Source organism: Aplidium turbinatum, chromosome 9, assembly GCF_918807975.1.
Source record: "Aplidium turbinatum chromosome 9, kaAplTurb1.1, whole genome shotgun sequence".
NCBI classification, from domain to species: Eukaryota; Metazoa; Chordata; class Ascidiacea; order Aplousobranchia; family Polyclinidae; genus Aplidium; species Aplidium turbinatum.
This window is the reverse complement of record NC_137480.1, coordinates 11,928,191-12,049,421: the sequence shown is the minus strand read 5'-3', so window position 1 is coordinate 12,049,421 and position 121,231 is coordinate 11,928,191. Positions and strand designations below refer to the sequence as shown.

At 38.6% G+C, this 121,231-nt stretch overlaps 3 protein-coding genes across 3 annotated transcripts; 1 reads left to right on the top strand and 2 right to left on the bottom strand.

Annotated features, from left to right (window-relative positions):
* The first annotated feature begins 28,423 nt into the window (after positions 1–28,423).
* Positions 28,424–81,163, top strand: LOC145776686 (uncharacterized). The gene is made up of 23 exons (XM_082587917.1): positions 28,424–28,557; positions 28,751–28,836; positions 32,765–32,902; positions 34,582–34,671; positions 38,288–38,507; positions 39,839–40,438; positions 40,707–40,843; positions 41,220–41,254; positions 42,587–42,913; positions 48,247–48,536; positions 49,224–49,297; positions 49,412–49,517; positions 49,947–50,026; positions 50,417–50,499; positions 53,222–53,407; positions 53,569–53,683; positions 54,020–54,273; positions 54,505–54,682; positions 55,257–55,369; positions 55,941–56,095; positions 57,508–57,573; positions 65,855–65,911; positions 74,223–81,163. The coding sequence occupies exons 1-23, from the start codon at positions 28,518–28,520 to the stop codon at positions 74,420–74,422; spliced, it is 3,630 nt and encodes a 1,209-aa protein (XP_082444043.1). The 5' UTR covers positions 28,424–28,517; the 3' UTR covers positions 74,423–81,163.
* Positions 66,733–68,945, bottom strand: LOC145777758 (uncharacterized). The gene is made up of 2 exons (XM_082589203.1): positions 68,872–68,945; positions 66,733–67,706 (listed from the first exon to the last, which is right to left on the bottom strand). Exon 2 carries the CDS (start codon positions 67,622–67,624, stop codon positions 67,112–67,114), a length of 513 nt encoding a protein of 170 aa, XP_082445329.1. The 5' UTR covers positions 67,625–67,706; positions 68,872–68,945; the 3' UTR covers positions 66,733–67,111.
* Positions 81,164–87,848: 6,685 nt separating the features above from the next.
* Positions 87,849–100,450, bottom strand: LOC145777380 (epidermal retinol dehydrogenase 2-like). The gene is made up of 7 exons (XM_082588748.1): positions 100,245–100,450; positions 97,954–98,132; positions 97,611–97,742; positions 95,972–96,084; positions 90,835–90,966; positions 90,464–90,580; positions 87,849–88,132 (listed from the first exon to the last, which is right to left on the bottom strand). The coding sequence occupies exons 1-7, from the start codon at positions 100,393–100,395 to the stop codon at positions 88,039–88,041; spliced, it is 918 nt and encodes a 305-aa protein (XP_082444874.1). The 5' UTR covers positions 100,396–100,450; the 3' UTR covers positions 87,849–88,038.
* Positions 100,451–121,231: the final 20,781 nt, after the last annotated feature.

Here is a 121,231-nt window from a genome sequence, read left to right as displayed (position 1 = left end):
CACAAAACTGCAGTTATACAGTATGTAACACGAATTTGATCAATCTGTACAATTTGTTAATTAACAACATTAACCTCAGAAAATTGAGATATTTTGGACACATAGCAAGAAGCAGCTCTTTGGAAAATTCAATGTTGACTGGGATGGTGCAAGGCAAACGAACAAAAGGACGTCAAAAAATGAAATATGAAATATTTTGACAATATCAAGCAAATTACTGAAATAAAGAGCATGCGGGAAGCACTAATCAAAAAAACAAAAGACAGAACAAAATGGAGACAGTTCATATGGGAGATCACAGCTGATCAAACATGATCAATCTGTTGCAGAAGAAGACAAGTTGTTGATATTCTATGATGTCCTTGATTGCTACGAACTAGAGTCAAAGCGTCGGTATTGATGTTTGAAGTTGAGTTGCAGTAAGGATCAGTATTAAAAGGTTGACTAATCACACAGATCAATTGAATACGCATTATAAAAATACACATTACAATAATACTGGTATCATATTAGACAAGCTTCAACTTTTCTAGTAAGGTTGGTGAAACTTTCAAGTCGGTCGGTGTTCACACACTCACACGTAACGATTGTTGTCAAAGTAAAACGATTACTATGGTTAGATTAGAGGTTTTTAATAGAACGAATTTATCTATACAAAATGAAAAACAATCAGTTTTCGATAGCTTTTAGACAGACATTAAAGTATTAGTCTATTCAAATTAGCAGAAGTTCGAGTTCAAATCCGGTTGTTGAAATAGCTCGAATTCAAATTTGATCCAAGTCCATCTTCTCTGCTAGCCATTCCTTTTGAGATGTGTGGGACGTCATCAATACCAATAATTTTAGTAATACTGACTCAACTGCAGTGACGTCACACACGTCTCACAAGGGTTTTTACAGTTCACAAACCCCCTCGCTACGCTACTGCCATTGCGAAACCAAAAAAAAAAAAAAACTTCAGCATAGCTCTGTGGAAACGGCTGGGATTTGATATGTTTCGCGGTTGGAAATAAAATTTTGAAAGTTTACATAAAAGATCCAATTCAGAGTAACAGCAGGAATGGCTTCAGGCGGCTTCAAACAATCACTGAAACAAGCAAGCGCTTTCTTACATAAATGCAAAGAATAGCTGGAAGTTGCTGTTTCAACAAAGTTGCTCAGCACCCTGGGTTTTATGCAGCAGTTTTTATTGGTTGAACAATATGGCTCAGATCAGTTTGACGAGCAAACAAGAGTATTAAATGTTGCATGGTATGAAAATGGTATGAATGGTATGGCTGAGCTGAAAATGCTCTGAGCTGAAAATGCTGAGCTGAAAAAGCGGAAAATGGTATGGCCTAGCTAAAGACGCTTTTAATAGACTACGACCTATTCTATTGGATCGCAAGCTTTCTATTCTTCTGAAGGTGCGACTTCTCAAAGTGTTAGTGTGGTCTGTTCTCCAGTATGGTTGTGAAACATGGACCTTCAACATAGAAACTAGGCGTAACATTGAAGCAGCTGAAATGTGGTTTTACAGGAGAATGCTCAGGATTTCATATACTGATCACATCACAAATGCAGAAGTTTTAAACCAGGCACATCAAGACAAGGAACTATTTCAGTTCAGTTGCTTTTTTTTCTGACCATCACAGCGAAAACAATACACGATGACACAGCAAACGTCTAGAAAAAGGTAGAAGCGACAAAATGCGAAAGTTATATCGTGCTTGAAACCGAAACAAGTAATTAAGTTAAAAAAATTGACACGGTCGCAACACCTTCAGAAAAATTTAGAATCTGTTTGTATTCAAGACATACGACCGGACCAACTACGTATTCATTATATTCAGAGCATTTTTTCGCATGTTTTGCGTAAAAGTGGATTGAATAATAACTTGCTCGATGTCAAAACCTTTTGTGAAGAAGCAGGTCGACTTTCTCACAGAACTGAAAAAAGTGAGGTAAATTTTTTTTTGCATTTTAGTGAGTAGCCTACTTGTTTGTTTTTCTCCGGTACATCTATATTACCGGACTTGTTATATTTTTGTGTCTAACTTTGGTTTTTGCAGAAATGTTTTGCATGATGAATGCAAATGCTGTATGCAGTGTTGGTGCCAATCAAAAAGCAACTGTCCACTGTTAGCGTTCTGAAGAATAATGGAAAACGGGAACTTGAACAAAATGTTCTGGTAATTAAAACTTGATTGCTTTGCAGCCAAGGTATGTTGAGGTTTGTATCAAAGACATTTATTGACCTTATATCAAAACGAATCGTATTTTAGCACTGCATATGTATACAGTTGTTCCTAAAGAAAATAATCTGTGCGGGTCTACACAAATACAATGCAAAACCAGCAGTTCCACTTCAACTTGTTTCAATACAAGCTTAAAGTTGTTAATGAGTGATTATATCATTGCTGTTGGACTTGGTTCAGGTAAGCCAGCATCATATTTGTCCTAAGTCGAGGCCGTTTAGTGTTTGCTGATGAAGCGTAATTCACACAGATAAATTGGTAATGGCTAACAAAAAAGATTTCTTTGCTGATTTTGCTGAAAAGAAGCTACTTGTATACTTCAATCTGATAAAAGTTGTGGCGCTTAGAATTGGGCAGCAAATCATAGCATCAACAACTGCACTATATTTCGCGCACCCTTTGCGTATTTGTAAAACCTACTTTAATTCGACACAATTAGACAGAATTTGACCAATTGTCAATTTCACTGTTTGCAGCAGGCTCGCCTGTCTTGGATAACGAAACTTGATACAACGATGTTATCCAGAAAAGGCCGCAAGAGAGCCGCCGGTTTTTGGAAGCTTCACGATGTGTGGGCAAAAATCGATACCGGTAAGTCAGTGCTTCTCAACCCCTGGGTCGCGACCCAAAACTGGGTCGCCGTTTCATTTGGCAGGGTCGCTGTAAGATGTGGTGATAAAAGATGATGTCTCTTGAGCAAAGTTAAAACTGCCTACCACTATTTTAGTTTTCGTAATTTCCACTATTTAAACTACGCCGCAGGTTTCACCCGACGATTTTGCCACACGCATTTTGGATGAAGTTTACACAACAGCACACCCTAGACTAGAGAATTGTAACAATTAATTGCTTCAAAAACCACACCAAAAATTAATCTTCGGACAAGAAGATTTTAATGCATAATACAGACATCTGTTGTATTTTTCTGATGTGAGATGGTTATCTCGTGGCAAAGAACATAGCTTGGCAGAAAAGTTTGCTAATCAAAAGTGGCTTTTGTTTGTGGCGTATCTTTCTGATATATTTTTGCAGCTGAACACCTTGAATAAATCTTTGCAAGGACCCAACATAATGTTGGTCGATTTATCTGAAAAACTGATTGCTTTTACGGAAAAGCTGAAGTTGTGGAAGAGGAAGATTTCGTCCCAAAAAACAGCATCATTTACTGCTTTAAATCAGTTACTGGAAGATACGGAGTTAGGCTTTGACGATGTCCAGCTTGTCATAGAAAGGTATTTGTGTTCATTGATACGAGAATTTGATTTGATTACCCCCAAACATGCAAAAGATTTGGAATGGGTACGCAATCCATTTGCTATTGATGTTGATACCCTGCCTGAAAACTACCAAAGCATTTGTGGGTTTCAAGAGGAGTTTATTGACATGCAGTGCGACAGTGTATTGATAAATTGTTTTAAGAAAGAAACCCTTGATCAGTTTTGGACAAAAGTCAAGAATGAAAAGATTGTTGTTGGCACACACGCAGTAAAAGCTCTCCTGCCATTTGTTACTACCTGCCTGTGTGAGAGCGGATTTTCTGCAATTACTCACATCAAAACAAAGGAGATAAATTTCAGCCTGAAGATAGCATGACATTGGCACTGAGGAAGATAGCTCCAAATTTTGACAAACTTGTTGAAATAATACAAACTCAAGGCTCACATTAATTAAATTCGACATTTTGTTGTTATGTTTAATCGTGTTATATATGAGTGTGGCTCATTTTTTCATGCTTGCAAACCGTTGTGCGAAACGTAGTTTTGGCAATAGGGTCGCCAAATCTTCGCTATTAATTTAACCTTAATATTTGGGTCGCCACAAATAAAGGTTGAGAAGCACTGCGGTAAGTGGTAAAACATAGCCCAGTATCAGAAGCTTTCATAAAAAAGAGTTAGTTTGCAAAAGCACAGCTTTATCGCTACCTGACATTTTGAGAAACTTGAAGAGAAAAAATGTTGTGCATGATTTCACTTAGCCTAAACCTTCTACTCACTAGGCTGGTGGATCTAGAAAAAAATTGTGGAGTTTACCAGAGTTTCAACAAAGCAAATATTATTTAGCAACATTGTACATATTTTGTACTCAATTCCCTTATAACTTTGCCAGTCTACAAAATTTAAAAGTTTTGTAAGCATTTTTATTAACAAACAGTTTTGAAGAAGTCAAACGCAAGTTGGCAATAAAAAATAAAGTTGTGTTGTTGCTTTAATAAGCGATTAATCGTTAACTGAATTCTTTACAAAGCATGTGCGCAAAGCAAAGCAAGTATTTCTTTGTTGTATAATTTGTGGTTATCAAACGCGCTTGTTTGCAAGTCAGTAGAGAGTAGACATTATGACCAAGTTACAGTATAATATTGTACAAAGCAGGTAATGTGTATTTTGTTCTTGTTCAACTACAGTATGTTTTTAAAGCCAACATTCACCAAGCATACAGAGCAAACATGCAAACCAAAAAATATTCTCTATGGTTAAAACATGCTCGTATTGCCGCTCTTCTGCCATCTAGTGAATGAAACGACAAAGCACGCTGTACTTAAACGAAGCTGAAATACGATATTCTGCCAACAAAGCAAAAATACAATGTCTCGCTTCACAATATTCTAGAATGTCTTGCGTCTGCTGTACTCGACTACAAGCAATGTAGCCATTGAACAAATTACCGCTTTACAGATTCGTGCCGCTCCACTTTTCAAGAGAATTGCCTCCGTTCATCAACAGTAGGCCTACAACAACCATTGAAGAGATTTTCTATCAATGATCACGGAAGAAAGAAGCTGAAGACAAGAACACAGAACTGCAAACAATTAACGAAGAAAACTGTTTATGCACTGTAGAGGTCGCGCAGGCTGATTTTGTGGAATGTGTTTTCTGTCGATGTATTTTGCAATCATTTCTTCTTTATCGAATATGTTAAGTTTTTATTGTATTGCCACAACGCTGAATTGTTGTCGCGGTTACCATTGTGCGTCGCAATATGCCATGACCAGCAACTTTTAGTTTCTACTTACGTTTGGTACCAGGCCGTGGTTTGGTATTAATTGGCAATAAATTCTAAACGCAACGATTACAATGCAGCATCAAGAAACTAACAAAACCTTTATCACACGCAACACTGAAGAATAATTAATTAATTAATGGGTCTTACAATCGTACAACGTCCAAAGAAAGTCAAATGAATCGAAAGATTGATTGGCTTACAACAATATCCACATTAATTTGACATAAACAGAACAAAACAGAACAAAAAAACATGCATCGGCTTCTTGCATTAACCAATTAGGCCAGGATTAGGTACCACGCGTATAATTGTTTGCTCAATAGCAACAAAATAAAACTTTTCATTTGATTTTGAAGGTCTTCCTACTTTCTGAAAATCACAGAACAACTTTGGAAAAAAAGGTAAGTACCGTACCATTCTACATTGCGCAAAAACCAGCTTCTTTCACGTTGATTTGCAGTGTGCTTAATAACTTTTGAGCAGCTTTTCATAGGATCAAAACAATGACTAAATAATCAATTTCATTCCATCAAATTGGTTCCTTTTGATCTGATCTTACGCTTTGCATATACATACATTTTTATGGAACAAAATTCACTTTAAAGCAGCGGTTCTTAACCTTTTGCTTTGCCAGCCCCACCTTGATATTACCAATCAATTCTCGCACACCTTCCTAGGATTGGCTGAAAAGTAATAGACGCCTACAGTTCCAAATTTTTGTTGAAACCTAGTAAAACAACTTTGCTTCTTACGTCATGTTATAACAAACCTTGATAATTCAGCATCCCCACACCACCAAGGCACAGATCTCGCATCCCTTACTGGTGCGTGCACCCCTGGTTTGTTAAAACTAGGCCTACGATAGTTTTATTGAATGTTACAAAAACTCTAATTTAAAGCGTTTTGAACTTGAATAGATTTTATCTGATGCAAATTTTATACCCTTCATATACAATAATACATAATTGTAGAAAAAAAATTGTGCAAACCGACTTTAAAAGTTAGTTTGTCGTTGTAAGTTGTAGTATTATGTTATAAACGCTGTTGGAAAACTGAAAACTATAGGAGATAAATAGCCTAATAATGCAACAAACAGCTTCTAAGCTGAAACAGCTTGTTTTGAGGCGTTGAAAATGAGATCAGTGAGCATTGTTGGTAAATTACAAGCATTTGGCCGAAAAAGTATAAAAGAGAAACTTTAAACTCATGCAATTCGACGCTGTAACGTTTATGAATCGTCTTTTAACGTCGTCTCTGATGTGATTGCACGATCCAAACTTGGCAATAACGCATTGAAAAGGCGAATGAACGAGCTTTTTCAAACGATTTGTGATACCTTTGATAACGCTGCACTGTTAATTAATCAAATATATGTCGTTTTTACTATAAAAATTATATCTACAATTGGTACATTAAAAAAGGTAATGGTCTATATAAAGTAGACTACTTCAACCAAGTAAGATACATGCGTCGAAATGCTCTTTTGCGTCTTTAGCGGAGTATCGAAGAACATATATATCTGCATGGTGGCGCAATTGCACAGTCAATTTGGAAATTATGTAAAACCGTTGCTACCGGCATGCTGCTGTTTTGAAATAACTTTTGCATTGGTTTGGAATATGAACATGAAATGTTTTTTATTACAGCTTTGTTAATTTATAGTTAAAAGCTGCTTTTAGTTACTAAGCGTTTTATTATTTTTCTAAGCGTTTTATTATTTTCTTATTTTTGTTAGTGTAAATCTACATTGGGAATCTGCCTTACATTTTTGTTGCCTAGCACAACATTACTGCCATAGAAGATCTTTTTTAATAAAGTAAACGATACGTTGTTAAGCATGGGTGGTGTGGCTTTAATATAGGTATGGGACATGGGTAAGCTATGATGTTGATGCCTTTGTTTTTCCACGAATTCCACCAGCTCAATACGGCTGGTCAATAAAGAGATTTCAATCAAAAAGATAAAGATAGTTATGATTATGTAAAAAAAAATAGGCTACCATATCATTACAAAATGACGAACAACATTCTAATAGGTCAATGAAAAGCTAACCTGACACTTAATAATTTTTTTGTTCTATTACTGTAGATATGCTACTTTGTTTGACAACTAATTGGGTATTGTTTCAATAAAACCAGAGTGATGAAACCGGCTATGTTGTAATGTAATTGAATAGTTACGAAACGATGGGTCATGGTTGCTCAACGCTTTCCATATAGGCAGGCGCGGATCTAGGAGTTTTTTTCGGGGGGGGCCAGAAAATTTGAAAATCAATTAAAAAGAAAGAAAAAGATAGAACACATATGAACAATGATACTACGACATATAGCCTAGATATGATATAAAATAGACATTAAAACAGTCATTTTCATCAATTGTGAATGTTTAAAAAATAAATTTTGCTTCAATAAAAATTGCTAAGCATGCAAAGTAAACTTGAAATCTGGTTTAAAACCCTGCATGCCTATCCATGACCAATTGGATATAAGTTATTTTATGTTTGCAGGCATATACGGTAATTGATTGAAATTATAATGAAGACTAAAAACTAGAAAACAGCCATTCCAGTGGCGTAGCCAGAAATTTTGAAAGGGTTTTTTTTTGACGTCAGGCTGGCGAAGCCACCGGAGTGTTCGCCTAAGACGACACCCAGCAGCGGGGGGTCTGGGGGCCTCCCCCAGAAAATTTTGAAAATTTACTTTGAATTTGGTGCATTCTGAGAGCATATTCAACAAAAATGTGGGTATGAAAATTCCTATAAAATGGTGCTGTCAGGTGGCATAGCAAAAAGATGAGATCATGTTTTCTTCAGCATTTTTCCGAAATAAAGCTAAGTCTCTATGTTTTCTTGTTGCTAATTCCTGGCTGAGATATTTGAATATTTGGTATTGGCAAAACTCGCTCTTTTAATGCAGTTTCGTTTAAAGTTAAGTAAACTTTGTTTTAGAGACATAAAGAGACTGAAAGCATCATTCTCAATATCGTGACGTCACATGCGTGCCAAGGGGGAGGGTTGTAACCCCCAAACCCCCCTGGCTACGCCACTGAGCCATTCAATGTTTCAGATTGTTTCAACTGACGCCATTTGGTTCAGCGTTGGTTTCAGCCCCAACAAATGTTGCTATTAAAGTGTATTTGAAGTTGTATGAAAGAAAATAACGGAGTCTGATCGATGGGTAATTTCAACCATAATAACAAAAATCTATTCCCCCCCCCCCCCCCCGGGATAAGTTAAGTCCGCCGTGGGACTAACATCAGCTGTATAGAAGCATATCAAACCATTTGATGCGGAAACATACAATTTCAACAATTCCTCACAAAATTTCGGGGGGGGCCCGGGCCCCCTGGGCCCCCCCCATAAATCTGCGCCTGCATATAGGTCAACATGTTTGCTGGTAAAAGCATTTGAAGTGTAGTGCAGTTGCAGAATTAAGCAAAGTGCTAGCTTTCTTTACATTCAAGGAAAGCAAAAAGTAAGTCGTTATTTGTGCGTTATTTGTGATACCGATGTAAAGGTGATACAGATATTTAATTGTGCAGATCAACTACAGAAAGGCTAGTTTGACACAATACGGTATGTATTGATTTCAGTTTGTGAGATAGGCGTGGTTTCTTATCTGGAAGTTTATTCATGTTTTAATCCCCAAGCTACGTCTAAATACAGTTTATCTTTTCCTTTGACAAATTTGAGCAGAGGTTGAGCCTTGAGAGACGTTAACTTTACTTTATTATTCCAATAAACTTTATGTAGGCCTAATTCAACTTGGCTAATGAATTTACACAAAATTCTAACCATCAAATACATTGCAATTTGAGCAACTATAAACTGTGATATATAATTAGTTGAAAATCGCAGAAAGACGTTTAAACAAGACAGCGCATCTATACTACAAGACTTACACACTTCACAAACATCTTGAAGAACAATGAAAACTGTTGTTACAAGAAACACTAAGACAAAAAACGACTAACATCTCTTTGTATGGCACAATCTTACTTGAAGAAAATACGATTGAAGCAAAAGCCAGTAAAATCGATGGAAAAAGTCAAGTGCACCTTGAGAAATTAATATACTCAATTAAGAATGTGAATTGAGAGAAAAACGCTTTTCGACTTGTTTGGAACGGTAGTATAATTAGCCAACTTCAACGATATTTCCTAGTTAATACAAATGAAACGACATCGTATTTCTTGGTCTATTTAGAGTTTTCTCATTCTTTACCCAGATCCTATTTTGTTGAAAGAAAATTTTCAATACGGATATTATTTTTGCCAAAAGCAGAAAATGTAAAGTCAAAAATGTGAAACGCTGAAATGTGCCTGAGCATGCGAAATTATACATTGTCATTCTCTCTGGAAACTTTAGCTGTAAATCGTGCTGAAGTCAGTAGTCAGTCTATTGTGTTTTAGTGATGTCAACTTTTGTGCTGTTGCCTGAAAGTTTATTGTGGTTGAACGCATTCCACCTTTCGCAATACCTTCCCTGTATTTCGCAACGCATTCCTTTCCTTCGCTTCTTACTGTGCTCATTGAGTGCACGCTTCAAAATGTTTTAGTTTAATTTAGTTATTAATACATTTATTGTGTGAATAGTGTAGGTCAAATTATTCTTTTAATTTTTTCAGACTAAGATAACTTTATGCTGACTAAGATTAGTCAACAATTTGTCCACCACTACCCTGATTAGCGCCAAACCTGTTTATTTGCAAATATTTATGAATTGGTTTATGGGCAACACATCATTTTCTTAAGGTGAACTACAAGGTACAACGATAGTTCAAATGCCAAGGTAACGCTCAGGTTAAAATCCCACGGTAAATATCCCACCGGTAACCTGAACAGTGAACATGCCTCTTGCCGGAGGTTAAAAAAATACTCAAAAGGATTTTCACAGAAAGGTATTTACTTGAAGAGTAAAGTCATTGCAGTTGTGGTAAACTAACTGCAATGATTCAATGAATTGTTCGATAAATTGCCGTTCGATAAACGTCGGGTTACCGCACTAATGATGTAGCCTACTTTTAAGATTGCACTGCAACTTACAATAAAAGAATGGCAAGCACATGCAATTTCAATATCCGCAGCAAAAACAATAATATCCAAAGTTACTTATACAAGACATACGCTACATTTGCAGCTGGTCGAATTAACAAATGAGTAAGATATTATTGAAACATGTACTTGCTTGTACGAGCCAGATCAATGTAAATACAGCAACTCATATCATATTTAGATTTGACTATTATTGTTTCACCAACTTCAGCAAGCTTGTGGGAAAACGTTTGTATTCTTAAAGGAAACAATACGCGTCACAGGTCTTTTCAAAGAAAAATGTTCGGGGCAGCGTTTCCTAACCCGTGAGCGGCAAAGCATTTTTTCAAACAATGTTTCAGCATTGTAATTGCCCTGTGTTCAAAACAGATATACTTATTCAAGTCTGTAAAATTGCATCTTGTAGACATTACTTTAAACGTATCAGCCCAACAACCCAAGATAAAACTTAAAACATACAGGAAAAAATGAGCAGTAAAACCTAAACGTAGAGAGAAATATTTCGTGATGAAGATTTGAATTTAAATGTAGCCAAGAGGTACTTTTAAACCGGGAACTAAGATCGTTTTAGAGCCAAAAAAATTTAGAAGGCGCCCAGGATGGAAATGAAAACGCCGTGTTTTTGTTCTTTCGCAACAGAAAGTCATTTAACTTTCCTTGGATCAATCTTTTAGGGGGAGTATTGTTCATTTTAACTAGGATCAAATCTTCGCTTGCTACCTGGTCCAACTTATTCTCTCAACGGCTCTGCGTAAGCTACTTACGCTTGATTGTCTGTGAATGAAAATTGCAGATATTGAGCAGTACTAACGCCTTGTTAAAATTTAAACCAACGTATACGGGCTGAATGCAGGTATTTTTAATTGGCGCTACAAGCAGAGCTGTGACGTTGGACTTGGGTCCGACTTCACGAATCCTGGTTAGGCTGCAAACAAAGCCGTTGACAACGTCTAAAGGCAAAAGTTTTCTATATTGCCTACATCAAAAGACAAGCACAGAAAATGCCACAAATCGTTTAGGTCTATTTTTTATGCTCATTGCGTGAACCTTGAAAAGCGCTGTGAAAGTTGTTCTGCTAAAAAGTAGAGAAAAGCGTAGACTTCCTGTACTCGCGGCAACTCCTTTTAACTGACGTAGGCTACTAGCTGAAACTGACCTTTCGAACAAAGTTAGTGTCATGCCTTTAAGAAAATAGTGCACAAAAAGGTAGCCTAATTCATTCTCCCTCAAAATATTATTGAAAAGTATTATTTCAAACTGTATCAGCAAAACAAATGGAAACAAAAGTATTGTGAAAAACTGTGTAAGCAAGACAAATAATACTTCACTGCGACAAAAAACATCATAACTTAAAATGCTGCCGCACAAATAAAGCACCTACAGTATAAGCTTATACTGTAAATAACAGAGAAAACATCACAGTTCTAACAAATTGCAAATGAGAAATTTAAATTCATTAACTGTTAGGCTTAAAGAAAGATATAAAGAACATTATATTGTCCTTGTACATTACTATAACGTTATCTGTAGTATTAATTGTACAAACTTTTGTCGCTATCCGTTTAAATTCTGTTGGGCATGAGTACCATTTTGGTCAACTAGAATGAAGTAAATGGGAAGGTGTTGTGGAGCGTCTTCTTCAGTTGTCTAAAACTCTTCAAGTAAGTGCACTGTTGTCATTCCATTTATAAACAACAGCTATCCCGTGAAACCCGCAGACTAACAACATCTGATAAAACCTTATAAGATTAATTAAACCTATTATATTAAAGATCTGTAAAACAAGAAATTGCTTAGAAATGGCCTATATGGATTCGTAAAATGCACAATCGACCAACGAACACAACAGTTTTAAAAAAAAATTGAAAACAAAGAAAAAGCGCAACTTGCAACAGAATCAATCACGCAAAAGTCTGTCTTTTAAAAATCATTGCATTGCAAAAATATATTAGCTTATATCCTTGTTTGAGAGGTACCCTACTAAGTACCAACAACTAAGCCAATGGTGGAGGTGTGCTATGGCCGATTGGCCGTACTGAGAGTTTATTTCTGCGTTCCCAATGAAAAAAAAGGTTGAAAAACAAAGTCCTATATGTTAGACGGCAAAATATTTTACAGCATAAAACTGAACTAACTATTCCAAAATCTCAATACAATTTTCATTTTATGCTTATTGCTTATAAAATTCTAGCCGATAGTCTAATCCAGTGCTTCTTAAACTTTTTTAGTTTTGTTGACCCCTAGCATCTATCTCCAGATTTCATTCACCCTTGTCTCATGATATGATGAAACTATCTCGTCTGACGTCTATATATATACAGCACAAAATGACTTAGATTGTTTCGATTTTTTTTTAAGATCAACTCAAGGTAAGTTTTATCATTGCAAATCTACAATTTCTCGAGTCCAGAGATATAAAGCTACAAAACCACAAAACACAATCACCAAATTTTTGTACTTTTACACTCAGTGTAAACCAACTTCACTATTACAATAAGCAAAAAAACACCAAAAAACAACGGTTCAGTAGTCAATTTACTGTAGAAAATTGTTTACTAGTGACTAGGATGCTCCTGAACTTTCGCAACTAGTTTGTCAAATCGTGCATGTAATAGTCTAAAAAGACTAAAGCATCAAACAATTGGTTTTTGAAATTTATAAAAGAATCAAACGATAAAAAATATTGAAATTTATGAAAAAAAACAATTAGTTTTGTTTAAAAGATGAAAAACTTAGAATTGATTTTGTTTTTGGAAATTCTCACCTGTTCACTGAACAAGTTGAACACCCGGAATATCCGCCCTGCTCGCAAGCTATCATCCATTTCTGACGGTTCACCCTTATTCACCCCTTTTGGTTGGTTCACTCCTGCAAAAATTTTATTCACCCTGGGGTGAACCATTCACCTGATTAAGAAACACTGGTCTAATCTAAGGTTATTGAAATCGTTCTTCTATTTCATAGTCGTACCTTACCCTTTTGAAACCTTTCTTATTTCATAAGCCTACATTTCTCGTCATTGTGGATGAGCCTTTAAAACTTTGATTCTGAACCTTTAGCACATTTTACTTCTTCATTTGACAAGATTTGCCCGCACGGCGACACCATGTGTACCGGTACTCTAAATACACTCAAACAAGCTGCTTACAAACAAGCAAGATATTTCTCAGTAACACTAAATAATTGAGTTAGCAGCGTGTGGCCCAAGATAAAGCTGCAATTCTACTGCAGAATGGTCAAGGTTGGTCTTAAATCTTTATCCTCGGACTGACAAAACCTCTGATATATTCATGATAGTTTCGCACTGGTTTCGCATACTTGTAGAGACTTTTGACGCATAGCCGGTTACCGAGAAAGTGAAGTTTTCTGATTGTTAAAGTGTTGCTGCCGGGGAATTATTCCATCCACTAGGTGCTGCTGAATGGAGAGCAGTCCTTAAAATACGTTGCTCAAACGCACTTAGCAACTGTTGCACCTTGGGCATTTTGGAATGCAACGTATGAAACAATTGGCTTGGACACTGGACAGCTGTATACTGGCCAAGAATTGAAGAAGACATTATGCAGGCTTGTCGCCAATGCATTAGCTGCGCTGAACATCAGAACAAGTCTGAGAAGTCAACCAATCATCCATGGATGCTACCTGAAAAATCATGGAGCAGTGTTCATTTTGACCATGTGATCAATTTCATGGGGAGGAGCTGGCTTGTCTTAATCGACGCCTTCTCTAAATATCCTTGTGTTCATTCCACAACCTCTGTAGGTACTCATGCCACAACCCAACTTCTTGAAGAAGACTTTGCACACTTCGGGTGTCCCCATACCATTGTGTCGGACAATGCTACAGCATTTAAGTCCGATGAATTCAAAAGGCGGTGCAAAGAACGAGGAATCGTGCATTTAACTGGTGCACCCTACCATCCAACCACGAACGGTGCAGGTGAGAGGTTAGTGCAATCTTTCAAACAAGCTTTGAAGAAATCCAGCTTGCCATCACAGCAAGCCCTGCAAGAGTTTCGCATTCAATACAGAAGAACTCCTTTTCCAGGAGGGTATTCACCGTCTGAACTTCTAACAGGAAGAATCATTCGTACGAAGATCGATGCTTTTTTATGCCTTCACCAACTCATGCTGCACAAGGCAAACAAATGAACAACAACCGACGAGATCAACGCGACGTCGTCGTCAAAGAACGGTATCCAGTGGGAACACCCTGCTATGCGTTGACTTATGGAACGCAAAATTCAAATTCTAAATGGGTTCCTGCCACGGTAGTAAAAGAGTACGGTACCCGAACTGTGAACGTGTGAGTCCAACCTCGAGGTCCGGTGCGGCGACGGCACGTGGATCCACTCCGACCACGATGCGAGACGCCAAATGACAATGATTTCGCGATCGACGATGACGTATTCAACATTTCTGATGATAAATTTTGTCTCAACAAATGTATAAATTTACCGGGTGTTTCCCCAACTAATGATAAAATACCTTTAAACAACAGACGATCTACAAGACGTCGTAAGCCACGAGCTATACATGATTGTTGACTCTTTCAATTACGTATTTTCAAGAGTGAGTGTGAGGCGTTGCATCGCCATCAGCTTAAATTGGTAATTGATTTTTATATTTCAAAGTGGAAACACCGATTTTGTACAACGAATGATTTGGTTAAAAATGTGCTTGAAGACAGAAGTCAACTAACATGAAGCTTACTGTTAGGCCTACCTAATGTTTCAATATACTTTCTAAATCATATATAATAAATATATGCTTGTGCTGAGTATTCTTAGACAGTCTACAAACACAACAATTAGGTATATTAAAATTATGTTATTTGAATGTTGTAAAAACCCAATAATATGTTTAAAAACTTTGTTAAAACCATTTTACTCTCAGAAGTTGCAAACTCATGTTTGTCGTTTTGCTTTTACAACCTTATATCTTAGCCCACGCCTAAAACTGGGCAAATAGATTTTGTAAAATTCTTTATCCTTTAACAATTCCACAGAAAAATTTTGTTCAAAGAGTTATAGAATTTTGGTAGCCCACCTTACCTCTCTATAAATATTTCTTGCGCGCATCATTGCCACGACGTATCGTCTTGCCATCAGAATAACGAAATGAATTGACAAAAGCATAATTTCAGGGAGGGTTGCAGATACTGCTCAGGACCTGTATAGGTGGCAAACTAAGACATCACATTTGTATAGGATTGAAATAAAAAATTATAGACTTATGCTACCTACTGATGTTAGATTTAGTGTAAACAGGGTTGCATTTAGCAGATCTGAAGCATTAGGCGAAGTCCCTGAGAATGTTTGAAACTTATCTGAAAACGTTCTCTCTGAAACTTAAGGGAACTTACCATAGGGAATTAGGGATATCACACATTAGAAATCAGGTGAGGGAAATATTAAAATACAATACTAAATGACCATATTAGCAATACTGCATTAATTATAAGAAACTTGACAATACAACATAAACTAGAAAAAAGATTAATTACTTGCTTGAATTATTTGCTGGAGACAAATTACACTAAATTGGGTAGGGGATAGTCAATGACAAGGGATCTTCCAGTATTTGATTTTGATATACAAAAAGATAGTGCTTCGAAAACATGAACCGGTTAAACAAAAAATGCAGTTGGCCGAAAAGTAAAAAATACAATATTCAAGCACAAATTATCTCCGTAAAAAAGTAATAAATGAAAAAAAAAATTAATGAAATTGTAAACCTGACTTGGTATTAGGGCTACCATGATGAAGATACTGATTCAACTCCATAGATGTGGATACTAGATAGGGCAACGGGTAGCTTTTCACTGTAAAAACTGTAGGCTAAAGTTTGCTTCCATTCAATTCTCTGCCGTCTCGGTGCAACAGACATAGCCGTTACATGGGGAATTCCCAGTGTTCAAAAGACCGTTCGGTGATTTCCCATGGTACTTTTGTCGTCATGTCCGTAACGTACAACTGGCATCCAGTGAGGAGGATTTGCACCTCATCCCTTGCCGATTGAATAATTTAAAAAACTGCAGTAAGAAAAACCATACTTCAGACTTTTTATTTAGCGGCTAAATGACAAAATAACTTTAAAACTGCCTCATTAACTTACCACTAAGATAAGATAGATATTTATAGCAAAATGCAGAATTGTGTAAGAGTGAAAATAGTATAATACAAACTCTCGGCACTACCCAACACACCAGGGTGCCGAACCAGCCATCCTGGATGAGACTTACTTCACAGTGATAGTGCATGCTACTGTGATGTCTACAATGGCTATTCCATTTGCTTATAATAGTTATTTATTTGATTTACTGGCACCACGTTTCAAAATAAAAGTTTTTTTCAGTTAGCTCATAAATTTTATTCTTATGAACCCAAAACACTTTGGTAAGATATCTTCCCCAGAAAAAGTATATCTGAAGACTTAGTGCCATTTTCAAGTAGGCTACAGAATCTTGGCAATGTGTTTAACGTTTATTTTTCAATTTCCTATAGCTTAGACTTTATAGTCTGCATTTATCAAATTTATCGTTTTTTAGTTTTTATTTCTAACCATCACAACGAAAACAATAGGCTATTATGCCAAACATAGCAGAGGTCCAGAGAAAAAGGTAGAAGGATTTGCGCAAGTTTCTGCCAACTACCTTCTTCACGTGTGCGTTCAACTTTCTGCTAGCTTCCAACGCTGTGGGCTGCCTATCGTTCTGATAGCGAGTGACGAGAGATCAGACGGCGCCAAGCCAACTTACGCGCTTGTCACGTGCCCAAGTTTTCGCCATGCAACAATCTTTTTTGTTTCAATACGATTTCAAATGTCACCAACATTTTAGCGGATTTCATATATTTATCCCAATTTATCATAAATGTAGCATACCAATTTTACACATTTGTGACTGATATGAAATCAAAGTGAATGTGTGGAACTTTTTAAGATAATGTCTGAATTCAACGTTTAAAGAAGGATGTCAAGTCACAATTTTCCCGCCAAACCTTTCGCGCGCAATGTGGCAGTCACTATTAAAAACTTTCTGATGCTAGTTGGAGGCTCTGGGAAGTCGTGTACGCATTATAACTTTTAGTAATGTTAGACATTTGAGTGACAGACGTCAGGTGACGTAGAAGTAGCCAATGTGTAGTCATGAGCATCACCATCACAAAGTGATTCTTATGTTTATCCCTGAAGCAGACAGTGCAATCAAAAAGTTCTAAAAATATTTCGCAAGTCCACGCCCATGCTGCAAGATTCTCGGTAAAAATATTAAGACTCAACTGCTTGTGTGCAAATGAAACGTAAAAGTATGCAACAGGCAAAACAGATTAGCTGAAGAACGTTGATTGTCTGAAATTTTTAATCACTCAATGAGTCTTTGGCTTTACAATTGTCTTTAGTTTTGAACTAGACTGTTTACCAGGTATCAAATTTAAAATCATTAGGCCTATTTTCTTCTGGTGCGAAATTTAACACACTGTCATAAACTGTTGTTAGGCCGAGTTTTACGAAGTGTGTGCCGCACACAGTGATTGATATGTCACGAGAGGGCGCAATTGTGTCGCAAAAAATGGTGATTTGGACACTACAGCTAGTGACGAAGGCTACGCAGGATCAGGAGTTTGGAGCAGGCGTAAATGTTAAATTGTTCCAGCTCCGGAGCTCTATTTTATCATAAATTAGCTTCGGCCTCCAGCTCCTGCTCCGGAGCTCATTGATACCACTGCTCCGGCTCCATTACGTCAAAAACTGAGGTTTAAGGATGAACGTTCAATTTGGAATATCTAGCGTTTCAAAATAATCACAAACAAAACAACACAATCAATGAACACAAAACATTTATTTCTGCACAAAGAAGGGTTCAAAAACTATTCGTAGAAAGTTTTGGATGTAATAATATTGCCTCTTAACAAAGCCTATGAGAGAGGGTAAGGAGGGTACGGCGTACCCTTGAGGGCCCAGGCCTGTAATTGCTGGGGTCCGAAATAGTGATTTTATAGTCTACGCACAAAACTGTTTGGTTAAAACCATCCTAAACGACTAAATTCAAGCATAAAAGTTGTTATTCTTTAGTCCTGGGGGGCCCGTAGTGTAACAGAAGGGCCCGGAAAGGTAATTGAGAGCATTGCGCGCAAATTAGGGGCCCAATGTGGTGATTTAATGCTTTACGTGCAAAAATGTTCTGTTAAAAGCACTCTAAATTAAATCATAAAAGTTGGTTATTCTCCTGTCCGGGGGGTGGGGAGGCATAATGTAGCAAAAGCAGGGTTGAGGAAAACCCGGAATTTTTTAAAAGTCTGCTAATAAGTCTGCAATGGTGGAGTGGGGCTACGACACGGGCCCTGTTGCATGTATCTGTGGCACCGAGCCCCAAACAGCGGACCACCTTCTTGTTTGCCCTCGGCTTGCCACCCGGTGCAGTAGGTGGGACATGTCAGTGTATAACTCCGTTGCAGAAGAATGTGTCAATCTGTGGTGTGGTGTATCAACGAACTTTAGAAACATGTTGAAGCATCTAATGAAATATATCGGAGCCGGGGCTATCTTTCAAACAACTGGCTCCAGGTCCACTTGAATTTCACGTAGAGCTCGGGCTCCAGCTCCGTTGAAAATGCACGGCTCCGGCTCCAAAGCCCTGCGCGGGATGTTGTAACGGGGGGAGGGGGAAGTGGGGGAGAGACATTCAAACCGGTATGCTTATTTGTAATCTGCAGGTCGCTGCAGCAGATGAGGTTATGAAGTATACTTCATAATTGAAGTAGCCTATACTTCATAATTGAAATATACATCATAATTGAAGTATAGCCTACTTATAATAATCTGAAGGCAAGATTTAGGTTAGCTGATTGAAGAAAATTAAGTGAACGTTTCGCCGTCGGGCGTGGCCTAGAGATTTGAGGGTTAGCAAAGTAATCACTTCGATGCCGTGAGTTCGATTCCCACCACTGCCACATTCTTTTTTTTTCTGTAATCCCCAAACAAAGTTCAAAGCAAGAATCTACTCTTTCACTGAATGCTGATGATGATGGCGTATGAGCGATCTTTCCAGGCTAGATTGGAGGGCAGGAAATCTTCAGCCACTCAGCAGTCTCGTCGTCCAGGACCCTCAGACCATGCGCACCGTGTGGAGGCTGGTGGGTTAGGCAGTGGTGGATGACATGGTCTGCGGTCTGTTCAGTGGCACCACACTCGCATTCTGATGAATGCTAAAAATGCTAAAACACTCGCATTCTGATGAAACTGAATGCTAAAAGGTCACAATGGCTGCAGTGAGCTGGTTCATAAGAAAAATTGTTTCATGTTAAAGTGTCTCCTGGTCAAAATATCCCATCTACTGCAGCGACCTACAGATTACAAATATGCCACCGACTGGTATGGTTAGCATTTTTTAGTTTTGGTAAATGCCATAAAAAAAACCTGCATGACCAAAATACGCGATACAGAGACCAACTAAAAGTCTCCTTAAACCAAGCTAGGTGATGTGGAATCGTGAGAACAACTTGTCAGTGACAGGTCAGTCTTTAGAGAAATAAAACAGAGTAACCTTAGCGAGTTTAACATACTTTTTTTACACAAAAAATACATTAAAATAAACTCAAACGTTTTCGACACGTAACAAATGATACTGAACAAATGATACAAGAATGATTACGAGTAAATTATGTGGTGGTAAATTATGTAATTTACTCGTAATCATTCTTGTATCATTTGTTCAGTTTGTGCTTTTCAGTCCAGAGTGTCGTTGCAGTTGTAGTGCAAAGTCAAATTTATCTTACGACTTTTCATTTTATGTAACTTATATTGCAGATTTAATACCTGATGAGTGATGAGGACACACGTACGTGTCAAAAACTTTTGAGTTTATTTTAATTATATTATTTTTTTTTTGTGTAAAAACAGCATGTTAAACCCGCTAAGGTTACTCTGTTTTATTTCTGTATGGTTCAACAAAGCAAACTCTCTACCAAAGCTTTAACGGGTCAATCTGAAGGAAAAAAAACTAGGAATGGCGCCTAGTTCTTCGAAAAAAAACTCAAGAAACAAAAAGCTCAGGAAAAACGAAAAGTCAGAAAAGGAAAGCTGAATAAGCCACGTTTTCCGCCATCCATTAGCTACAATGTTACTTTTTCTCCACCTGTATTCCACACTGTCTGGGCCTCCAACACCACATCCAACAACTTGATGAAAAAAAACAATGCTCGCACTCGAGCAGAAACCGACAACATGACTTCGGATCGTAATTTAGCATCCAGAAAAAAGGTTTTGCAAAGTTTTTAAGAAATAAGCAACAAGCATTTTTTGCATTAATATGAAAAAATCAATGTCAATTGCATCCATATGTCATTGTCACGTTCTTCCGCTACTCTTTTTGCTTCTCCGATGCTTGACAAGTCAGCCTACTGTTTTACATCATACCCCCAAGTTCCTTTCCTTTTTTCTCCTGCACCTCTTTCCTTCCACCATACCTTCAATAATCAATTAATGCAGTTATCCTGTCGATCCTCTCAAAATACGTTCCCTGAATTTCATCTTTTGTTTTGTAAATCGTTTGCCTAACTATCTCGCACTCCAATTCTTTATCTAATTGCTTCGTTTGTAATTTGCTTTTGATATGATATTTTTAATGTTCTTCTGCATCACAATAGTTGAAAAACATTATTTTTTTGTGAATTTCTTTGTTTTTAAATTATAGGCTTAATTAAAATTTTTACTTGAGTGTGGCTATCTACTGTATATCTACGGCACTACTGTATAAAAAAGAAAAAAAAAAAAAAATTAAATGGTGTTGAAGAAAAAAACTTGTGTACAACCAGCTTCATGCAAGCTGTTTGTATTCATGTCAGTCACGCTTTTGCGCAAAATGCTTTTGCGCAAATCAAAATGATCCTTGCTGAAACTGATTGAAAATAACGTACCACCCAATGACTGAGAAAAACCATAGCCTACTGATTTTTTATTTTACGCCAGACGGTTGATTTAAGGGAAACTCAGTGTGATTAGAATGCTCCAAGCAATGAGGCACGCGGCAGATGCACAACGCTAAAAAGACGTAAAACCACGTACGGTATATGTGCATCAAACTGCCAATTGCAAGAGAACGCACAATTACTGTTAGCGTTTCAAATCCCTAATAAACGGCACAAATATGTCACTCTGTTGACATTTTTGTATTGTTTCAAAGAGAGCAATGTCATTTGTTTCGGCAAGTACTATAATAATATAAAATCCACTGTTTTAATATAGCCTAATGGGTAAATGGCAAAATATGGTAAAAAAATTCTCAAAAGAATGGGAAAAGGATCCTTTACTGCAAGACTGGATTGTCAGATTGCCTGAGTAGGCTATACAACCAAAGCAGCATGTAAATACTGCAAACGTGAAGTGCGTGCCCATCACACAGATCTTGTTGCACACTCCAAGACCATGAAATATCGACGCAACATTGCACCATTTTCTAATACACGGCTGTTATCAGATTTAGGTGTCTGAAGAATAAATATAGACAACTCTGTAAAAACTGCAGAATTGAAATTAGCTGCTCATGTTGCATGCCACAGCAGTATATTAACCATTGACTATTTGGGTGAGATGATTAATAGCATATGTGACAAAGACTTGGCAATTCATCGTACAAAATGTACTGCACTCAACAGGCGTGTACTAGGACCTGCTCTTCATGAAGAACTTGTTAATGATATAAACAGCAATGGTGGTGTATCTTTTTCTTTGCTCATCGATGAAAGTACCGGTACAGATGTAGAGCAAGAAAAACATCTTCGCTTGATGGATCGCTACTTTTCACCAAGACAAAAAGTAGTGACTACCTTTCTTGGTTTAATCTCCATTGAAAGTGGTGCAGCAGATGCTATTTTTGAAGCAATTATGCAATTTTTGGAATCAGAGGATATTCAGATAAAAAATGTAGGCCTATAGCTTAGGTCTAGCAAACAGATGGTTGCAATACAATGTGTGGAAGGAATACATCTGATATAGAAAACTTCTGCAAGGTGTGTCCAAATATTGTGCATATTAAATGTATTTGTCACTCTATTCAGCTATGTTCATCATATGCATTGAAGGTCATACCTCGAAACGTGGAGTTCATGGTTGCTGAGACATATAATTGGTTCAGCCATAGTAGGCTACTGCTCGCCAAAGAAAATATCGCCATCTCTATACTTGCATAAATGTAAGTGAGGCTCCGTTAAAAACTTTAAGAGCCTGCGATACAAGATGGTTATCAATTGCAGTGTGTGTGGACAGAATCCTTAACCAGTACCTGGAATTAAAACTTCACTTCCAGATCGCAAAAGATGAATAGAGGAGTTACACGGCAGAGTTGCTGTATCACATGTATTCTGACACAGAAAACAAATTGTACTTGCTCTTTTTACAACCAGTTCTTCGTGAACTTAACCGTATAGACAGATTTTTTGAGCTCGAGTCTGCTATCCCTGTGAAGCTATTGGATGAACTTGTTAACTTATACAAAACTCTGCTTCAGCGCATTATGAGACCTGTTACGTTGCCAACATGGGCATCAGTTGTGAATTATGACTTGAGGCTCATCGTCATCTAGTTTCAGCAATTTCTTTTGGCAATCAATTCCTACTTGCTGCTGCTGATTCTCCAGTGTCTGATAAAAATCTCAAAAAAATTAAAACTTGGTGTCGGGGGTACTTATTTGAGCTGATGAGTCAACTACGGCAAAGAATACCTTCGAACATTGAGAGAAGTTGTAGGCTACTTGGAAACGAAAAACCACGGCTGGTTGACCTTTCCTTTTTGCGATTGTACACTGGAGACATTGCTGCTCTGGAAATGCAATGGAATAGACTAAACACTGTTATTTGGCAAAACAAGAACGATATTGATGTGGAAAAATATTGATGTGAAGTGTTAAATCACCAGGATGCATCTGGAGAAAACGACTTTGCTGAAGTTGCACAATTTGTTCTCTCCCTGGTTTCATTGCCCTTCAGCAATGCAGCAGTGGAACGAGCTTTTTCAGTACCGTAATGAGCACTGTTAAAAATAAACAAAGAAATCGAATGCAACAGCAACTTCTGAATAACATACTACGTATTCGGGGTTACATGGCTCGTTCTGGTGTTCGTCGGCTGCGTAGCCGAGTGGTGAGAACGTCTGCGCGACGTTCGAAAGGACGTGGGTTCGACACCGCTCCAGAGCACGCGGCTGTGTCTTGGCAAAGACACTTAGGCCTAATGGCAAAGCCAAAATAAGGGGAGCAGCTGACTCGAAGACTATATGTCACTTCGCTGCTTCCTGTCGTCTGTTGTATCACATCTGTGATCGCAGTGTACTGTATGCAGGGAGTCGAACCGAACCCGAACCGGATTTTTGTAAACCAGTTTTGGTGCGATTTTGTCTGAACCTTAACCGGAACTGAACCGAAAATTTGAGTTAGCTTAAACCCTAACCGAAACCGGTTGAAAAAAGCGGTTCACTCCAGCATTACGTCATTGTTCGCATTGTGGTAAGTGAAGTTGTACGTAGCATGTTGTTATCTTGGAAGCCACATTGTACGGATGAATTATAGCCTATTCCGTAACACACGATCCACTATCATCGATGCTTTGGAGAGGAATTTTTTGACCAGTGTTGGATTTCAATAATAGACATAGGCCTAATTTTATCGAACCCGAACCGGAACTTATAAAACCGGTGTTGAGACTATTTTTGTCGAAACCGAACCGTACCCGAACCACAAATCATTTTTGTTGAACCGGAGCTAAACCGGAACTCTTAAGTTTCTTCGAACCCAAACCGGAACTGAACCAAATTTTGAAACAATCTTTGAACCAGAACCGGACCCGAACCGGAAAAATCAAACGGTTCGACTCCCTGACTTAGGGATATTCTACTGTCCCTACCCTGACTGTATGTTATCGCAATGGGCGCAAATAAAAACACGATTATTATTATTATTATTTGTTGCAACAAATTTCAGCCGACACGAGCCATGTATTGTTTGTTTACCTCGGATATGTACACTGTTGAAAGCGACTGCCAAGCTAACACTAGTGATTTAGAAACTAATGCAGACACTGTTTTTGATCTGCTGATGTGATTTCCAAAGTGTAGCAATTTAATGTGTAAGTTTGAGTCAGGGATATCTAAAGAAGGGGATACGAAGGCTTTTATTACGTCTGACAATAGAAGGGCTATTGTTAATCGTAAATAATCTGTGTTTATCGTAAAATGACAATTGGCACCGATAGTAGTTTAATAAATCTTGTTATGATAACTTGCATTGCGCTATTAACATCAGGCCTGGATATTCGCAGCATGCTCGTGGCTGCTTGTTAATTCAACCACCCATATACTTGCTTTACATCTAGCCTCTTACAAAGGCTTTGTTATAAAAAACAGCTTACTGGTAACTTTTCAACTGTCTTTGTAAACAAGTATTCTTTAAATGTACTCTGCGTAACATTTGCTAACTGTTTCCTGTAGCTCATTGTCCCAGCTACACTACAAAACTTTCTACGATTTTAAAAAGAACCACATGTTTAAAGCACTACAAACAACCGCCCTGGTAGTGTCATGAGAATAAGGAAATTGCTGCGAGCCTTCGTATCCCCTTCTCTAGATATCCCTGGTTTGAGTGTAGGCTAAATCGTTGCATTTATGTGTACTTTTACAGTATTTAATACGAAGGTCGAAGACTCGAAGGTAGCATCAAATAACATAATATTCCAGCAACTAATCTGTTGAACAATCAGTTAGTGGTACAAGCAATTAGGCAGAAGTAAACAGAATGAAAAAATAGTTTCAATGTTCCCTTCATCATTGTTTTTTGTGGGCAACGTTTTTGTTGTTTGTTGATTCAATTAATTTTAAATCCTTATTGTATCTTGCATTATTCATCAGTTAGGACTGTGCCTTGCTGTTCAGTTTTTTTTTTACAGTGTAAGAAATAAGATCTTTAATGATTGATTGTGTTTCGTCAATTTGGACTGATTCTGTGAACGAGTTCTTCTCATTTTGGCTAGTTTGTACAAGCAACATTATTGGGCTAGTTTGGAATTGCTTTTGGGCTGGAAAATTTGAAAATATCTGGCAACTCTGTTTTCTTATTTGGCCTTGTTGTTGGTTATTAAGAAGCAGGGTTGGTTCCAGCAGACTTGGTTCACACACTTGTAGACTTGCAGAGGCTTTTGACGCAGGACGGGTTACAGAGATTGATAGAGTGAAGTTTCCGATTGTTGAAGTGTTTGTGCGCAGGATTATTCCATCCATCAGGTGCTCTGAATGAAGAGCAGTTCTTACAATGTGTTGCTTAAGCACACACCCTGAGAGTCCGCCCTGACAGCTCAGTGGTTACATGCTCGGCTCAAGATTACGCTGCGCTGGTTCGACTCTCGGGGTGTGCGCTTGAGTAACGCATTTTAGGACTGCACTCCATTCAGCGGCACCTAGTGAATGGAATAATTCCCTGGCAACAAGACTTTAATAATTGGAAAACTTCATTCTGCCAATCTTGGTAATCGGCCCAAGCGTCAAGAGCTTCTACAAGTATGCGAAACTACCTGGAATAACCAATCAAGGCTTTGTCAATCCGAGGATAAAGATTCAAAACCAACTAACCAAGAGTCGAACTACCCTAGCGTTGCTTGATCTTTGATGCTTTTTCGTTCATGAAATCACACGCTAACCAACTGAGCTGTCGGGGCATGCATAGAGCAATATAACTGACTGAAACTAGTAACAGTTAAGACACATGCCAAAATAGTATTAATATTTACCTCAACCAGAACAGTTTGAAGACAGTACCGCACAGAACGGTATGTTCTGTAAAAAATTAATGCTTTTCAATGGATGCCACTGATGTCGTCCCCTGAACACGTCGTCCCCCCGATGTCGTCCCATGCTGATGTCTTCCCACGTCGATGTTGTCCCTTAAAAGAAGTGTTGCCAGATGTTCAACTTTTTCCCACTTGCTAGTAGGTAAAAATTAGGGTTGTTCGAAACGAACTTTTTCAAGTCGAAACGAAATTTTTGCCACCTTTTCTTTTTTTTAGCAAACATCTGAAAAAAAAAGTTAGCCTAGAAATTAATTGTTATTTTTAAAATGTACGGTAATCGAATAAAATCAGAGACTTTTAAAAGTGGAACTGGCTATTTTTCCACACTTAATGCCGTGGTTACAATCAGATGTTGCCAGAGTTAAGATTAAAGTTAGGAAGGGTTAAGGGGGGTGTAACCTAATTCGTACCCTGAAAAGATGGAGAGAAAAAATTAAAAAATGCCGAAGTCGCTGATCGGAGTTCCGCAAACAAACAAACTGAAAGATTGAGAAAAAATAGAACAAAGCCGAAGACGCTGATTGCAGTTTCCGTTTTTCCGCAGTTTTTGCAAGCATTTTAAAACTTCCAGTATTGATCCTAAGAGTTTACCGAAGTCACTGATCGCAGTTTCAGCAAACATTTTTAACAGGTTAGGGTTGATCGGAGTTTCCGCAAACATTTTAAAATTTCCGATAATAATCGTAAGAGTTTTTGTTTGTTTGCGGAAACTCCAATCGGGATCGGAGTTTAAAAACTGAAAAAAATAGAACAAAGCCGAAGTCGCTGATCGCAGTTTCCGCCAACATTTTAAAATTTCTGATAATGATCCTAAGAGTTTGCCGAAGTCACTGATCGCAGTTTCCGCAAACATTTTAAAAGGGTTAGGGTTGTAATCACACAAGTTGTAGCCACCAAACTGAAAGAATAACATAACAAACACCACAATAAATATTGAAAATGTAATAGCCTACTTTTGCAATTCTGCTTTTGTGGCCTACGCTTCAGCAAAAAAGCATATTCCCAGCGAATATCAAGTCTTTTGGCAGCATTATTCGTAATCACTCACTTGGAACGACATGGGCATTGACGCTCAACCTGAAATCTAACAGCCCGCCACATATGAAGCTTTTTTTGGCGGCGTAATTATTGCATGTCCCGATGTATGAGGGGACGACATCGGCAGGAGACGACATCGGCGCCACCTCTTTTCAACTAGCGTGCTACAGAAGAATTTTAAAAATATCATATGAAAAACAAATCACAAACAAAGCAATTAGAAAAAAATTGGAGTGCAAGATAGATGGGCAAATGATTTGGCTAAACAAAAGATGGAATTCGCGAGACATATTTTGAGAGGATCGGCAGGACAGTTACATCAGTTCGCCCCGATAGCTCAATTGGTTAGCGCATCACTTCTGGAACGAAGAAACTTCAACATCAACAGCGGCGCTGGTTCGACTCTTGGGGTGTGCGCTTGAGCAACGCACGTTAAGGACTGCTCTCCATTCAGCGGCATCTAATGGATGGAATAATTCCTAAGCAACAAGACTTCAACAATCGGAAACTTCACTCTGTCAATCTCGGTGACCGGGCCTGCGTCAGTGATTCAAAGCCTCTATAAGTATGCGAAACAGCCAGGATTAAGCTCTGCAAGAAGCTTTCCAGTCCGAGGATAAAGATTCAATCAATCAATCAATTGGTTATTAAAAGTATGGTGGAAGGAAAGAAGTGCAGTGGAAGATGAAGACAAACTTGGGGTGATGATGTAAAACAGTAGGCTGACTTGTCAAGCATCGGCGAAGCAAAAAGACTAGCAAAAGAACATGACGTCACTTGATATGTGGAAGCAATCGACAGCCAGCCTTCAGCTTGAAGACGACACATGATAATGGTGTTCAATCCATATAGATTATATAATGCATAGGTTGCAACTCATACTTTGGGAACCATACTTTAATGCATTGGCTACAATGCTACCATACATGATTAAAATAGAATTGTTGACACTAGTTTCTATCAGATATATATATAGATCTTCTCGAACAAAATATTTAAAACCGAACTGTTCACAAATAATTTGTGTTTGTGCAAAGAGCGTAGTATGTGGCACCAAAATTCTAAAAATCTTGGTTTTATATATACACTTTGGAAAAAAGTGCCATATACATAGTCATGATTGACATTATTTTGCTACATTAGTTATAATGGATGATACATCATTCAATCAAGTACATATACATCATTCAATCAAGTATATCATTCATTCAATCACATTATATAGTTATAATGGATGACATAACATTCAAGCTTTAATTAAATTATTTAAATGCTTGATTTTAGGTTCCAGGATTAATCTCTGCTGTATGATGTTGGGAGTCCTGTTATAGTATATGGACTTTTGTGGGGTTTGACAGAATATGAAAAGACGCGGACATGCAAATTCACCAGTTTTTGTTGGTAATTTATAAGTTATGTTTAACCTACATTTGGCAATGCAATAATTATGTTGTAGTGTAATCACTTGTAATATTTATATACATATAATTTTATAGCCTAATATGCTGAAATTATAATAAAAATTACTTAAAATGACAGTTTTGTTTTAAATTGTTAATTTAAAAGATCAATTTTCATCACTTTCAATTGATAGACGCAGGCGATCAACACGTGAAGAAACAAGAATCAGTTTGTAACCACAATGCAAATGGATTTTTGTCAACCAAAGAAAAAGTTTTAGTAAGTTTTGTGGTTTTTTATTTAGTGTATGAAACGAACTCGTTTGAGGATTTGTATTGACTGGCGGTTGTGATCAGTCAGTAGCCAGCCATCAGTCAGTACCAGACCGGTAGGCCTACATTTTATTTCTTCACTGTATTAAGACACAGATATTTATGCTACAAAAAAGAAAGACTCATGGTTGCTGCACCTTTTTAAATGCAACATATTAAAACAACAAATAATAAAAGTAAGCACAAAGACAGCGCACTTCTGACAGTGTTTATTTCATGCACCAGGCATAATATGTTGTTTATAATGTATAATACTAATATAATAATATGTTCATCTGTTGTTTAACTTTAGCCTAACGTGACTGTTAAAAAAAGGAAGTGGTCAGAGAATTATGTGCAGTACGGCTTTACTTGTGCCACTGAAAGTGATGGAACTCAATATATACTACTTTCCTGAACAAATACAACATCCAGCATGGATACATCAACGATTTGCTTCTAATACGCTACTATAACAGCAAATATAAACACTCCATAACTTGGACATTATCGAGCTTCAAGAAAGCGAGGTGAAAAAAAGAAAATTCAACACAAGTCTTCAAGCGTTTTGGTGTCAACAAATTGAAAGTTTTCTTATTTCAAAAGTTGCCCTTAAAGTTCTTATTCCATTTCAGGCCTTAAAACTCGTGTTTTTTTCCGGCAGCCATCGTGGCTTACCGAGAGCTCCTTCTCGGCGGCCAAATCTGCGTGCTTGGAGGCCAAAATACAAATAACGATAACACAAGTAAATAGAATTAAACTTGCAACAATGCCAAAATGTTGTTGAAGACTGGGCGACGTCCTGCTATAGAATCGTTGTACCACGCAATAACTGCTGTATCGGGATTGTAATCCGGTATTGCGGGACCATCTAACGACGCTAAATTGTTTCAACTGCATACCGCCTTTCATAAAACCTGACCATTTATACCGTTGTGATGTCACCATTGAGGGTGTGAAGTCACTAACCCAGTCCCACAGCGGAAACATTTCTCAACTCTGAAGACACGAGTTTTCTCGTCGGATGTCAACTAACCTACCCAGACAACAAAATTCATCATTTTTACATTGATTCTACGTTTGCAGTCGTTAAATCAAGGTAAAAATGACGAATTTGTTGTCTGGGTAGTCCTCCTTTTTAACAACGATTCAATGTCCGGCAACATTGGATCGACATAAAAACGACAATATTGCCAGCCGATGTAAATTAGCACTTCGGATTAACACTTCGTTAAAATAAATGTCGGGAATTACAAACAAGACTTATAGCTGGTGATCGCAGCGGGATATTTTCCATGTAATAGCCAATGTTCCTGCACAATACAACAGTGGTGATTATGACACGCTGACCTAATTCTGCGTCACTCTTTGATAATACATATTTTCGACAGTTAATCCACGATCATTCTATTGCAAAATTAAATAATTAGCTAGAAGAAACCGGCATTCAAATTGGCCGACTGAGGAGGTAGCACCGGCGGTCATTCAAGGACTACTTAGCGGCCATGGCCGCGATGGCCGCCGGCTGCTTTAAGGCTTGCCATTTGTAAGCACTTATTTATGCGAGAATGCGTTTTCTATTCTGGTGGATGTTAAAGCAAAAATACGAAACCAGCTTGCATGTGAAAATGATATGAGAATTGCTGTTTCTGAGACAAACCATCGAATCTCACTATTGGTCTCGGAAACTGCAATTCTCATATCTTTTTTGCATACTAGCTGGTTTCGTTTTTTTTTGCTTTAACATCCAACCAGACAAAGCCTTGAATCTCGCTATTGGTCTCAGAAAAACAAAAACAGAAGTCTCATTGATGGGTCTGCTACTATTCGGCGAGTTCCCTATTCGGGATTTTTTGAAAATCCAACTATTGAATATTACAGTATTCAATATTCAGACATTGAATCAATGTGAACACGAACTGTTAGGCTAACTGGATTCTTTGAACAAATCGAATGGCTTTTGTAAATGTTTGTCAGGTACAACCTATACATGGTCAGCAAAAGTTCCCTTTTGTACACGATTTCAACGTCTGGCGACGTTAAAACAATGTAATTGCCATTACATTCAAAAGTTTTGTTGACATCAAAAATTCTTTTGACTGTTGAGTTATACAGCATCGTTTTGTGAAAAAGGTTGTTTTGACGTAAAATATATTTAAAATACCATATAAAATCAACAAATAGCTTATTTAAAAATGAATGACATAAACATGACGCTAAGAGGGTGGATGATGTAGACGCAAGGATTCAAAACTTTCTCTTGGTTTGGAAATGTTACCAGGAGCTTATTTAAAATTTTATGTTTTTGTGTTCAAAATTAAAAAAAGTCACGCAAATTTAGGAACTGATCCAGATTTGGTTACTGTAAAAAAAAGATCCAGATCTGATTCGGATCTGGTGAAAAACAGTGAGGCCAGGTTCGGATCCTGTTTTTGTATACCTCTGGTCAGGAATATTTAAAGAAGGGGATCTGAATGCTTTTATTACGTCTGAAAATAGAAAGGCTACTGTTTATCATAATATATAATAATCTCTGTTTTTCATAAACTGACAAATGGCACCAATAGTAATTTAATAAACCTTGTTATGATTACCTGCAGTGCACTATTTGCACCAGGCCTGGATAGTCACTGCATGCTCATAGTTACTTGTTTTCTCAGCTGCCAGCATGCTTGGATTACTCCTAGCCTAATGCAAAGGCTTTGTTAAGACTAACTGCTTACTGGTAACCTTACAACTGTGTTTCTAAACAAGTATTCTTTAAATATGCCCTACATAACATTTGCTAACTGTCTTCTGTAACTGACTGTACCAGCTCTACACTACAAAACTTTCTGTAATTATAAAAAACGCATCTTCAACATGGTACCAACTACCACTCTTCTAGTGTCATGAAAATAAGACAATCGTTGCGAGCCTTTGTATCCCTTTTAGATACCCCTGCCTCTGGTAACCGGAATGGCTCGTTTCGGTGAGTCCGATTTGGTGAGTTCCCTATTCGGTGAGAGCCTTTTTCGGAGAGTTTCCTATTTGGTGATTTTTTGAAATTTTTTTTTAAATTAACGGGTACCGTAGCCTGATTACCATTGCTGTTTTAGGGTTAGTGGTTAAGGTTTAGAGGATAGGGTCTTATTTCAACATTTAGCGACGTTAAAACGATGTAAAAGCGGCAATGATAATTCCCAATAATTTTCAAAAAATCACCGACTAGGGAACTCTCCGAAAAAGGCTCTCACCGAATAGGGAACTCACCGAATAGTAGCAGATCCTCTGGTAACTGCTATATAATTGCTTGTAGTCTTGGACTATCCTGGTTAAGTTTTAAAGAACACAATAAAACTTTTTATGTCACAATTTTATGATATCAAGTCATTAGTTTTATGAAATTTAGGATAAGGTAAATAACTGCAGTGTGACTTCACAAGCGAAGAAATTTTAACATACTGGTCTGATGATGTACTCAGTACTACTACTATGCAACATATCCTCAATGGCTATACAAACATTTTTTAATTCTTATCCGAATTTTTTCATAACATGTTTTCAAGAAATAGATTATGCCTGTTGCATTCCACACTTAAACTTTGCATTGGTCTTTTTGGGTCTGCTACTATTCGGTGAGTCCGATTCGGTGAGTCCGATTCGGTGAGTCTGATTCGGTGAGTTCCTAACCTCTAACCCCTAACCCCAAACCCCTAACCCTTAAACGGCAATGATAATTAGGCTACGGTACCCGATAATTTGAAAGAAAAATTGAAAAAATCCCCCGTTAAGGGATCGGACTCACCGAATCGGATTCACCGAATCGGACTCACCGAATCGGACTCACCGAATCGGACTCACCGAAACGGGCCATTCCGGGTCTTTTTGTAGTAACAATAATCATTGAACTTTAGGTCAGTCGGCGATCTTTAGCAGCTCTTGCAGTGCGCCCCAAGCGCAAAAAGATCAAGAGCTTTTGGAAAGTGGTTTATGAAAAAGTCTCAACAGCTTTGCCCAAACTTATACCAGATTACCCATATCAATACATGCATGTAAGATTTCAGTGTTAATTTGGTATGGTGTTTTGTATGAGTAGTTTTTTAGTGCATCTTTGGTCTCATTTTTGTGGAAAATGTGTTTATGATCAATTGTGTTTAAGCTGTAAATTTAACTTTACAAAACACATAGGTTACTACTCTAAAAATAAAAGAGCCCAATATGTAGATGCTAAATTAATGTGTTTTATCTTTAGTGTTATTAATTGAAAGCAATCCCTTGTGCCGCTATGGCGCTATAAATGCATTACAGCTGACGTCACCAGGGCAAATCAACCATCTATTATGAAAAGTATTGTAATAAAAGTCAAGGTTTGCATTTTTTGACTTGGACTTTAGCATTGTCAAACAAAACGACATTTAACAGAAGTAACAGTGTATACTACATACTACTCAGTCCATACTCCATACCTACTACTCTTGCAAAAATCTAAATTTTGTACTGAGTATAGTAGTAGTATGACTGTTTTTGTGGTATTTCAAAAGTGATGACATTTTCATGGTGTCGGTGTAGTTGTGCAAGAAAGGTTTTAATTTGTAGACCAGTGGTTCTCAACGGGGGGTCCGAAGACCCCAAGGGGTCCGTAAAGTGGTTTCTGGGGTTCCATAAAAGTTTTCGAATTTTTAGCATGATTAATAAATTGCGAAATTAAAAAATTGTTTGTGTTTTGTTTCTGTATCAGCCTACAGTGATACTCAAACTGTAAGTTGCAATGCACTGGTGCGTCGTATGAAATTGTTTTCTTAACTATAAAAATTATCATATAAAACACATAAACCTTTTAATAAGTTGGCTATCTTCAACTTAATTCTTTTGAGACAGCCGATTGTTCATCAATGTTTAACTTAGAGTGCTGACTAACGTTTGCATTTTTATCACCACTCACAGTTTTGCAATGATTGTGATTATAACGAATTAATATTTATTGCAAATGAAAAAAGGAAGAAGTTTTTTTAACGGTATTCTAATTAACTTCTATTATTAACTTTTGATAAAGTATATAGAAAAACATCAAATGAGCATATAAATTACTGATGTTACATAAAAAACATAAATCATATAACATAATTTCGTCAATATCATCAATCGTCAAGTGCGTTGCAAATTCAGCAAATTATTCTAAGGGTGTTACTTCGAAACTTATGTAACATATGAATCCATAAGGAGACGCGATATACCAAAATTTCAAATTATAGAAATTTTTAAGGGTCGAAAGTTTTAGGGACCGCTTTGAAGGCTTCAAAAGGGGTCCACCCAGACAAAAAGGTTGAGAACCGCTTGTGTAGACTATACTTTAAATATGTTTGGAGTTTTAAAGAGTGCCTGCAAAGTGTGGTGTCACATCAGGTTTTTGGAATATGTTGCATATGTAATTGTATATATATAATATGTGTGATAGTGCATTATTATCGTATGATACAGAACAATATATTTTATGGTTTGATAAGTAGTGAACTTTTACGTTAAATAAAATTCCTCTATTGCAATTGCACAATGGCATTTAGAAGTTACAGTATGTGCATTGTGCAATACAAACAAATATATCGTCGCCTGAATTCAAAATAGCTTTATGTCCTCTTTTTGGCGATTTTAGCTTTTTTCAAGTTTTTAAGTATTTGGACTTAGAGCTTTCTTTTGCACTTGCACAGCAATATAATATTGTGATACTTTGCAGAAGCTATATATTCAATTGGAACAAACAGTTAGTCCACTGTTCCGGCCAAAGAAATCAGATAAAAATTCTCGTGGAAAAAAGCATTTAAAGGTTGGCATCATTGCTTATTTCATCACTTAGCTTTACAGTTTGTGTCTTTGTTGACTAGGTAATTTGTCAGCAAGGTTATTTTTCAATTTTCTGTGCTTTTGTTGATGTATCTGCCATTGTTGTATGGATAATAAAATAAATGCATTGTGCATTTGTTTTAAATAAACATAAAACAAATACAAATAAAACGAATGCAAACGCATTGTGATACAGCAATCTCCCTTCCCTAATTTTTTTACATTTCACAAATCCAAAGTTTACCGTATATAGCTTATGGTACAGGGTATTGCCTTTGTATTTGACTGTTAACATGGCCACCACTGGGACAGCATTTCTCAGGATTGCTATTAGGCTGTAGTATTGCTGAACCAATTTTGGGCAAGTGTCTCAGATCTTTACATAAGTTGGTAAAAGTTGTCATCATTCATAAAAAATACAAAAAAGGTGAATCGATTGTCGTTTTGACGCCTCATGTAAAAGCGTTTTAATGGAAGCAACAAAAAAGGAGAAACATATTGTGTTTTGAAAACTAATGGAGCTATAACAAAAATCTTTTTTTAATCAGAACTATGACGTTCCTTTATGCATTTAATACATTTTACATGCTTATTTTATATATTTTTTTTGAGTTTTTTTTAGCAAGGGCTAATCCAACTATTGGAGCTATTGATAAAGTTGTGTGAAGTTGTAACGTTTATTATTGATGACCCTGTAGATTAGAAAAATAACTTCCTGCTGTAAAGCCTTGGCCTTAGCAAAGGCTTAAGAATAAAATTTCATTTGTACAAGTATCAATTTCAGTAGGCCTACCTTTTAAATACAAAGCTACATTCATAAACGCTGGATTTTCAGGATATTTTTCTTGTGATGTGCTCATTCACAAACATTTTCATTGAATAGGCTATTCATGCCTCTCTTTCATCAATCACACTTTTTTCAAGCCTTTTTTGCGCTTTAAACTTGCTACAATAGCAACCAATTGAACGAGACAAGTGCAATTATGACATCAAGACTAAAATGAGTGATTTTCTAATTGAAATCTTAATAGCTAACAATTTCAAAAATATTTTCATTGTCCAACCTCTCGAAAACTAACCGATTCCCGAAAAACTAAGTTCATTTTTGGAATCAGTGGCCTTGAAATACTGTAAAATTAATCTCACCTTTTGTGCCAAACTTTTTTGTTGCCTGTGTTATTGGTAGCACTTGAAGTTGTGTGGTTCATTGATGCCATTTGCTGAGCGTGTGGCCACACTTCTAAGTTACAGAACCAATTTAGCTCTGTTGATTATCCGTGGGATATAACTGCAATAGTGCATTGAATCAAAAGTGTATAAATTGATGCTGTTGTCTGCTAGTAATGAGAGTAGTATTTTACAATACACCACAAACCATTGTAGTCTGATAATTCTTACATTTGTGACGCTGTTTTGTACTTTTCTTATGTTTCATAAACTTTGTTTTTGAGGTATTTCATGGCTGATCAAATTACATCAACCTCAACAAAAAAGAATACCGTATGCGATTATAGGCTTATAACTATTTTTTTAACTATTAACCTACAGATTTTTCCATGAAATCGTTTATAAAACGGTTGTAAAGTCTCTTCCTCAAAAACTAAACAGCCTTCTCAAAAGCCTCTTCCACAAAAGCTCAAAGACTTTACGTACCTAAGCATCCTGCCATCTCCTTTGCATGCTTGTCAAATTTCTAATAAACAAAAACTCTTCCAAGAGAAAAAGTTTTTTTCTTTTGAAAAACAATGACGCGGTTCCCGCCCGTTTACAGTTGCGCGCGAGAGCAAAGCTAATACTGTATGTTAAACCGTTTTGTTTTTCGTCTGGATCGCTTTGAAAAAGTATCGCTTCATAATATCATATTCAAAGCGTGAGTTACATCACACCGCAAACACTGCAGTACTTTACAGCTCACTACTGCGTCTCAGCGGTTGAAGGGTTTATCTCGTATTGCTTCAATATGTACAAATCACAAACAATGCAGGCTGTGGCATTTGCTTACACTTAAATTGCAACTACTACAGTACAATTATTAGGAAAACATTTATTGACGCTTTTCTTTGCAGGGTTATGTTTATTGCGGATAATTGCAGGTTCCTATTTTCTTGCGTAGGGATACGTCAAAAAAGTTAGGCTTCATGTTTTGTCAACTGAGAGTTCTACAGTAAGATGGTTATTTGTTTTAGGCCAAGACCCAATCATTTATTCGAAATTTGAAATAAGCCTAAATTTTGATTTTTCAAGCTGTCAAGTCAACAAACAACGATACATAATGACAAACAGCTCGAACTGCTCGATACTACTTTTTTGCATCATAGGCCCAACACACAGCCTACTTTCTGAATGTACATTGTAGAGTACATAGTTTGCAAGGCAGGCTTGCTGGAACAAAGATCTATGAATGTTATAAAATCTATTTTTTCTCACAAGTTTAGGGTTTGATAAACAAAACTTAAGTTACTCATTCTTTATTAGTATCTTGAAACTTCGATACAGCTTTGGTAGTATTGTGCTTTCTCTTCATATTTTGAACAAAATGCCTGTTTTTCACTGTACTGCTATTTTGCATTCATCAAATGCTGGTGGCACTGTGTGTTTCAAAATGTGTTTCATTGTGACGTGAATTGCAACCAGCACATTGCGTTTGCTTTCTTGATACGTTACGTTTTGAGCAAGCATTCAAAACAGCTAAAGCTAAAGTGCGTTTAAATCGTAAAGGTATCATATATTAAGTCAAAAGCTGGTCGAAACCTGTTTTGATTTTATCACTGGCGATACAGTAACTCGTGATAATGTGCATAATTACTTTTAAATACATTTGGTCATTTAATACAAAACCACTATTATACTTATATATCAAGAAAATGAAATATCTTCTGACAGGTATCAAACCCACAACAATGCTTGATATGAACGACTCACTTATATGTCTTGTAATATAATACAAATGAATTTATTTTCACACAAGTCAGTTCAATCAATCATAAACAGCTAAATAAACTTAACTGAAGATGATCTAGCTGCTAGCTGATCGAAATCGATTTTTAGCTGTTTATGATTGAACTGACTTGTGTGAAAATATTTCGTTTGTATTATATTTATAAAGTGTCTTCTCAAGTAAGATTACAAAATTTCTAACAGTGTAATTAAAACGAAGAGTAAAATTTGGACATTATTGAGTTGATTTGTTCGATGACTTTTGATTTTTTCGTGAACTTACCATTCTCACTATCTGTTATGCATATATAAAATGCAGCATTAAACATTTATTGACAAAAAAATGCCTTCATTTTCTGTTACCAGTGTTGCCAAATTCTTTTTACAAATTGATTAAGAATCAGCATCTATCAGATGAAGTTTTAACAAGACATGTATGACACTTTTGTTTGACAGCGACAAACTTTGAACATTTGAAGCTCCCCTTCGACCATAGCCCTTACTTTCTCTCACATATCAACAGTACGCTGCTCTGGAGAGAAATGCTTACGGCCCTTTATAGGGCTATGGCCTACTGAACTGAATTGTCTATTCATGCAAGAAAAAAAAGATATTTTTTCCACAATTTTTTTAACTAAATAAGATTGTACTTTGAATTGCAGATGATTGGCTTTCGAAAGAAGATTGCGTCTAATTCGAACAGAGAACGGATTTATTTTAATCGTGATTGTACAGAACGAACGAACAAAGAACAAATAAATGACAACGAACTTCGCATATACGACGACCAGGCGTTTATGCTGACTGGTTCCCCAAAATTCGTGAAGATGAAACTCATGCAATTACTTTCCACTGAAAATGAACCCGAAAAGGGCCTCACAAGTAAGAAGAAATTATCATGTCCAATTATTAAGACCAATTATACACAGGCCTTGACAACGTGCGAACTAGAGGCAGATGTCATTACGAATTTGAGCTCTAAGTTAAATTTATTTAATCCCTTTGAAATTATAGTTTTGAGAATCCAAATTGCCAAAGTGTGATCAATGATTCTCAAATCACTGCAAAATTCCTAATTTTACTTTAAAAAACAGGACAAATTTTTCCCAAATTACCAGTGTTCCCAGACGCTTTTTGAATTTCTAGCACAAGTTCCAAAATCTAATTAGTTATTTGAATTATAAAAACAGCACAAAAGTAAATCAAATTTGCAAAACAATGCAAGGTACTCAATCGGAACGATCGAAAGTTATTATCGAAAGCTTTTAAATCTTTATTGTTTTGAAACGCAGGCTTCATGCATATTTAAACACAGTTAGAAACGTTATTGTAATTTAATTTTGTCTCGGATTTCTGTTAGTCCCCACTGCTTCGAATTTATGTTTAATGTTGGAAGTTTTTACGTAATTTAACGTGGAAAGTAATCGCTCACACATCTTTTGGCGAAACTTTAAAATAATAAAATAATGCGATTCTTACTTAATAAATAACACTAAGAGGTTAGATTGTTGTGCAAATGCCAGCATTTGATGAATGCAAAATAGCAGTACCATAATGTGTGTTTCATTTTTTCTTGCCTTCAACCGCACTGCAGTATATAACTTTGTAAATTTCATTTTGTATGTTATTCGTTCTGAGGATGCGCATTGTCATGGTGTACAAAACGTCAGTGAAGCAATAAATCAATCTGTTTGTCGTTGCTTTTACTTTCACTTTCATCAGATGAACGTTGCAACTAAGCAAACTGACCAAATATTCTTAAAAATAAAGCTTAGGAAATGTTGCGACCCAAGCATATCCTAATATCTTACTTTGAAGGCATCCAGAAAAAAATATGATGGCAACATTAAGTGTTTACTAGTATACTGAAAATTTTACTTGTTCAAAGAAGAAGAAAAACAAGCGACCCAGAATTTTTTTTCTGGCAACCCAACTTTGAGTCACTAGGTTAGGAACCACTGGTATACAGTATGGTGGAGTTTGTGTAAATGCAAAAGATTTGCAACTATCTAACGCTCAATTTTTACGTTTTAGAATGTTTTGTCGAAAAAAACGTTTATGTGCCTAGTTGTCTTAAAAGCTATTTTTGTCGAATTAGTGGCATTTATTGTGTAAAAAAAGAATGATTGCTCATTAGTTATTTGTTATAATTTTAGATTTTTGGACGTATCACAAAAGTACAAGTATTAATCCTCTTTTCAACCATTTTTCAGAAAATAGTCCTAAGAAAATTCGGGCATCCGATGACGACCATCAGATCGCGGAGAAAGAAACAAAACAGAAAAAACAAAGTTGTGGAAAAAAACAAAGGGAAGAAAGTTTGGAAACGGGACACGATGACGTCAAAACACGTGATGAGACAACTCTCCGGCCTAAAAAGGACCGGTTTGTTCACTACCCTCCCCCTGCTGTATCACTGATGCACATGCTTCATCGCTTTTACGTAGCGTCTATGTTGTGCATGCAAGAACATGTACCCTTTAAGACCGTTGTGGATGAGTTCGATGCAAGATTCAAACAAACTTGCTACAATGTTTTCAACTTCAAAGATGAAGAAGCCGCCGATGATGACGTCACCAGGAAAGCATTTATCGCCTTTCACATCACTGGCTTTTTTAGTCTTTCTCAACTTAAATCTTGGATTAAAACCATGTCTGTACATGCGGATTGCATTGATGAATATGTGATATCGATTTGCTGCTGCTTGCTCAATCCGCAAAACAGCAACCTTCGAAAGTATTATAGCAGTCAAGATGCTTCTGTTAAAGTGAAGAGAAAACTATTCAGGAAGTTTCTCGATGCTCTTTTCAAAGGTATGCAAGATGCACGTCACTATTCGATGTTACTAGGATTTATGGTTTTGGGTTTCTTGAGAAGTAACAAAAAGCTATTTTCCAAAGTGTAGTGTACAAACTTTGCAGCTTATCGAAAAAATTGGACCAACACTCTTACTATGTATTGCACCTTGTTATAGGAAACTTGAGCCACAAAAGTGTTGGACGCATGCGATGTTAAGTTTTGGTGCTGCTTCTTACAGAACGCCTGTTGTTATGTCCACATTTTAAAATGTTTCTTTTTCAGAGTATATTGTGAATCGAAAAAGAGATCAAGTACGTCTCTTTTTTCTTTACTGGTGTGCGCTGGAGCTAAGTCATGCAAAGTTGCTGTCAGCAATAGAAAAATTGTCGCACTTTCACGAAGGCAAAGTGTTTTCCTGGGTGAGTGCAATTAAAACCTTGGAAAGGATCTGCTTAGTGGTAGCTGGGCTCGACTGACCACTGCTCAGTCTATCCAGCAGAAAATTTTCTACAGTAGTTTCTCGGAATTAGAGCCTTGCATTTTGCTTATTTATCAATGAATATCCAATACGGTAACTTTAAGCGCAATAAAACTTAACCGTCATGTTTCCTAACCATAGCGTAATAAACAAAGGTAAATTTTGTTCAATTGAAGTTGTTTATCAGTGTTCGAATGACGCCACGGAGACTATTGTTATCCGAAATTAGGTAAAAGCAATATGAACAAAAGCTTGACATAAGATAAAAAAAATATTTGTTGTTCCTCATTTGCAAGTAGTTTATTTTTATTTTTCAGCCTGATGATGTATCTGATGGGAGCATATATGACAGGTACTCTAAACTTTCTGAATAGTTTTCACTTCACACTTGTTCACTACTACTCTATGCATACATTGCAGCTATGAATGAATGTATAATGTTAAGCACTTTAGTTTAGATAATGCGCTGTACTTATTCCAGGGGTCTGCTACTATTCGGTGAGTCCAATTCGGTGATTTTTTGAAATTTTTTTTGAAAATTATCGGGTACCGTAGCCTAATTATCACTGCCGCTTTTACATCGTTTTAACGTCGCTAAATGTTGAAATAAGACCCTAACCCCTAACCCTAAAACGGCAATGATAATTAGGCCAAGGTACCAGATAATTTAAAAAAAAATTCAAAAAATCATCGAATAGGGCTCTCACCGAAAAAGGCTCCCACCGAATAGGAAACTCACCGAAACGGGCCATTCCGTATTCCAGAGTCATACTACATTCATTCTATGACCAACGGCACACGAGAAAAAATTACTTATCGAACGATTCTGCTTGTGATGACTTTTTTTCTAATAATTAGGCAATAATAATGCTTATTCAAATAGAACGATTAATGCCATTGTCAAACAATTAAATTTTGCCTTCACTTTGATGCTATAATTAACCTTTGCTTGATCAGTGGAAAGCAATCATTGCAATATAACACCACGTATTCACTTAAATTTTATATATGCAATTGCATCATATTCCGTCATTAACTTCTGGTTAGATTACCAATATGATCGTAGATCCGCCTGTTTTCTATTTTAATTAACAGGTTTTTGTGCCGATGTTATAGTCGTCATTTTATTTACGTTGAATATATGTAACTCGTGACCAGCGTCACTACATAATCACAGTTCAGCGTTTTCTGGTACAGACGTTGGAATTGATTACCACCGCACTGCGCGTGTAATCAATTGAGCGTTCTCTACCACGTTCCTTAGTTGATTGTTTTGCGTTTCTTTCTTGATATATATTGAGTTGTTTTTGTGCACATAAGTCAGTAAGTAACAAGAGGTAAATGGTTTTCTCTTGATTGGCTATCGCTACAATTATTATTGTTTATTTTATATTAAACGTCTGGAAATACAACAGCCGAGAAAGGCTTTTTTGTTTGCAAAATAAATCTTTCAACATGCAGGAGACGCATTTCCGTTGAATTGACCTTACAGATTATGTTTGCTTCTAGTTGTATTCGATTTTATAAATAAAAGCTGTGCCTGTTCTTGGCCAAGTACGAATAAATTGATGCGGCACATGGTGGCGTAGTAGGTGGTTGTTTACTTTTACGTGTGCTTGCTTTGTAATATTTTTTTAATTTATTGTGACTTTTAACGGTTTAACTCAATTTAACAAAAATCTAGGGCTCGAGATCCACCTGGACAGAGGAGTGTTTACATTCCTCCTGGTAACCCAAATGCAGAATCTTATCGCTTGAGCACATTCATCAAGTTTCCCAAAGATTCTCCTGTCAGTTCCAGGAAACTGGCCGCAGCTGGATTCTTTTACACCGGTTACAAAGATCGGGTGAAGTGCTTCAGCTGCGGCTTGTGTGTTGAGAACTGGGTTCAAGGTGACGATGAGTCACATCCCAGATGGCATCGAAGCAATTGCCGCATGATGTTGGGACAGGAATGTGGGAATATTGCCATTGGTAAGCAACCAAAAAATGGTGTCTTTCCTGTTTTGAAGTATTGTTTTTGAAAGGAGACTTCCATTTACACTGTTTGCTTTTCATTGATAACTTCTGGACATGGGAATCGATCATCTGACTGTTTTCTAAAGAACGTCACTGGAATATGAAGATTACACTGACCAGCTCAGTGGCCGAGTGGTTTCGCCTTCGGCTCTGGTGCTGGTAGATCTGAGATCGATTCCAGGTCGGGTCAAACCGAAGACTTTAAAAACGGTACCGATTGTGTTCTATCCTGCATAGCGCAGTGAGAATGAGTCGGGTAATAATGTGATAACATCGTAAACCTGATACAAATTAAAAATGAGCCCTGTCGCTAAAAGACCTTAGCTGTTGTAGAGCGACAATAAATAAAACCATAACATCATCATCATCATCATCAGTAAGTAACAAGAGGTAAATGGTTTTCTCACTTGATTGGCTATCGCTACAATTATTATTGTTTATTTTATATTAAACGTCTGGAAATACAACAGACATTTAACTGGCGTCGCCGGCAGGATCTTTACAGAATTCCTACAGGATTTTAGAAACATGGCCAGACAAGAAGAACGTCACCGAGAACAAGAAGAACGTCACCGAGAACAAGAACAACGTCACCAAGAACAAGAACAACGTCACAAAGATCAGACGAAACTACTCATGGAGCAACTACGAGAAATGCGAGCCCAAACTTCAAGACCACAACCAACAACAATACAACAGCAGGTATCTTTACCTAAGTTCGTAACGTTCGATGCCACCACTGAACTGTGGGCAGACTATTGGAAGAGGTTTAACACCTTTGTAGCAGCACATTCAGTCGCACAAGACAAAATGCCGCAGGTTTTTCTCACCAATCAATCACCTACAATCTACAAAATGTTAACAAATTTGGCTGCGCAGGAAACAAACCCAAAAGAAGTCAACGATCTCACCATGACGGAAATTACATATTACATGGCTCAACAATTCGACCCAAAACGCTTCATCGTGAGGGAGCGATTCCGTTTCTGGAGCGAAATGAAGCGCAAGCCCGGTGAAACAGCTCAAGAACTAGCCATCCGCATACGCCAGGCAGCTGCCACCTGTGACTTCTCGTCCATTTCAAATCCATTGGACGAAGCTTTACGTACTCGTTTTATTTGTTCAATAGGTAACGAGGCGGTGCTTAAGGCGTTATTCAAAATCAAAGCTGATGAACTTACTTTTAAACGTGCGGTGGAGGTTGCACCAGAAACCGAAGAGGCAGCCAAGGTGGCCAAAGAAACTGTTTACGGCACTCCACCAGCACCAGTTGCGAAAGTAAGGACCATCAGCAAACCTCCAAAAACTAGGCAACTTACAGGTACTTTCTTTACTTCTAAAAATAAAGAATGCTATCGTTGTGGTAATTCCAACCATAACGCCAATGACTGTAGGTTTAAGAAAGCCACTTGCCATTTCTGCAATATTACGAGACACTTACAGAGTGTCTGTCGAAAGAAAGCTAGACAGTTTAAACCTTCTAGGGTAAATTGTATTGAGGAAATTAACATGCTTTCTAGTTCTTGCAGAAAACCTCGAAATTCAAAGTTGGAAGTACCGATCTCCATTAATTCGGTAACCACACACTTAGAACTGGACACTGCTACAAATGGAAATTTCCTTTCCAGCGACGTCTGGACTCGGGTAGGCGCACCTCAATTGCAAGCACCAGTGTCGCAGTTCCAATCTGCTACCAAGCATCTAGTACCAATCACGGGTTCTTTCACGGCCCAGGTAACTTGTCCTTTCACGGGAAGGTCAGATAATATTCCTTTTGTAGTCACGACAGTCAAAGGACTGAACTTGCTAGGTCGTGATGCAATCTCGTCTTTAGGAATTTCTATCGATAAATTCCTTCTGTCTAACTATTCTACTTTACAGAGTATCCAGTCATACGACAAGCCTGATAAGAGTCTGGAGAAAGCATGCTCCCTCTTATGTGACGAGTTCAAAGATGTTTTTAAGCCTGAACTCGGGTGCTTACGAGATTATGAACTATACATAGATTTTAAGTCTGATGCTAAACCTATTTTTCTCAAACCTAGGCCTGTACCTTTCGCGCTAAAGGAGGACTTAGCACAAGCCTATGATTCGGGCATTGCACGTGGTGTTTGGACACCAGTTCAGTTTTGCGATTGGGGCACACCGGTTGTTCCAGTCCGTAAGCCTTCAAACTCTTCAGGAGCGAAGGCCAAGTTACGCATATGTGGCGATTATTCAGTCAAGGTGAACCCTTCCCTGGAGACCCATCGTCACCCGTTACCCTTACCAGAAGACTTAATGCAAAAGTTGGGTGGTGGGTACGGTTTCAGCAAGATAGACTTGGCTGATGCCTACAATCAGATTCGACTTGGTCCTGACAGTCGAAAACGACTAGCATTAAGCACTCACCGTGGCGTACTTTTACAAAATGTTTTACCTTTTGGCATATCTTCTGCTCCAGGTTATTTTCAGAAGATCATGGACGACCTTACAGCCGACCTTCCAGGGGTTGCAGTGTACCTAGACGACATTCTTGTCAGTGGCACTACTGCTGAGGAGCATCTCCAGAATCTTAGACGGCTCCTCGATCGACTTCACTCAAAAGGCCTGAGGTGTAGAGTAGGAAAGACAAGTGTAAGTTTGCACAACCTCAGGTAGAGTATCTCGGACACATTTTGTCCATGCAGGGCATCTCCAAAGGTCCCAAGGTAAACGCCGTACTGGATATGTCTGCCCCCACTGACGTATCTTCTCTTCATTCGTTTTTAGGTTCCTTACAATTTTATTCGAAGTTTCTACCGTTGAACGCTTCCACAGTAGCAGAACCACTATACCATCTCACGAAAAAGGACATTCCTTGGAGATGGGGAAAACAAGAGGAAAACTCTTTTGCTCAGCTGAAGCATCATCTATCTACTGATGAGGTTCTTACACATTTCAATGCGTTACTTCCGGTAGGTATCGCATGTGATGCTTCTAGTGTGGGCATTGGTGCTACTTTGTTTCACCGTTACCCAGATGGCACAGAACGGCCTATAGCAAACATTTCAAAAGTATTAACAGCCTCTCAGAGAAACTATAGTCAAATTCAGAAAGAGGTTTTGTCGAAAATTTTTGCGCTAAAGAAATTCTATCAATATCTTTTTGGTAGATCATTCATTTTGGTCACAGATCATAAACCATTGCTTAGTCTTTTTGGCCCGACCAAATCGACACCTTCTTTGGCAGCAAATCGTTTGGCTCGTTGGGCACTCTTTTTGTCGCAATTTACATACACTATTGAGTACAGGAAGACAAAGGATCATCAAAACGCTGATGCTTTGAGTCGCTTACCAGCAGGAGGGGATAAAGTCTTCAATGAAGAGGAAAGTGCGGATGACATTGATATCGTCTGTGCTATCGATGCTTTGGATTTGCAGGTCCAGACCCCAAATGCCGCCTCACTGCGTAAAGAATCTTCTAAAGATCCTATCATTTCCACGGTAATGCGTTTCATTCATGAAGGATGGCCGGCCAAGTCTTCTCCACAAGACCGGTCGAACCGTTCCGTAAGTACGCAGATTCTCTTTCTACTTGTTACGGATGTCTACTTTACGGTTCCAGAGTGGTCATCCCTTCCAAACTTCGTCCTTCCGTCCTTCAGTTGCTTCATGAAGGACATTTCGGCATTGAGAGCATGAAGCAGTTGGCAAGGACGTCCGTCTACTGGCCAAACATCGATCGAGACATCGCGGAACTTTGTCACAAGTGCGGTACCTGTGGCGAATATCAACCGCAATCTAAAACCCAGGTCCAATCATGGACGGTTCCAGAAGCACCGTTGAGTCGCTTACACATAGATCATGCGGTAGAATTCATGGGTTACCATTGGTTACTCAGCATTGATGCTTTTTCTAAATACCCTTGTATTCATGCTACTACTTCCTTATCTTCAACAGCTACTATCAACCTGCTAGAAGAAGATTTTGCTCATTTCGGCTATCCCCATACTGTAGTTACCGATAATGCTACTACTTTTAAATCCACAGAATTCCAAACTTTCTGTAAGGAGAGGGGTATGGTACACATCACGGGTGCCCCTTACCATCCGGAAACCAATGGAGCGGCGGAGCGCCTCGTACGTACGTTCAAGCAAGCACTTCGCAAATCTTCCCTGCCCCCGAAACAAGCAGTCTTGGAGTTCCTACAGCAGTATCGACGCACGCCCACTCCGAGTGGCTACTCTCCAAGCCAATTACTCAACAATCGTCAGATTCGAACCAAGATCGACACGCTTCTCCCCACACCGTCTCAAGTGGTACCCCGACAAAACCCTCACAACACGGACGCCTCTGAAGTTACAAAACGACATTTCAAACCGGGAGATCCCTGTTACGCGCTATCATTCACTCCACGACGGAGCCAGGATCCTCGTTGGGTTCCAGCCGAGGTGATAAAGCGACAGGGTAGCCAAATCTTCCTGGTACGTCTGCTGCCACATGGTCCGACGTGGAGGCGCCATATGGACCAACTGCAACCTCGCTATGCATCATCGGAGGACCAGGAGCCGGGAGAAACTCCTGCACCAACAGTCGACTCCTCCGCTGTCTCCACCTCGGCTCGAACGGATTCGGACGACACACCGACTGTACCGGAATTCGGGCCACACAACCCACGAAGGTCGAGCCGTCGCCGCAGACCTCCGGCCCGTTTCGGACTTTGAGAGTTATTGTTTAATTCGGTGTCTTGTTCATATTTTTCTTTGTGTATAAAAATTATCGGGGGAGGTGTTATAGTCGTCATTTTATTTACGTTGAATATATGTAACTCGTGACCAGCGTCACTACATAATCACAGTTCAGCGTTTTCTGGTACAGACGTTGGAATTGATTACCACCGCACTGCGCGTGTAATCAATTGAGCGTTCTCTACCACGTTCCTTAGTTGATTGTTTTGCGTTTCTTTCTTGATATATATTGAGTTGTTTTTGTGCACATAAGTCAGTAAGTAACAAGAGGTAAATGGTTTTCTCTTGATTGGCTATCGCTACAATTATTATTGTTTATTTTATATTAAACGTCTGGAAATACAACAGCCGAGAAAGGCTTTTTTGTTTGCAAAATAAATCTTTCAACATGCAGGAGACGCATTTCCGTTGAATTGACCTTACAGATTATGTTTGCTTTTAGTTGTATTCGATTTTATAAATAAAAGCTGTGCCTGTTCTTGGCCAAGTACGAATAAATTGATGCGGCACATGGTGGCGTAGTAGGTGGTTGTTTACTTTTACGTGTGCTTGCTTTGTAATATTTTTTTAATTTATTGTGACTTTTAACGGTTTAACTCAATTTAACAAAAATCTAGGGCTCGAGATCCACCTGGACAGAGGAGTGTTTACATTCCTCCTGGTAACCCAAATGCAGAATCTTATCGCTTGAGCACATTCATCAAGTTTCCCAAAGATTCTCCTGTCAGTTCCAGGAAACTGGCCGCAGCTGGATTCTTTTACACCGGTTACAAAGACCGGGTGAAGTGCTTCAGCTGCGGCTTGTGTGTTGAGAACTGGGTTCAAGGTGACGATGAGTCACATCCCAGATGGCATCGAAGCAATTGCCGCATGATGTTGGGACAGGAATGTGGGAATATTGCCATTGGTAAGCAACCAAAAAATGGTGTCTTTCCTGTTTTGAAGTATTGTTTTTGAAAGGAGACTTCCATTTACACTGTTTGCTTTTCATTGATAACTTCTGGACATGGGAATCGATCATCTGACTGTTTTCTAAAGAACGTCACTGGAATATGAAGATTACATTATTTTTCGTGATCAGTATAAATGCATGCCCTCAAACGAATGACTACGTATTTCGTGATCAGCATATTGCAGTGAAAATAACAGTACTGTGTCCAACTGTGAAGCAACTATACAACAACAAATCTGCTTGTTTGTATTACTTGGGCTGCAAAAACCATGTAAAACGTTTGCATGATAATTTTCACCTGTGAATTATCAATATATTGCACTTATCAGCCGGAATCCAACAAAGTTAATTATTGTCGAACTTGTCACTTATGTTACCAAGCATATCACTGTTTCTTGGATTAAACCTCACACTATCTTCACGCGGAGATTTCGTTCTTTCAAACTTAAAGTGGATTTTATTGAACATTGACAAGGAAACGTTCATCACTTATTTGGTGAAATACTTTGCTTTGCCGACTTCTATCCTGAAGCCAAGCCGAGATATTTCATCAGCAGCGTTGTATCATCGCTGCGTTTCATCTGCAACGGCCTTCAGTGAAGTATATCTGTTTTGTATCTTTATTTTTGTCTTGTTTTCTAGGAAGCTTCTTCAGTCAGTTTTCCGGTACGCGTAATAATAGGACTGGAGGACAGCCTGCTACTGAAGCACCAAGAGTAAATACAGTAGTATAGTTTACGTAATTGTATGTTCATTCGATGTTTTGACATTGTTGAATTGGGCATGAGGCTCTTGTCGACATAAAGTAAGTTGCTGAATTGACTTTGCAGGCATCGGCTTCAGCCGCAGCGAATCGTGCACCTGCACCTCCGCCATCCCAAGAAAACCTTTCCTTGTCTTCTGTTCCTGCTGGCCTGCTACTAAAGCATGCCACGGGTATGCTGATGTGTAACTCAACATATACAGCGGCCTCTTTTTTTATTTTTTATAATTGATAGCTTCTATCATTATTCGTTCTAGAAAAATCTGTAACTACAACTACAAGTCGGTCTTGTGAGCTAGCAAGGCACAAATTGAACGATATTTTTCAGAAATCGGTGTTGAAAGCTGTGTGAGGACTGGGGATTTCACTCCATTTTGTCTTACTTCCTAACAACCTTTTGTATGGCGCTAGGTGTATACGTTCATTGTGCAAAAATGATATGTCATGTTGAACGGATGGTACAATGACGCCTACAGAAGATTGAGCATGGAAATAGAAATGTTAAACGAAAAGACAAAAAGTGTACTTTTGCATAAGCAAACCCATTTATTTTACGTTTTACCAAATTTACGTATATTTTATATAATTTACAAATAATTTAGGTCCTGGCAGCAGTGGTACGGCCTATGCTCAAACTGCAAGACCAGTAAACACGTCTCAGCAAATGCGACAGAATTACCCGGTATGTGAATTGCAGATGTTGTGTTTATAGAGGAGCATGCTGATGATTTTTGTTTGTTGTTTTAAGCAATTTGGGTTCCTTTCGAGAACTAACGTTGAGGGTGTCTTGAATCGCAATCAACTGCCGGGTTTTTGGAGTCCTTTTCGCAATCCGTTCAACCCGCAAAGGAGCTGGGAGCTGGCATATCCCCCAACACCGATAGCAGAGTGCTCAATGGTTGCAAATTCTTCTGCTGAGTGCCAAGACATGAAGTTTAGAACTATTTTTAAAAGGTCTTTGGTATGACCCTACGAGGAATGAACTCCACTTCTATCGACGCAGCGGCGGGTACTCAAACCACTAGGCCATTGAACCTGCTGATGTTACTACTTTATCAAAACACTTTTTCAGAGATTGGAGCTGGCAACTATAACCGCGCCAGGCCACGAGCAGTTGTTGCGAAGTATGAATTTACATCGAGAATACGATAGAATGTAAGTGAAGGTTGAACTTTTCAAATTATAGTTAGAACTGCTCTTGTTAGGTTTTAGTTCAGTTTTGAACGTAACGATTAAAGAATCACAATGACGTTGTCTGTCATCTTTTCTCATCGCGCTACATCAGCGTCTAAGTATCTGGTAAGCAAAAGCGCTACATTACTTTTCTACACCAAACTTTTGAAGTCAACATTCATCGGTTCTGTGTTCAAACTGTTCATGTTTCAATTTTTTTTTACTTTGTTCAAAGACCTGCTTTGAGAAGGATCGTTAAGTGGACGCTTGTTCTGAGCAAACTGTAATCAAAACTTAAAATCGCATTTTTTAAGTATTTGTAATCCGGTAAGTGCACAATTTTCGCTTTTGCGTTTCTGATGGGATAAAACCGTGGCTGATGTCACACCGATAGGTCTCGCGCTAACGAGAAGCGCTTTGTTGTCCGGATACGGACCCGAGATATCCTTAAGACAATCATCATTTTCCACACTCACAAATGAACTTTATAATGTTAAGCGTCATCGGCCAGTCCATCCAGTTAGTAGGCTACCAGCTGAACGAAGTAGGGAATTTAACATATCTTATGCTTGCACGGCAAAGGTAAGAATCAACTTTCAAATAATGTTTTCGATTTTGCGTTGCACTGTCAAGTATAAGAAGGTTCTCGTTGTGCCAGGCTTATGACGCAAGTGAGAGTAGGGTGGTCACCTACGTTTTTTCGGTCTTATCACACCTTGGAAAGAGGAAAGCCGTGCTTTTTAACATCTAGGATGGTTAAGTGTCAAACTAAGTTCGCACAGTCGAAAATCAGGTGCTTTATCCACTTGACCATTTCGCTAGACGACGAGAGAATGATATTACACATTATTTATACAATTCATTTTCTACTTTTTATTTATTCTCTGTGGGTATGCTTGTGCAATGCGTACATTACCCGTAATTGATGAATGGCTTATGGTGGCACTCGGTAAGCGGAGCACTTCTTTTAGGTGCAGACAGTAAGGTGCCTGCCAAATAGATGCGCACACTGTGTCAGGATACTTAGGTGTGGCGCCCGATCATTTAGGTGCTATTCCCAGTGAAGTCTATTTCATTAGGTGCTTGATATTGATACTGCAGACAGTGGCGTACGCAGAATTGTCTCAGGGGAGTGGAGGGGGAGCATTCGAAATACTTTTCGAATCGAAATGAACACGAATTAAAACAAATGCCCATTTTTAATTATAACCAGCACGTTATGTTGTATAAGATTAGCCTGCCACACTCTGCTTGCATTGACAATATTTTGTTAGTTTACAACAGCCAGCTCACTCATTTGGATAAATTTTATATTTAAAACAAACAATATGATACAACATTCTTGACGTCTCGCGTATAATGTTTTACGTAGACGACGTATCTGGCTTACTCAACTCAGAGCTACGCGTATTGAGGGCACGTTCAGAAGCGTACGCAGGATTTTGTTACTGGAGGGGAGGGGCATTCGATAAAATTTGACATTTTTGATCAAGAGTAGCCTAATGTTACTTTATAGTCGGACCAAGGTTTAGGACAGCCTAGTTTATCTGTTGGTGAAATATAAACTCTCACGCTCTTTGCGTATGTCACTACATTTACGCATTGAATTATTAGATATGTGCATATATAAAGCATAATAGGGCAATGTCATGAGCTTAATTGAAGCATAAATTGAGTTTATCTGTGAAACTTTAAAGCACCGCATCCTGTATGTCTGAAGTTTCTTCGAGGAGTAAGCCACAACTTCCACATGGGATCTTAATTTTTTGACTTGTCTTTTGTATTTTTATTGTGTTTTTTTTTGCGTATTTTATTATTTGCAGTGTTTAATTGTGCATTTTCCATATTTCAGTTATTGCTGAATCAAAATCTTTATCCTTACATCTCGTGCACCTGCTTAAACAAAAAACTTGCTGTGGTTTTTGGCTGTGCTTGCATAGTCAGGCTCTGCACACTGATATGTTTCAAACTGAAATTTTCTTTGTAACACAACGAGGAGAACTGTCCCATAATCAAGTATTCTGATAAATGATTATGAGTGTCATAGAACCTAAATGATCTGGCGCCGCACTTAAATATCCTGACGCCACAGTGCGCGCACCAATTTGGCAGGCACCTAACTGTCTGCACCTAAATGACGTGAACCATCGGTAAAATTCAATGCGAAAGAGTTTCATACTCAAACAGCCTTAAACATATCATATCAACGAGAAGGGAAAAAAGGACTGAAGAATTGTTGGATATGCTAGAGATGAGAGAGACCATAGACCAACTGGCAAGGGCAAATGGACTAAGATGGTATAGACATGTGATAAGGAGGGAGGAAGGAAGTTTTCTTAGAAAGGCACTAGATCTAAAGGTGGATGGGAAGAGGAAACGCGGTCGTTCAAGAAGAACGTGGAAACAACAAGTGAAGGATGAATTTAAAAAAGTCGGACTGAAGGAGGAAGATGCAAGGGACAGGGTGAAATGGAGAAAAGGGATTAAAACAATTGCTGCGCGGAAACAATCGGCCACCCCCACTAGTGGGGAACAAACCGACGATGGATTATGATAATGATGATCACCTAATTTATCAATTTATCAATCATACAATGTATAGATAGATACTATGGACACCTTTTGTATGTTGCATTGCATGCTAATCTAGTTGCGAACGATCACTGAAATCTTGCAAATCTAAGCAACGATTTTTCTGCTTCAGGAGAACGTTTGCCACATGGCCGGAGGAAAACATCTCTGTGCATCCTTCGGACCTAGCACGTTCAGGCTTCTTCTATCTAGGAAACCTGGATCGAGTGCAGTGCTTCTCTTGTGGTGGCGTCTTGAGGAATTGGAACTATGGCGATGAAGTCCATGTGGAACATCAGCGGCATTATTCTAATTGCAGGTTTGTTCATATTTGTAAAAACATGGCCAGCCTTGTGTGAACCTATCTGTTAAGACCTTAATATTTTGTCTGAAGTAACAATTCTTATGATTTTTGTTATTTGTTGAAAGTTCGGGTTTTCTCTAACATGCTAATGGTGATGGCCTGGTTATGGCTTACAGGATGGCCCGTGGCAATGAGGACAGGAATGTGGTTCTTCAACCAAACGAGAACGTACCGATTCTTCCAAGACGCGAGAGAATGCAAGAGCCACCAGATCCAAGCGAAGACGAGCAAGTACGATCATGACGTCTTGATGTAGTTTGAATAAAGTTGTTCATCTGCAATTTATGGCGTCTAGAAATATAGCTGCTGTAATAGCCTACATTAATATTGCATTGCCTAGAGTTGTTGGAAATGCCTGTTGCCTTTGCCGCTTTCACTTTATATTTTGACTTTGTTGCCATTTCATTTTTTTTGTCTTTTTGTCACACGCACAGACTCCTTTTACCTTTGAAAACTATTCCACACATCTTGACATGTCTTTCATCTAACTGGTGTGAAATAGACATTTGATAAAGGTGAAGTGCATTTAATTAAGGAGTGCCATTGATTATGCTCTACGTTTCACAGAGAAGCCTCCGTGACATGTTCCCGTGCCTCTACCCAGTCAACCCTCACATGAGAAGTGAAGAAAGCAGATATGAAACGTTTGACAACCGGTGGCCGTCCAATCGAGTGCAGGCGACGTCACGACAAATCTGTAAAGCCGGCTTCTTTTTCCTTGGCGATCGCGACCGAGTCAAGTGCTGGTACTGTAACGGAGGCCTGCAAAACTGGGACCCTGAAGACGAACCATGGACAGAGCATGCTAAATGGTTTCCAACGTGAGTGAGAAGCTACACGAAGGTAGAAAATTTACAAGTGCTCCATCTCAAAGATCTTTAAATGCTATATGCTATTCGAATGAATAGTGGCTGAAAATAGTTTTGTCACAAAATTGTCTTCAGAAACACTAATTTCCAAATCAATAAATCTTAAACTGGATATTTTCTTTGCGACATTCTCAGATTACTTTTTTGATCTGCATTGTTTTCAAAATGTTTGTCTTCTCTCAGGTGTGAGTTTTTGCTTCAACGCAAAGGACCAGACTTTGTCCATCGGATGGTATCCATGTTTCCACGTCTTCCACGCCCCATGCTTCGTGGACCGTTTGATGTGCCCCCCTCACTTGGAAGATCTAGTTCTGGCCAACAGCGCCGCCTATCTCCCCCACCGCCCATCATCGACCCAAGGGTATCATTTCAGTTTCGCTTGCTTCACTCTACGATAGAAGAAGTTCTCATCATAGCTCCAAAACAAAAGTTACTCGGACAACATAGCACGGCTGACACTGAACCCTTATTTTTTTGTGCTTTATCACATAATCATCTTTTTTACTCCATTTTATGTCCACAGGATGGTACATTTGTTAATATAATAGAAACATCGATGGTACTTTACGCCAAACAATTGACGCTTTTGACAATATATATCGCATCAGCAAAAGACGACCAGTAAGATCCTTAGACAAGTAGTCATGCTCCATGGAGGTTGGACAAACAGTTGTGATATTTGGCTTTCTCGTAACCGCGTGATGTTGTACTTACTGTGTTTTTCAAGCAGCGCCTTGGCTTTAAAAATCGTTTCAGTCCTTTAGAAAAGTATGTCAAAGTTCAAACTCCCTACATCTTTATGAAAATTGTGACGTCACACATCAAATGGTTGAAAGTCAACTTTCTATTGCATAAAGTCAAAGTAATTACAGCCTTGTAAGTAAAGTAACGTTACACCAACGCATATATGTAAACAAACTTATGTGAAATTCCAGGCTGAATTGCAACGCATCCAAGAACAGCTTGCCACAGCCATGTCTTCAAACTGGGCGACAACCGCGCAAGAAATGGGGTTCAGTCGATCGCAAATAGAAAGAGTTGTCAAAAGGTTGTATGTGGACTAACTATTGTAGTTTATGAGATCTATTCGAAATATTACAACACCGGCTTTTCATAAAAACTTTAGAATCTTTTAGGCTCTAGTCTGTGTGGCATTCATGAATACCGCCAGTCATCAACATCTAGCCCAGTACTTTTCAACCTATAAAACAACGGCACGCACTTTTTCATTTCGCGAAATTTTCATCCGCATAGACCCAAAATAGTTAGTTTGCAGCTACTTGCTTTCCCTGTTTGTGGAATAGCAGTGGAAGCGTTTGTTCAATAAAATTTGTAATCATCATCATCAATCGCCATCTCTGCTAGCAGCAGATTTCTCATCAACATGGCTGATATGTTCCAAGAGTGGCAATTTTCAGCTAACTCGCCCAGTGTCGCCAAATTGAGTCCGGTCCATGTCTGGATGTTGTCTTGCCATCGTTTTGGTTGTTTGCTGTATGCCATTAGCTGCTGTAAAACTGTACGTGGCAAATATAATATTTCTAAAACATTACATTAATTTCCTTTAAAGTAACTCATCAAGTGTCTTTAAAAAAAACTTATTGGATTTCTTGTGTCAGAAAATTGGAAAATGGTGGCAGCATGTACACTTCAGTTAACGAACTCCTGGAAGATTTAACAACTCCTCCTAACACGGAACCATCGGATGATGAAGAAACTATGAGCAGCGGTGAAAGCAGTTCGGGAATGCAGAGCACAGCTGTGAAACTAGCAAGTAATTAGCAAACCTGATTGATACACTATTGAAATATGGTTGATACACTATTGAAACCTGGGAAACCAGGTTAATACACTATTGAAACCTGGTTGATACACTATTGAAATATGGTTGATACACTATTGATAACTTCATCTGCAGAATACTCGCGTACATAAACGAGGGCGAGATCATCTTGCTTCCGAATACCGAATGGTCTGTCGGACATTTGTTCATGCTTGCCTCGTTTGTGTTTGTTGCTGTCACGTTTTGTTTGTTTCTGTAATATCATGTATGTTCCCCGAACGTTATGTTTGTTGCTGTATGTGAATGATGCAAGGAGATTGAAGAAAGAATGGCTGATCCTATTGAAAAGCTGAATAATGGTGTGGAATCGGTGGCCTTTTGCTATTTCGGAGATAGGTTGAATGCCAGTGGTGGCTGTGAAGAGACAGTGACTGCAAGAGTAAGGTTTGGTTGGGTGAAATTCAGAGAGTGTCGAAAGTTGTTATGTGGTAGAAAATTTTCATTGGAAATGAGAGGAAGAATATCTATGCTAGTTACGTGAGATCTGCAATTCTGTGCGGAAGTGCTTACGGGAAAACGAGTTGGCGATTTTAAGAAGAACTGAGAGAGCGATGGTGAGAGCAATGTGTGGTGTGAAGCTGATTGGACAAAAGGAATACTGAAAAACTTATGAACTTGCTTGGGTTGAATGAGAATGTTGATAAGTTGGCGAAGGCGAATGGAGTGAAGTGGTATGGGCATGTCTTGAGGGGGGCTACAGTCGATATTTTGAAAAGAGCATTAGAATTGTGAGTGGAGGAGCGTAGGAAACAAGGAAGACTCATGAAAACGTGGAAAATGCCAGTGGAAGAGGAAAGCAGCTTGACAAAAGAGGATGCTTTAGCCAGATTGATGTGGAGACATGGTGTGAAGGCGATTGAGACACTTGGAGGTGAATCCGGTCACCCTCGGTAACGAGGACATCACCGGATTAAAACTGGACTACTCTACTACATGTATCGAGCCGTAAGTGAATGTGCAACCCCTTAAATTTTCGTTTTCAGGGACAATGTTGAAATTGCATTGTTTTTACTACTATGGTTATTTTTTACCAATAGGTTATGGTGTCCAGTGACCACTCATTCCACTTTGTACTGATAGACCAACAGTTGTTCCATTCTTATCAGTCCCACAATTGCCGATGTAGTTCGGCTTTATCCCTATCAACGTTTTGAAGACTTTTTCTTTTGGCAACCTATGTAGTATCCTATTTTAGCTTGTGGAGAGCGGGTAAGCCTACAAGTCCTCCTATCTTTAAAACGTCGATATGGATTGTTATTGCGTCCACTCACCAAGTTTCTTCTCCTTATTGCCTTTGTTTCTTGCATACCACAATCGATCATTCAAAGTATTTGCCTTTCCAGACACTGAATCTTCCACTCTATCGGGAAGAATATCTGCCAGAGCTGCGACTGCTTCAGCCCAAGGAAGTGAGTAAAATTAGTTTGGTTTGGTTGCCTGCATAAGTTAGTTCGTGTGAGATTGTTTTCTTCAAATGTAGCTAACCATGGCTACCTAATCCATAGATATGGCCTGATTTGTTACATTCTGCAGACTTTTCCAGATTTTGTCAACTTTTTATAACTGTCTGAATGAAATTTTCTAAAAATAATGTTTCAACGTCTTTTTAACTATTTTCCCCAGGTGACAAATTAGGTTTTTGCTTCACCTGGCTTTGAAAAAAAAACACAATTTGATTTCGAAAATGTTAGTTAGGCTGTTAATCGCTTGCTAACATTCTGATGGAACATTTTTTGCATTTTGTACTGCTTCCCTGAGGCAACAAAAAGTGAAAAAAATCTTGAAAATTTTATTCAGACAGAAGCGGTAGTCAAAATCTAAAAAAATGTGACGAATCAGGTCGCATCTCCTGGTAGCCATGAGCTATCCATGTTTTTAAGTGTTTAGTCACACCGGCACACCGCTGTGAGATCTTCACCGAGGTTAGTCATGGACTGTTGGATAATGTGTTATTTTTTTTTGTTATAATTGATCTCTATCTTCAAAAAAATTATCAGTTGCAGTACGAAAACCTTCTACAGTAGAACTCGCCTATAGTGACATCTGAAGAGATTTTCGAAAAGCTGTACTGTATAGCGAAATATCACTAGCCGAATTCTACCTGTAGTTTAAAAATGAGATTTTCTAAATGTAAGAGATCGATGCCACCACTGTACAGTACAAGTTTCGAACTGATAGTTTGCAGGTAATTGCAAACTATCTTAGCTTAGAAATGGACTGACAAGACGTCGGAAATACAGCACGACATGTTGGTGCATGTCAGGAAGGCGTGGCGGTTTAGATCCAGATTAGATTTAGATCCACACTGTGGCGCGGGCGATTTAGACGCTATTCCGAGTAATTTGTATTCCATTGGGTAATTGTTTTGCATATTATTATCATACTGTTTCATATATATAAATATTAAGACTCGTGTTTAAAGCTATTGTAATAGATTACACTGGTCTACAAATTTCAACTTTTTTTTTCAGGTTTGGGTTTTGACAACTGATTTTGGCTAATTTTGGGGCGCTGAATCCGAAAATGAACTCAGATTTTCTCTATCACATCAAGTTTTCTTTCTATCGTTGCCATTATTTTACGAAATTGACCAATTTTACCCTTTTTAGTGCAGTAAAATGTCAAATATAATTATTTTCTGACAGCTATAAACTTTCAAACATACAGATATTTTTACACTAAATTCATAAATTGGTTCAGATTTGCTCTAAAATAAAAAAAATTTCTGTTATGATAATCGTAATAGGACATAATGGAAATTGGTAGCGTTGAGTTTTTCCATGCTGGCTTGAACTCCCTGTCTCGGCTTCTCAGGCGTTATCTGTGGGTCAGCTGCTATCTCTGTGCAGATGGAATATCGTAGGAAGACAGCTGGTGGGAGTAGATTTGACTTAGTAATAAATTCTTGCTTAGTAAGGAAAATTTATTTAGAAGTCTCATAAAGCACATGTACATTGTACAGACCAACATCAGAGTTCAAGCTGAAAAGTGGTTTGTAGAAGGAAAAGGTATTTTCATACTTTATAAGTTTGAGTTCAAGTCGGTTAGAGTTTTTGGTATAGTGGTGTTTCTGTGGAAAGACTTGCTCTTAGAAAACTACTAACAAAGAAAGGTTTTATTTGATCTCAAGCTATGTCTGCTTCCAGCAAAAAAAGAAAATGTTGTAATGATCCGGATATATTTTGTTACATTTGTGGATGCTTCATGTTGAAGTCTCAACAATGCAATATTACCACGTTTGTAAAAAGGGCATATCTTGCTTACTTTAAAGTCAAGTTGGGAGACCAGGACAAAAGCTGGGCTCCTCATAAAGTGTGCAAGACCTGTGTTGAATGTCTGAGAAGTTGGTCGCAAGGAAAAGGTTCACAAATGAAATTTGAAATACCCATGATTTGGCGAGAGCAACGAAATCATGTTGACGATTGTTATTTTTGTCTTGTTAGTGTGAAAGGGTATAACAAAAAGAGTAAACATCGTTTGAAATATCCAAATCTGGATTCGGCATTGCGGCCAGTTCCTCACAGTGATGAAAAGCCACTGCCAGTATTTACATCACTTCCAGAACTACACGAAGAGGCTATTTCGTCTTCAGAAGCATCGTTTAGTGAAGGAGAAACTGAAATTTTTCAACCAGCACCCGAGGATCTGTCAGACAAGCCTTCCCAGTTTAATCAGATGGAATTAAATGATTTAGTGAGAGATTTGTATTTGCCTAAGCAATCTGCGGAGTTATTGGCATCAAGGCTACAGGAAAGGAAACTTCTCAAAGCTGGTACAAGCGTGACATTTTATCGCAAACGAGAAGAAGAACTGCTTCCGTATTTTGCTTCCCACAATGATTTCGTTTATTGCAACAATATAGAAGGGCTTCTTCTAGAAATGGGATTACCACAGTATGATGCCGACGAATGGAGACTTTTTATTGATAGCTCCAAACGAAGTTTGAAGTGTGTTCTACTTCACAATGGTAACGTGTACGGTTCTATTCCGATAGGACATTCGGTGACAATGAAAGAAGAGTATCAGAACATCAAAACCGTTCTTGAAAAGTTAAAGTACCATGAGCACGGTTGGCTCATCTGTGTAGATTTAAAAATGGTGAACTTTTTGCTGGGGCAACAAAGTGGCTACACCAAATACCCATGTTTCCTATGCTACTGGGACAGCAGGGCCAAAGATCAGCACTGGAATAAAGAAGAGTGGCCTCCAAGGCTCACCTTGACACCTGGAGACAAAAATATCATACGTGATCAGTTAGTTGATATCAAAAAGATCCTCTTGCCTCCTCTTCACATCAAACTTGGTCTCATGAAACAATATGTAAAAGCTTTGGATCATGAAGGAGAGTGTTTTAAGTATATATGTTATGCTTTTCCTGGTATCAGTGAAGAGAAAAAAAGAGCTGGGATTTTCAATGGACCACAAATCAGGCAATTGTTAAAGGATGAAAATTTTGTAAAATCAATGTTGCCATTCGAGGCTAGAGCTTGGAATGCTTTCGGTGCTGTTGTGAGAAATTTTTTGGGAAACAGAAAAGCGGAAAATTATAAAGATCTCTTAAGGGAGCTACTGCTTAGTTTTGAAGATTTGGGATGCAGGATGAGCATCAAAGTTCACTATTTGAAGAGCCATGCGGATGAGTTTCCAGAAAACCTTGGGAAAGTTAGTGAAGAACAGGGTGAACGTTTCCACCAGGATATTAAAATTATGGAGGAACGTTATCAAGGTCGGTGGGATTGTCATATGATGGCCGACTATTGCTGGAGTTTTAAAAGAGAAATTCCAGATGCTGCTCATAAAAGAAAGTCCCTCAAAAGAGCATTTTTAAGCTTATAAGTGAAGAGTTCATATTTTATGAAAGCTCTTTTTTTGACTGTTTCTGAACTCGTCCTGCCCAAGTCCTTTTGAGTCAATCTTTATTTTGGCACTTTGCTATTTCTGTGTGTGTCTTCAGAATTTCTGCACTCCATTGGAATATCTATGTGCATATTGTGTGAACTGTAGGCTATAATTCAGATAATACCTTGTCAAGTTGTCACTGTCCTATCGACATGTTCGTCAGCATAATGTAGCGTTTGGTGTTATTATGGTTGCTCTTTTGCATGCCTATTTTTTATTCCAAGGCATGAAATTTTAATAAAGACAACGCAAATTTGTGTGAATATAATATAGAATACTTGTTTGCTAATTAAAGCTACATTATTGCAGGTAAAACAGTGTTTATTGCATCAGAATTCCTTGTTTTGACAACAGAGGGGGGGCAAAAATTGATTTTTTTCAAAAATTAGGCATATTTCATATCTCAAAAACGTGATGTGATAGAGAAAATCTGAGTTGATTTTCGGATTCAGTGCCCCAAAATTAGCTAAAATGAGTTGTCAAAACCCAAACCTGAAATTTTGTGTAGACCAGTGTTATCTGTCTTTCAGGTTGGTAGGTCAATGCTTTCCACACAAAAGTTTGTATTAAACAATTAAAAAATACATGCAGAGTTGTGATAGCTAGATGGGTCATGATTGTATGTAAATAGTCACTGTTTTCTTCAACTACAATTCATTCCGGTTTGCTACTATTCAGAGAAATCCCAGTTCGGAGAAAGTCTTTTTTGAAAAATTCTAAAATTCCACTGCGCCATCTGTTCATTCGAAGGAGTTTGCTTATAATTGAGGTTAACCAAGTAAAGCATCAGAGAAAAAGTCTCAACTAAAAATAGTTATCAAACAGCGTTTAATGGTTAACAATAGAGATTAATTAAATAAACTCTTAGCCAAAAAAGCAGTAAGTAAGTAAAAGTCTCAGCAAGAAAAAAATAAACAGTTATCAAACATTAAATGGCCTTCGGAACTTCTTTGCGGTAGGCAGGCCATGTTAGGCCGTCTTCCACAAGCCAACATTTCTCCATTCCGTTGGTCTTCGAACTGCTTTTCGCTCGCATTCGTATTATTTTTTCACCAACAAGGCAAGGTATGAGCGTCGCCGCGACCTAAGAAAACTCGAAGACTAGCTCTACACCTACGTGGGAAGCAGTGCATTTTAATACACCTGCAAATATGTTTCAGGTTCTTGTTTGTGTTGTTCTTCTCTGAGTGAACGCAAAAACACGATATCAATTAACGGATTTTATAAATACAATTTTTAACAGATTTTTTGTTTTGGCTGCCGGGCGCGAGAAGTTATCCACCGGGAGTCAGCTCTGGTAGACCATGCTTGTTCTCCAAAAAAATAAACGAGCTTAGAGGCCTGCTATGAGTAGCTTAGTTAGGCCTACAGCGAATCCGATTCGATATATTTCCGCCATAGAAAATGAAGCAAACGCAAAATAAAGTCAATGTTTTGTTTGCGACAACAGATTATACCTTCCCCATTAAAGCGTATAGTTTTTTGCAGTTATACACTGTATATTTATTTTTCTTGGTCGAAATGCAGAAGAAACGATATTGTGGAAATAAAATACAATGACATAACTAATAAAAGGAAAAGGTGGCAAAGCCGAAATGGTTTAAGACATGCATGCAAAGATCCAATTCCAAATTGCCCATCCATACTTGTTACGCATACCACAGTTGACATATTAGTGGCGAATCTGGCAATTGCTTCCTTAAAACGTAATAAATTAACTTTATTAGCCCAGGCAAGCTTGTGGCTGGTGGACAGCTTTACAGAATCAGAAGATAAATGTGTATCTACTCTCCACATGTGAAGCAAAAATTTGTTTCAATGTTCAATCAACCTCGTCTTGAACTACTTGGTCTACCACTCATACTTGTTGCAGTCGCTCTTGCCAGATGTGCTATTTGCTAATAACAGAATACAGCAACTTGAAAGCTACCTCATACAGTTTAAGCTTCCAAAATCAATACTAATTTTGACCAAGCATAGCACTGACTGTGTATTAGTATTGAATTACTTACTTGGGCATCTGAATTACTTAGAAATGATTGTTAGTTTGTCTTGTAAAAATTTCTCGTTGACCAGTGTTATAGGTTAAATTAATTCCCTAACCTTTTGCGTGGGTATGGAAAGGTAAACACAGAAACCGCCTACCTAAATAATCCCTACAAATTTTCGAAAAAAGCTGTCTTCGAAATGGGAGTTCTCTGAATTGGATTCGCCGAAACCGGACATTCCGATTCATTCTTTAGCCGACCAACCTGTAAAATGGGAAGTCTATGACAAAATCTTTAGAAAGATTCACATAAGAATGTAAGGTCCAGCGGCGCATGGGTTAATAAAATAGATAGGGCTGTGGCAAGCACCAAGCACTCAGTCAAATACACTTTACTCGAAATAGCACTTCAATCACCCCGCACTACAGTGTGTGGCTGTGGCCGTTTACCTGGCTTGTGCCTACTACGTGTCTGCGCTTATGTCGTGGACTTCTTTTAGCTTCATCTGCAGTCACCAGAAGAATATAAGAAAAAAAGTTTGTGGCTAATGTGAACGACCTCATTCCGTATTTAGTAAACCATGTTGAAATTTTTCGTACTTTGCTTGTAAAGATGCAGGAGCCTTGCGCTCAGCCCATGATTTCAGCAACAGAAATCAATCTGAACCAGCTTAAAGTGCCTCTGACAGGAAAATAAATTCGCTAAATTTACCTAAGATACCAAAGAGATGACACTAACAAACTTCCCTAACCAGCAAGTCGTAAAAAATATCAACAGGCTACTAAGTTACACGCTTGCAAACTTTCGTTTACTTTCGGCAAATCTGGCACTCATTCAATTGCGAAAATAAAAACGGCAACCTCGCTGTGACGTCACCATGGGTGGGAAGGATACATTCTTTCTCTGTGGTGAGTTGGTAAGGTATGGTACGACTGCTCCAAAACGTCAATGTGTCGGGCTCTATTGGTCTAAAGCATGTGCAAAATGAGAATTACCGAAATGAAAAAGTCAACTTATTATTACTATCAGGTTTAGATCAAATAGATTGAGTTTATTTTTATCAAACAGCATCTCAATTCAATTGAAATTGCAGTTTTTCTAAACTCTTGTAGGGCTACAATTTGGATAATTTTTTATTTGTCTTAATCTGGCTATAGCCATTTGCAGTGTAACAGCAGTATCTCACAGACAGTACCCTTAATTTATGGTTGAGGTAATGCCTGGAAATTGCTGTTTATGTGACAGAGTCAGTGACAAAGACGCGTGCTATCTTTTCATGCTTTCAAACAAAACAAGGTGCTGAGAAGAAAATAGTAAAAGTTTTCTTCAAGTGTTCGAAAGTGGGATGGACCATACAAAACTAGTCGTATATGTTCTCTTCATTTCAATGGAGATGATTTTGTTAACACCACCAACCCGATTTGGATCTTCTCAGCAATGAGTGGCGTGCTGGGAACTGTAGGTGGTGCGTTTGCCACAAGTGCGAGTCTATGTCCCAGCCCAATGAATGTGTATGTTGCCATGAAGTGCCACAGACGAAAGCACTTTTGAAGAAAGACGCATCTAGTTGTGTCACCAATTTGACCAATTTTGAGGCACACTTACATCCTGCAGTTCTGAGGACTTTTTTTATGAGGAGCAGGAAGAACTGGAGAAAAAGCAATAAACCGAAAGGAGAAAACGGAGACCTATCGAAAGAGTAAGGATGCTACATTAGGCTAAAAATACTCTAAATGCTAAAGAATGCACACTAAACAAAGTGATTTTATTTCCTTGCAGTCTGCAGACAGTATCGGTAATTAGTCGCTTACAGGCATGTATTGGAGTGGATACTACAAGGTGGTGCTCTCGGAAGCAACAATCGGATTGTGCTGCCGTCATGCATTGTTTGGCGAATCCGAAACAATTTTAAAGTCCAGATGGCCGTTACACCGGATTTCAATGGCCAACTGAAGGCACATTATGAGAGAGAGAGAGAGAGAACTTTTATTTATTTATGAATCGTGATGAATGATGATAAATTAAATACGAATGATGACTCATACGATTTCTTCATTTTCACTTCAAGTATATTTTAGGTTTTGTAGGAACGTATCCAGTACAGTTTTATTAAACTGCAAAAAACAATAAATCTTCGAAAAAAGCAACCGCTTGTACCAACTCCGACCAAACTGTGATCCACCAATTACATCTAGAAAGCATTTGTTTTATTCGTCGCTAACGACGCCCACCCAGGATGACGTAACACCACCAAAGTCGTCCCAGAGCAGTGAAAAATGTAGTTTCGCCTGTGGTGGCGCTGCGGAACTGTCATTTTGTATAAATTTCGCCCTAACCAGTCGGTCTTCGAGGTTAAGATTAAAAAGTTCGCTAAGCATAATTCTGCGCTAGAAAATGCTTAGCAAAGTTACTATACTTGGGTCCAACCTGTCAGAGGCACTTTAAGCTAACATGAACTTAATGTTTAATGCACTTCTCTGTCCGGCTCTGGATTGTGATTGGCGAAACCTGGTTGTTTTCATAACAAAACAAAAGAATTATGTAATTTACCGCCATAACACCTTCTCTTGCTCTCTTCAAGGAATTTTTGACGATTTTCAATGACAATCAACTGCATAATCTCGTATTTAGCCTACTTGTTAGAAATGTCAGTTTAGATCAAAACTTGCCATTATTCTTCTATTCTCCCATCTCAGTCGGTTATCGAGCTTAAGGACATGTGTTTTCATCACGACCAGGCCCTCGGTCAAATCATTATCTTCATCGTTCCATACGTTGAACTTTTTTACTTATATTTTTAAAGGCATTGCTGCAAGTGGAAATGAATCTCCCATGGAAACTCCAATGTCGCTCCCAGAGGGTAAGTCATGTCTTTAATTGTCAATAAAATTTCGTTTAATTAGTGCTCTACCTGTATATTGGGATCAGCTTTGCTTTACAACAGCGGTTCTCAACCTATGGTCCGCGGACATTTGCCTGGTGGTCCGCGTGCAAAGTCTGAAATCGTTGTTTTTTAACCCTTGAAATCTATTTTTGATCAGGTCATCAAAGTTGTTAATTTTATCAAGGCTCATCCACTAAATTGTCGTCTCTTTGGTTCATTATGTTCAAATATGAATCTTTAATCAGGAACAGCTACTGATGCATACTCAAGTTCGCTGGTTATCAAGGGGAGAAGTGTTTAACAGACTGTTTGAGTTACGTGACGCTGTCAGAGAGTTTCTTAGAGAAAAAATCCAAGCTTGTTGCTCATTTCAACGATAGCTTTTGGGTTGCTGTTCTGGCTTACTTGGCTGACATTTTTAAACAACTGGATAAACTTTTATCGATAAACTTTTAAAATTATATTTTATCGCCTTTCAACAAAATATTTGAGACAATCATTCACAAACGCTTGGCTAATTTCTGGGACAAATATAAACTCTTCTCCCCTTTGCAATTTGGATTTCGCAAAAACTACTCAACCAATTTAGCAATTACTCACTTCCATGAAGATATCATAAATGAACTAAACAACAATCACATTGTGTGCTCAGTATTTATAGATCTCAAAAAAGCATTTGATACAGTTAATCACGAAATCTTAATCGACAAGTTGAATCATTATGGCGTAAGGGGAAACGTTAAAAACCTTATTCATTCCTATCTAACCAATAGGCAACAATATATACATTAGGGTGTTTCATTTTTTCACCACTTTTGAAATTCAAAATGCCTGGGGTCCCATCTGGTGGTATTTGGGGAAAAAAGTTTACACCCCAATTTTTTTTCAATTATGACGTCATATTGAGGTGGTCCACGAGGTTTGAAATTTTTGGGCCTCAAAATCTCGAAATTTGGGCGTATCTCCGGAACCACACATCATAGATCGACAAAATTAGTATCAAAATGCGCAGAAGGGTCGGTTTCCTATACCTGATGTAGAGAATATTAAGGTCTATCTGCTTGAGAAAAAAAGTTATTTCAAAAAATCTGATTTTCGGTCTATTTTCTCCTGATGAACAGAGATCAGGTGATCAAGATAATAAGTTTTTCTGTATTTTTCCACTCTTGGAAGCTGTTATTGCGTAGTAATAGTTGGTGTTAAGGTTTCAGTACTGGGCTTGTCTAGTCTTGCTATCTGGTTAAGCAAAGCCCCATCTTGCATTGCTCCGGGTCCCTTCTTGGCGCCGTCCACAAAAGAAATGACGTGGGAAAGATATATTTCGTTTATGTGGGACATACATTTAAGGGTATGAATATCATGACCAACTTCATCATTATAATAATTGACCAGTCGAGTATTGACTCCGGACTTTTTTCCTGTATTGAGAGCAGTCGTATCAGCCATGACTGAATATACTTGGGATAGGTGAACTCTGCAAGCCTCCTGGATGATGGTGTCAAAAATCAGTGCTGCAGTGACCGACACAATTTTGGGAAAATATTTAACAGCAAGCACACTTTCGTGCTTCATGCCATTATCATCAACAAGTTGACCCAAGAAAACGTATCGATCTATTTTATCGACAACGCGCCCATCATAACATAACTGCATGGCAGAAGCTGAGTTGAGAAGGTTCTCACTTTCCATCAGAGATTTTTCTCTTGTTTTTTGTCGTTGGCGGTATACTGTCGAAGGTGCTGCAGCTATTTGATCTTTTCCAAGAACCGACCTCATAAGATCTGACTGTTGGCGTACCGAAGTCATCCTACGATCAGCAAGTAAACAACTTCTATCATTTATTGAAAAAGAATGTACTTTCTTGTACACTTTTCCCCCAATAGCTGGTTTCAGAGGCTCGTATTCCCTATCATCTTCCTAATTCATATCCCCATCAGAGTCGCTTTCGCTACTGTGTAGACATCTAACTGCTTCATTTCTTTTTCTTTGTTTCGAACATAGTAATGCCGATGCTTTGGCAGATTGTATGCCAGAAGTGCTCGGTTGTTCAACTTCACTGCTCGTTTCCCACCTCCTTTTATGATTTTCCCGTTCTAAAGCCTTTTCTACATGGTTGACATCTACGCCACTGATAAGCATTTTTCAATCTTTTTGCTGATCTTTCAAGAAAGCGATTTCTTTCTCCTGGACTCGGTTTTCGAGTTCACAGGTGCAAGAGAGTTTCTTTTGAAAAACAACCAGATTTTCGGAGATCGAACACTTCACTTACATGCACATATATCGAACAAGTTCTGTAACCATTCTTGATTAACCTCATTACCTCTGCGTTTCATTTCTTTTTTTCTTGCTGCATTGTACTTCTCTATCACGTCTTTTAACTTGGCTTCAATTCTCTGTTTGCTAAGCACTGGAAGACCAGTTTTGTTCCATATGCCAACTACATCTTTCAGCAGTTCATCTTTCAAATCTTTGAAATAGAGTACCGTATTTTCTTCAAAAACTTGGGATTAGTTTCGGCTACCGTACTCTCTTCCTCAAGTAAAAATAGTGATGATTATATCTGAATTAAGGGGAAGCACATTTTTCTCCGATTCCTTGAAGTTTTGCATCGACTTACTAATACTTGGCCTTAATGCCATAATGACACTTAATCAAAATCTAAAGCAGGTGAGCATACATACCTCTTCCTCAACGGTTACATTATAATATCCTCGACGAGGAATAGCCATCATCATCATTATAATAGCATTACCTTCAATTATTACCCTTTCGTCTCTTGCAAAACGAACAAGGACTATTATTACGCAATAGCAGCTTCCAAGAGTGGAAAAATACAGAAAAACTTATTATCTTGATCACCTGATCTCTGTTCATCAGGAGAAAATAGACCGAAAATCAAATTTTTTGAAATAACTTTTTTTCTCAAGCAGATAGACCTTAATATTCTCTACATCAGGTATAGGAAACCGACCCTTCTGCGCATTTTGATACTAATTTTGTCGATCTATGATGTGTGGTTCCGGAGATACGCCCAAATTTCGAGATTTTGAGGCCCAAAAATTTCAAACCTCGTGGACCACCTCAATATGACGTCATAATTGAAAAAAATTTGGGGTGTAAACTTTTTTCCCCAAATACCACCAGATGGGACCCCAGGCATTTTGAATTTCAAAAATGGTGAAAAAATGAAACACCCTAATATACATGGCGGGGAAATCAACTCTTCTCGCTCAAATATTACTATTGGAGTTCCTCAGGGCAGTGTACTTGGCCCCTTTTTGTTTTCAGTTTACATAAACGATCTTCCCGATGCAACTAATTTGAAAACTCTACTCTATGCTGATGACACAGTTCTCTATTTGGCTCAAAAAACTACCAGCAACCTCCAGCCGATAATGAATAAAGAATTATGTAAACTCTACACTTGGCTTGATAACAATCAGTTGACACTCAACTTGAGTAAAACTAACTACATACTCTTTAACAATAAAAAGACTACACTCTCCGATATGCAAATAAAATTAAATGATACAATAATTAAAGAAGTCGACCACACGCGCTACTTAGGAATCACAATAGATAACAAACTCAACTGGAATAAACACATTGATGGCCTCTCGAAAAAACTATCCTCTTCTTCAGGCGTACTGAGCAAACTTAGAAAATTCACTACTAGAAAAGTTCTAATCAATATTTATTATAGCATTGTACACTCGCACCTACAATATGGAATTATCAACTGGGGATGCGCACCCACAAAATACTTGAGTAGAATTCAGGTTAGACAAAATAAGATAATTAAAATTGTTACAGGAGCATTTGAAATGAAAACTAAATTACTGCCACTCTATCAAGAAAATAAAATACTAACTGTTAATTCTATTTATAAACTAGAAATAAGCAAATTTATGTACAAATTTTATAATAATAAACTACCGGAAAACTTCAAAACTTTCTTTACACATGTATTATCTATTCATTCGTATAACAACCGACGTTCAAGTTCCAATTCACTTTATACTAAACTGGCAAATACCCAATTATTTCAAAAAAGTTTAAAATGCATGGGAATCAAGGTATGGGACAGTTTACCTCAAAATATGAAAAAAAAACATGAACAAAGGCTTCAAATATTTCAGTAAAATGTGCAAAATTCACTTCTTCAATAATCAAGAGCTATAAAAACGACATCCACTACCTGACTATGTTAATTGTTATTATTGTTTGTAGTATCTGTATTTGTTTTGTTTTTCCTGTTCTTCCTTCCTTCTTTTTTGTGTCAATCTGCAACAATATTAACAACGCAATACTTTCTTTTGTGTAACTATTTGAATGAGAGAGTGCAGACTCGACGACCTCCTACGCCTTCAGGGCTACGGTCTTTCGCACTCTCTCATTGGATGCACACTGTCAGTTTTTGTTTTATGTATGTTTCGGCGTTTCGCATCCAAACAAAAATAAAATGACCATCCATCCAATAAACAACTGTTGATGAATTTTATTTCTGACCATAGTCAGTCACTGCAGGATCAATTTAACTTCTACTTTGGTGATTTGAACGTTCAGAGTTTTTCGTGAGTTTCCAGTCCCTTTCTTGCACACATTGATTTATTAAAGTTGCCGTACCAACATTGGAATTGAACCAATTCATTGAACTGACCTGTGACACTACTTTGAATATGTTGCATCCGAGAGTGAGCATGATGAAATTATGGATAAGCTACAAGCTTCACATGAGCATCCACAACTGTCTCAAAGCTATGAAAATAATTTTACCTTTTGCGACATCTTGTCTTTGTGAATGTGGATTTTCTGCACTGGTTACAATAAAAACAAAGTATCGTTTACGACTTGAAGTCGAAGATGAACTCCGATTGAGTCTTTACGTATGTATATTAGGGTGCGGTGAAAAATCAAAATTTTAGAATTTCAACAAAAAGTATGTCTTAAATGGTGGCCCTATACCTAAAAACATGTCTGATGGTGTTTTGGAATTGTTGCACCCCTAACTGTCCGTGCAACCTTGGAAAGTTGTATGCAGGGGGCCCAATATCATAAAAAATAACATAACTCATGATCCATGCGTCGTAGAAAGTCAATTTTTGGCTCTGTGGAATCAGAAACACCATGTTTCTATTTGTTCTAACAGAACTTTTAGCTCTAAGAGCAATAGAATTTAAGTTATGCTCAAGTATCTAAATTTGAGACATATTGTGGGCAAAAATACCACAAAATAGACAAGTTAGGACAAATAAATGACAATATTTAAACAAGAAAAATTTTCATTTCTGTCATGTGTCAGTGCTTGACTGTTGAGCTTACACTTCAAATTTCGATAATGGAGCACTGGCTTATAGTATACTGTACAAAACAATGATGCAAAATTGTGTATGATGCGCTCAAATATTTTGGGACAAGAAACTTTGTAGTTTGGGCTAATTACCGGTACTTAAGCTAAGCTCTTTAAATGTTGTCACTTGACTAATCAACGTGTGGTACATTAATCATGAGCAATACATTACACAATCATAAGCAGTGCATCAGTACACACAATACAATGTGTTGTCAATTTTTTTCTAAGAGAGTTTGTCGACAGTAAGTTGATGCTTAGTATGAAACTTTTTCAAAAATTTTCTTGATTTGATGCACTGGCATATCATGCCAGATCTCGTTTTTCAAAATCAGCTACTGCTCCAGCAGCTTCAGTAACAAGCTTGACATGTCTCTCTACTCTTTGATTGTGATAGGGATGCTTTAAACTCAAATGTTTGTCATACAGCACGTTTAAATCAGCTTTACTTGAGTTCTTGACAGCAGGTGGCTCTGTGATGCTTTCGAGTGCCAAATCAGTAAGTTCATGATATGACTTTGCCTTGACATTAAATTTTGGTGAAACAAATTTTCGATTTGCTTGGTTGGAATTATCAACATCTTCAACAATCACATCTTCTTCTTCTCGATGCCATCCAGAACCCTTTCCAGAAGTAGAGCTATTTCGTAATGCTCGTATTTTATTTACACCCAATCTTCGAATATCATCATCCTCGTCACACAACATTGCAAGCAAGATGTTTTCGTGGTGGCCAAAATAAGCATTTCTTTGAAGAGTTTTCAAGGCCTCATCTTTTACTTGCTGGTTTGAAAATTTGATAACACGCTGCAACATTCTGAAGAAATACTTACTGCCATCAGAAATCTTGTTGCTGAGTTTGATGTCAAACCAAGAAGAAAAATATACTTTCAAACAAAATTCAGCCAAAACTTTAAGATTCTTGGATGGTGTTGAAGTTGAAACATATCTTCGAAGAATTCGTTAACCACCGATAGTGCACAATAGGTCCTACTTCCATAAATCTCAAATTCTCATCCACTTCTCCTAAAACGATGCACCAACAAATTCTATAAGCCTAGAATTGGTCTGAACTTAGATCAGCAGTAACGTCATTTGGTAAAGTCGGGAAAGTGGAATATGGAAGTGGCTGAAACTCTGCAATAGGCCATTCGGAAACTGAACCGCCAATTTCTTTTCCAATTGCACCTGAAAAGCTGTCCGGACTTTTTGTGCAACCATCTAGTAAGGAAAAAACATGTCGTAATGGCAGTTCATTGCAATAAAGTAAACAAATTACCCATTGCAATGGGCATTGAAGGTGTCTCTCCAGGTTTACAATACAGCCATTGATATTGCCAGTGTTCACAGCAGTTCCATCACAACCAATAATTTTCAGTTTATTTTCCAGATCAGTTCCTGACAAGACATTATGCAAATTTTCAGCAAGTGTTTCTCCTTTACTATTGCTTGTTGTAAAGTGTGTCAAATAAACTTCCTCTGGCTCACCCACAACAACGTAGTGTTCTTCCAATTTTGTAGACATTGAAGTTTTTCCGGTTTGTTCTTTTACCAAGGTTAAAGTTAAATCCTTTCTGCCATCAAAATAAATCGCATCCACCAGCTGAAAAAAGTTCTCTTCGTTTACTCTGATTTCTGTTCTGAACTTTTCTCGTTCTCTTCTTAATTTTGATGGGTCAATAACCATTGACCGGTCATTTTCGGTTATATATCCAGCATCCTCAAGTGCACTGTTGGCAATAGCTGCTCCTGCCCTGTCAGAAACTAAGTAACGTTCACACATCTGTGCTAGTTTAGGCCAATGTTTTCGATTTTGATTTTTTTGGACATAACTAGATAGGCTAAAGGAATGGCATATTCAGATGATGACGAACATACTGACGGTGATGAACCACCTAAAGCAAGCTCATGCGCAGATGCTGAAAAGTAGCATAATATTAATGAAAGTTGTGTGATTGTGATGTAACAAAGTGCAATTGTCAAAATTTCAAGTTATTTGAGACATAAAAAGTGATGAAACATTGAAACTAAATGCAATAATTTGTGAAAATTTATGACAAGTGAGATAATTGGGCACTGAAATTCGATTTTTACGCGTAACTTAAATTCTATTGCTCTTAGAGTAAAAAGTTCTCTTCGAACAAATAGAAACATGATGTTTCTGATTCCATAGAGCCAAAAGTTAACTTTCTACGACGCATGGATCATGAGCTATGCTATTTTTTATGATTTTGGGGCCCCCTGCATACAACTTTCCAAGGTTGCACGGACAGTTAGGGGTGCAACAACTCCAAAACACCATCAGACATGTTTTTAGATGTAGGGCCACCATTTAAGACATACTTTTTGTTGAAATTCTAAAATTTTAATTTTTCACCGCACCCTAATGTATATTACACCTCGTTTGGATATGCTGTGCTAAATGTGCATTGTGCAAGCTCAAGGCTAGCTCTAAATGTAGCATTTTTTCTAATACTAGCTACTGTTTATGACTTAGCAAGCAATAAGTGACATTTGTTCGTTACAAGGGAAAGAGGAAGGGGAGGGGAGTAGTAGTCCGTGACTGAGACACAATTTTTTTAAGTAGTCCCTAAGTGTCAAAAGGTTGAGAACCTCTGCTTTACAACTTATTTTGTTTCTGTGGTAAGTTCCGCAATGAATTAGAAAAGATTGAAAACTTGTGCCAAGCTGAAAAAGTTTCTTAAAGTTTGGTTTAACTTTTTAAGTTCTGTTTTGTTTTTCAGTGTGACTGCTGACTGGCGTTGGACCCTGGCCCGGTCAGCTCCTACTGCAGTCCATTTTATGAACTTATTACCTTGATTTTCAGAAAAGAAATACTTATGTAGTTATTTTTTTGTGACGAATGCAACGCTGAATGAAAACACAGGTTATTGTTATGTAGTCGAGACTGAAGTGGGTTTGCTTTATGATTTTCAGGCATGCCACCGTCAATGGAGGAACGCATCCGAGAACTGCAAGACGAACGGAAATGTAAAATTTGTCTTGACAACTTAGCTGATGTTGTTTTCGTCCCCTGCGGCCATCTTTGCAGTTGCACCAACTGCGCCCAAGCTTTGAGGAAATGTCCGATTTGTCGCGAAAAGATCGAAAAAGCTATCCGTACATATATATCATGAATACCTAGCCTACTCAGTTTCAGCAATAACCGGTTTCAAAGTCAAATTCAGAAGCCCTACAATACATTCGTATATTTATTCCAGTGAAATCATGTGGCTTAGCTTGAGCGGCGAAGCAAGCTTCAGCGTGATCGTTCATCGTGATCGTGATCGATCTTTCCAACGAGTACCATGCATTCGCCGTAGGGTCATTCCATAGCAAGTGATTCAGAAAAACAGAAAACTTCAATCACGCTATAGAACTTTAAATTGAAATTTGGTGGAGCTATGGAGCTTACCAGCTTGACTTTAAAACCTATATACTGTGTTTTTGAAATTGGAGGAGATTTGAACCAAGTTACGATAGTTTAAATTTGTCAATATTTGGTTGAATCTTTAAGTGACTTTCTGAAATTTTCACAATTATTTAAAATTTCAATAACTTGGTAGTTTCTAAAGCTATTAGCTTCAATGTTTTTCTTGAAAAGATAAACCAACATGATGCACGAAATCGTGTGAAAATATTTCCAACTTTGTTCATTGAACGTACTGAAATTAGGTTTAAAGTCATCTCATTTTTGATTGCAATCCTTTAAACGCACATTTTGAGGCCCATATTTCAAAAGAGACAAACGTGTATATCAGTCTAGTTTTTGTTATAACGCAAAACTGTTGACAAGAAGAACTTGATAATGAAAAAAAATGAGGATTTTTGACACACATCAAAAATTGTTGAATTGGTGTCATTAATCTACAAATATGAGAAAGTTTTTGTTTTTCCGTCATCGGATTTTCCTTTTTAACAGCTTCTCGTTAAAACAAAAATTGGGCTGATATTCATTGTCCCTTTTGAGATGCAGACCTTGAAAAGTTTTGCAATAGATTGAGTTGCGCTTGTAGCGCCATGATCCTTACTTACTTCACAATTGTAGATACAAACAACCTGTTTTACCCTGGTGCTGCGAGTTCGCTGTGGTAGTAACGATTTGCACTAACTTTCGAAACTGTGTTGTGTTTTAAACGGTGTTAGCTAGTGCAAATCGCTACGACCACAGCGAACTCGCAGCATTAGGCTTCAGCAAGTCGCTTGCATTTGTGAAGCTTGACAAGTTTGTTTTGCATGAGTGCACTCAAAAAGTAAGGGGATTTTAAATCTACAGTAATTTTGAAAAGTTTAAGATCAGAGTTAAAACTATTTTTTACAGACTTTTGTGCATCATTTTAATTTGTTTTTTCAAAAACGATTATAATCAATTGCTTTTGAAATTACCAAGTTGTTGAAACTTCACAGAAATATCGCTCCGAATTGACAAATTCATATTGTTCTAACTGCGCCAACTCTCGTCCAATTTTCAAAAATAAATAATTTTTTTTTAAAGTTAGGTTGGCAAGCTTTATAAGCTTGCTACATTTTAACCCAACGTTCTATAGCGTGGTATACAGACCTGAATTAATTGACATGCAATGACTCTAACCCGTTTAGTTTGAAGCTTCCAAGTTGTGCTGCTTCAACAATACACGGAATGGATCCACAGAAGACTGATGACAACAGGACTGCCCGGGAATCCACGCTTGTAATTCAGTGTGGATTACTGCCGGATAATTGTTGAAGACTTGATAACTAAGCTTACTTTCAGAACTTACTTTATAATTAATATCATAACAGAATGTTGAGTACGCTCAATGCTAACGTTGTCCAAGGCGCCACGACCAACCACGAAAGTTGCAGTTTGTGCGCATTCAAGTTAAAATGGATCAAACTATCATCAAATAGATTCACAACAAGCAATAGACGTGTGCAAACCAAGCATCGACTCAGGACCGTTCATTTATTTTTTGGTAATAGATTTCAAATTTGAAACGCAAATCGTATTTAATCGTTGCTAAATTCAGCGCAAGCCGAAAAAAAATGTTGAACACTTTGAAGATTTTATTGCATTTCTATTCTGACGACCTCCTGAAACCAAAGCGTGCAAAAACGGATCAAGTTTTCGAAACTGAACGTACGAAAAAATCCGACCAAGCTGTGCAAATGCTGCTGCAAGCGCAGCTACGTCAAAAACTTATTTCATCATGGAGGTAACAATTTCTTTTGCATGGAATACTTGTTATAAAAACTTTTTCACAAAAAAAAAACATTTCTTTCATTCAAGTCGTAAGAAGATAGCACATATTTTCAATTAGCACCTAGCCTAGGAAGAGATAATCTACTGTTGACAATGCGAGAAGAGAAACGTGAAGCTTCGATTGAGTTATTATGAATTTATGTTGGTAAATTATATTGTAAATAAATATTGATTAGTTTTTGGTAGCAATAATTTGTTTTGTACAAAGCTGTGCCTTTTTATTTTACCTTCCCTCTATCTACCTTTCAGTGTTCATTTTTGACAACAAACTACCTCTAATTCTTACTTAAGTGTTGATCAAGTTCTACCTCAAAAGTCGTAATATTCACTGTGATTTTACATAAGAATTGAATAAAATATAACTGAAACTGAAAATTTTGGCGCTGTTTACCGGCAGTGGCACATTGCGCGGTCATGTAGTTTCAGTTATTCGCTGAATGACGTAGCTAGAAAGATAAGAGGCAAACGTCATTCAGTATGAATTACAATGGTATTAATATAAAAACATATTTTTTGTGGGGCAAGACATCATTTTAGGGGGCGATTGCCCTCCTAAGCCCTCACCCCCGTGGCTACGTCCCTTCATTTTCTGTTTTAAAATGCTAGCGTTTTGGTTGTTCATCACCTGTCGAGCTTTACATTACATGAACCACTATTTTGTCAGAGGCGGTCTGCAGATGCTTATCAAAGTTGTCTTTGGTTAAGGCAACGAAAATGTGTGGATGAGTTTGTGAAACAAAGTAGTTTTTCGATTGTTGCAAACCTCAATTGTTAAGCAAGCACCTTCTTGTGTTTGACCTTGGGGGTCGCTGTTGTTGTGGCAGTGGCATGTCAAAAATGAAACACATTAATTTGTGTTTCATTTTTTCTTGCCTTTAACCACACTGCACTATATAACTTTGTAAATTTTGTTTTGTATGTTATTCGCTCTGAAGATGTGCATTGTCATGGTGCGCGAAACGTCAGTGAAGCAACAAATCAACCTGTTTATTGTTGCTTTTACTTTCACCAGATGAACGTTTCAACGAGTGCTGGAAACTATAATCTATTCAGTATGTTAGTGTCCCGTAATTACAAGTGTCCATCTTGAAATGTTAACTAGTAGATTTCTAACCTAGAAAGACGTTGTTTGGTCTGAGTTGATGTTGTGTGGCGGTAATCTTTAAGGAATGTCGTGTAACTTGTCAAAACTTGTTTGTATGCTCTTAGCTTCGGCCTTCATGATGTGCTCTTGCTTTGCATGTAGGCTATCGGTCTTTATGATGTTTATGAATGATGCTTTGTTGAGCTGGACTTGGCAGGATGTGAAACACGCGCTTAAAACGTCTCTTCGTGGCTTTACGGTTTTTATGTCATAAGATATGCAAATGATTTTTCTCTTCGTTTTAAAATTTGTGCAGCTTTTGCGGGCTTTCATTTCTACCTGAAGTGTTATATTTTGAAATGAAAGTTCCCCACGGGTCGAAATTTGAGTATACTTCAATATTTGAGAAGATTTCACGGAACTTTTAGTCAAACTAATCCCTAAACCTGCTCAAAAGACCACGGCAACATTCTGTATAGACTTAGGAGCATTTAAATTATGTGCATATAAGTCGCCATGTGTGATTGCTACTTGTAACAATCAAACTGTAGCTTTGTAAAAAATTAAAAATCTAGCAGCTTAATGCTTTCTCAAAAATCTGCTTTAGATTTGGAGAAGCGTTGCGCTAAACAAAAAAAATTGTGTAAATTTGTGTTTCAAATTTAAATAAACATTTTGTTGGCGATGTAATATACCACGCAATAAGATTTAAAAATTAAAAAGGTCTTACAGTATCTTGTCTAACAAGAAACTTAAATTCAAAATATTTTTTTATCTTTGCGGCATGTTTATTTATTTTTGTGTTTGTATATTTTCCGTGCAGCGTTTTTGTCGTATAGCAAGAGCTTGTTGGTGTAATTGGCAGGATAACTTTGTACCGCATAAAAGTGTTCCTAGAAGATGCAATTTTTTACCAACGAAAATAACGTTTTCGATGCACGAAAATTCTTATTTTTCTAATATGGGCCTTATAACGAGTTGCTATTGTTTTTTTTTCTGTATGGTAATGTAACGTTTTTGGTGTGATGTTATGTTTTCGTCATTAATGATCATTTTATTTTTTGCGTTTTTCGGCAATTATTTTCATACGCATTGAGGTAGCCACGTGGTTTTAATTTGAATTTTCTTTAATCGCGAGGAAAATCACTTTAAGAAAATAATGCGTTTTTTTTTGTTACCATCAATCACGCCATTGCCAGTGAATAGCCCCCGGACTGAGCTGTATTTCGAGCACTAGTTCAGTTCTGCTATGTTTAGCATGGGATAACTCTCCGTCATATTTACACGTATGGCATTTTAGAGATGTTATTTTACGCCTTCACTTGTGTTGATTATACTGTCGCTCTTGGTTCCCTGGTTTGATAAGCTTTGTGCTAAAGTCACGTTTTTTCAGCGTCAAATTTATGTCAATTCAATTTTACTTTTTGCCTTTATCCCATTTTTTTGAACTACAATTGAATGCAAAGTTGATTGAGCATTCATCCATGTCAACAAAATCATTTCCCGCAGCCGGTGTTTGAATGTGGATTGAAAGAGTCGCGGCTGGAGTAGAATTTAAACCGATACGGTCAGAGAAACGTATTACGCTTGACGTAGCTACTGGTGAGTGCTTAGCGTTTGTACTGATGACTACTAAAAAACTCTTTCGAGCATTGAAGGTTCAGTTCTAGGCGTGACTTGATATCTCCAGCCTGTCTTTCTTTTTAAATAATTCTTGCATGAATGAAACAAAAGAAACTTGTAGTTTCAAGTCATTCGCTACCATTTTAAGTGGACAACAATGAAACGTTTTCCATCTTCTAAGATCAAAAAATGCAAATCTCCTTAATATTTTTCATGCAACGCTCAGTTTGCAGTTCTTAAACACTGGATTGTTGAATTTCAACCAATCTAAGTCAAAGATCCTGACAAAAACTTGTTAAAACATGCGGTATTGTAGTTGGCTAGTTCTCTGATCTGAGCTTTTAATATTTTTTGTCATTGAAACAAATTGAATTCATTTTTCATCTGCGTTCTTAAAAGGACATTTTCATCATTGAAGTTAAAATGTTTGATGAACAGATTTTATCTGAATACTGAAAAGTTTGGGTGTTCATCAGGACAATTATCGTTTCTAGCACTAGTTGCTACGTTCATCTGATGAAATTGAAAGTAAAATTAACAACAAACAAGATGGTTTATCTATTCAACCAGCACTGCTATTTCGGTAATCAGACTTTCAACTTGTTGCAAATCTCTTCTTTGTTTGATTGGTTTTGAATCTTTATCCTCGAACTGACAAAGCCTGGATGGGTAATTCCTGGTTGTTTTCGCATGCTTGTAAAGGCTTTTACGTGTTACCCAGATTAGCAGAGTGAAATTTCCGATTGTTGAAATGTTGTTGCCGGAGAATTATGCCATTCCCGTTAGCTCAGTGGTTATGCGACTCAAGATCACGTGGCGCTGGTTCGGTTCTCGGGGTGTGCGCTTGAGCAACGCATTCTAATAAGGACTGCTCTCCATTCAACAGCAACTAGTAGCTGGAATTTCCCGGCAACAACACTTCAACAATTAAAAACTTCACTCTGTCAGTCTCGGTGACTGGCCCTGCGTCAAAAGCCTCCACAAGTATGCGAAACAACTAGGAATTACCCTTTCAAGGTTTTGTCAGTCCGAGGATAGATGCAAAACCAACCATTCACCCGGTGCTGCTGAATGGAGAGCAGTCCTAAAATGCGTTGTTCAAGCGCACATCCCGAGAGCTGCACCAGCGCCTCGTAAGTCGGGCTCTTAAGAGTCTTAACCACTGAGCTAACACTGAATGTCACATTTTCACGAAATTAAGTCAACTGCAGGCTTCATTCTACAAATTGTAGCCTACTTGGAATAAATTAAGAACTTGATCAACACTTTATTAAGAAAGGATAGTTTGCTGCCAAACTGAACACTGAAGGAGAATCTCATTTATTTTTTCAAAATGGATTATAGTAGAGTTTAGAAACGACAAATTTAACAATTTAAGCAGATCGGTATAAGGCAAACTGTCATTACAATTTTTACAGAGAATTTTTTTTGCAATTGCTGGCCTATTGTAGGCTACATAGCTTGTCTCAAGATAAGGGGGCACAGCTTGGTTTTGCATCGGGCATCATTTAATTTAGTATAAAACAACCTTTGTGTTTTTGTTAATGTGTTTGTGTAGTGATTGACTTCATACCCTGATACATGTACAGTAGTAGTTTTGATTGTCGTAGCCTAGCTTTTTGAAGTTTCTTGCTTAGCCGTTCAATTTGCTAAAACTTGTGAACTTACTAAAATGGCAGCAAAGTACGTAAATCTGACTTGTCGGTTAACTGTAGGCTACAACAGTGACAATTCATCATCTTTTTTGTACAAAGAGCAGTGTGGTAATTTAGCGATGTGAAGTGCGCACAGACGATGACCCTGTAACTTAATATTATTTCATCAAATTAGCGTATGCATAATTGAATCTAGATAATTTGCAGCGTACTTATTGAGTGTGATAAAGTATGCGTATAATTCCATATTTCGAAATACAGTACAACTGTCGGAGTGGCGGGGAGTTCAATCTGACCATTTTCACACATCGGTTCATCAGTGGCTACTTCTTGCGACACTGGAGAAATAAAACTGGTCTTCGTTGTCTGCATGATTAGCTGAAGCCTACGCTCATTGATTAATGGCCTGAGTAGATGGCTATATCGAACCAAATCATTATTTTTTTATGAGTAGAACATTTGGTTATTTTTATCAAAGCTACGTGGTCGCAAGTGTGAGAATCGAGTGTTTCGCCATTATTCGTTTAGCTCAGGGCAAAGCAATAGGCTATTGTCCGATAAATAAGTTTTTGAACTAAGTTAATTTATTCGCTTGCTATTCAGGGCCAATCTACCCTTCTCAAACATATTGCAAACTGTGAAATGCGTTGGACTATGCCGATATGCATTCGGCTTTTCTGGATGGAAGCTTTGCTCAGCTTACTTTTCTATTTTTCAGTTTAATTCATTGCAGTTAAGGGAATATTAATTGATTGAATCTTTATCCTCGAACTGGGAAAGCTTCTTGCAAAGCTTAATCCTGGCAGTTCTGCATGGGTCTACTTGTAGAGGCTTTGAATCACTGACGCAGACCTGGTCGCCGAGATTGACAGAGTGAAGTTTCCTATTGTTAAAGTCTTGTTGCGTACAATTATTCCATCCATTAGATGCCGCTGAATGGAGAGCATTCCTCAATGTGCGTTGCCAAGTGCACACCCCGAGAGTCGAACCGGCGCGCTTGGTCTAGAAGCTTCTTTATTCCAGAAGTCACGCGCTAACCAACTTAATATTCAGTTGTGGTCTGGTGAATGTTTAGAAGATGGAACTCCAAGGAGGAGGTGTATGCATGCTATGAGCTTTATGTTTGGAGAGGTTATAGTGGATGGGTGCAGTGGAAAAATCCAAGTCGATCAGAAAGAACTACTATAGGATGAAAATAAGAGGTGAAAGAAGTCCGTATAATATTTGTATGTGGAGCCAGTAGCGTTGACGTGGTACTTTTGTACCCGGGATGGTTTTAAGGAACTTGAAAAAATTACCGTATATTTTTTGGATACACATAATCTTGGTGTATTCAGCCAAAACGTTTGTTAATTTTCCTACTACTAACTGCGGAAAGTTAACTTTTACATTGTAAAAAGTGGCGTGTTTGTCTAACCCTTTAGCACCACCGGGCCACTGCTTTTGGACCAATGCGCCACTTTTACATAGCAATAAGCTAATGCACTGAAGCTTAATTTTGACCTTTAATAAATTAAACAATGGGCTGCTAGTTCTTTAACATTTTTCAACACAACGACCCAACATTGTTCGTGGTAGATCATATTTTTTCACAGACTTTCAAACAGAAATAACTTGCTTTAAAACATCTTAACAGCATAGTTGAAATTTTCAGAACTAAACAACCCTGCTTTGTTGTTTTATGGTTAATATCATTAATCTGACTACAAAATAAAAAATTAACTGGTGGCCCATTGGTCAAACAAATGGATAATCTAATGCATGATTGTTCTTGGATTTCATGGTGAATAAGATAAAAACATTTAACTCATTGTTTATTCATAAACAAATGAAATTGCAATCAACTAACAAAAAACAAGTTAAAAAAATTAGGGGAAGGGGGGCGAAACGGACTCTCTTTTTTCTCGAAAACAAAAAATACTAGCACCACCATCTCTAGCCTACTAAATCGTGAAAACTTCAAGAAATTGTTTCTGTTCTAACACGAGGTGGATTCCATTCTGAAAAGGGCTGTGGAGTCAGGAAAAAAAATGTAGCCTACGACTCGGCGGTTCATATAATTGGCCGACTCCGGCTTCAGTGTTGGCAGATTATTTCTAAATTTTGCCTTTATTTTTTTTAATTTACTTTAAAGTGTCATCGAAATTGAAGCAGCAACTTTCATAGTAACTAGCCTATAAAAGAACACTTCTGTTTTTCGTTAAAGTTGTTGAACTGCGGAAAACAAGCAACAATAGTTTGAAAAAAATGTTTAGTTTAAACAAAAATTTTATTGTTTTGTATCCAGTCGGAGTCGGCATTTTTATAACGACTCCGACTGTTAAAATAGGCCTACTAATATCCTTTCGACTCCATCACCACAGCCCTGATTCTGAATAAAGCAATGAGGAAACAATGTGTTTCAGTTGATGTAAGAAAAGCCTAGTGACAGTCGGTGTTAGCAGCAAAAGATGAAGTTGCTTGTTTGCTAAATCAATTGTAAAAAAATAGGCTACTTTATTAATCATCAACAGTTGGAGTCTTGGTTAAGCAATTAATTTTTCATAAGTGTTTTACATGAAGCGAGTGTTGGGCCAAACGAACCCCTCAAGGACCAAACGAAAACGGAACTAGCCTATAAAGTCGGTTGGTTTGGTAAACGTTCCCGCCTTGTCAAAGGGCCCCAACGAGGATTTTGATAGCAGGCATATTTACACTTCCTTCTGCTAAGTTCTCTTTCAAGAAAAAGAATACTCGACATAAAAACTTTTAACAAGCTTTCCAGTAAAAGTCTTGTTGAGAGACTAACAAAAGGATCAAAACTCAAGAAGTTTCGGAGGAAAGGAAACTTTTCCAAGCAGTAGGCTATAAAGCAACAGTCGTCGGTAGCTCTCCTACAAAGGCACTGTGAAGATCTCTACCAAGATCGCTTTAAAGAAAATTGGATTCAGTGCAGCAAAGGTAAAAACTGGTTTCACTGGAGAAATGTTCTGACTGCGTTTGGCTTGGAGAATTTGCATACAACTTATGTATAGAGCAGGTTTGAACGATAGGCTACTTTGTGGGAATTGTTTATTTTTGTATGTGTTTGCCTTTACAGGAAAGCGAAACGAATTACAAGCGGGTCCGCTTTTCCCCGTGCAAAAAGCGGTAAGAAATTATCATTTTTTTGGAAAAGGAGTTACTTTCAGCTGCAGCCTACTTTTTAGCACAAGCATAACCTATGACAGCACAAGCAAAGCCTCAACAAGCAAAACTGCCAGGATTAAGCTCTGGAAGAAGCTTTCCTAGTCCGAGGATAAAGATTCAATCAAGCTATCAACAGGCCTTTTAATTGCCAACTAGCCCATTAAAAATGTTTTGCAACAGTCATTTCTCCTTTACAGGGTCCGTTTTTTCCGGCCTCTCCTACTTTTTACTTTGTAAAACACACCTTCCTTTGCAAAAACACATAAAATGTTCATAGGGTCCAGCAAAGAACATTTTCGAAACCAAAAAGTTTAATCTCGATACCACAACATTTTTCTTGGCCACTTTTTATTTTAAGAAATAGAAGGATAGACCATTTGTCCACCTCCTGTCGATTGGTGCAACATCTCCCTTACCGTACCTATTTTAGATAATGAAGAATTGAATGGATTAAAGTTGTTACGGTAGGCTACCTTATTATTATGACATACTTTAAGGCAGGTAGCCTATGCCCAAAGTTCGGCCCGCAGGCCAAAATCCGGCCCGCGAGAGGTTTTAGCATGGCCGCACCTGTTGTTGCCCGCAGACGTTATTTGTGGCCGCAGACACACAGAAATCATACAAACCCACCTAACATTAAGAAACAAACCCGACCCGGTCTGCAAAACGATTGTTCGCCACATCCTTTGGCCAGTATGAATTTGATAAGACAGCATCTATTTATGATGATCCTCTTTTGAAAAGTGGTTTTACGGAGAGGGTTTGCCACAATCCTGCTAACACCTCACGGTCATTTAGAAAAAGGAGTCGACAAATTTTATGGTTTAATCTTCGTTTTAGCTACAGGTTGATAGCAACATGGGTATTAGGCTAAAGGTTACCATTAGCGGATGCTGCATAGGCCTCAACTAATACGTGTACCAAAAAAAACTAAAACACATAAGCTTAACAATAAATAGCCTACTATTAATTACTACAGAAGTGCTCAATGCCAAAAAAAAGCTAAGCAGAGCAAATTAGGCTACATCAAATATAGTTATTACTTTCCAAAATCTTTACAGGCTGTTTCACCCTATAAGGAGGATCATCAGAAGGTCCTTATTCAAATAGAAGCTATTTTATTTATTACTGCAGACAGTGCACACCGTTTCGGCCTTCCAGCCTCCTCAGTGCAGTAAGTAGGCTACACTGGGTATTTTATTTATTATAGATATATTATTATAGATTCTATTAAACTGGAAGTAGATTCTATGAAACTGGAAGTACAAATGAGTCAGGCTTGATAAAACCTTCATCGGTTAATCCGGATCTTCACCTAATCCGGATGGAATCGCCGGTCAAATCGAATCCGGATTAACCGAGTTCTACTGTATTTGAATAAAACCACAGGACTTCACTTGAGGATCGCAGCAGCACATGATTTCTTTTCTTTTATTGATATTACTGAACATCAGTCTATCTTGTTTCAACGTAATTTGCCGATGCTTGACATTTGTCACATTAAGAACTGGGAAGCAGCTGACTCGATGACTGATATAGTCTTTCGCTGCTTCCTGTCTGTTGTGGTATTTAGATAGCTATGGTACTATTTTATTCGTATTGTGTAGCCTATAATTGTACCGTACTATTGATGCAACAGACAAAATAAAAGGTTTCTCTTTCTCTATTCAAATGATTTTTTTTTCAGAAATGCAAAAGTTTGGATTGGGTGAAGCATACCAGCAATAATCAAGTTGCCAAAAAATTATGTCCAAGATAATAGAGTGGGCCTACCAGTATCTGTATAAAGATTATTTTCGGGCGGCTAATAAAGGCTCTTTATCCAACAGTAAATAAAGCGATTTGTTGAGTTGTCGATCTAGTAGGCTAGTGAGTGCGTAACGTTTGAGCCATGTTAGTTCAAGTCCAATTAAAACTATAAAGTGAATATGCCTTAGCAAGACAGTGGAAGTATTTTGTTTGATTGTAGCCTATTCTTTTTATGTTGCTACTTCGCAGCACTATAGACCTATTGCAATTTATATTTTATAGGTTTCAATGGACCTGAAGTCAAATTACAGGATAACTTGGCAGTAACAACTCTCCAAGGGCAGTGGTTTTCAATCTTTTTCTACTTGTAGACTCTTCTCAAAGTAGGCTGGTATCGAGCCTGACGTGGACTCCGACAATTGATTAATGTTTTGCACAACTTATAAAATTAATGCATCAACAGACCTTTTGAATATCTTCCACTCTATCGATAACCACCATTTTAGAAGAAAAAATGTTTTCAATGTAGGCTACGGTTAATGTAAAATTTGATCGATCTTACCGTTGACTATTGTATTTTGCAGAAGCCAGGCTTGGGTTAGAACAGGATCCAAATGAGGTGTGAGAAATGGTGGCAGTTTTATTTAGGCTACATGAGTGGTGAGAGACGTCCGTTAAAATCCCCAAACACGACCAGCGCTAGAGAGTAAGATATGTCGTTTTTCCGGTTGGCTTCCACTTTTTTATTTTTTTGTAAACACAGTTTCAACTTGATTTTTGAAGTAACTTATCAGTTAATTGGGATAATAACTTTAACCAAGATAATCATAACTCAAAATAATAATTTACTGTTTATAGTTACGGTATGTTAAAAATCAAGATGACGTTTAGTTTAAAATTCCTTATTCTTAGTAAAACTAAATACATTTTGGTTTAAAGTATCCGGATTGTTAACAAAACTATGAACAATAATAGACCTAAACATCCATCACTTACAAAACCGCAAAACAATGGCGTTTAATATGTCACAATGAACGTCTTAGATTGTTTACAAGAACATTTCAACATAAAAGTATGCAAATTTCTTGTAAAATGTATGAATCAGCATTTTAGATTGGTACAGAAAAATTTAGGTAATCGAATAGCCTTTAAACCATCGCCGAAAAGTCACATGAAGATGAAATCATATTCAAAATTTCAGAAAGACAACTTACTCAAAATGCCAAAAAAAGAGGACAGATCCTCTTACAAGAGGACATGTGGATGATGTGGTAACCCTAGTACTAGTATGTAGAAGTACTGGATGATTCTTCAGTATTTCTTTTAAAAAAAATATTTCTTTTATAGGTTTGAAGAGTTGTATGACTAGCCGTAAACGTTTGCTTATTGCTTTCATAATGTTAAATGTAGTGTTGTTGCTATGTCTGTTTAAAGTGTTTATGGTTTAAACAGGGTAAAAAATTAACTTCTCTAGACTCTACCCAAATTGTAAATACATAGGCCACCTGGGTAGCCTATTTGTGAAAGTTTTAGTCAAACTTACAATGAAAAGTTAATCAAGCAATTCAGTGGAGGGCCAATCAACTATCACGGGGCACGCACGACCATCATACTGACTTTTCAGGGGGAGGAATTAGCTTAAGGATTTGTGGCGTTATTCCACATTGGTTTGGACCATTTAAAAATTTAACTGGTCAGGCTACATAACTTGTGCTCCTTTGATTTACGTGTCAACATGCGGAAGTTGCTCTTGGGTGATGAGACACTGCATGCCCCGTGGGCTGGTGATTCAATCAATTTGTGTAGGCCTATCGCAAATTTCTCTTCAAATCACAGATTTGAACTGATCAAAGTTTTTCATTGGCTTCAAAACTCCACTGTTCCTAATCTAGGTTATTAGTTATAAGGGTATATTTCATTATTTCTGAATATCATCTACGAACTAACGTTCCGGAAGCTAATCTTTTGGAAATCCACCACTGGCTATTACAATAGCTTTCATTTAATTTCCGGAATAACTCTATGTGAGCTGCATTAAAAAATAAATTGAAACGAATTTTATTCCAAACAACAAAGCACCAAAATACCAAATGCCACGTGGGCGTTGATTTTATGGGATTGCGAAAAAAAAACACGATAGGCTACAGTAATGGGGTAGCATAATAAGTAGGCTAAGTCATATAGATTTCTAGCACAATTGCTGCATTTAAAAAAATTGACGACTGCATTTTATTAATCACTTTTTCTTCTTCCAACAAAATCATCCATGCTGCTTGTAACACCAAGTGCATCACTGAGCAAAAATGTTGTCCGCAGGGGAAGTATTCTGAAAGACAAAACAAGCTTTTAATACTAAACGATAAGATGTGACAAACATACTATTACAATAATCTAGACTCTGGAGATTTCCGCGAGATGTCCAAAACATTACCATTAAACAAAAGTGTTGCCATACGTTTTTTAAACTTCCAAAACTTATATTTTATTAACTTATATAATTATTTTTATTTATTTATATATTTTATTATAAAGCACATGTAGCTCAAAGGTTACTCGTTTGAAACGTTTGAAAGTTAATGAAGGGAAACAACGCGCTGGGAGGGGAACACTGACAGTTTTCAAAACTTAGTGGATGCTCGCAGCAAGCCCGCAACGCTAAGCAAACAATGTTCAGATCTACACGAATTGACCTTTGGCTAAGTCAAACGACAAATATAAGTAAACGAGCACCTAGGTGAGATTCGTACATTTATGTGGACGAAACTGGGAAGGCTACCTTTTCCTAGACTTCGCCAGACTGATGGTAACATGAAAGCCTACAATGTTAATGTAAACTAAAGCAAAGATGGCCTAATGCTCAGCAGAATTCACATGACATGTCTGTCATACAAAAAAACATGTATTCGTGTTTGAGGCGTTGCTCTTTTCAAGAAGTTATCAGAAGAAATATTTTTCTGCGTCATGAAATTGTGAATACAGGTAAAGCCGAGCGATCGATCTGCAAAGAACTGGTCAGTGGTCACCGCTTTTTTGTCCTATCCAGGCTTACGCCTGGTGGTTGAAGATCTAGATTAAATGGACGGGAAAGCGAGGAAGCCCATCTTCGAGTCCACCTTCAGACATGCATTTAAGTGTCCTGCCAGAGACGCAGTCGCATGCCCTTAAGCGGTGTCGAACCAGCGCCTTTCCGACTGCCGTACCAAGGCTCTCACCATTTGGCTATGCAGTCGACAACACAGCCAACACGTCGCCGCTCGTTTGCTTTTTATGCTGCTAAACATGACGATGCCAGTCAAACAAAGCAACCACAGCACGGGTTGTTTGCTTTACAATTGATTGCTGTGTGATGTACGTGCGCACACAACAACATTGAAGGCTACAGTGATTAATTGACGTTGTATAAACGTCATGAAAAAGACATTATTTTGGCATTGGTTTCAACACAATAATTTTGCTGAATGGAGACTAAGCAAAAGTCAAAGCTTACAAAGTGCAATTTTTAAAGTCCTTTGCAAGCAAGTTTTTAAGCAAATAGCTTTTTCATACGTAAGCAAATGCAATTCGGTTCAAACAGCTTCTAATCTAAGGCCAACTGTGAATAAGCCATATCCTGTCCAGCATTGTAATTTTCACTATACGCAGCAACTACTGAGAATGTAGCCTGGAATTGCATATTCAATCGTCAGTGTGTTCATTCAGGCTATCACCACTGTGTAAATCTACTCGCATCTTGGCCAATTCAAGAGCAAGCAAAGGTGAATTTACTCATTCAATAATGTTCAGGATATCACATTGGCTTGGAGTGCTGTCACGCTCATCTGACCATTGATGTTACTTTAAGTTTAAACACAATATGAATGATATTATCCTTGTTTAGTAAAGTTTACTCTTTATTCGAGCTCAACGCTTTTGGATATTTGTGCCCTTTATTCCAGGGGTCACCAAACTACGACCCACGAGGTTCGTTCACCCGGCCCACCGAACTGTGCAAAGAATACGACATAGCAAGTCTGTCTTTATTTTCAATTATTTTTTTTAAATCGCTATTCCTGAAAGGTTAAATATGCGTGAATTCGAGAGTTTGTGACAAAATAGTGAGTTATTTATCTACAACACAATCGCCTGTAACGACCAAACATTCCAGGTGTTGTGTGAAGCTGAATAAATCACCACCCATGCTGCAGACTGTTGAACAAAAGTCATCCGGCCCGTGAGCTCTTTACCAGCCCTTCGTCAAAAAAAAATTGTCGGTGACCTCTGGTCTGGATACAGCAAGATTAAGAGATTGGCTACGTGGTCATTGGCTTTTCGTTGGTGCCCAGCATGGATGACTAGAGATCACACTAAAAACTGGCAAACAGACTAACCTACTTAGACTGCTAACTTATGGAGCACATATTTTAACCTCATCTTTCTAACTATTACCTTTCAATGAACTTGTCGACTTCTCTGTCTTCTAAGTTTTCTTTCTAATTCAACTGCTAACACCTTGCCTCATTGGTTTTGATCGTCTAGGAAGATATGAGTCTCGTATCTCTAAGCAAAACCACATGTTATGTATTTAGTTAAAAGATTCTGCTCGGTTCTACACTCACAGGTAACAACATCATTGTGACGTTTGTATAGTCTTAACATCACAAAACAGCAATCGTCATACCCTCGTAAAGCGTAGAAAATGTAAAGAACTTTGGGCATCAAAAGCATGGCTTGACTTCGAAGAACGGCATCAAGAATGCGATCCACGGCCTCTGTGGGTTTTATTATCTTCAAAAACCTGCAAAAAGTACTTCATTTTCTCAACAAGTTTTTCATCTAGAAAACTTAACAAAAAGTGAAAAAATAACCTATAGCAAGATGTCTTAAATCAGACCTTTTTTCACGTATTAAGTAACTGAGAAGGGGAAGTAATGGAGAAAAATTAGAAATTCTACAACAAATGTAATGGTTATTAATAACATGCGAATTTAGCTCAACTATGTACGAATGCGGACAATGCGGTGCAGACGAATTGAGCATGATGTTACTCACGGCGTCGACACCCCTTCGAACATTCCTGTATCAATATAGTAGGGGCAAACGAGAGTTGTTTTTACACCAGTCTTCTTTTGCTTTATCAGTTCCATTTGCAGAGCATCGGTCAAACCAACAGCGCCAAATTTGCTGCAATTAGAAACAGTTAAAAGAACTTATGGTAACTCACTGATTCTCATAGAGCATGGGCGCCGATCCCTATAGGACAGTGGGGACATGTCCCCACCATCTTTTTACATGTCCCCGCCATCTTTTTACATTATTTTTATAACGTAAAGGTTTCTTGGAAACTCAAGCACCTGTACCTGGATCTTTATTCTGAAGAGTCTTTGCCTCAGGCTGCATCAAAACTGAAACCAATTTGTCCAACAAGATGGCTCACACGTGTAGCTGCTGTAAAAGCAGTGCTTGATAATTATAAGTCAGTATTGGAAACTTTAGAAGTACCGTAGCCGTGAGTCAATTTGATTTAAATGTGGTAACAACTGCTAGTTGGCTTTTGAAATCTTTTTCTCGTGGGTCGAGTGTGCTTGGGTTATTATAGTGGCATTGTCTGCATTCAGTGTCTGGAACGTTTTAACAAAGCCTTGCAGGGTTGCACGGTGACTGTGGTTCGCATGCTTGAAGGTGCTAAATTTCGCCATCAACGCAGTGAAGAAAAAATTCATCGTGGATTTATAAATGCTGAGGGGCTTGAGTCATTGAATCTGTCACGTCCAAACGATCCCAAATCGTCTTCAACATGGCCATGGTCAACCTCCTCAACTTCAAACACCAGAGATAAAATATCGGTCAGAGTATTTTGCAGTCATTGACAGCGCGGCAGCAAAATCTTACTGACTATTTCAAGTCGACCGATCTTGAACACTACAAAATTCTACAAGAATCACTCTTTAGTGGAAAGCTACAATCGCAAGTGGTAGATGATTATCCTGATTTCTCCGACACAGAGTCCCTAATTGTAGAAGAACTATGCTTCTTTCGAAAGCAGTAGGCCTACAATGGAAAGTCGGTGGAAGATTTTCCAATGATATTCAAGAAGATGCCATCCGCTGATCTGCAAATGTTTCCGCAAGTGAAACTTTTTGTGCGACTTTTGCTCATTTCACCAGCCAGCTCGTGTTCAGCTGAACGGTCAGTTTCAAGTTTGCGACGTGTTAAAACTTGGCTACGATCTACCATGACACAGAAACGGCTAAATCATGCAATGGTCTGCCATGTCCACAACGCAGTTTTGAATTTGATCAAACTCCATCACCTCTCCGAGGACTTCGTTTTTAATTCGCCGGAAACTCGTTGTCGAGTGTTTGGACGTCTGCTGTCCAATGCCAATACTGACAATTAAAATATATATACATCGCATTAGACTTGTAGCATATACGTATGTATTTGCTTGTTTGTCAGAACAGACCCCCGATCTATCTAGCTCGCTTCGCTCGTCGCCCCTTCCTACCTTTCCTAGTAAATGTCTCCACCAATTTTACAGAGCGATCGGCGCCCATGTCATAGAGTAATTAGAGTATCGCATCGTAAAGGCAATAAGGCATTGCCATTGTGCGCGAAACGTCTGGGAAGCAATACAACAACTCGTATGTTTCTGCTTTTATTTTCTCATGCATCAGATGAATATTAAAACTATTACAAGAGAAGTAAATATTCCCACAAACATCCAATCTTTTCAATGCTCCACTTATTTATTTGGGAATGTGAAAAACTCTTCCCTTGCACCGTTGCACGAGCAAAAGCTAGAGCAGGTTTGGCACCTAGATGAGTAATGAAGTATAACTAAATAAACGACTAACAAAAGACTTTTATAGCATATTGAAAGCTAATTAATGCATTAACACAATGCCTCAAGCTTTCTTTATTATGTATAGCTAATTCAACCAGACATCCAGTATAATACACTCATAGGCGCCGACTTTCCAAAAAACCTTGGGGGGCAAGAAAGGCGATGACGTCATAAACACAATGCTATTCTACTCAATTAAAATAGTCTTTAATTAAGCCTACCGTCTTGTTTATATTGACACCTAGGTCGCAAACCGAATTTATTAGAACCGCTGCTTGAAACGATTAGTTTTACGCATACAGTACGCCTAGCTGTAAAAATTTTGATATTGTTAGCTCATAATTGGAACAGTTGGAAAACAAGCCGATTCATTTTCTTTTCGTGCGAGTGAATAACAACGATCAAGACAGTGAAGTTATCGAAATAAAACGCAAAAAATCATGATTTCAAGCAGAGTGGAAACCCGCTATCACTTTTATTAGCTTCGTTTCGCTCGTTTTGTTATTACTAACCTTCAAAGCGTTAACAACGGCGAAGTGTTTTCTCTTCTGTTTTTTATCGAAAGTCTTTATAGTCTTTTATCGAATACCGTATATACTCGAGTGTAGATCGAGATTTTCGCAAATGATTTTCACCTCAAAAAGACAGATTCAACTTATACACGGGACAAGCTGTTGCCCCCAGCTCGGCAATTTTCAAAATTAACGCATTTTTGCTGCGGCAAAATCATTGCCGATGTAGAATACGGAGTGTGAAATGCGTCAGCCGAAATAAAAGTTTTTAATACGTTTATTTGCAAAGATTCAAACTTAATTTTCAAATTTAATGATTTCTTGTCAATTTTAAACTTTATGCACTTGTTGAGCAATTGCAAAGCTCACGAGACATCATCATCATCGGCCATGCCTGAATAAGGCGTCGGCTACCCTGAGTCTCCACAACGATCGATTGTCCATACTTCTAATTAGGTTTTCAAAATTTTGGTTTGTCCATGTTGAAAGATTTTTGAAGATTTCCAAACGTGGACGCCCCTGGTGTCTCTGACCAGGAAATCGCCCCATCATTGCCGAGTGTTCAATTCCGCGTTTGCGGTAGACATGCCCGACAAATGTCATTTGCCTTTTTTTGATAGTTGTGATGAGGACGCCAGGGGTGCACCCAGAGCGTCTCCACACTTCTTCGTTAGTGATTTTATCCATCCAGTTAATTCCCATCATTCTACGAATGAACCAAATTTCAGCACTGTTGATCTTCTTCTCTATCTTCGGGCATACAGTCCAGGATTCACAGCCATATAGCAGAACTGACCAAATCTACACATGTAAAATTCTTATTCTAGTGTTTAAAGAGATTGAATTAGATTTCAGTATTTTGTCCATTTTGATGAAAGCTTGTTTGGATTGTGCAATTCTTGATTGTACGTCGCTCCAGCATCGACCATTCGAAGTGACCATAGAACCCAGATAGTTGAAACTATTTACTTGTGAGACTGTTGTATTTTGATAGTGCATACTGGAGTTATTTCTTTTGATGAGATGGTCATGCAGAAGGTTTTTGTTGCATTCAAATTAAGTTACGAGACAAAACAGCAAAAAGAGCTGTTTTAAGAGATCAAGTTTTTATTTTTGCGTGTAGGATATAATCGTTCTTATTACGTAACATTCCATGATTGTTGAAGTCGATGTCAAATCTTAGCGGCCGCATAAAACAATGATGTCAAGTTGGCTAGATGATAATAGCGTAAGAGACGTCGTTTGCAGGCAATATTTGCGAACTGCGACCAAGACCATTAAACACCTTTTCTTTTATCGGTTTTCGATTTAATTCTCACACATTGCAAACAAAACAATGCTGTTGAATCATAATTGATCTCACAGCGGGAAGACCTCGTTGAAAATAGATCATCTAATTTAGCTGGTTTACTTAATATTACCATGAATAGTTACGTGACTATTCCAGCAGCACAAGTTACTCTCCGCTCTACTTTGAAATTTCCATACGGTATGATTGCCAAGCTGTATTCACGTAATTGTTCGTTGTGTCGTAGTTTCAACTCGATCAAGTTTGCTAAAATCGATTTCATGTTTGAAATCACAGAAAATCTAATGGACGTTTCGATAACTCGTGAAATGAGAATAAACATTCAACCTCGCATTCGCTTTTTTGCTACTACGCGTTTTGACTTTGAAGTTGCTCCTTACGCGGGAAGATAAGCAGTGTGTGACTGTGATCGTATGTGCTGTGCGCATCTCAGTAGTAACTAGTAATTCACGTTCCAGAGAAAGCCATGCGATCAGCTGCTGTTTTGCGGGCAAGAGCAATGCAGGCTGTTTTTCGCTTTTGGCATTCTATAAGTCCGTTTAAATCAGGGGTTCCCAACCTGTGGTACGCGTACCACTAGTGGTACGCGAAGGTTTTTCAGGTGGTACGCGGCTAGCTTCCGTTTTTTACCACAAAAACGTGGATTCACAACTTTTTGTTTATCTGGTTTTGTTTACATTTTTTTCCTGAAGCCTGTTCTTATTTTTCCGTAACTATTCCTGTTGTTTCGTATCATTACGATCTTCAAAATGCAGGTCATGTCAATTGTCAACAATGAGCACAGTTGCTTTGAAAAGCCGTACAACGCTGTGGGACAGTGGGCGTTAATTATGTCAAGTGATTGCTCTTGATAGATATCATCTACTGTTTTATAAATAAGCTACAAATAGCGTCGAATAATGCTAGTTGTAAGCTAAAATAGATAGGAATAAAATGTTCAATAACAGTTCCAAGGAATGTTCTCCAATAAACTTTTGGCTCAGTATGGACTCTTCATATTCAACGCTAGCTTCCCATGCTGTTCCACAGCTACTAATTTTCCCTTCCACGTGGGAATACGAGCAGGGATTTTCAGTCATGATGAACATCAAGTAAAAAACTCGAAACCGACTAGGTGCGCCCGGAAATGACTTTCGATGCGCTGTTAGCAAATTTACACCGCGCATCGATCAATTGGAGAACAGTAAACAAAAAATTTCCTTAAATTTAGTTGTGGTGCTTTAGTGTTATTTTAGTACGCCAATATTATTTTTCTGAATAAAATATGATTCAATCAAATTAGTTGTTCTGCAAGAAGTGGTACGCTTGGCAGCACAGAGCGTCCAAGTGGTACGAGATCGTAAAAAGGTTGGGAACCCCTGGTTTAAATGATCTAAATCTCTTTCGCGAAGTCCTTCATCTTTGAAACACCACTTGTAATAGCCATTTTTGTTGCCCCTCAACCATAAATTTATGGGGAGCGCCGCCCTCCGGCCCCCGCGTATGAATACACTGCATAATAAAACCATAACATACAGTCACCTCGCAGCATAGTCCACCAGACCTGGCATCCCAAACAAACCTGCACCGCTAGCAATGGTAACAACATGACCGTAATTCTTTTCCATCATGTTAGGCAGAAATGCCTTGATTGTCTGCATAAAGAACATGAAGTCAATTGTTAGATGATATGATTGACAGTGTATAAAAAAAAAACTACGCGCTTAGAGCAGCGGTTTTCAACCCTTTTTTCACCGCGACCCCTTGGACCAATCAACATAGCCTCACGACTCCCCATAAAGTTATTCAACAAAAGCAAAAGTTATTAAATGCAAAATTTAACCAAGTTCGATTTACGACGACTTCCAGTTATGTCTCGTTTCGCTATTGTAATGCAAACTCATGAAACAAAAATATCGTTGCACGATGTTATTACGACTTTAATACATTTTGTCAAATTGTTTTTTTCCATTTCCTAAAAAAAAATAATCAGAATAAGCTACATCTTCGCATTTTCACCGCTTAAATTTATTGCAATCTTTATGGGATTTATTGAAATCAACTTCAGTGAGATGGTTGGTGCTGCATCTTTTTAATAAGCTTGTCAATACATGGAACTGTTGCTGATAATAATAATAATCGTGTTTTTATTTGCGCCCATTGCGATAACATACAGTACACTGCGATCACATATGCGATACAACAGACGACAGGAAGCAGTGAAGTGACATGCAGTCTTCGAGTCAGCTGCTCCCCTTATTTTGGCTTGCCATTAAGTGTCTTTGCCGAGACACAGCCGCGTGCTCTGGAGCGGTGTCGAACCCACGTCCTTTCGAACGTCGCGCAGACGTTCTCACCACTCGGCTACGCAGCCGACAGAACTTTTACACAAAATAACTTACATGCTGACATTTTTCAATGCCATAGGAAACGATATTGACCAGAGTTTTATCAATTATACAGTTTTCATTTCAATTACATTGTTCTGAAATTTTCAAATTACAATTTCGATTACAATTACTTCCAAATGTAATTATTAATGTCCCGATCGAACAAAAATGGAAGACGCAACCTTCGAGTTCATCCTTGTTTGGGATCATCAGTGGTGCGTACCCTTGTGTTTTGAGCGGTAATCGAACCTTCAGCTTCATGGGAATTGTGGACGTTTCGACTTGATAGGGAATCGAACCTCCCTCGAGATTGTAACATGGTGTCCAGTATACCGTTGTTGCCGGAGAAAACGAACTAGCAATGATTGTTGCCAGAGAAAACGACGAGGTACAATTACGCTTCAAAGAGGCCATTTTCATGAGTAGATAGAATCCAAAAACCAACAACCGTGCCGAAAGGGAAGAACTACGTCACCTAATCTATTAATCTACTGATTCCATAAGCAATTACCCTTAACAACACCAAAACTCAACAGACAGCAGCCTCAAGCCAAACAAAAGAGCCGCATTAAAGAAGGACTCACTGACTTTAACACCATTTGTCATAGCACATGACTAGGGCACTGTGTTCTGAAAGCTAGTGTAATTCGCTATTACCAAAGCGAACTCGCAGCAGAAGAGGTCGTAAAAATCTACATTGTGAAGTATACTAGAGAATGTAGTGATACTACACCAATCTGGCAAGTGTTAGTTGTGCTTACACAATAATATGAAATTTACCATGAGCTTACCCAAAAATGAGCCATTGTGTTAACTTCCATTGTTTTGATCATCAACTCATCATGACATTCAGTAAACTTCTTCCCAGTCACAATACCAGCATTGTTGACGAGGATCGTCACATCACCAACATCTGACTGCAACTATGAACCAAATCATGTCAGGTTTTTCTCAGCCTCTCCAGTGTCAGTATTTTACACACAAAGTCAGGCTAACTGGCTTTGAGATTATTCCGACAATTGAACAAAAAAAATGACTGACTTTTGATTACAGAATATTAAAACTAAAAAAAGCAACACAACAATGATTTTAGTGTTCTAAGTGTCAATGACAACAGAGTATGAGCTGAATTACCTTGTTTGCAGCTTCATATACTTGATGCCTGTCACTTAAGTCACATTTATAGGAGTGCCATTGTGATGCTAAATCAATTTTAGCTAGCTTCTGCTTCGTATTGTTCAATCCAACTTCAGATAAGTCCCATCCCACAACTACGCAACCGAGTTTGGCAAATTCAATGCACATAAGTTGACCTGGATAAAGGTATGGTAAATTAGCAATTGAGTGATTTGTATTGCTAAAAATATTTTCTGATTTATATGAAATAACAATGCATATAACGAGTTTTCTTGTTTATGTTTTCAACAGGGTTTTATTATTTGATGACCTTTCAAGGATGCTTGTAGACTATTTAATTTTTAAATATTTTCTGTAGGCTTACCAATATAACATGCTGATTCATAGATTCTACAAGAAATTGGCACACTTTATAAAACTGATGTTGAACGCTCATTGCCTGGTTCATTGTGACATATTAAACGCCATGCTTACGCTTTCACAAAGACATTATTCTTTTACCCAAAAATGTTTTATGTTGATTTAATGCTTGTAGATGTTGCTGATTATCAACTTGTTTGGCTCGTTTATTACATGAAACGAATCGAAAAGTATGTGCAAAAGTGTAATGTGCATAACACCTAACCGAGCCTATTGCAAAAAGGAATTGTAGATACAAATAGAATGCATTTTATGCATGATGCAGCCACAGTGGTGCAAGGGAAGAAACAGCTTTTTAGTTAAACTCGTTTATAGGATCTTAACAGTTGTGCAGTAGTGCACCCTTTCAATCATATTTTTTGCAAGTAATTTAATAAACCGACAACAATTAAGGCATGGCTAGAGGCTAGATAGAGATGCTGTCTGATTTGTCACATTTTGCAAATTTTTTCAGTTGTTTCGAAGGCTCATTTGCCTTATGGGCAGTTGGGCACTGGGCAGAGTCAGACTTGCTTGTCGGCTCTAGTCAAAATTTGTTGCTTTGTTCACGCCTTGCTTAATTTTTGCTTGCGCCTTTACCTACGAGAAAGGTGCCTTTTCAAAGGTAAAACATTAAGACAATCCTCTTTAGTTTTCTTTCAGTTTAGTGCAATGTTAGATGCCGTCCGGATGGCTGCGACTTAATACAAGTTCAATAATTTGGTGTTTGGTAAAAATCTGTTTTTAATATCCTAGTTTGGTAGAGAAAACAAAAATAAAAAAATAAATAAGTTGGTGATGACTCTGAAGTCTGCTAGAACAGGATAGGGAAACTCATTCGACAAGCTCCCTGAATGCAGCAAATGTCTTTTGACAGCCTTGATGGACTCCAGCGATCATTGCTGTCTGACAGAAATTTTCCAAAAATCAGATTTTTTCACTTTTTGCTGACTCTTAATAATATACTGTATGATCTTCTTCTTCTCTCGTTTGACTTGCAGTAGCTTAGATTGGCAATGTCTCCTCGTGCAGCCAAGATACGGTAGTTGGGTCCAGTTGTCGAATACCAGTGATTCCACTTGGGGGTCGTAAGATGGGACATTCGTGGAGTACGTGTTGCATGCTCTTTGCTACTTGTCGGTTTGTTGTCATTAGTCGAATCCAGGGCTCACCACGTGGAGGTTGACAACTTGAGCCCATCATCAACAGTATCATAGCCGATGCGGCCTTTGATGAACTAGATGCTCAGTTCGTAAATTTTTCCAGTGTTCCCTTTGTCGCGCAGTGTCCCAAAGTGTTCTTGAGCCCAAAGAGTTCTTGAGCCCATACTGTATGATAAAAGCTTTTTGTTGCTGTAGGGAAGCACTAAAAAATGAGAAAAAGTAACTTTAAAAACCTTCACACAGACTGTTAGCAAGTGGCTAACAGGGCGACTAAAATTTTCTGAATCAAATTGTCACCTGGGAAAGGGAGTAAACAATACATTAAAATATAAATTTAGAAAACTTCATTCAGACAGTGACCAAAAGTTGAAAAAGTCTGAAAAATGTAACAAATTAGACAGTGAACTAAAACAAAGATGTCTCTAGGTAGCTATGGTTAAGGTAACTGCAAAATATTCATGGGCGAAATCTGACAAGTAAATTTGTTGTGTTTTTTTTTTTTGCTGCATAGGCTTAAAATTATCCAAAAAATATAAAAGATTCTTCAAGCATAAAATTCTACTTGCTGGCAAAAAGGGTCCTCTTTTTAGGCAATGACAATAGGGTACGCCTGTACTAGGTATCTATCATGACCTTATGAAAGTTAAAACTTTTAACAAGCATTTGACAACAACTGCATTTGAAACACATTAAAATTGCTTCCTTTAAAAATTGATATGTTCTTACCAATTCCACTTCCCGCTCCAGTCACAAGAACTATGTCCCCTCTTACATCTCTACGTTCCAGTGGAAAAAAGAAACGAAAAATAGCTACAAACCAATAGTAAAAGGAAAGGAAAAGTGCAGCGATTAAGTTAAAAACTGCTTGGAGATTCATTACAAAATTTTATTTTAAAGTATATATTTCAAACATAAATTTTATGTATACATGATAATCTAGAAATGATAAAATGTCTGTTTGGGATGCGATATAAGCAGAGGTGGGCAGTAGCGCGCTACTTTTGTAGCGGCGCTACTAGCGGCGCTACTTTTTTCGTAAAAGTAGCGGTAGCGGCGCTACTTTTTAGTTGGAGTAGCGGCTGCAGTAGCGGCGCTATTTTTATTCCAAAGTAGCGGTAGCGGAAGAGGCGCTACTTTTTTTCAGTCGCACTCCCGCTACCGCTACTTTTTAATTTAAATTGAAAAAAATGCTTGTTTTTTTGCGATACTGGCGTGGTAAAGCAGCTATATAATCGGCTTGGTTGCAAAGTTTCGGTCTTTTCTAGCTGACGTCAACTTCTTCGGCGAATATCTCCGTGTGATGAAGGCTATCTGCCAGGCTTTAGACATTCTCCAGGGCGAGTCCAAGGCATATTACGGAGTCTTGCTTCCAACCATCACAATTTGCGGGCAGAAGTTGACCGAGATCAGTGATCTTGTGACCTGTGAGGAGTTGAAAGTGAAAGTCCTTGAAGGGGTGAAGAAACGATTCAACAAGTGCTTCAACAACATGAAATGCGTTGTGGCATCATGTCTTCATCCCTCCTTCAAGACGTCGTGGCTACAATTTCTGCACTACGTTTCCACGAATGATGCTGACGCACTGCGAGAAAAAGTCAAGACAGATGTAATTCGACTGTTGCGGGAGACATCAAGCCAGGTTGATACCGAGAAGAGTGACACCAACACCAGTCATGACTCCGAGGATGTATTTTTTGGAGTGTTTGCGCCATCCCGTGAAACGTCAGTGCAGAAGGAAGCAGCAATTGTGGACGCCTTTTTTCGGACAAGAGCAAGTCCTTGAGCTTTTCGAATATCGAGTTAAAACATCTGTTCATTAAATACAACACCCCCATTCTTTCCAGTGCTGCGGTGGAGAGACTTTTCTCTGTTGGAAAAGATGTGCTTGTTTGTTTGTTTGTTTTTCATATCTTTACCTTGCATTGCGGGAAAGCGGACTTGAGCGCTATGCATCGGTGTACGCCTTCCGACGTACACCTGACTCACGCTGCAGCCGACGACAATGTCTGTTTCCGGTTGTCTACTCTACTTATGACTTAAATTTGGTACTACCCATTACTCGAAATCGATCACTGGGTAGAGGCAATTATCGTAAAGTTTCTTGCCCAGAGAAACAACAGCAAGTGCAGGTGGCTGGAGTCGAATATGCAGGATCTCGACTGCGAGCCCAACGCGCTAACCACTCGGCCACTGCTGCCGAAAAAAGCGGGCAGGACTTAATGACTCTCATTTTGAAATGCTCGTGTTTTTGAAAGATGCGTAACAATAAATTCCCCTTAGAATGTGTTTTCTATAACAACGTTAAAATGACAGCGTAAACGATTGATACCGGTAACATTAGTTTTCAAGGTCATTTTTGCGTCACTAGGAAGAGTGTTTCCTGATGTTATTTTAGACAAAAGTAGCGGAAGAAGTAGCGGTAGCGCGCGCTACTTTGGCCCGAGTAGCGGTAGCGGGTAGCGCGCTACTTTTGTAAATTGGTAGCGGGTAGCGGTAGCGCGCGCTACTTTGGCCCAAGTAGCGGTAGCGGGTAGCGCGCTACTTTAAAAGTAGCGGGTGCCCACCTCTGGATATAAGCAAAATAAAATTGTAAAAACTAAGGTAAATAAATTTTAATTTCACAATTTTGTGCCTGTTTATAACATTTACTGTACCGGTAGTATGGTACTTAACAAAAATAGATAGCACAATCATGTACAACTTTTTAGACAATAGGAGATAGCTTGAATATAAGCTTTGATCTCCAGATTGCTAAAACTGCAACTGATGCAGTGATGCTGCAACACAATAATTGAATAAGCTGAAATGTAACCATATACATTTTTAAATTGCCTCATAACTCATTGTTTTCCGTATCAACTTAAGTGGATGTGTCTGCATTCAAGATTTCCTGGAATATTGGTTAGACACAGCTTGAAAACGTTTTGTAGAAGCCTTGATTCAAATCAGAAGCGGATCATTTAATCCGGCAACTATAGTGCTATTTTGATTTATTTGTTGTAATGGCTCTTGTGCAACGTGCACTGACAAATGCTTTGATCAATGAATTCAAAATCATTTCTCAAGGCAGATCTATATACCAGACCAAGATCATGGAAGCCTTAAGAATAAAATGTAATAATCCATCTTTCATGGCTCAAATATCCTTCTGTGTGTATTTTAATTGTTGTCACATGCTTATATTTTACACTTCATGTGATCTGTTTCCCGTAATGTAATTTATTCGTAATCATTTTTGAATCACTTGCTAAGTTTGTGCTTTTCAGTTCGGAGTGCCGTTACAGTTATAGTGCATAATCAGTTTATTTTATATTATAATTGTCATTTTGTGTATATTGAAGATTTGTGATTCCTGATGAGGATACAAACTACGTGTAGAAAAAGTTAGAGTTTACTTTATTTTAATTAGGTTAACGGTATATTTTTTGTGTGAAAAACAGTACATGTATGTTAAACCTGTTAAACTTATATGGTCACATTAAGGCAGTTTCCCAAAGTCGGCAGCAGTGGCCGAGTGGTTAGCGCGTTGGGCTCGCAGTCGAGAGCCTGCATGTTCGACTCCAGCCACCTGCACTTGCTGTTGTTTCTCTGGGCAAGAAACTTTACGATAATTGCCTCTACCCAGTGATCGATTTCGAGTAATGTGTAGTACCAAATTTAAGTCATAAGTAGAGTAGATAACTGAAAACAGACATTGCAGTCGGCTGCAGCGTGGGTCAGGTGTACGTCGGCAGGCGTACATCGATGCATAGCGCTCAAGTCCGCTTTCCCGCAATGCAGGATAAAGATATGACAAACAAACAAACAAACAAGCTTAACAGGTCACACGAAGAGTTAGTCAGCCATTTCTTTCATGACAGAACAATATTAGTTTGTTTAAATTACGATTTTTTTTTTGTAATACTACGTATTGTAAATACTGAAAGAAAAAATGGACTTGCTTGTGTTATTTATTGAGTTTAACTTTTATTGGTTGTGCCACTAAAGTTTAAATGCCCTTACTACAAGACTTTTTTGTTTCAAAAGATTTCTTCTCTATTATTTTCAAACAACCGAAATAAAGTTTATATTTGAACAATACCACAAGATTCATTTTTACTGAACATCAGCCTACCTTGTTTCAACGTAATTTGCCGATGCTTGACATTTGTCCCATTAAGAACAAGGAAGCAGCTGACTCGATGACTGATTGATTGAATATTTATCCTCGGACTGGAAAAGCATCTCTGAGAGCTTAATCTTGACAGTTTTGCATACTTGTAGAGGATTTGAATCACTGACGCAGGCCGGTCACAGAGATTGACAGAATAAAGTTTCTGATTGTTGAAGTTTTGTTGCCGAGGAATTATTCCATCCATTAGATGCCGCTGAATGGAGAGCAGTCATTAACGCGCGATGCTCAAGCGCACACCCCGAGAGTCGAACCAGCGCTGCTTGATCTTGAAGCTTCTTCGGTATTGAAGTCAAGAAGCTTCAAGATCAAGCAAACTGCTGCTTCAAGATGCTAACAAACTGCTGCTTCCTGTCTGTTGTGGTATCTAGATTGCTGTGGTGCTGTTTTATTCGTATTGTGTATAATTGTACTATACTACTCTCACAACAGACGAAATAAAAAGTTGTTTATCTCTATCGCTTTCTCTCTGCGCTTAAAGCCTTAAACTTCAAAAACCAGAAGTTCAGAACTGGCCAGCCAGTGGCCACACTGTGACCATATGCGAATGCGACCTGGCAACCAGTGTTGCCCGCCAAATTCAACAACATTTTTTCATTGACAATCGACTTCAAGAGTGCTTTTTCCGGTAGGCACTTTTACATCACCCACTCGTCGAAGAGCGCCTGCTTTTCAATGTGAAATTGCTTTGTGTAGTCACAATTTTCCTTATAAACTCCATTGATTGCAGTCATTAAGATCCTTCTTGCACTCAGTTCAGTTGCAGAAGAAAAAACAGTATTAGCAGAGGGTGGGAATCGAACCCACGAAATCGAAATTACTACTCTTCTGCCCTAACCATTAGGCAACGGTGGTTGTGGCAAAGCATTCAGTTAAATTTCTTTGTATCAAAATTTTTCGATCAGAATATCACGTGTCGAGTCACATGACTGAAATCAGCTGAATCGCGAGTGAACATGTCACGCGTGATTGCGTACCTCTTCGACGAGTGGGTAATGTTAAAGTGCCTACCGCTTTTTCCGGCTTTGACTTCATATTTTGAAGTTATGTTTTGTTCCAATTTTTGCATGTTAAAATAGGAGGAAGAGTGAAGCTTGACGCACAGTCAGTTACCAAAATAGGTAGAGTGAAGTTTCCAATTGTTGAAGTGTTGCTTGGACCTTTCCCGCAGCTCTGTGCAATGAAGCGTGACGTTGAAAACAATGACGCTGGCTGCTTCATTGGCAAGCACCAAATTGCTTGTGAATACTTGATAACTTGCTGAGTAGTTAGTAGAATCTTCGTAAAAACATGAAATCAACGTTAAAAAACAAGATCGCTCACATGACACTAGACAGATCGCTCACATACCGCCACCATTTGGTGTCACTGCGCAAGAAACTGACATCCCGCGCTGCATTACTGAAGCGCCTGGCAGGCTCTAGCTGGGGGGCGAGGGATGACACTTTGCGAATAGCAGCCTTAGCCCTTGTCTACTCTTCTGCAGAGTACTGTGCACCAGTCTGGTGCCGCAGTACTTACTGCCACAACATCGACACTGCCATAAACAGCGCCCTGCGCACAGTGACCGGATGCCTGCGTCCCACACCATTGGACAATCTCCCCATTCTCGCTGGCATCCAACCTGCTGAGCTTCGTCGCGAAGAAGCCACTCTGTCCCTCGGTCGACAGGCACTGGAGCCTAACCATCTTCTCCACCACAAGATCTCTGCCTTCCCAAACGGGCACCCCCGCCGACTGAAATCAAGACACCCATTCGTGCCAGCCGCTCGGCTTCTGATCAACGAAGCTGATGAACAAGACATCTCTGCGGCTACTTGGGCGGACCATAAATGGAATTCTGAATGGAGGTCAAGCACCACCAGACTCCATTCATTCATCCCCGGCGCTGACACACGCCCCATCGACCTGGCGCTGCGGAGACAGGCATGGGTGCGCCTCAACCGTCTCCGTACGGGCGTCGGGCTTTTCCGCTCAACCATGCACCAATGGGGTATGGCCTCTTTCTCCTCCTGTGAATGTGGTGCCGAAGAACAGACCGTAGACCACATCATCAATGACCAGGGGTGCATTCCTAAAATTTTTTTGGGGGGGCTCTAACACTTAGCTGTGTTGTTATAGACAAAGTATGTATAAGTAATCGGTGTAGGTTAGCCAACAATGTTTACCTTTTTTAAAAGGAAACACTGTTCAGTTTCTTTTTACTTCTGAACATCATGTCGAAAAACAACCAATGCTAAAACACAGCTTGAAGTACAGAAAAAGCAACAAAACGTGAAAACGTGGTTGAATCCGATATAAAGTTATAAGTTTGAAATTTGGCTTGGTTGTTACACAGCAATCTCCTTTGCTTTTTTTTTACTGCGTAGGCTTACACTTGAAACTCGATTTGCATGAGCTAATTTCAATCTCTTAACTCAATTGCAAACTTATTTGTATGAGCCAAGCCTATAAGCACACTTGCAAAAACATTGACTGCAATAGGAAAGTAAGGAAATGCAATTCTTGAAATGAGCGCTTGTGGTTGCAGATTTGCTAGTAAGAACCAATAAGCTGCCAATGTGACAGTTACACTAAAATCTCATTTAGTTATTTACGAACAGTTTAAAAAACTCCAATTACAGCAAAAGCATATTCCAAGTAGGTGCAAACGAGATTACACAAAACAAATAGCCTGTCTGTCAGGTCTTTGGTTTTATGGGCTAAGTTATAAGCACCACGACAGTCCTTGATTTTAGCCAGCAAACAGTTTTGCACAGATCTGAGTTCATTCAATGTGGGCAGCTTAGAATGCTTAACTTGAAAATCCACAGCCGACCGATGAGTCTGCAACCACTTCTGAGTTGCCGCTGTGCCATTCCATAAATGAGGAGGTGGTCCATTGATGCTGATGAACAACAATGCTGAAACAAGTGATATGGTCAGCCGTGATCGTATCGGTGTGATGACCAAGTTTATTTGTGAAAATCCACGTTCGGCTTCAGCAGAACTTATAGCAATCATGTTTAGTAGGCTACTACGTTCTTGAGCAACTTTATCGTATCTGGTATATGACAAGGATTGTCAACATACAGGATTGTCAACATACTGTACAATCGGAAATAGGAGTGATGACATGAAATCTCTCCTCTATGTTTCGTAATCTCTGCTCCCCTTCTTGCCATGGAACTTCGACTGCAGCAGGCCATAACTCTGGTACAATAATTTCCAAGCTCTTCACAGAATTTTCATTGTTGGTGTCCACCATCCTGCTTCCAATGTTGTCAACCAAAGCTTGAATGAACCGATTACGATCAAAAGAAGGGTAGTCTCTACGTCGAGCTTTGAACTGGTCCAGTGTTATGCCTTTAAAGGAGTAGTTTTTTTGTACTTCCGGGACTCAAGTTAACAACTTCATCAGACGAATACTTTCCTTCTTGAATAGCTTTTTTTATTTGAAGTAGAGAATTAACAGTCCATTTGACATGACGATTAGCTACTACGAAGTTGATATTCCCAGTCTGGAGAGTTTCTGACAAAAGTGATAATTGCCGAAGACAGTCTTTTAAAAGCGCCAGATCTTCTACGAATTCCTTGGTGGTTATTTTGATGGGACCTAATCAGGGAAAACGGCGATTGCTATCAACTTATGTTCGTGTTTTTTTGCAGTTCTGTTGTGAGAAAGCTGTTAAAGGGTTACTTGTTCAGTCGAGAAGTTGTTATTCAGCCAGAAAAGCTGAAAAATGGAAGCTTGAACGAGCCCCCCCTACATCAAGACTTTTCGTATTACGGGGGGCTGAGCCCCCCGAGGAATGCAACCCTGTCAATAACTGTACCATCTTCAAGCCACCTAACGGAGTGGAAGGTCTGCGCGTTATGGATGATGAAACTAAAGACTGGCTGCTCTCTAGCAGCCTTCCAGTGTAGTCCTGGAACATCGTGAATCTGGGGTGGTAAAAGGATAGACCCTCGGCCCCAGAAGCTCAGACGACGACGAATTCTTGCTGCAATTAGCTGCTGACAAATATTTATTGTAATAGCTATAAGCTTATACCTTGTTTTGGCTCAATTGCTCAACGGGTCAACCTATTGATGAAGACGTATGGGCACACACTTCGCATTTGCCCAAACTCATCCAATAAAAACTGGATTTCCGCAGAAGTTTGGTGATTACTTTAGATATGAAATCGAAGCTACGTTTTAATCTTTTTTTCCGACCACAGAAGAATTTCAATTAGCCTATTTGTTTGTTTAGCCTACCCAGTTTCACATAAGCCACTCAGTAAAGTTGACATGAAGTCCAGTAGGCTTAATAGGCTAGCCTAATCACGTTTTTTTGCTCCCATTGCAACAACATAGAGTAGGCTACATAGCCTTCACTGCGATCACAAATGCAATACAATAAGAAGCAACGAAGAGATATATAGCCTAGTTGTCGAGTCAGCTGCTATCCTCATTTTAGCATGACATTAAGTGTCTTTGCCGAGACACAGCCGCAAACTCTGAAGCGGTGTCGAACCGACGTCCTTTGCGAACGTCGCGCAAACGTTTTCACCACTCAATCATGCAGTTGCTACATTACTATAAATTGTTTGTACTTAATTAGAGTTTTATAATGTTAAAAAGTTTACTACAATTTTAGACAACAGTTAGTAGGCTAATAATTTAATAAAATTGTATTAGCCTAACCAAAAAATATGGTATTAGGGGTTCTACTTGCGCTGTAGTTCAATTTTAAATGAATGCGTGTGTGTTGCAAACTTGACAACTTGTGATGTGATTATTCCCATTTCGACAGAAAGTAATAATTGCCAACTATACATAGGCCTATGCCGTCTTATTCTGTGTCAATATATTAATTCCATAAGAATAAAAAAAGCCGAACCAAACACAAACATTAAGTGGCTAGAAACCTGGAGTGACCAAAAGCATAGGGTAAGCTAGGACAAAAACATCAAGTAATAAACGGAAAAGCTGCACGAAAAAAATGTAAGTGTAGATTCTAAATGAAATGATAACACGTTTAGGCTACCTACTTTAGTTGTTAACTGAAACATTTTAAAAGAAAATTTATCAATGCGAGGTCCTTTCCTTCAATTGGTTCGACTCTCGGGGTGTGCGCTTGAGCAACGCACGTTAAGGACTGCTCTCCATTCAGCGGCATCTAATGGATGGAATAGTTCCCTGGCAACAAGACTTCAACAATCGGAAACTTCACTCTGTCAATCTCGGTGACCAGGCCTGCGTCAGTGATTCAAAGCCTCTACAAGTATGCGAAACTGCCAGGATTAAGCTCTGCAAGAAGCTTTCCCAGTCCGAGGATAAAGATTCAATCAATCAATTGCAACCTCTCATAGAAGACTCATCAATGAACAACCAAGTTTCCGACCTGGTAAACCCTGCACAGGACAACTCGTGAGTCTGACTCAGCATTTGGAAAATAGGTTTGAAGAGGGTTCCGTCGCTGGAGCTGTCTTTGTAGATCTTTCTACAGCGTATGACACTGTCCACCATCGTCTCCTAATTTCAAAGATCTTCAATATCACTGAGAATTTTCAATTCACTAACCTGATACAATTGTTGCTGACCAATCGCCGCTTCTATGGGTTTTTTGTGGCAAAAATAGTAAATGAAGACAGCAGAAAAATGGTCAGCCACAAAGAAGTGTTTTAACCCCTATCTTGTACAACGTTTATACAAACTACCAACCAATCAATCCTCGTACAAGAAGCTTCATATACGCTGACGACCTGTGTATATAACAACGCAACACAAATAACCTATACTTCTCTTCCACAGAGAAAGTAGGCTCAGCGATGCTCTGGATCAACATATTCAGGGGCACCGAAAGCGGGGGGGAGGGACAGAGGCCCCCTGACCTCAATTTTTCTCTGAATGAAGGTGTAAGAGGGGCAATGGTGCCCTTTCAAGGTCATGTAGGCCTAAGCTACTGCACATTTTGCAATATAACAATTTCTGCTATTCGCTTTTAGCCAAATTAAAATCTTTCCTTTTTGCCTCAAAATAATATTCACGGCACAAAATTCTGCAACACAATAGGTTACATCATTAAAACATAATATGATGCCTTTTTTTGTAACCCTTGAACATACTAAACTGAGAACCACCTGCGTGTCAATCCCAATAAAACCCAAATTTGTGCATTTCACCTTGGATCCCGCGATGCATCATGCAGTGTTGTACGTTGACGCCATCAACTTTTTGTTGACGCTGACGCTAGCGCCGTCAGTTTATTTTTTAGTTGACGGAAGTGATAGCGCCGTCAAATTATTTTGCCGATTTTAAGCGTCAAGTGCTATGCGTCATTTTTTGTTTTCATGAAAAATCTCGTTTCACAATGTATTTATTTTCACAATGAGAGTTTCACAATGTAGCCTATAGTTTCACAATCGAAAAATCAATGAATGTCATCGCGGAGGTTGAAGAAACTTTATTTCAAAAGCTCTATGCCCCTGAAAAGAGCGATTTTGGTGCAATGGACCTCGTTAAAATAAAATTCATATATGCAAAGCCATCACATTCACAGCACGCTTGGAACAGTGATAGGCTACCTTTCCGAGTAAACGTTTTTAAGACATGTTTTTGAAATACAACACACCAATACCATTCAGCGCTGCTGTGGAACGCATACTTTCGCTTGGAAAGGACATTGTGCGTCCCAAACGCAGCAGATTGTCAGACAAACGTTTTGAAATGCTTGTGTTTCTACAAAGAAATAACTAATAAGCTAAAGCAGCTAACTGCAATACAGCCTCAAAACATAAAACCTGCTCTTTATTTATAGCTATTGTTAGCCTATACTTGGTTGAAATACTTCTGTTTTGTGAGACCCTGGCTGAAATAGCGTAGCGCTGACACCGTCAATTTCTTTAAAAGCTGACGCAGTACTTTACGCTGTAAAGTTTTTAGGCAATTCGCGCTGACGCCGTCAATTTATTTCATTGACGCGTACAACACTGGCATCACGCCACCTAAACATTTCCTGGAATGGAACCAAACTGTCACACTGTACCAATCCCACATACCTCGGTGTCAAACTAGATAGGTCCCTCTCATACAAGTTCTATATCGAAAAAGTAAGAGCTAAGGTGGCTTCTCGAAATAATATCCTACAGAAACTAAACAACTCAGATTTGGGTGCCCTTCCTGCAGACACAATGCAGTCAACTATTTTAGCCTTATGCTATTCGGCTGCAGAATATACCTGCCCAGTTTGGGCTGTTTCAAATCAACCAACATTGCGATTGCTTTCCCACCCCTCGTGGCTGGTCTAATTGCTCACTGGTCTAATTGCTCGATTGACAGGTAGCGGCTACGTCATTTTATGGCATTCAAAATGCAATAGACCTTCTTTGAACGCATTAAATATTTTACGCATCATAATGTTGTTGTCTGTACAATGTAAACAGCTTCGTTATCTCATGATTAGGGCGATTTTTTGTCACTGACTAAAGTTACTTTTTTTTAGTTGTACCAATTAACAAAAGAAATGTAGAACCAAAATTTCATGGTTGTGGGGTCAATATTTAAGAAGCTTTAAAGTTACCAAAAGTCACATTTTGTGCTTTTAGGTTACTTTTTATTTGTGAGGTCACTTTATTTTGCATACTTTTTGCCTAATTCCCCTATTTATTTATCTTTCATTGCTACTGAAGAGATGAATTTACATTCTATGCAATGCCAAGACTTTTAATATATTTAGGTTTGCACGAGCCCATGCATATTCGTATCGCGTGTATTTCCAGAAACTGGTAAACGTGAAGTAATTTTTCTCGATGAAACAAATTGTATTAACCTTATTTAACCACTTGTTTTCCCTGCAACAGCTAAGTGTTTGATTGACAGAACCTTCCTGTCAGAAAATGTAAAACATTACATAGGGGTGACTGGGGTTAGTTGGAAAGTTGTTTTTTTAAGTGGAATTTAAAACAATCGGTGCATAACCTGACAACTTGAAGTGGCTTAAATTATCACCTATGGTGTCCCCTATCATACAACTAAAAATAAGAATTCAGTTAATTTAACTTTTGATGCAAACTTAAAATAAACAAACATAGGCTACAATTGATTTTCCAACTAACCCCATGCCTGGGATTAGTTGAAAAACGTCAGTTTACTGCACGCTAATTAACTGGATACTCTTTTTTCAACCAACAAACATTTACATGGGGTTGTAGGCCTAAGCAAATGTGTTTATTTGCTTTGAAATCAAAATGCGATGAATTCTACACCTAATCATCGTAAAAACATTTTTTAATAAACTCGTTGTTAAAACTTGTGATATCGTATATATTGAACCTTTTCAAGTTATTCAAATTAAAATTTTACCAGTATATCTGCTTAAAACAAGTAGCCTAGGCCTACATTTGAACTTATACTACTTACTATCATACCACGACGATATACTCCTATCATATTACATCGTTATACTGCTACCAAAACATTTTTCAACTAACCTCACCCACCATTTTCCAACTATAAGCCCCATTAGCATATGACAAACTATTTTCCTGAAATTTTTAAGCATGGTGCATTTGACTAAAATTTGTTTATTTTGTAGTGTTGTGGAACACCTACAGCTGGCACACACCAAAAAACTTCTGCCTATCTTTAACGACGTCGACGCAAAAGATGTTTCAAAACGCCAAAAAAATTTTACTTCGAAAGTAAGAAAATACAAAATTGTCAGCCAAACAGGCATAATTGGACTCAACAAATCGAAACTAACATGGATTATGTGTTTTTTATAAATTACATCACATGGTGGCAGTAAATATTTTAAAAAGTCATCGAGAGTTAAAAGAATGATAATTTTTCAACTAACCCCGCCTTCAAACTAACCCCGGTATCCCCTATATATGTGTAATTTCAATGTGTAATTTATGATTAAACTAATTTAGATGCTTTTTATGTTGAATTGCTGCCATTTCTTTCGCTTTCTTGTTTTTGTTGAATAAAGTTACTTTTTTGCAAAATTAAAGTCACTTTTTTGAGTTTTTTAGGTTACAAAAAATTGCCCTACTCATCGCACAAACTTGAAAGAAAACGATTGAAAAGAAAGTTGTTGGTGAAAGTCGCAAAAGTTTTTCAAAATTGTTTAGGGTTTTGAATGTCAAAAAACTCACACATTTTGTAAGCTGACAACACAGTCGTGTTAGAGTAGGCCCATACAATTCACACAGTTTTAGTTTTTTAGTTTGTTGTAACAACAAATAGTTACTGAGAGCTACTTCGATTTGGAAAACAATAGGCTACTCACATAGGTGATATGGTGTAACCAAGGTTAATCTATGCAAGGTATACTGTAAGAGATGAAACGTGTCTTGTATGGACTGCTAAGCTATATAAGGTCAGGAAAATCAAAAACAAGAAATCCCTGGGTAGACTAAGGTGTGACCATGTCAGAGTGATTTTTGGAATTTCATTGACAGACTATAGGCTACAACACTATCGTATATCAGGTACGAAACTTCGTTGACAAATAATTAGGCTACTATGAAAATCTTTTTGTGATTGTCAAAACATAATTTGGAATTTAATGAATAATTTGGAACTTTAGTTTTAAATTACACCAAGCAACTCAAACTTCCACAACAGAAAGCCAGTTTTAATTTAATGAATTTAATTAGTCAAATACTGTAGTGTAGGCTATAAATTAGTAGCCTATGCTTAAAAAAAAACTTATTGTGTCTCATAACACACAAAAAGTGGCCAAAACAATTTAAATTCTGTCAAACTTTTCTGCTGGCAAGTTCCCTTTTCCTACCAAACTATATACCGTACTTCTTTCGATTTTAGACTTTAGCCTCCATTCTTCATTTCTTTTAGAATTCGCGCTTTGTTGAATTTATAATGCATGCTTCTGCTGTGCCATTATTAACTTCTACAAGGTCAAGGAATTGGGTTTTAGTACACATACTTTCGACATTGCTATAGACTACAACTACAACAATGCTCAGTTGTTTTCCGGTTGAAGCATCCGTAGTTTCAACCGGTATGATGCTGAATTTTGTCTTTTATAACGTTGATATAAGTTTTTTAGCGAAACATAAACCAGTTCCTTGCCTCACAACATTGGTGCACTTTGTGGCATTAAGGTTCACTCGCAATATACAACTGTTTCCGCTGTCCTTGTCTACTCTTCAGCAAAGTACTGTGCACCTGTTTGGTGTCGCAGTGCTCACTGCCATAAACAGCGCCCTGCGCACAGTGACCGGATGCCTGCGTGAGCTGCGTCCCACACCATTGGCCAATCTCCCCATTCTCGCTGGCATCCAACCCGCTGAGCTTCGTCGCGAAGAAGCCACTCTGTCCCTCGGTCGACGGGCACTGGAGCTTAACCACCTTCTCCACCACAAGATCTCTGCTCTCCCAAACGAGCACCCCGTCGACTGAAATCAAGACACCCATTCGTGCCAGCCGCTCAACTTCTTATCAACGAAGCTGATGGGGGGGGGGAAGAACAGTCACCTTCACGCGGTCCCCCCTGTAAGTAGCATCATAAAAAATGCGAAACGAAGACTGTCAAAACCGAACCTCGACCCGGAACGCTCAGCACAGGACCCCACGAGAACCGCTCTTTTCAGAGCGCGGCAGTTCCACTGTCGACAAGTACCGCCGTCCCACCATCTTACAGCTGAACGCTGAGGGCATCACATCCAGCAAGATTGATGTGATCGAGCAGCTCGCTCATAAGGACCGAGCTCTTGTCATCCTCCTCCAGGAGATCCACTGCACTTCTGCAGACAAGCTAGTAATTCCACACTACTCACTAGCTGGGTTTACCCAAAGCAGGAAGCATGGCCTTGCCACGTTTGTCCATGAGAGCTTAAACTGGACGCTTGCAAACTCCTCCGCCAATGAGGAAATAGAATGGTTTTGTGTGAGCATTGAAAATTACAACATCATCAATGTATACAAGCCACCATCCTCACACCTGAGCCCATCATCTATACCCGCATTCCCCCACCCAGTATCTATGCTGGTGACTTTAACTGCCAGCACGCCGACTGGGGTACAAGTACATCAACAGCGACGGAGAATGCCTGGCTGCTTGGGCTGCAAACAACAACCTCGCCCTCCTTTACAATCCAAAAGATCCAGCCAGCTTCTGGTCCGGACGCTGGGGAACGGGCACAAACCCTGACCTGGCCTTTGCAAGCATGGATACAGACAGCTCTCTTCCTGACAGACGTGTGCTAGAGAAGTTCCCACGTTCCCAACACCGACCTTCGCTTATCACTGCCCCTAAGCTTGTCTCTCTTATCCCAAGTGCCCCAGTGAAGCGATGGAACTTCAGAAAGGCCAATTGGAATCGCTACAGCCTCATAACCAATCAAACCGCGGCGGAACTACCCTCACCTTCTACCGCCAACGTGGATGAGGCTTACCAAGACTTCTGCCGTGCTATCAAATCCGCAGCTAAACAAGCTATCCCTCGCGGCCGCCGAAAGAACTACACGCCGTGCTGGGATTCAGAGTGCGAAACTTTATACCGCTCTTATATTCGTGCCTCACCAGGTGCTGCCTCTATCTCAGCCGCAACAAGACTGCTTGATCGGCTGGACTCACGGAGGCTAGAGCGATGGAAAAACACCGTCAACACTATCGACTTTACACACTCTAGCCGGATAGCATGGAGTACTGTCAACAACCTTACGGGCCGTTCAGCACGCCCTTCCCTCCAATGCCCCGTTACTGCCAATAACATCGCATCAGAAGTAGTGAAAAACGGGACGTACAAAATAGGCGACCGCAAGTTCTCCAAACTTGTAAAGAGGGAAACGTCTGATCTCTGGAAAATCCCAACACCAGACGAGGAAAGCATTTCTGGTGAATTTACGTCCGATGAGTTCACCGCTGCCCTACAATCAACTAAGACCCGTAAGGCCCCTGGTCCCGATAACATCTGCCCCGAACTTGTACTCCATACTGGCACCGCCATGAGGTCTTGGCTGCGCAAATTCCTGTCTTCCTGCTTATGCCAACTCAAAATCCCCAAAATTTGGAGACGAGCCAAAGTAGTCGCGATCCCTAAGCCTCATAAGCCACAAGAGGATCCGAAGAGCTATCGACCTATATCTCTTCTCTGTATCCATTTTAAAATCTTCGAACGTCTTATCTACACTAGAGTCGAACCAATTATAGACCCACTCTTGCCCCGGGAACAAGCTGGTTTTCGACGTGGAAGATCTACTGTTGACCAAGTCACTCTTATAACTCAAGACATCGAAGACTGCTTTAAGGCAAAGAAGAAGGCTGGTGCTGTGTTTCTTGACTTCACAGCCGCATACGACACCGTATGGCACCAAGGCCTCACCTGCAAACTCCTCCGCCTGCTCCCGGACAGGCACATGGTCCGCATGATCATGAAGCTCGTTTACAACAGAAGCTTTACCCTCACCACCGGAAATGGTAAACCAAGCAGGTTACGATGCCTTAAGAATGGCATCCCTCAGGGATCTGTTCTGGCCCTCCTTCTGTTTAATATCTACATCCACGACTTGCCAATCACGGTATCCGCAAAGTACGCCTACGCCGATGATTTGGCCATTTTACACTTGTCGAATCAATGGGATACATTAGAAGAGACTCTAAACCAGGACATGTCGACACTTTCGGCATACCTCCAGAGATGGAGACTGAAGCTCAGCGAAACCAAAACAGTGACGACAGCCTTCCACTTAAACAACCGGGAAGCGAAGCGTGAGCTCAAGATCAACACCGATGGAAAAACTCTGCCCTTCTGCCCAAACCCTAAATACATTTGGAGTCACTACGCAAAAAGATCTCAACACGCACAGCTTTTTGCTAAGGCGCCTGGCCGGCTCAGGCTGGGGAGCCGGAGTCGATACCCTGCGCATTGCCACCATCGCGCTAGTTCACGCTCCAGCAGAATACTGTGCACCTGTCTGGAGCCGCAGTGCCCACTGCCATCAAATCGACACTGCCATAAACGACGCCTTGCGTATCGTGACAGGATGCCTGCGACCTACACCATCGGAAAATCTCCCTGTCCTTGCAAGTATCCAACCAGCTGAGCTTCGTCGCGAAGAAGCCATCCTGTCTCTTTCTCGTCGCGCTACGAACCCCAACCACTTGCTCTACTCAAGTCTCTATGAGTCTGTGAACGAGAAGCCTCAGCGACTGAAATCGAGACACCCATTTGTACGTGCCGCACAACTCCTGATGAAAACCGCTGAAGACCAATCCATCAGTGCGGCTACCTGGGCGGACCACCAATGGAGCTCGGAGTGGAAGAAGAACTCCTCAAGACTCCAAAGTTTCATCTCCGACACCAGCAACCACCCAACCGGAATGCATTTGCCAAGGAAGGCCTGGGTGCGGCTCAACCGCCTGCGTACTGGCATCGGACTATTCCGCTCCAACATGCACAAATGGGGGATGGCTCCATCCGCGATTTGTGAGTGTGGCAAGGAGGAACAAACCGTAGACCACACCATTTGTAATTGCGCCATCTACCATGCGCCAAATGGTGTGCGTGGTCTGCGTGAACTGGATGACAAATCAATTGAATGGCTGCTCGACACCTGCCCAAACATCTAGACCGCGTCGCCGCCACTGCCCAAGGGTGGTAAAAGGCAGAGCCCCTAGACCCTTGGAGTGGCGAAGAAGGTTCAAACGAAGAAGAAGAACGAAGCTGATGTACAAGACATCTCTGCGGCTACTTAGGCGGACCATAAATAGAGTTCTGAATGGAAGTCAACCGCCACCAGACTCTATTCGTTCATCCCCGACGCCGACACACGCCCCATCGGCCAAACACTACCAAGACAGGCACGGGTGCGCCCCAACCGTCTCCGTACGGCATCGGGCTTTTCCGCTCAACCATGCACCAATGGGAAATGGCCTCTTGCTCCTCCTGTGAATATGGTGCCGAGGAACAGACTTCTTGCCGCAGAGCACATCATCAATGACTGTTCCATCTTCAAGCCATTTAACGGAGTGGAAGGTCTGCGTGTCATGGATGATGAAACCAAAGACTGGCTGCTTTCTAGTAGCCTTCCAGTGTAGTCTGGGAACATCGTGAATCTGGGGTGGTAAAAGGATAGACCCTCGGCCCCAGAGGCTCAGACGACGACGAACGTATCCTATGTCAGCAAAAGTTCCTTTTTTTACACGATTTCAACGTTTAGCGACGTTAAAACGATGTAAAAACGGCAATTACTGCTGGTCGGGATAACTAGGCTACGGTACATAGAAAGTTTAGATTGTATATCTTAGATAGAACATACGAATACGAACATAGACATGTTAATGTTAGCAAAGTTCAAAGATCTGAAGCAAATCTATCACAGACCCTTGTAGGCACCGTATAGCCTCTTACACAACAGTTATTTACAAAAGACAGCTTTAAACGAAAACAGATTTAAGTTTACAAGCGACACATTTCAAAAGTTTGAAGGAATAACACAGTATATTCATACAAAAGGTATTTCGTTGGTGCTGTAAGCTACTTAAAACTGCACTTATGCCAAAGCTGAACAGAAGCCAAATCAGGGACATACATTTGAATTCGGACCAACATCTCAAATAAACTCCTAATCTTCTTTATCTGAGTCACCAGTTTCCTCTGCTTCTCTTTCACTATCACCTTCTTCATCAGGAACTTCTTCAATTTGATCGCTGAGACAATCAGGAACTATAGGACCTGAGAACCAATTCAGCATGTACTTTACGGTACATTTTTCCTACTCCATCCGTTACCATGTGGATCAAGCTGATGAATGTCGCTTTCATTTACTGACTTCAACATGTTGGCAATGAAGTTTGCACGAAGGAAATGTTACTTGATGGTTGCTTTGCATGAAGGAAGCATAGATGGCTTAATTTCTTTGATATTTTTTAAAGGAGTGTTACGGTCTTTGGATTGGAACTTCACATTGAAGAGGCTGAAGCGAGCAGTGTTATCGTCTTTAACCTTGTTTTGTCCATACATAACACACACAAACTTTTCCAGCACAAGGTAGGTGTCTTCAGCCATTGTTGAAGAGCCAAGTTCTCCAACCATTTTTTTGAAACCTCGTAATGCTTCACAAAGTTCTTTTCCCAAAGTATCTGCCAGCAATGTTACGTCAATGTATCTGCGACTGTTGTTGTTTGAATTTCCTACGTCCATGTATATTGTGAGGGAATTGTTACAACTGGCGTGATACAACAGAATCACCAGCACATTGTCATCTGCTCTTACAGTGATGATGTGGTTGGGGTTGAGGATGTGAATATGCTTCACATGCGGCATCATCCTTGTATCAGCCTCGATGTGGGAACTCAAAAGTGGCTTGTACTCTTTCCTTGTCGTGTGTCCATCCTCAAAAGAATACGCGAAGCACTTGTCCTCAACAACATAGATTAGTTTCTTATTGCCCAGTACATCACAGTACTGATTCGCACACCATCACTGTTGAGCAAGGAAGCGAAGAAGGGATGTTTTAAACGAAGAGGATGACAAGGCTGCAGAGAAGTTCCTTGATCTAGTCTGCTCACCATCGGTGATGTTGAAACCAGCCATTGAACTACAATTACTGAAGCCTCTGGCACGCATGTCTTGCTCTAGTCCCTTAATAGACTACTTGTTCCTGTGTATGTGTCACTGACAAAATGAACCTTTGCAGCAGATGTTCTACATACATTTGTTAATATACATGTTGCTACTCCTTCGAACTTCATAGGTAGGTTGCTCAAATATCTGATAACCAACACGGCATCAATAATTAAGACATCCACACATCATCCACACATTTATGTGCTGTACTTTCAACCTTTCCTTACAATTTGTGCAGAAGTGTAGACTTTGCAGTAGAACTCATTGACTCATCGGACATTTCCAAGGCAGAAAGGGACAGGAGTGAAGGGATACTTGAAGACAATTGGTAACTCAATATGATTTGTCACAACAAGAAAAAGTAGTAGCCCAAACAGGTCTCTTGTCCCTTTCACTTCTATTATTTTCTTTCTTTCCTTGTTCACCACATTTGCTTTACAGCATCATAAAAGAAGTTTCTGACTACTTTCCTGTGGATTGGTGACTCAAACCTGGAGGTGGATATCAAGCAATCTGTCTTGAACTCAGTGTACATGGCATCTTCTTGCCAATCCTCTTCACTTGCAGAAGCTCACTTGTGACTTCCTCAGATGCAGATTTTCCACTTCCAATGGAATACAAAACATCATTCTCAACAGGATCTGCAAATGGATTCATAGTTGTGTCCATAACATTGAGGATTTTTTTCAAATCTGATGTAGCCTATCTCTCTTGACCAGGGGTTCTTAAACTGGTGTCCGCGGACCACCAAGGGGTCCGCGGACTAGTTTTAGGGGGTCCATAAGGCCCAAAGGAAATCTTAATGTATAATTTCTAAAATGGAATAAATTTTTCAAAAGAAAAGAGATTAAGATTTTTGTTACGTACGTTTATCACGTCACTTTCCACATTGTTGTTTTTGCTGTTACTTGAACATTGCAAAATTTTATCAAATGCAGCTAAGCTAGGCGTCATCTAGGCTCGGTTAAGACTGTGAAAGGTTTATGGATATCCTTTTTTGGTAAAGAGAGCCATATGGCTGCTATAATCCCTTTTGCGACTACATATTTATGTAAGTCAGGATTTTCATTCTTGGTAACTATCAAAACAAAGAGTCGAAACTGGTTGGATGCAGAGGATAACATGTGTGTTGCCCTATCAAAGACGAAGCCACAATTTCATGTTCTTGTTGAAGATGTAACATGTACCATGTTTTAAGAAACAAATTTATATTTTAACATTTAACCGAAACTTATCAAAATTGCAAAATGCATTTCAACGCTGCAAATTCAAAACCTAAATGTTCTCAAGGAACTTAGGTCACGCTTCCTGTTAACAAATGCCGCTCTCACGGAGTTTGGCTCACCGCATTTGTATTTCTGAAGCGATATAATTGTGTAACCGGGTTCGTTTCATAATTCTCACGATAGGCTATTACTCATAAAAAGGCACCACATTATGAAATAAGCGGGAAATTAAAAGATGCTGATAACATATATAAAACAGAGATTTTATACAACGACAGACGAGAAGGTTAAATTGACGACTAGAGAATGTCGCTCATCTGACACCGGTGGCAATAAACTAAATTGGTTAGACATATTTCTCAATTTCCCGAACTTGTAACAGTTGATTCATAATAAAATACATTTAATATTACATTTTACTTGTTTAATTTTTGTAGGAAATCATACCCCTAGGGCCTAGACAGAAGCCTAATTTACCCTTTTTGTAGCTAGAGACTCAGAGTCCCTTAATAACCAAAAGTCAACACTAAAAATATAGTCAAATTATAGGAAAAGCCTACACTGGGGGCTCGTCCGGGATCAAAATGATTAACTTGACATATAATATGAACAACAATTGTGTGAAAAAGATTTAGCGTAGTCAAATTAGCCTAAATAGAATTTTATCAGATAGTCAGACAGTCTTAATATAATTAATTAGTTTTTAAAACCTTTAACAAACATGTAATAACTTATAAATGTTACCACTTTG

What these genes read in the sequence shown, in the direction of transcription:
- LOC145776686 (XM_082587917.1), top strand. Translation starts at nt 28,518, where the DNA reads ATGAAAAGACGCGGACATGCAAATTCACCAGTTTTTGTTG. An exon ending in TCTCGATGCTCTTTTCAAAG is followed by an intron (nt 40,439 to 40,706) that starts GTATGCAAGATG and finishes TTTCTTTTTCAG; the next exon opens with AGTATATTGTGAATCGAAAA. An exon ending in CTGCTACTGAAGCACCAAGA is followed by an intron (nt 49,298 to 49,411) that starts GTAAATACAGTA and finishes TTGACTTTGCAG; the next exon opens with GCATCGGCTTCAGCCGCAGC.
- LOC145777758 (XM_082589203.1), bottom strand. Translation starts at nt 67,624, where the DNA reads ATGGAAAGTGAGAACCTTCTCAACTCAGCTTCTGCCATGCAGTTATGT.
- LOC145777380 (XM_082588748.1), bottom strand. Translation starts at nt 100,395, where the DNA reads ATGAATCTCCAAGCAGTTTTTAACTTAATCGCTGCACTTTTCCTTTCC. An exon ending in TGGAGCGGGAAGTGGAATTG is followed by an intron (nt 98,133 to 100,244) that starts GTAAGAACATAT and finishes ACCTTTATCCAG; the next exon opens with GTCAACTTATGTGCATTGAA. An exon ending in CTGGTGGACTATGCTGCGAG is followed by an intron (nt 90,967 to 95,971) that starts GTGACTGTATGT and finishes TTCTAATTGCAG; the next exon opens with CAAATTTGGCGCTGTTGGTT.